Source organism: Peromyscus maniculatus, chromosome 1 (genome assembly GCF_049852395.1).
Source record: "Peromyscus maniculatus bairdii isolate BWxNUB_F1_BW_parent chromosome 1, HU_Pman_BW_mat_3.1, whole genome shotgun sequence".
NCBI lineage: Eukaryota > Metazoa > Chordata > Mammalia > Rodentia > Cricetidae > Peromyscus > Peromyscus maniculatus.
Window position 1 is genome coordinate 49,922,451 of NC_134852.1, and position 127,646 is coordinate 50,050,096.

General features: G+C 47.7%; 2 protein-coding genes and 1 non-coding gene across 7 annotated transcripts; all 3 read left to right on the forward strand.

Annotated features, from left to right (window-relative positions):
• The first annotated feature begins 9,023 nt into the window (after window positions 1-9,023).
• On the forward strand, window positions 9,024-56,326 carry Gpatch1 (G-patch domain containing 1). 4 transcript variants are annotated; one of them, XR_006071240.2, is made up of 20 exons: window positions 9,024-9,287; window positions 20,618-20,752; window positions 21,854-21,939; window positions 23,483-23,643; window positions 25,650-25,747; window positions 27,061-27,119; window positions 28,162-28,404; window positions 29,904-30,051; window positions 32,329-32,408; window positions 34,897-35,101; window positions 36,917-37,213; window positions 37,975-38,153; window positions 40,268-40,395; window positions 42,234-42,370; window positions 42,689-42,855; window positions 47,076-47,289; window positions 49,122-49,229; window positions 50,353-50,450; window positions 52,546-52,747; window positions 56,056-56,326. XR_006071240.2 is itself a non-coding variant. In XM_006985008.4 (20 exons), exons 1-20 carry the CDS (start codon window positions 9,215-9,217, stop codon window positions 56,084-56,086), a joined length of 2,790 nt encoding a protein of 929 aa, XP_006985070.1. In that variant the 5' UTR covers window positions 9,024-9,214; the 3' UTR covers window positions 56,087-56,326. The 4 variants fall into 4 exon arrangements, 3 of the variants coding, with proteins under 3 accessions (XP_006985070.1, XP_015859043.1, XP_076433853.1); XM_006985008.4 differs by having other exon boundaries at window positions 52,546-52,688; XM_016003557.3 differs by having other exon boundaries at window positions 52,549-52,688.
• Window positions 56,327-57,196: 870 nt separating this feature from the next.
• Wdr88 (WD repeat domain 88) lies at window positions 57,197-98,945 on the forward strand. Of its 2 annotated transcripts, XM_006985029.4 has the most exons (11): window positions 57,197-57,874; window positions 63,183-63,293; window positions 68,478-68,566; window positions 71,547-71,610; window positions 75,342-75,480; window positions 76,727-76,856; window positions 80,041-80,228; window positions 82,287-82,369; window positions 84,154-84,222; window positions 91,013-91,105; window positions 98,574-98,945. In XM_006985029.4, the coding sequence occupies exons 1-11, from the start codon at window positions 57,278-57,280 to the stop codon at window positions 98,712-98,714; spliced, it is 1,704 nt and encodes a 567-aa protein (XP_006985091.3). In that variant the 5' UTR covers window positions 57,197-57,277; the 3' UTR covers window positions 98,715-98,945. The 2 variants fall into 2 exon arrangements, with proteins under 2 accessions (XP_006985091.3, XP_076433855.1); XM_076577740.1 differs by lacking the exons at window positions 84,154-84,222; window positions 91,013-91,105; window positions 98,574-98,945 and adding an exon at window positions 82,489-82,632 and having other exon boundaries at window positions 57,247-57,874.
• A 1,270-nt stretch (window positions 98,946-100,215) lies between these two features.
• Window positions 100,216-100,289, forward strand: Trnat-agu (transfer RNA threonine (anticodon AGU)). Its single transcript has one exon. It is a non-coding gene; the product is annotated as a tRNA-Thr (tRNA).
• The last annotated feature ends 27,357 nt before the right edge of the window (window positions 100,290-127,646 follow it).

Here is a 127,646-nt window from a genome sequence, read left to right on the forward strand (position 1 = left end):
TTATAAGCCACAGTCATCCTAGGGTCCCCCCTGCTATATATATAGCCTCCATGGTTCTGTGGGTTGCAGTCTGATTGTTCTTTATTTTATATCTAGAATCCACTTATGAGTGAGTACATACCATGTTTGTCCTTCTGGGTTTTGGTTACCTCACTCAGGATGATTTTTTCTAGTTCCATCCATTTGCCTGCAAATTTCATGATGTCATTGTTTTTCTCTGCTGAGCAGTACTGCATTGTGTCTATGTACCACATTTTTTCCATCCATTCTTCCGTTGATGGGCATCTAGGTTGTTTCCAGGTTCTGGCTATTACAAATAGTGCTGCTATGAACATAGTTGAGCATGTATCTTCGTGGTATGATTGAGCATTCCTTGGGTGTATGCCCAACGGTGGTATGGCTGGGTCTTGAGGTAGATCGATTCCCAATTTTCTGAGAAACCGCCATACTGATTTCCACAGTGGTTGTACAAGTTTGTATTTTCACCAACAGTGGAGGAGTGTTCCCTTTGCTCCACATCTCCAACATAGACTGTCATTGGTGTTTTTGATCGTAGCCATTCTGATAGGTGTAAGGTGGTATCTCAGAGTCATTTTGATTTACATTTCTCTGATGACTAAGGATGTTGAGCATTTCCTTAGATGTCTTTTCAGCCATTTGTGATTCTTCTTTTGAGAATTCTCTGTTTAGCTCTATAGCCCATTTTAAAATTGGATTGTTCAGTATTTTGATGTCTAGTTTCTTGAGTTCTTTATATACTTTGGAGATGAGTCCTTTGTCAGATGTGGGGTTGGTGAAGATCTTTTCCCATTCTGTAGGCTGTCTTTTTTGTCTTATTGATGGCGTCTTTTGCCCTGCAAAAGCTTCTCAGTTTAAAGAGGTCCCATTTATTAATTGTTGTGCTCAGTGTCTGTGCTGTTGGTGTTATATTTAGGAAGTGATCTCCGGTGCCAATGTGTTCAAGAGTACTTCCTACTTTCTCTTCTATTAAGTTTAGTGTAACTGGATTTATGTTGAGGTCTTTGATCCACTTGGACTTGAATTTTGTGCATGGTGACAGATATGGATCTATTTGTAATCTTTTACATATTGACATCCAGTTATGCCAGCACCATTTGTTGAAGATACTTTCTTTTTTCCATTGTGTAGTTTTGGCTTTTTTTTTTTTGTTGTTAAAAATCAGGTGTTCTGCCGGGTGGTGGTGGTGGTGGCGGCGGCGGCGGCGGCGGCGGCGGCGGCGGCGGCGGCGGCACACACCTTTAATCCCAGCACTCAGGAGGCAGAGGCAGGCGGATCTCTGTGAGTTCGAGGCCAGCCTTGGCTACAGAGTGAGTTCCAAAACAGCCAGGGCTATACAGAGAAACCCTGTCTCGAAAAACCAAAAAAAAAAAAAAAAAAAAATCAGGTGTTCATATGTGCATGGCTTAATGTCAGGGTCTTCAATTCGATTCCATTGGTCTGTATGTCAGTTTTAATACTAGTACCAAGCTGTTTTTATTACTTAGCTCTATAGTAGAGCTTGAGGTCAGGGATGGTGATGCCTCCAGAGGTTGCTTTATTATACAGGATTCTTTTTTTTTTTTTTTTTTTTTTGAGACAGGGTTTCTTTGTGTAGCTTTGCGCCTTTCCTGGAACTCACTTTATAGACCAGGCTGGCCTCGAACTCACAGAGATCCGCCTGCCTCTGCCTCCCGAGTGCTGGGATTAAAGGTGTGCGCCACCACCGCCTGGCTATACAGGATTCTTTTAGCTATCCTGGGTCTTTTGTTTTTCTATATGAAGTTGAGTATTTTTCTTTCCAAGTCTGTAAAGAATTGTGTTGGGATTTTGATGGGGATTGCATTGAATCTGTAGACTGCTTTTGGTAAGATTGCCATTTTTACTATGTTAATCCTACCTATCCATGAGCATGGAAGATCCTTCCATTTTCTGATATCTTCTTCAATTTCTTTCTTTCGAGATTTAAAGTTCTTATCAAAAAGGTCCTTCACTTGTTTAGTTAGTGTTATCCCAAGATATTTTATATTATTTATATTATTTGTGGCTATTGTAAAGGGTGATGTTTCTCTGACTTCGTTCTCAGCCCTTTTATCATTTGTGTATAGGAGGGCTACTGATTTTTTTGAGTTGATCTTGTATCCTGCCACTTTACTGAAGGAGTTTATCAGCTGTAGGAGTTCCCTGATAGAATTTTTGGGGTCACTTATAAATACTATCATATCATCTGCAAATAGTGAATGTTTGACTTCTTCCTTTCTAATTTGTATCCCTTTGATCTCTTTTTGTTGTCTTATTGCTCTAGCTAGAACTTCAAGTACTATATTGAATAAATATGGGGAGAGTGAACAGCCTTGTCTTGTTCCTGATTTTAGTGGTATCGCTTTGAGTTTCTCTCCATTTAATTTGATGGTGGCTGTTGGCTTGCTTAATTTGATGGTGGCTGTTGGCTTGCTGTAATTGCTTTTATTATGTTTAGGAATGTTCCTTGTATTCCTGATCTCTCTAAGACCTTTATCATGAAGGGGTGTTGGATTTTGTCAAAGGCTTTTTAAGCATCTAATGAGACAATCATGTGGTTTTTTTTCTTTCAGATTGTTTATATGGTATATTACATTGAGATCTTTTTTTTAAAACAATTGTTTTTTTTTTTTAATTTATTTAACTTTATTTTGTGTGCATTGGTATGAAGGTGTCACATCCCCTGGAATTAGAGTTACAGTCAGTTTTGAGCACTGGGATTGAACCTGTGTAGTTGCTGGGAATTGAACCCAGGTACTCCGGAAATGTAGCCAGTGCTCTTAACCACTAAGCCATCTCTCTAGCCTCTATACCTGAGATCTTAATACTTGGAATTGAAAGCAAGAGGATCAGAAGTTCAAAGTCATCCTTGGGTACAGAGTGAGTTCAAGGTTAATCCAGACTTCATGAGACCCTCTCACAAAAACAAGACAAAGCAAAAATTTACAGGATGGACAGTCTTCTTAAATAACACTCAAGCTTAGCCTCTTCTCCCCCTCCACATACACACAATACACACTCACACATACACATATACACTCATGTGTTCATGTTCCATGCACATACATATGTCCTCACAAAAAATAAATAAATAAAAGAATATTCCCAACTGTACTATTTGAGATGGAAGTTTTCTAGTTCCCTAAGAAGAAATTACCTAAGAGCCCATCTACTAGTAGAATATTGATGGGTGAGGCACAGCAGATCACATAATGGAAGATTGTAGACAATGAAACAAACACCTCCCTTTTGTGTCCAGAATCTCACGGTGTTGCTGAACAAAGGACATAAAATACTATATGAGGCCAGCAAGGTGCTTCAGCCAGTAAAGGCTCTTGCCACAAAAGCCTGGCAGCCAAAGGTCAATTCCCAGAACCTACATAGAGGGTTCATTGCCGCGCTGTTCGCAACTGACAGAAGAAAGATTTGCCAGGGCTTATGGTTCCAGAGGGCTAAGGAATCCATGATGATAGTATAGAGCTAAGAAAAGCTTAGACCTTTTACATTTTATTTTACGTATATGGCCTGCATGCATGTCTGTTCAACACAGACATGTACATGTTCAGTCCCAAGAGCTTACATCTTTTTTTATTTTATTTATTTATTTTTTGTTTTTCTTTTTCAAGATAGGGTTTCTCTGTGTAGTTTTGGTGCCTGTCCGGGATCTTGCTCTGTAGACCAGGCTGGTCTCCGAACTTACGGAGATCCTCCTGCCTCTGCCTCCCGAGTGCTGGGATTAAAGGTGTGCACCACTACCGCCTGGATGTTTTTGGTTTTTTTAGACAAAGTTTCTCTGTGTTGTTCTGACTGTCCTGGAACTTGCTCTATAGACTAGGTTGGCCTCAAGGAACCTCTTGCCTCTGCCTCCCAAGTGCTGGGGTTAAAGGTGTGCACCACTACACCATACTACACCTGGCTCAGAGCTTACATCTTGAACTGCAAACAGGAAACAGAGAGAGCAAACTGAGACTTGCATTTGGCTTTGAAATTTGAAAGTGATATACTTCCCCTAGTAAGGCCATCCCTCCTTAACCTCCCTTAAACAGTGCCACCAGCTGGGCGGTGGTGGCACACGCCTTTAATCCCAGCACTCGGGAGGCAGAGGCAGGCGGATCTCTGTGAGTTCAAGGCCAGCCTGGGCTACAGAGTGAGTTCCAGGAAAGGCGCAAAGCTATACAGAGAAACCCTGTCTTGAAAAACCAAAACAAACAAAGAAACTAATGCAAAAACAGTGCCACCAACTGGGCACCAAGAATTCAAACACCTGAACCAATGGGGAATATTCTCATTGAAACCACACATAAGATAGTGTCTTTAAAATAATAATAATTAAAAAAAAAAAAAAGTGAAAACCTGTTGGGCCCTTAGGAGGTGGAGAAAGCAAGATCAGGAGTTCAAGGGCATCCTCAGTTACATAGTGAGTTCAAGGACAGCCTGGGCTACTTGAGACCTTGTCTCAAAAACAAACAAACAAACAAACAAACGAATGAACGAAAAATCCTGATAATTTCAACAGTGTGGATGGAACCAGACAGCATTATGTTGAATAAAATAAGCCAGAGAAAGAAAGACAAGCACCACAAGATCTACTGATATGTGGAACCCTAACAAATGATCTCATCAAAGACGAAAGTAGAAGAGTAATTATTAGAGGCTAGAAGAGAGGATTGGGAAAGGTTGGTCCAGGAGCACCAAGGCACACTCAGCTAGAAGCAAGAAGTTCTGCGGTGTTATTGCACAGTAGGGTCCTACAGATAACAATACACTGTGTATTCCAAAAAGCGAGGGGGACAAGGGAGCTTCGGAGGTGTCTTCTTAAAGAAATGATAACTAGAATGTAGTAGCACATGCCTGTGATGGAAGGCCCGGGGTAGTGGAGGCAGTAGGATCAAAAGTTCAAAGTCAAGGGCCAGAGTGATGACTCAAAAGCTAAGCAGCATTGGCTGCTCTTCCAGAGGACCCAGGTTTGATTCCCAGCACCCACATGGCAGCTCATAACTGTCCTTAACTTCAGTTCCAGTGTCTTCTTCTGGCTCCAGAGATACCAGGCACACACATGGTGTACACACTTACATACAAGTAAAACACAATAAACACCTCCGGGCGGTGGTGATCCCAGCACTCGGCAGGCAGGCAGAGGCAGGTGGATCTCTGTGAGTTTGAGGCCAGCCTGGGCTACAGAGTGAGTTTTAGGAAAGGCACAAAGCTACACAGAGAAACCCTGTCTGGAAAAACAAAACAAAAAACAAGCAAACAAAAAGAAAACCTGGGCTTAGTGCTAGGTGCTTCTTCTCTGGGTTGTTGTTCAGGCAGCTCCCAGACTTGGCTCCAAAACACTACAGATGATTGTCACTGCTTGTGGCTACCCACTGTTAAGTCTCAAACCCTGGGACAAAAGGCTGAGGTGCCTATTTACACATCAAAGCAGACTTAGCCACCAGGATCTCCAGGATCTCTCAGTCCCTACCAGTTACAGACTGTGGCTGGCATACTGCGCCCCCTACCCTGAACTCTCCAGCGCACAGGTTGGGCTGTCCTTCCCCCTAGAGGCTCTTCCCTATGCAACCCAGCATTTTGGTTACCCATCCTCTTTACCTTTGGCCCTTTTCCTTGGCGGCGGCACCTGGCTCCCCCTCTTCTCCCTCTCTCTTCCCCTCCCCCTCTCCTCACATGGCTCAGGGTCACGTCCACTCTGGACTCTCCCAGATGTCCCTGCCTCTGACTATGTCTCCCTTTTATCTATAATAAACTTTCTCCTCCATCATACGTAGGAACAGTCACGTTCCTTTCTTTTTTATTTCTTTTTTTCATTCACTCATCAGAGTGGATGGTAAGATCTAATTGCTGACCGGTGTGGTGGTGCACACATTTAATTCCAGGCCAGCCTGGTCTGTATAGTGAGTTCTAGGCTTAGCTAAGGGTACATAGCCAGACCCTGTCAACAACCCACCCAACCACCCACAAGAAACAAAACACAATAAAACCACTATCAAGAAAAACATAGCCAAGTGGTGGCACACGCCTTTAATCCCAGCACCCTGGAGGTAGAGGCAGGTGGATCTCTGAGTTTGAGCCCAGCCTTGTCTATGGAGAGAGTTTCAGGACAGCTAGAGATACACAGAGAAACCCTGTCTCAAAAAGCCCCTCAAAAGAAAACAATCCTGTTGCTGAGGACATGGCACATTGAGCACAAATACCATGGGACACAAGGATCATGCCGAATGTAAGCTGGATAGAGTCCACAGTGCCAGGTGGTGCTATGCAGGCTCCTGAAAGAGAAAACTAATCAGTCACCTTACCCAGATATGGTCCCAACTGCTATAATATTGACCTGTCATGTAAGATATACCCACTGGTGTCTTAGTGACATGATGGTTTTGGGGGTAACCAACCACTTCCTAATTGGATCTGAGGTTTGCTCTATGGGAGGAAATACATGTCTATTATGGTAAATCTTGTCAAAATCTGGGGAGGTCAAAGGCCATTGTCGGTAATTTACTACTAGTGATTTTTAAGTGGTATATGGAGTTAAACTGCCTTCTAAATATTTATGTTTATACCCAACCCAGGCCACTGTTGTTCTTGGTCAGAGTGGCTTCTACCCTGGCTGACCTGGAACTCACTCTGTAGACCAGGCTGGCCTTGAACTCACAGAGATGTACCTGCCACTGTCTCCCAAGTACTAGGATTAAAGATGGGCACCACCATGTCCAGCTTCAAAGGAGTTTCTTTTTGTAGTGGCTCTGGTTAATGCTTTGACTTACATGTCACCAAGGTGACGAAAGTGACCGCTGAGCGCTCAGCCTTAACTGGGCGTTTACACTGCTTCCCTCTGGGGCTCGGGTGACACTGTAGAAGAGGGTGCAGAAAGATGGTAAGGACCAGAGAAATGGCGAGGAGTGTCATGAAAGGCACTGGGTATGACAGGGCCATTGTGATCATGAACACATGAACAGGCAGTGGCTGTGGCTGGCCACACAGGATCACACACACACACACACACACACACACACACACACACACACACACACACACACGCATACACACGAAAGCAGAGGGACTAATTCAGAAGAGGGGGTCTGCAGGAGTGGGAGGGGGGATAAGAGAGGGTTAATTGGGAATTGGGAGTGAAGATGATCATAATGCATTGTACACAGGTACAAAATTGTTAAAAAGTCTGGGCTTCTGGGAGAGGTTTTTATATCAGCCTTACACCTTATTAGTTGAACTTAATTTTTTTTTTTTTTTTTTTTTTTTTTTTTTTTTTTTTTTTTGGTTTTTCGAGACAGGGTTTCTCTCTGTAGCTTTGTGCCTTTCCTGGAACTCACTTTGGAGACCAGGGTGGCCTCGAACTCAGAGATTCGCCTGCCTCTGCCTCCTGAGTGCTGGGATTAAAGGCATGTGCCACCACCGCCCGGCGAACTTATTATTTTTTGTCTTGGCCAAAAAAGTGTGTAAGGTGAGATAACAACACTCCATTTGACAGATGTCTGTCCCTTTAGAGTTGATGAGGGAACTCCAGCATCCTTTTCTCCCTCCCCTCTCTGTTACCGTCTCCTCCTGTGGTGGTATTGTGTTCCCCAAAATATTGTGTACTCTAATAAATTTATCTGGGGTCAGAGAACAGACAGCCACTAGATACAAAGGCTAGAAAATGGTGGCACTCACACCTTTAATCCTAGCATCCAGAGATAGAAATCCCTCTGGATCTCTGTGAGTTCAAGGCCACATTGGAAATAGCCAAGCTTGGTGACACACCTTTAATCCCAGAAAGCCAGCCTTTAATCCCAGGGAGTGGTGGTAGAAAGCAAAAAGATATATAAGGCGTGAGGACCAGAAACTAGAAGATTTTGGCTGGTAAAGCATTCAGGCTTTTCAGCAGTAATTCAGCTGAGACCCATTCTGGATGAGGACTCAGAGGCCTCCAGTCTGAGGAGACAAGACCAGCTGGGGATCCGGCGAGGTGAGATAGCTGTGGTTTGTTCTGTCTCTCTGATCTACCAGCATTGACCCTGATAACTGGCCTCGGGTTTGATTTTATTAATAAGAACTTTTAAGATTCCTGCTACATCCTCCCCTTCCACTTTTCTTTCCTTAGTATTCCTGCCCCCACGCTGTTATTATTATTATCATCCCACGTTCCTTACTTCATTCCTCCCTGCTTTTCATTAGTTCATCCTGTTTTTGTTTTTGTTTTTTTCTGTCAGTGCTCGAGATGGAGCCTGGGTCTCTGGGAATGAAAATCCAGGGCTTCAAACATGCTAAACTCTGGCTCTGCCACTGAACTGCACCTCAAGCCCACTCACCTTTCTTGGTTTTTTTCTCTTTTTCCTTTATCTTCCTATTTATTTGATTATTTATGACAGTGTTTCATTATGTAGTCTGGTCTGACTTCCAGCTCTATCCATGCCTGGTCTCGTCTTTGGCCAATCTACTTAGCAGCATGCATGGGTTCTAATAGACTCAGAGTCAGTGAATCCTTCCAGAAGGCTAGAAGGAGGCCCGCTTCTATGATGAGTGTACCGTGTGTGACTGTGTGTGGCCCCACTCATGTTATGTGCACACACCTCTGCTGGTTGCGTTCCTTCCCATCTCTAGTGCAGAGGACCTGGCGCCTGGGTACACAAGCTTTTTCCGGAGGGTGGTTGGGATGGGTGGGAGATGGGGCTTGGCACTGATTGCTGCTGAGGAATTGAAGCAGGGCCGAGGGAGCCAGTTGTGGGACAGGTACACAATGCCGCCTGACATGTGGATGGCTTCCAGCATCTTACTGCCTTGTCCTCCAAGTACTCAAGCACATGACAGGGCAGTATGGGTGTTATAGATAAAATATTTTTTCTTATTTTTTATTTTTTGTTTTTTTGAGACAGGGTTTCTCTGTGTTGCTTTGGAGCCTGTCCTGGAACTCTCTCTGTAGACCAGGCTGGCCTTGAACTCACAGAGATCCACCTGCCTCTGCTTCCCAAGTGCTGGGATCAAAGGCTGCGTCACCGCCGCCCGGCTATAGATACAATCTTAACTGAAGCCCAAGTCGGCCTCGCATAGGACTAGGGCCTGCAAGGCGGAGGCGGCATTTCCTCCACAAAATGAACAATTCAACTTTTTGGTGTACTCAGGTTCGCGGAGGCGAAAGTGGGAAGGCTTTTGGCCCATAGAGGCCCCCGTAGCGAGGGGGCGGAGCCCGGAAGGAAGCAGGATGGCGGCTCTGGACAGTGACAGCGATGAGGATCTGGTCAGCTATGGGACGGGCCTGGAGCCTCTGGAGGAAGGTGAGGGTCCGATGGCCGGCGGAGTCTGCCGGGCGCAGGCTGGGTGTCCAGCACGTGGGCTCCAGCGACAGCTGGGTTTTGCTCTCTGTGGGCACAGGGAACCCGGTGGGGAGGTGTGTGCTCTGCACTCGTGTGCTCTGCACTCGTGTGCCGCCTTCCCGGGGGGCAGAGAAGGACGCGGAGGGGTGGGAGGTGCAAGAATGACTAAGCAACTTGGGTATGATGGAAGGTGGTCAGGCAGTCTCTTGCCGCGAGGGGACATTTGCACCCAGACTTGAAAGCAAAAGAAACCAGCCCTGGAAAGACCTGGGAAGAAACACTTGAGATAGGAAATCCCTGATGTGGGAGCAGCTTAGCAATCGAGGGACAGTCAGGACAGGTGTGGTTGGCACTTGCAGTGGTAAGGAGGGGTGTGTGTGTGTGTGTGTGTGTGTGTGTTGCTGTGCATGCTAGGCTAGCTCTTTAAAACCGAGTTACCCATCCAGCCCCAAGAATTAGAATCCTTTCATTTTTCAGACGGTCTCCTGTAGGTCACACTACCTCAGACCCACTATGTAGCTGAGACTGGCCTTGTACTCTTGATCCTCCTGGCCCGCTTTCCACGTGCTTGGTTTATAACTGTGTGCCATCTCACCCAGCGAGGAGTTTGGCTCTTATAGTAAGGGTAGGAAAAGTCATGGGTGCAGTTTACACAAGGAGAGATTCTTCCCCCTGTTTTGTTTGAGACAGGGTCTTGTTATCTCCATCTGGCTGGACTCATAGAGATCCACCTGCCTCTGTCTCCTGAGTGCTGGGATTAAAGGTGTGCGCCACCACCATCCAGCAGGATGTATGTTTTAACGTTTTTAGCTTTGATTTTGAGAATATTCTGGTTTGGGATGTGCAGAATAGAGCCAAGATATTAGCCTGACAGGTCTGGAGATAGTGGTTGTGTGGCCTGGAGAGTTAGTAGTGACAGCCGTTAAGTAGCCCTTTGTTTGGAGTAGGATTGGAAAGCAGGGTTGACTAGAATTGCTGGTGAGATATAGGGGTGAAGGTAAGATGAACCAAGGTTCTCTGGTGTTTCTGGTCTGTTCTACTTAATGACTGGCTTTACCACAACCACTGATGGCAGGGTTAACCCTGTGGGGAAGACAGAGGGGTCACAGTGGTCGTCCTGGGCCCAGAAGTTACCTGAAGATTTTCGCATGAATCTTTTTTTTTTTTCAGAGCTGAGGACTGAACCCAGGGCCTTGTGCTTGCTAGGCAAGCACTCTACCACTGAGCTAAATCCCCAACCCCTTAGCATGAATCTTAAAAGTTCTTATTAATAAAAACAAACCTGGACCAGGTATTGGGTTAAAGCTAGAAGATCAGAGAGGCAGAACAAGCCACAGCCACCTCACCTTGCCAGTTCCTCAGCTGATCCTGTTTCCTCAGACTGGGAGCTTCTGAGTCCTCATCCAAATGGATCTCAGCTGAACTGCTTCTTGAAAGCCTGAGGCATAACCAGCTAGTTATAGATATATTGGGGAACCCAATATCACCACAGTTATACTTCTGAGATATTTTCAGAGACCTTTTCTTACTGTTCTCTTTTGGCAGCAGTGGGTATAACAAAGAGTCTTTCTATATAGCCCAAGCTGGCCTTGTACTTGTTAAATATGTAGACTAGGCTGGCCTTGAGCTCAGGACAGTTCTCCTTAGCCTTCCAGGGACTGGGATTACAGGCTTGCCCATCACACACCCATTAGACAGTTCTGAGACAGAGTCCCACGTAGCCTGAGCTAGCCTCAGACTTGCAGCGTAGCTTGAACTTCTGGTCCTCCTGCTCCACCTCCTAAGTGCTGAGATCACAGGCATGTGCTGCATGCCTGATTTGTGTGGTGGTTTGGATGAAACTCAAGCTTTTGGGCATGCTAGGGAAGCACTCTATAACTGAGCTACATCCCCCGCCCAAACAGTTCTGATCATTGGAAACATTTACCAGATTCTGCCTGTACCCCTACCCTCTGCTGACCAAGGCGGAGAAAGGCTAGTCTCTGGATAAGTTCTTGTATGTGTGAAGGTTGCCCTTGTGTTTCCTGAGACATCTGTTTTACACCTACCACCCGCAGTTCCATAATAAATTTAGTTTCAAGTCCCCTCAGCGCTAACTGTAGAGTTCTTCTCTAAGTAGCCTGTGGGGTTTAGCAGGGCCATCATCCCTGTCTCTAATCCTAGACTGTTCGTTCAGTACAATCAAGATCACATCAGTTTTACTGGCAAGCAGAACACCCTAGGTGCTGGGGGATGTCTTTCTGTACGCTGTGAATATATGTTGTTCCTATTGGTTAATAAATAAGCTGCTTTGGCCTATGGTGAGGCAGCCTAGAGGCAGGCCGGAAATCCAAGGAGAGAGACAGGAAAGAGAAAGGTGGAGTGATGGAGATGCCAGACTGCTATCCTAGGAGCAACATGTAATGGGATGCAGGTAAAGCCACAGAACACATGGTGATACATAGATTAATAGTTACGGGTGGAGTTAACCTATAAGAGCTAGATAGCAAGAGGCCTGCCATAGGCCATACAGTTGATAATTAATATTAAGCCTCTGAATGATAATTTTATAATTGGCTGAGGGACCGCAGGGCCAGGTGGGACCTGAGAAAATTTATGGCTACATGTAGGAATATAAAGAAATCAGAATAAATATAAAGAATGATAAAGATCTTTGACTAGAGGAGTTTCAAATTTAGTAAAGAAGAAACTCACATGATTTGCAAGTGCTAAGATATGGGATGTTCTTGGGTAATATCCTTCACAAGCTAACAGAAGCCAGAGAGGGGAGACGCATCCTGTGAAGACTGCTCAGACAGGAGCGATGGAAGACGAGGGCCATGCACACAGCTGGAGCCAGGCTGAACATCCACTCATATGGTTTCTGTACTGCTGGTCCTACAGTTAGAAGGCCTTGATTTTTCTAATTCTTTCAAATTTTAAATTATATTGTTATTACCATGGGAAGGTATGCACATGCCACAGTTTGTGTGCAGAGGTCAGGGGACAACTTTGGGGAGTCAGTTCTCTCCTATTGTGTAGGTTCCAGAGATTAAACACAGGCTGTCAGCCTTGGCAACAAATGCCTTTATCCTCTGAGGTGTCCTGCCAGACCCTCCAATTCTTCCTGTTTTTAACAAAAGTTAGAAATGAAATAAACTGGTCTAACTATGCTTTTGAGGTGAAAGGAAAGGACATTGATTTGTAGACTTTTCTCTTATTTTGATCTAGAAACATTCTTTTTTTTCTTTTTGTTTTTTTGAGACAGGGTTTCTCTGTGTAGCCCTGGCTGTCCTGGAACTCACTCTGTAGACCAGGCTGGCCTCGAACTCATAGATTTGCCTGACTCTGCCACCAAGTGCTGGGATTAAAGGTGTGCACCATCATTGTCTGACTAGAAACATTTTCTTTCTTTCTTTTTTTAAAAATTTATTTATTATGTATACAGTGTTCTGAACGGGTCCCAGAATAGGACACCAGAGCTGTGAGCCACCATATGATTGCTGAGAGTTGAACTCAGGACCTTTGGAAGAGCAGCCAGTGCTCTTAAGCTCTGAGCCATCTCTCCAGCCCCCTCTTTTTTTTTTTTTTTTTTTTTTTTTTAAGTTTTATCTTATTATTTATGTATATGTGTGTCTGTGTGGGGAGAGGATCTAGAAACATTTTTTAAAATAAGTTTTTATTATTTGTGTGTGTGTGTGTGTGTGTGTGTGTGTGTGTGTGTGTGTGTGTATGTGTAGGACTGCCAAAAGAGGACTTTAGATCTCTTGGAGATTGATTTACAGGCAGTTCTGCAGCCTGATGTGGGTACTAGGATCTGAGCTTAGGTCCTTTGGAAGAGCTGCAAGTGCTCTTAACTGTTGAGCCACCTCTCCAGCCTCTGGAAATACTCTGTGATTTCTCAGTGTTAGAAGCTTTAGAACTTTCTCCCTACCCCCACCCTTCTCCCTCCCTTCTTCCTTCCTTCCAGGGAACCCAGGGTCTTCCATGTGCTGATCCCTCTCTACCACTGAGCTACATTACAGCCCCTGATCCACTTTGAAGTTTCTGGCTGTGTTTTACAGTCCAACTAGACCAATAATCACTCTTAGTCCTGCTTTGAAGTTGTGACGGGTCAGATGGACATTGGTGGAGGCCTGGCTCCTCTGACTTAATTAAGCCTTAATTAAAGTCTCTGGTCCTGACAGCAGGGTTCATTGTCTAAGTATTAGCTAGGGGTTGACTGACAGCTGTGGAAGGAGGCATCCATCAGTACTTATCTCCTCTTCCTTGGACACCGTCGTCACCTCATTCTAGAATGCTCATCTCCAGCCCTCCTGGACAGATTCATTTCTGGGCTGTTTTCCTTCTCCTTTAGTGCTGTGCCTGTCACTCCTAAACCTACCTAGGCGTCCCTCGACACAGAGCATGTCACAGGCCCCATAGTGCCGTGCTCAAGGACCTTGGACTGCCTGTCTTTTCTTCTGATTGCTTCTCACCTATTCGTCTAGTTTGACTGGACTCTTTCAGCATATCTGACATTATGTTTTTGGTTTTTTTTTTTTGTGTGTGTGGGCATGCTTTGGATGAAATCAGGGCTTAATGCATGCTAAGCATGAATTATTCTGTTAGGCTACCTCTCTCCGCAAGCCCAACACTGTCCTATTAGACCTCCTGTTTGCTGATGGAATGCTTCTGTTGGAATGTGTCTGCAGCTAACAAAATTCTCCTCATTCTGAGGTCCTTCACACTGTCAGACACGCACACAGGTCTCTGCTGGGTTTGGTGCTTAGCTTTTTCTACCAGAGTCTAGAGCTGGGTGTCTTCCAGTGGTGAGGCCCTCATGAATTTCTAGCTGAGGAATGAGTAAGGAACAGTGTGGGTGGTAGCGCCAGCTTAGAGATAGTGTTGAGATCTGGCTCGACTTTGTGCTTATTAACCGTGGACCTCAGGCAGTTACTTAATAAGCACCCTATCATAGGATAGATGAGACAACTTATCAGCCCTGATAAGGGAGGAAGTTGTTAGTAGTGTCGATGATTACAGTCCAGCCTGGCTAGGGTGTCACCTCCTTTCTGGAGTTTTCCCATCACCCTGGTTAGAGATGGCACCATCTCCTCAGGAGTTCTATGGGGCCTGGTTGGTCACGCTGTTTGGCTCTCATGATGTGCCTCCACGGGCCCCACTTAGCTGTCTGCAGATATTCTCTCCCCTTCCAGGTCAGGAAGGCCGCATGACTTGCACCCGGTGCTGGCGGGAAAGCCCTCTTTGACCTTGGCCCAGAGCTTCCGAGCTGCTGCTCATTGGCAAGGTGGGAGAGGGGAGCAAGTCTGCTCCAGGTGCTGCTAAATGTCCCACAGCACTTAGGACGTCTCCCCACGACAAAGAATTCCGAAGATCAAACTGTCAGTAGTGCTAGATTGAGAAATCTGCCCAAATCGTGAGCCACGCCAGTTGGGCACAAAGTAAGGAGTGTGTGTACTAAGTTTTTAAGAAATGGGAAAATTGGAGTTGGGGTATAACTCACTTGGCAGAGTGCTCTCCTGGCATGCTTGCAGCCCTGAGTTATCCCCAGCACCACATAAAGCCAGCATGAACATAAGGGTTCAGGTCTGTAATCCTAACACTCAAGAGGTAGAGCTGGGAGGCTCACAAGTTCAAGTCGTCCTTGGCTACATAGTGAGTTTGAGGCCCTGATGTTGTTGTTGTTGTTTTGCTATATAAAGAAAACAAAACAAATGGTGAAAATCCTGCATTATGGGACCTTAGCTGTAGTTTAGTTTTTTTTGTTTGTTTTTTTTTTTTCCGAGATAGGGTTTCTCTGTGTAACAACCCTGGCTGTCCTGGCACTAGCTCTGTACCAGGCTGACCTTGAACTCAGAGATCCACCTGCCTCTGCCTCCTGAGTCCTGGGAGTAAAGGCGTGTGCACCACCACCTGGCTATAGTTCAGTTTTTTAAAGTAAAAAAGGCACCATAGCTAGTATTAACTGAGTCTTGCTATGACAAGGCTTTGTACATGATTTCTTTGTTTATTGATGCTGAGAATGGAACCCAGGGCATCTTGTATGCTAGGCAAGTACTCCGTCTCTGATCTGTTACTCAGTGATGTTTAATTCTTGTTGTTACCACAAAAAGAGGGGTTCTATCATTACACCAATTTTACAGTTTTAGAAGGCAAGCTCTATAGAGATTAAGCCCTTTGTCCAGGACCACAAAATAAATAGGTTGTACAGTTGAGGGATTTGAACTCAGAATGCCTGGTCTTTTTGGTGTAGTTTTTTTTTTTTCCTGAGGGGGCGGTGGTTTCGAGACAGGGTTTCTCGTGTAGCTTTGTGCCTTTCCTGGAACTCACTCTGTAGCCCAGGCTGGCCTGACTTTTTAATTAATTCATTTTGTTTAAAAAGTAAGAACTGAAATAAGTAAGCTGGGCGGTGGTGGCACATGCCTTTTAACCCAGCACTTGGGAGGCAGTGGCAGGTTGATCTCTGTGAGTTTGTGGCCAGCCTGTTCTACAAAGTGAGTTCCAGGTCAACCAGAGCTGTTTGTTACACAGAGGAACCCTGTCTGGGGAAAAAAAGAGAGAGAGAGAGAGATAGATAGATAGATAGATAGATAGATAGATAGATAGATAGATAGATAGATAGATAGATAGAAAGAAAGAAAAGAAAGAACTGGTTCATTGAAGCCGTGGGTATGCTGAATCTTTTAGGGATACCTCATGATACAAAATGCTAATAGCAAGAACAGCAGTGCTTGCCAGCATTTTAAAAGTACTTCCTTCTTGAATGCATGAGCACAGGAGATCACTTCCTAAATATAACACCAACAGCACAGACACTGAGAGCAAAAACTAATAAATGGGACCTCTTTAAACTGAGAAGCTTTTGTAGGGCAAAAGACAGGGTCAATAAGACAAAAAGACAGCCTACAGAAAGGGAAAAGATCTTCACCAACCCCACATCTGACAAAGGACTGATCTCCAAAGTATATAAAGAACTCAAGAAACTAGACATCAAAATACTGAACAATCCAATATTAAAATGGGCTATAGAGCTAAACAGAGAAGTGTCAAAAGAAAAATCACAAATGGCTGAAAGACATCTAAGGAAATGCTCAACATCCTTAGTCATCAGAGGGGACCCTAGGATGACTGTGGCTTATAATAAGTTTTGGTTTTATCCAATCACTGGGCAAGCTTTAGTGGAACATTTCACTATTAGGATACGAATTTTACTGTATCAAGCTGATGAAAGAAAATGCTGGCCGTACTTTCAGGAGGGGAGGCTAAAATCTTTTTAGATTATGGATTAACCTATAGAAAAATGTCTGCTATAAATCAAACAATGAAGGGGACGATGAATAGGTATCTCACTTACACAACTTAAGTAAAACAGCTCTCTGAACAGATGAAGATAGGTTTCTTCTGTATTCCAGAATCTAATCAATATTTGTATGTATAATTCGGCTATCATTTGGCTTAAAAGGGCTTATTGGGAAATGTTATCATTTATACTTTTTTTTTTTTTCTCTCGAGAAAGGGTTTCTCTGTGTAGCTTTGCGCCTTTCCTGGATCTCACTCTCTACACCAGGAGATCCTCTGCCTCTGTCTCCTGAGTGCTGGGATTAAAGGCGTGCACCACCACTGCCTGGCCCATTTATACTATTTTGTACAGAGAAAATATTTTACTGTTTAAAATTTAAAAAAATTAAAAGTACTTCCTGTGTCCTCCTGCCGGTTCTTCACAAGCGTTGTCTAGTTTCATACATGACTTTGAACTAGCTACTGGTTTGTTTGTTTCTGTGGTGTCTCTAGCATACGGTGCTCTGTCATACTCTGGAGGACATGGATGACAGGCGTGCTCCTGTGTCTGGTCAGTGGTTATTACTCTAATGCTGTTCACATTTTAGAGCTGGGGAAGCTAAGGCATAGAGAGGTCCCCCTGGAGTCCCACACTGAGGGGCCTGGAGTAAGGGTAGAGTTAGTGTCCAAGAGTGTGGAGCATTGGGACCATGCCCTCAACTGACCACAGACCTGCCTCCTGTTCCAAACATTCATGGATAACAGGCATGTACCACCGTATCTGGATTCTTTTTACATTTTAAATAAATTCAGAACTTTTGAGTTATAGGCAGCAGTTTGTGTCATACCACCTAAAACTTGAAGCGTAAGGAACTTTTGTCTTAGGCTAAATATATGTGGTACCCTTACCCTTTGCTTATACATTGTAACATCCCAGCCGTTTTCTAACCTGTCTGAAAAAGAAGACATATAAAAATCATTAACTGTGGGTCATTGAGAGGAATCAGTGGGTAAAGGTGCTTGCTGCCAAGTCCAGCAGCATGAGTTTGATCCCTGGGACCCACATGGTAGAAAGAAAGAAAATCGACTTTCAAAAGTTGTCCTCTGCAAGGCATGATGGTGCTCACCTTTGATCCTGCACTTGGGAGGCAGAGGCAGGTGGATCTCTGAGTTCAAGGCCAGCCTGGTGTACAGAGTGAGTTCCAGCACAGCCAGGACTACACAGAAAAACCCTGTATGGAGAAACAAAAACAGCAAAAATAGAAAGTTGCCCTGACTGCCACACACTCCGTGGAATGTGTACACACAGGCACATACACACTCCATAGCATGATTGCCCACACAGGCACACACACACACACTCACACACTCAATGGCATTTTTGCATACACAGGGATGCACACACTCCATGGCATGTGTGTACACACAGGCACACACACACACATACACACACACACACACACTCCATGGCATGTGTGCTTACACAGGGATACACACATTCCATGGCCTGTGTGTACACACAGGCACACACACACACACACACACACACACACATACACACACACACACACACTCCATGGCATGTGTGCTTACACAGGGATACACACATTCCATGGCATGTGTGTACACACAGGCACACACACACACACACACACACACACTCCATGGCATGTTTGCATACACAGGCACACATACACTCCATGGTATGTGTGCATACACAGACACACACACAGCACACTTTATGGCATGTGTCCACACACAGGGTCACACATTCCATGGCATATGCACACACAAGCACACATACATACTCCATGGCAAGTATGCACACACACACTCATCAACTTAAAAAGAGCATGTTCATGATTTTGTGGAGATTCACAGATGGTAAAGAAAGTCTTAAGATTAGAGAGAAAAGGGGGCTGGAGAGATGGCTCAGAGGTTAAGAGCACTGACTGCTCTTCCAGAGGTCCTGAGTTCAGTTCCCAGCACCCACATGGTGACTCACAACCATCTGTAACAAGATCTGGTGCCCTCTTCTGGCCTGCAGTCATACATGCTGTATACATAATAAATAAATAAAGAAAAAAGATTAGAGAGAAAAGTAATAACTGAAGGGAGTGTTCTAGAGTCAGAGCTGTTGTTCTAGAAGAGGCACAGAATCGAAATGTTCCTTTTCAGAATTGGGGGTATAACTCGTTAAGGACATGCTTAGCACGCAGAAGGCTCTGAGCCCCAGTGTTCCTTTTGGTGTTATGTGCCACTCCAACATCTCACCCCCTTCATTACCAGGAAACTTAAACTCCATCGTTTGAACATCCCCCTCCCCCTTGTGTATATATGTTTTTGTAGACAGAGTCTCACTGTATAATCCTAGCTGGTCTGGAACTATGTAGACCAGTTTGTCTTTGAATTCATAAACATCCTCCTGCCTCTGCCTCCTAGGTGCTGGGATTAAAAGTGTGGGCCACCCTGCCACCAGCCCCAGTATAATTTTATAAAAGTGTTTTTATTTGTGTGTGGGGGGATGTATGTGCAGTTGTATATTCTTGACTGGACACTGAAGGTTGGAGTTGGGAGTCGTCTTCTATGGCTCTCCATTTGACCTCATCTCTGCCCACCCCAGCGCTGGGTTGTAGACGTCCACACTGGCTTTTACATGGGCGCAGGGATCTGCACAGCAGACACTACCCACTGAGCCATCTCTCCAGCCCGAATTCGGATTTTGTCATGAAATTTAGTAGGAAAAGCAGAACGTTTTTTGTCTTTGGTGTAATGTGTGTGTGTACGTTTATGTGTGTGAGCACTGTGTTCCATGGCATGAGTGTGGTGCACAGGATAACCTCAGGTGTAGGCCTTGGCCCTCTACCTTGCTCGAGACAGGCCTTGTTTGGGGCTTCGGTGGGCCCCAGGCTTGTGGACTTCCAGGGATTCTCCTGTGTGCAGGAGGAGTGCCGGGATTACACACATGAGATACCGCGTCCGGCTTTATGTGGGTGCATTAGTTACTCACCTGTTGCTGTGATAAGCACCATGACCGCAAACAACTGATGGTTCTAGAGGAGAATCCACAATGGCAGGAAGGCATGGGAGACAGCCAAGGGTGGAGCTGAAAGGGCACATCCCAACACAAACACGGCAGGCCGAGGGCACTGGAAGTGGGGGAGATTATAAACTTTCACAGCCTGCCCACAGTGATGTACTCCCTCCAGCAGGGGCACAAGAGCACACCACCACCTTCTCTTATGGCTGAAACAGCTACCCACTCACTTTCCCACCCCACCCCTCAGACAGGGTTCTCTGTGCAGCCCTGGCTGTCCTGGAACTCACTCTGTAGACCAGGCTGGCCTTGAACTCACAGAGATCAGCCTGTTTCTGCCTCCTGAGTGCTGGGATTAAAGGCGTGCGCCACTATGCCTGGCAAGGCCACACCTCTTTAAGATTCCACAACCTCCCCAAATATTGCCACCAACTAGGGACCAGATATTAAAATGGGACATTTCATATTCACACCACCGCAGTGGATTCTGGGAATGGGAGCCTGAACTTGGGTTCTCACGCTTACGTGGAAGCCCTCTGTCCACTGAGCCGTCCCCAGCCTCGGACACTCTGTTTTCTTTTCTTTTATGTGTGTGAAGGTTTGCCTGTGTGGATGTGTGTATACTGTGCATATGCCTGGAGCTGCAGAGGCCAGAAGAGGGCATTGGATCCCCTGAAACTGGAGATGGTTGTGAGCCACCACGTGGGTGCTTGGAATTGAACTCCGGACCTCTGCAAGAGCAGCCAGTGCTCTTAACCTCTGAGCCATCTCCCCAGTCCCCAGCCTGGACATTCTTGCTGCAACATAGTTCTTAGGAGAATAAGTTTATTTTATAAACTATAAGCTAATAAAGTCTTGAAATAGCAACTTCATATAAATGGTAATAGATGAAGTTATAAGTGAGCAACAATACATTAGGTTTAAGAAATGACAGTTTCCCTAAAGTCTCTCTAACTCATCACACCTCTCTTTTTTCATTTACTTTTTTTTCCAGGTGAAAGACCAAAGAAACCCATTCCTCTTCAGGACCAGACTGTCAGGGACGAGAAAGGAAGGTATAAGCGCTTTCATGGCGCCTTTAGTGGCGGCTTCTCTGCAGGATACTTCAATACTGTTGGCTCAAAGGAAGGTATGACACTACCGAAGCCAGGGGACTGCTCAAGCATGTGACTGGCGGAGCTCCAGGTCCCCTCCCAGGCCTTGTCTGTGTAGCTCAGGCTGGCCTGGAACTTGAGGTTCTCAGGCTCCCAGGTGCTGGGGTCACAGGCATGAGCCCCCATGTCCAGATGCCCTCTTGGCTTTAAAAATCAAAGCTGTCTAAACATTTTGGTATACACTGTAGGACACTGAATATTCTCGAGTGCTGTTGGAAGTGAAGAACTTTCCTTCTGTGTTGTAGAAAATGGGGAGAGTCCAGCGGGTGACTAAAGCCGGATAGTGACTTCCATTTGGTCTCACTTTGCTCTAAGTACCCTCAGGCAGACTCCCAGCTAATCACTGGCTGCCTCCTCTGACTCAGTGACTAAGGACAAGTGTCACAGGTGTTATGCAGATGAGGCACCTGGGGGGTCATAGAGGTCAAGGAGCCAGAATAACATCAGAACTGCCCAGGAATCACCTGACTGTGACACACAAGTCACTGCCTGCTCATGACCTGGAGAAGGAGAAACTAAAATGTCACACTAGATAGTCTAATCAAGTCTGTATTTAAAGTAATGCATGTTGTTTTCTTTCTTCTCTCTCTCTTTTATTTTTATTTTTATTTTTATTTTTTTTTTGAGACTATACAGACCAGGCTAACCTCAAACTTGCTATGTAGACCAGGCTGGCCTTCAACTCACAAAGTTAGCTCCGCCTGCTCTGCCTCCTGAGTGCTGAGATTACAGGCATGCACCACCAGCCAGTTAACTGAATGATGTCTTATTTAGGTGCTGGGGCTAGAACCCAGGAGCTCACTGCAGGCTAAAGCAGGCATTCTATCACTGAGCTACATCCCTAGTCTCAAGGCTAGCCTGATCTACCGAGTGAGTTCCTGGCTGGCCAGGCCCCATCTTTTTTTTTTTTTGAGCTGAGGATTGAACCCAGGGTCTTGCGCTTGCTAGGCAAGCGCTCTACCACAGAGCTAAATCCCCAACCCAAGGCCCCATCTTAATAAAACAAACAAATAAACAAACAAACAGCAGATGAAATACTGTCTAGGATCCTAACAGTCCAAATTCCTTCTTTCCAGGATGGACACCCTCTACCTTCGTGTCCTCAAGACAGAACAGGGCCGACAAGTCTGTCCTTGGACCTGAAGATTTTATGGATGAAGAGGTAGGTCAGGCCGTGACAGGTGTCCTTGGGCGTGGCCCCTTCCCTCTCTCTCCCCATGCTGAGGCTTTTTCTTTTAGATGTCTGCCATGCAGTGCCCTGTACGCCCGCCAGTGACTTCTCCATCTCTCAAGCAGTGTCTGTGCTGGGGACGGTGGGACAGTTTCTGAACTCAGGAATGTTATGTACAGGCAAATGTACTTGAAAATGTCCAGTTGCCCTAACCCAGCATCCATGGGTGCTGAGCCTGAGGCTTTTCCCAGTCACCCTGAGGCACCCCGTGGTTGAGGAACTGAGAGCTAGGCTAAACTCAAACTCCCGTGACCTTAGAACCTAGGCATGGCTTCACCTGTGATCACAATCAAGTGCAAAGCAACAGAAAGCTGTCCGCTGCTGAGAGCAGGACAGAGGCCTCTAAAAACTAAACACCTGAGTCTGGCTATGTAGCTTAGGCTGGCTCTAAGCTCGTAATCCTCCTGCTTCAGCCTCCCCTAGTGCTAGGATCACAGGCAAGTGCCACCACATCTGACTTCTCTCTCTTAAATTTTCATTATTTATTTCAAGTGTATGGGTGCTTTGTCTGCATGTATGTATGCACACAAGAAAAGGGCATCGGACTGCATGAGACTGCAGTTACCAACAGTTGTGAGCTGCTGTGTGGGTGCTGGGAATTGAACTCAAGTCCTCTGGAAGAACAGCCAGTGCTCTTAACCACCGAGTCTTCTCTCTAGCCTGCAGATCTAGTAATATCTAGTAAACTGATCTCTTTAAAACTTTATTGTTGTGTATGTGTGTTAGCACAAGTGCATTTGTTATGTGTGTGTTAGCACAAGTGCATTTGGTGTGTATGTGTGTGTTAGTATAAGTGCATTTGGTGTGTATGTGTGTGTTAGTACAAGTGCATTTGGTGTGTATGTGTGTTTGTAGTACAAGTACATTTGGTGTGTATGTGTGTGTTAGCACAAGTACATTTGGTGTGTATGTGTGTTTGTAGTACAAGTGCATTTGGTGTGTATGTGTGTGTTAGTACAAGTGCATTTGGTGTGTATGTGTGTTTGTAGTACAAGTGCATTTGGTGTGTATGTGTGTTTGTAGTACAAGTGCATTTGGTGTATGTGTGTTTGTAGTACAAGTGCATTTGGTGTGTATGTGTGTTTGTAGTACAAGTGCATTTGGTGTGTATGTGTGTTTGTAGTACAAGTGCATTTGGTGTGTATGTGTGTTTGTAGTACAAGTGCATTTGGTGTGTATGTGTGTGTTAGTACAAGTGCATTTGGTGTGTATGTGTGTTTGTAGTATAAGTACATTTGGTGTGTATGTGTGTGTTAGTACAAGTGCATTTGGTATGTGTGTTTGTAGTACAAGTGCATTTGATGTGTGCATATGTGAAGTACAAATGCATTTGTTGTATGTGAGTTAGTACAAGTGCATTTGTTATGTGTATGGATTAGTACAAGTGCGTTTGTTGAGTGTGTATGTGATAGTACAAGTGTATTTGCTGTATGTGTATAAATAAACTAATTCCCTTTTCTTTTCTTCTTTGGAGGATCTTAGTGAATTCGGGATAGCACCTAAAGCTATCGTTACCACAGATGATTTTGCTTCCAAAACCAAAGACAGAATACGGGAGAAAGCCAGGCAACTGGCAGCCGCTGCGGCCCCCATTCCTGGAGCCACGCTGCTTGATGATCTCATCACGTCGGCAAAGTGAGAAGGGTTTCTTCATTCCTGGCCTTGGTGCTTTGCACACATGTGGTGATCTTCCTCAGGGATGGCTCAGCTACAGGCGCAGATGTTGTCTGAGTTTCACCCAGAATGTCTCCCTTGATCGTTGCAATGGAATCCTCTGGAGTTCTAGCTTCCAGTCAGCCACTGGGGTCTGTGGCTGGAAGGCAATTATTAGGAACTGGGGTGACTTCCCTTCCTCACAGGCCTGTACCCTCCCTCCCTCTCTCTCTACCCACCTCCCCTCCCCTCCCCCTCCCCTCCCCCTCTTACTCCCTCCCCGCCTTCCCTCCCCTCCTCCCCTCCTTTTCGTTTTTTTCTCCTCACCCCCAGCTTGAGGACAATTTTATTAGAGTTTAAAAGATACGGTCCCTTCCTACAAGCAAGGTGTAGGTCCTGGTGGCTGCCTAGAGAAGGAGAACAGAGGAGAGAATGAAAAAAACAAAAAACAAAAGCCATACCCTTAAAGCTAGCATGGAGAGCAGACACACGGTGCTCGGGAGGGGAGCCTCTGAGAAAGAATAAGGAGGCCCAGAGTGTTGGCGAAGCCCGAAGTACTAGGGAAGGCATAGCGTACTTAGAGAAGAGAAGAGGTTAGCTTTTCCCGGTGACGTGCGCAGACTCACGAAGCTGCATGGCTGTCACCCACTTTTTTTTTTTTTTGACAGATACATCATGTCTATTTAACAAAACAACAGCAGTGGCTCTCCCCCAACCCCTGCCCAGGGCCTGTGACCCACCCTCCACAGTCTTGGGCTTTTGATCGGATGTGACTTCTCTCCTGTCAGGCAGGCATCCGATCCAATCGGAAAGCAGTTTGGTGCCCCGTAATGTGTGCCACAGATGCCATGACACATGACCCCATGCCACTGCTGCACCAGCGGGCTCAGCTGCCCAGCTGGGTGGTTTTAACACAGTGCATGGCTGAGTAAGACACATTGTCCAGCAGCCTGTGCAGCCCCTCCACTACTAACTATAACTACCCAACAGCCCCTCCACCACTAACTATAACTACCCAACAGCCCCTCCACCATATAACTATAACTACCCAACAGCCCCTCCACCATATAACTACCCAACAGCCCCTCCAGCACTAACTAACTACCCAACAGCCCCTCCACCACTAACTATAACTACCCAACATCCCCTCCACCATATAACTACCCAACATCCCCTCCACCGCTATAACTACCCAACGAGGAGGAAGCTTCGAACCCAGTTCCAGTTTGCTGTCTGTGTCCTGTGACCACAGCATGGTGGGTTCAGAAATGGAGTCTTACGAGCTAGTTTTGGTGGGCATCCAAAAGCAGTGGCAATTCCTCTATTGTTTTGGGGATCTCACAGGCCTCCTTGGCCAACACCTAGGGAGGTTGCCCATCCCAGCACTGGGATTTACCTTTAGAAACTAATGTTTCTAGGAGCAGCTTTATCTTTCCACAGAGAGTACCTCCGCTTATAACTTTTATCTATTTATTTATTTATTTATTTATTTATTTATTTATTTATCTATTATCCGCTTGATACAGTACAATTCTTGTCCTAATAGTGCAGTGTTTCACTGAGGCTTGCCCAGTGATTGAGTGAAACCAAAACTTACTATAAGCCACAGTCATCCTAGGGTCCCCCTGCTATGTAGCCTCCCTGGTTCTGTGGGTTGCAGTCTGATTGTTCTTTGCTTTATATCTAGCATCCACTTATGAGTGGTCACCCAACTTTTGATTTCTGTGTATTTTGTCTTCTGTTCCTGGTATCCCGGGGCCATAGGCTTCCGTGACAAGGACTACCCAGAGTCGCTATAGACACGTCTCAAAGGCCCAAAGAAGCAGATGTGTGTTTCCCCTAGTGCAGATGTGCTCCCAAGCCCAGGCTAGCCCACAGGCTTGTGCCATTGTGTTGTAACTGCGGGTGAACCAGACAAGACAAGCAGAGGATCAGGCACTGCCCATTCCCAGTGAAGTTCACTGTCCGTGTTTCCATGTCCTGTCTAGAATGTCCATTGGCTTTGAACTGCTGAGAAAAATGGGTTGGAAGGAGGGACAAGGAGTCGGCCCCCGGGTGAAGAGAAAGCCGCGCAGACAGAAACCAGGTAAGGCCATGCACCGACTGTGGCCACATCTGCAGTGCACAGTTTGGTGTGCTTGTTTGGTTTGGTTTTGTGGGACAGGGCTGCAGTGTGAAGTTTGGGCTGCCTGGGATTCTCAGCCTCTTGAATGCTAGCATTAGAGCGATGTGCCATGACACTTAATTATAGCATTTTTTCTTTTTTTCCCCAGAGACAAAGTTTCTCTGTGTAACAGCTCTGGCTCTCCTGGAACTCACTCTGTAAACCAGGCTTCCCTCAAACTCACAGAGAACAGGGATCCACCTGCCTTTGCTTCCTGAGTGTGAGATACATATTAGGATCTATTTACTAATAGTTAGGCATGGTAGCACATACTTTTAATCCTAGCCCTTGGGAGGCAGAGGCAGGTGGATTTCTGTGAGTTGAAGTCCAGCTTGGTCTGCACAGCTCCAGACTGGGCAGCGCTACATAGTGAGATCTTTTCTCAAAGAAAAAAAGAATTCTTTATTTAATTTGTGTATATGTGTACTTTCCTGGTGAGTGAGTCTGTGTCCCTCATGTGTGCAGGGGCCCTGGGAGGCCAGAAGAGAGTGTTGGAGCTACTGGAACTGGAGATCACAGATAGTTGTGAGCTGCCATGAGGTGCCGGGACTGAACCCATGGCCCCTGCATGAGTAACAAGTGCATTTAACCACTGAGCCATCTCTCCAGCCCTACAACATAGTTTTGAAAGCTGCATATTGCTAGAAACAGACTTGCTAAGTCAGGTGATGTGTACATATCTTAAGGTTTTAGGTGTAATGCATGGTAACTTCTGGAAGGATTGTACAAGTTCACATTCTCACCAGGAGTGTAAAAGTTTGCTTTCGAACCACACCTTAACTGAATCACAGAGTCATAGTTCAATATTATTATTTCCTCCTCCTCTTCCTCCCTTCCTCCCTCCCTCCCTCCCTCCCTTCCTTCCTCCCTTCCTTTATTCCTTCATTCATTCATTTTGGTGCTGGGGACTGAATCCTGGGCTTCACACATCCCAGGCAAGTACCACATGACTGAGCTACACTACACTTCCAGCTTAACATTATTTTCTGCTCTTTCCTTATGCTCCGTGTCCCCCGAATGTGAGTGAACTCTTTGAGGACAGGAGTAATTTCCTTTGTGTCCATGCAGTACATTATTGGAACACAGGTCGAGGTGGGTCTGTCATCCACCTGCGACCCTAAGGCCACAGCACCTTTCCAGGAGCAGTGGCGTGTCTCTGCACTTGTAGAGGGGTCAGTAACTTGGTGTCTGTTTTTAGTCGCTCATGACTGATGCCTTTGGGATCTCCTTTGTAGATCCTGGTGTTAAGATCTATGGCTGTGCGTTGCCGCCTGGAGGCTCTGAAGGGTCTGAGGTATGTTGCAGTAGAATGTGCTACTTTATGGTGGTGAAATTTTAGGATCACAAGCTGGTAATAGAGCCTAGCATGTGCAAAGCCTTGGGTTTGATCCCTGTCACCGAGAGAGAGAAAAACAAAACAACAACAACAAACCCCCCAAAACTGCCAGACATGCTGGTGCACACTCATATTCTGAGTCCTGGTAGGCTGAGGCTGAAAGAAAGGTCTTAAGGTCTAACCTGAGCTATATAGTGAGACTCTGCCTCAAAAAACAGTGAGATGGCTCATCGAGTAAAGGCATTTGCTGCCAAGCTCACTACCTGAGTTAGATCCCTAGAACCCACTATATAAGGAGAGAACCAGCTCCCACAAGTTGTCCCTTGACCTCCATATGCACTCTATGGCATGCATGCCTGTGTGCACATATATGCACACATAACTTCTCTTACACACATAAATAAATAAACCGATAAATAAATTAAATAAATGTAATTAAAGAATAAAATGCAACAACAACAAAAGATCCAGGCAGACAAAATACCTAAGCAAATAAGCAAACAAATAAATAGCAAGATCATAAGGAATTTTAGGAATCTGTCAGATTCCACTGTCATGAACTAGCCATACCTTAAAGCTGTCATTACTGTGTCAGCTGGTATGGTCAGCAACTTGCTAGCACCACAGATATCCCGACTCTAATTATTTATTGGTTGATTGATTGAGACAAGGCCTCACTATGATGCCCTGGCTGATCTGAAACTCACTGTGTAGACCAGGCGGGTGCCTATCAAGGTCAGAAGAGGGTGTCTGCCCCTGAGTTAGAGGCAGCCGTGAGCTGCCCAAGGTGGCTCTTCTGTGAGAGCAGTCCATCTCCCAGCCTCTGTGTAGTCTCACCATGACGTTGCTTTTGCTAGTATCATTTCTTCAGGGATGGGGCCTGGTCATTCCTGGCTGCAGAAACTCGAGTTTGGCAACTGTTCTGTTTGGAGTTAGTCACTGCACTGAGGCCGTGACGCCAGGCCTGACTCACTTAATTCTTTCTCACACACATGAATAGGACGAAGATGATGACTACCTGCCCGACAACGTGACTTTTGCTCCTAAAGACATCATGCCTGTGGATTTTACACCTAAAGATAACGTACACGGGCTGGCCTACAAGGGCCTGGACCCCAGCCAAGCACTGTTTGGAACACCAGGAGAACATCTGAATCTTTTTGGTGGACCATCTGAGGGGACCAGCCATCTTCTTGAAGATGTTAGATTGAGTAAAGGAAGAAAATTGGGAATTTCTGGCCAGGTAAAAGTTTCTGTATTTTACAAGCAGAAACACTGACAAATACACTTCCCATTGTGGGTCAGCCCCATATAGACACTTTGTTTATTCAGTGAGGACTTTGAAGCCCTCTCCTGCCCCATCCTCCTCTCTTTCTCTCTTTCTCCTCTCTCCCAGTCTGTCTCTCTCTTTCTGTTCCAGTGCTGGACTGGAACTCAGGGCCTTGCATACACTAGACGGTGCTCTTTCACTAAGCCATATGCCCAGCCCCAGGTTCTGTTTCCCAGAAGGTCCTTCCTGGGCATCTATGGTGTAGTCTTCCTAGTTTTGTTTTTAAGATTTATTTATTTGGGAGGAGGTGGGATCTGTGGGTGGTATGTAGAGTGAGTAGAAAATTTCTTAATAAAGAAAAAAATTATTTATTTATTATGTATACAATCTTCTTGTTCTGCTGCATGTATGTCCTGCAGGCCAGAAGAGGGCTCCAGATCTCATTACAGATGGTTGTGAGCCACCATGTGGGTGCTGGGAATTGAACTCAGGACCTCTGGAAGGGCAGCCAGTCCTCTTTGCCTCTGAGCCATCTCTTCAGCCCCCATCATGCCTTCCTAATTTTAATAATGGCGCCCACGAGCCTGTGCTGTGTTCTTGGTAGAAGCCGTATTCCGGTGGAGGACTGTTTTCCTCCTCTGTGTGGGGCCAAGCGGAAGGTCACCTTGCCGATGCTTTGCTTAGTCGGACTGCAGTCTGGGGCCTGCAGCCTGGCTCAGCAGATGAAGAGAGCCGCTTAGTTGTGAGTCAGGCCCCTCTGCTGCTGCACGCCTGGAGTCATGTTGACTTGGAGCTTGTTTGCTTTTGGGAAGACGGGGAGCTTTCAATTGCCCACCTTCTCAAATGGATTCACAGGTCCCTTTTCAAAGGAAAGCGGGTCAGGCAGTGGCGCACACCTTTAATTCCTGTACTCGGGAGGCAGAGGCAGTGTGTGTCTGAATTCCAGGCCAGTTTGGACTATATCAACAAGTTCCAGACCAGCCCGGCCTGCATAGTGAGATATGATCTCAAAAAAGAGTGAAGAAAAGAGAAAATGGTTTAGTTACTTTGTTTCATTGCCTTTTCCTCATTCTTCCAACAAAAAAGAAACTTTTTCAGGCTGTTTCCCACAGTCTTCAGACCCTGGCCATGCTGAGAGAGACAGATAGCCATGTCTGCCTTTCTCCTGTCAGAGCCTTGTTTCTGCCTATTCAGTGCTGTGTGGGTGTTCTTCACAGCTCTGCCCTTGCTTGTGCTGGGGGCTGCTGCTGAGGCCGGAGGCTTGTGGCTGAGCTGGAGTGTGGCATTCGCTTCTGGTCCTTGCTCTTCAATGGACTCAGGCTCCTCTAATCTGGAGTTTCCTCTGCTTCTCTCCCAGTGATCTGCAAGTGTCACGTGGTCTGCAGGGGCCTACCCTCATGCAGCTTCACCCTGCAGTGCAGACTGGCCTACCTACAGCCTGGGAGCTTTGTTTGAAACCTGGTGTTTTGCAGGCTTTTGGTGTAGGCGCTCTGGAAGAGGAGGACGATGACATCTACGCCACCGAAACTCTCTCCAAGTACGACACTGTGTTGAAGGATGAGGAGCCTGGGGATGGCCTCTACGGCTGGACGGCTCCCAAGCTCTACAAGAAGCAGAAAGGTAACCCTGGCCACTCGGGCAGTAGGCCTGCTTGTCGGGCCCTCGGGAGCAAGGGGTTGTAGGCTCTGGTACTGGAGTACCAAACTTTAGAGTAGGGCTTGTCAAAGATGCAGGATGTGGGGCTCGAGAGGTGGCTCAGCAGTTAGGGGCACTGGCTGCTCTTGCAGAGGACCTGGCTTGGGTTCCCAGCACCCACATGGTTCACAGCTCCCTGTGACTCCAGTTCCAGGGGATCTCATGCTCTCTTCTGGCCTTCACAGGTACCAGGCACACACATGCTGTACATACATACATTTATGCAAAACACCCATACACATCAAATAAGAATTAATAACTTAAAAAATATGCAGGGTAAGAAACATTGGAAGCTGGTATAGTGGCTTGTTCTTATAATTCTAGCACTTGGAAAGCCTCTGAGTCAGGAGGATTGCTGTGAGCCATGCAGTGAAGTCTAGGCCTGCCTGGCCTGCAGTGGATAGAATGTAAGAAAGAACTGGGCTTTAAGCCACAGCTCCAGGCAGCAGGGAACATGGGGTGTGCTGGGATCAGGGACCGGTGCTTTGTTGTGGTCGCAGAGTTCAGGGAGCTGGTGGGTGGCCGCGGGAGCCAGCTTAGAGAGCGGGTCAGAAGACCTGACTTGGGACCAAATGACAGGGCCAACAACCTGTAGCACAGCGGAGCTGGGCTTGGCCTGTCTCCCGCATCCGACATGGCCATCTCTCACCTAACGTTTCCTTTTAGTAACCTAGGCTGGTCCAGAGTTGTCCTCTTCCCGCCTCCACCTCCCAGGTGCTGAAATTATAGACTTAATTATTATAATTATTGGTGTCTCTCAACCAACTTAAATCTCAGGCCAGTCTGGGATTCAGATCCTATGCTTAGACTGGCATTCTAGTCCTGCTTTCTAGAAATGGTGCAGGGGAGTAGAAAGGATGGGGAATTGGGAGCATCTGATGGAGTCAGTGCCTAGGCTCTATCCCAGTACCTGCCCATCCCCATGCCCAAAAGATACATGATTCCACATCTTATAAATTAGAAGTGTTATGGTATTATATTAATAGTTGTGTGCTGATTTATTACTTATGTTATATAGTCAATGTTACAATAATATGTTACATGTTAATTATATAATAATGTAAAATACCAATTACTAATTGAGCATACTCTAGAAACTGATAGGAGAATGAAATTGATAATAGTTATCTTACTTTTATCAGTAATCAATATGTAAACTAACTGAATTAATAACCCCACTCTCTGTCTTAGAGCAGTCGGTAGTCTGTAGTGCTGTATATTCTAGCCTCCACTCTTCCTGAATATTGCGCCTCTGTCCTGCTGATGGGCTCCCCAGGAAGCCCGAGCTGCAGCTCCCTGAGTTCTGGACCTTCCCGACCGGAAGCTCCTCCCACAGTCTCTCTCTCTCTTCCGCTGCTCCCAGGGTCCCTCCCAAAGCCTGCACTTCTGACCACATGAGTCTGGGGAATTCTCTCTCTCCTTTTTAAAGTTGTACATGTTCCCTGCATGTGCTGTTTTCCTTTTGACCGCGTGAATAGATCCTCATTTCACCCAGTCTCTTGGGTGACTTTTAGGATTTTTTTTAATCTTCCAGCAATTAATGAGGCTGGAATGAATCTTATGTGTACCCACTCTGCAGAAAGTCATCTTGTGACTCACAGGCCCTTTGTCACAGGGTAGTGACAGCGAGTGGACTGTCCCCTGCTCCAGTCGAGGGCGTTGGTCACTCAGTTTCCTTACTTTGTGGTCTTTATCTACTGTTAGCATTTCGTTTGCAACAACAGTTTGTCCTAGGGCGAGCACACAGCTGACCTGATTGTGTTGCCTGGGAGCTTTATTTGTGCTGTTGCTAAGGAAACTGGGAGACAGCCACCCTGGGGCACTGGTGTGAGAAGTGACCCTTGGGTTAGGATTCTTCTTTTTACACTCCCATGACTTTCACCCTGAAGAGCAACCGAGGTCACTGTTGTTTGGTGGGGTGGGAGGGGACTGGTCTTGGGCTCCTGGTGAGGCGACAGGTCACGGTGGTGTCTGAAGACAATGCTGGGCGCTTGTCTCGGGAGGCCAAGGCTGCTGTCCAGGCGGCCGAGCCTCCAGTCACTCTGTCAACACAAGTGTGAGGGCTTGAATGCCATTCTGTCCCTCAGTGCTCCCTCCCAGTGATCTCACCGGGCACACTGCTTATGCTCTGGAAGATAAGGAGTCTTTTGTCTGCTCTGATCACCTCAACTTCTGGAATTAATCAGTGATTTCATTTTGTAGAACCAGAGAGAGATCTTCGATATGTTGGCAAAATTTTGGAAGGATTTTCCTTGGCTTCTAAACCTCTATCTTCAAAGAAAGTAAGAAAACCTTTACATTAAAATTATTTTCCTGGCTTGTGCTTACAAGTTTATTTTAATTTTTATGTATTCTTTTTTTAAATATTTATTTATAATATTAAGTAATCAATTGAGCTATATCAATGTACTTATGGACATTTAATATTTCTTTATGCATATTCTTCCTTTAAAACTCCTTTTTTTTTTTGTTTTGTTTTTTGAGATAGGTTTTTCTGTGTAACAGTCTTGGCTGTCTTGGATCTCGCTCTGTCGACTGGGTGGCCTCCAGCTCACAGAGATCCACCTGTCTCTGCCTCCCAAGTGCTGGGATTAAAGGCGTGCGTCATCACACCTGGCTCCTTGAAAACTCTTTTAGCAGAAAGCTGGTACACACCTGTAATCCTAGCACTTGGGAGCTGAGGCAGAAGAATCATATTCTGAGCCAACCCTGGAAACTGACCAAGCTCCTGTTTCAAAAAAGGGTGTGTGGGGGACACACGTCACGTAGCTCAGCCGGTAAAGTACTCAGGACGTGAATTCAGTTCCCAAACCCATGTCAAGAGAGCTGGTGTGGTGGCTGTCCTTGCCGTCCTGGGTGGAGGCCAAGAGGGGAGATGGCAGAGGCTCACTGGCCAGCAGTAGAGCCTCCTTGACAGGCTCCATGCCAGGGAAAGATCCTGTCATGGAAGAAGGTGGCTGGAGAGGTGGTCCCTCAGTCAAGATCGCTGGCTGCTCTTCCAGAGGACCCGGTGTGAGTCACACGTGTCTATAACTCTAGTTCCTGGGAATATGGCGCCCTCTTCTGACTTCTGGCACCAGGTGTACATGTTGTGGTGCACAGACACAGAGGCAAGACACCCATACACATTTTAAAAAGAAAAGAAAAGAAAAAAGACATTTCTACTAAAAGATAGGCCAGGAGTGTGGCCTAGTGGTTACAACAGACCCCCAAGCCCTTGCACCTTAATAGAAAGCAGTTCTGTTACTTTGAGATTAGCTTTGTGATTGGGGAATATTGCTCACGGGAGAGTACTCGCCTGCCATGTGTAAACAAACACACCTCCAGCAAAAGTGGTTTCCCGGCAGTTCTGATTCCACTGTGCCCCAGGGAACTGGAAACTCCTAACAGTAAGGACGGGGCGCAGACATCGACATGGTGAAGCACCCCTGGCCAGCGTGCACCTGGGACTGAGCGCTTCACCTGCTGCCCAGTTAAGAGATGCCTTGTTCCCCTTCGGGAAACTTCTAATTCTAGAAGTCAGTGTACATGCAACTGTTAATCTGTTTGTTATGTCAAGAGCAAGGGGACCATTCAGTAGTTACTTAAAATATCTAATGGCTGGGTATGTGGTGCACACCTTAATCCTAGCACCCAGGAGGCAGAGGCAGGCCGATTCCTGAATTTGAGGCTCTGCAGAGTGAGGTCCAGGACAGCCAGAGCTACACAGTATAATTCTATTTCCAAAAAAGCCTCTAAGGCTTAGGCTGGAATGTAGCTCAATGATAGAGACTGTGTACTGTGTGTGCAAGGTCCATCACCCCCCAAATAAACAACAGAACCCCACTTTCTTTTTAACTTTTCTGTTCTGCAGTCATTAATGTCTTCCGAATCATAAATCCCAGAATCTCACCAGTCTACGTAAATTTCAGTTTTGTCGACTTTTCTCTTCCTCCCCCATCTCTTTCACCCTGAGGTCGGGACCTTGCACGCTAGGCAAGCACTTTAGCTCTGAGCTACACCCTAGCTTGTCGTTGTTTTGTGGTTTTTTTTTTTTTTGGGGGGGGGGTGGTTCCAGAGGATTGAACCCAGGGTCTAGTGACTACAAATACTGGAACAGAGCCACATCCTCAGCCCTTTTCAGTGTCTGAATTAAAAACATACTTTGAATTAAGGAGTTAAGTCGGGGCAGGAGACTGGAGAGATTGCTCAGTGGTTAGAGCACTTGTTGCTTAACATTGAGGAGCACAGTTTGGATCCTAGCACCCACAAACACCTGTAGCACCAGCTCTAAGGGGTCCATGTCCTCGCCTGGCCTCGCAGGTACATGCACACACGGCGCACACACACTTACACAGCAGACACACACAATCACAAATAAAATAAAAACACATTTTTAGACATGAAGATCTCAAGTTTTACTTTAGAAGTGAGCCATAGCCTGAATAAAGAGTTTTGAATTTAAAACTATGTAATTTCAGGCTTTTTTCAGTCTTGAGTCACACATTTGTAACGTTGTATCTTACAGCGAGTGGGCTGGGTGTGCACGCGGCACCGGACACTGTGCTGTGTCCTCTCATCTTTAGTGTTCTCAGCATGGCAAACAAATACCAGCAGTGGCGATGTCTGCAGGGTGGGACCCCTGGGACGGTGGTTCTGGTGCCCTGAGGGGCCAGAGTATTGCGCTGCTGTCCGCCTCCCCAGTGTACCCGGGCTGGTCATGGTTTTTATGAAGTCTGTGTGCTCTCGCAGCCTGGATTCCTGACTCCTGTTTTGTCTGGTTTTGTTAAGATTTACCCACCCCCTCAGCTGCCCAGAGACTATCGACCGGTGCATTATTTCAGACCTGTGGTCGCCGCGACATCCGACAATGCTCACTTACTTCAGGTGTTATCAGAGTCGTCTGGGAAAGCAGGACAGGACTCGGGGACGCACAGTCGGCATCAGCTCAATGCTTCCAAGCGGGGGGAGTTGCTAGGAGAGACGCCTGTTCAAGGTATGTGCAGTGAGGAGACTGAACTCGTTATGTTCGGCAGACCCTTGCTCAAATGGGGAGTTGTGGGTTCCCACCGACGGTCCTTGTATGCGTTTTGTAGTCTCAGGCTGTAAGATTATATATTATATATTCTGTATTATAGACAGCGTATGGAAGTGTACAGAGACTTTATTATTATTACCTGGGGGTAGTTGTTCTGTTTGCTGCTCCTCATTTTGCGTTTTAAGGTCTCACATAGCCCAGGATGGCCTTAAATTCTCGAGGAGGCCAAGGTTGGTTTTGAACTCTTCGTTCTGCTGCTTCTGTCACACAGTGCTGAGATTACAGGAGTGTGCCACTCAGGTTATTTGTTTTCTTTAAAAATTTTATTAAAATTGACTTATGTGTGTATGAGTATGCACATTCACGTTGGTGTCTGTGGAAGCCAGAAAAAGATGTTGGATCCTCTGGACTCGAGTTATAGGTGGTTGTGAGCTGCCTGGCATACATATCAGGTATTAAGAGCAGTAACTACTAAGCTATCTCTCCACCCCCTCTTTTTTTGTTTGTTTGTTTGTTTGTTTTTTGAGACTCTATGGGTCTCTCTATGCAGTCCTGGCTGTCCTGGAACTCACTGTGTAGATCAGGCTGGCTTTAAACTCACAGAGATCCTCCTGCTTCTGCCTCTCAAGTGCTGGGATTAAAGGCGTGTGCCAGTGCCCGGCCTCTTTCTTTTTGTTTTGTTTTGTTTTGAGACAGTTCTCACTATGTAGACCCCCACCAGCCTAGATTCTTTGTTTTGTTCTATCAACTGTTTGGGTCCTGGGGTTACAGATGTGTACTGCCATGCCTGGCACCTTCACTGTGTGTGCGCGTGCATGCGTGCGTGCCTGCCTGCCTGCCTGCCTGCCTGCCTGCCTGCCTGCCTGCCTGCCTGTGTGCCTGTGTGGAAGTCAGAGGACAATTTGCTGAAGTCAGTCCTCTCCTTCCACCATGTGGGTCCTCAGGATTGAACTCAGGTCATCAGGTTTGGTGGCAAGAGCCTTTACCCACTGAGTCTTCTCACCAGCCTGCTTATTTATTTAGAGACAAGAGACAAGACCTTAGTCTGTAGCCCAGGCTGGCCTTGAACTCATGATAATCCTGCCTTAGCCTCCCAAATACCAGAATTATAGGCATGGGCCATGGCTGTTTTTCCATAACAGTCCACAGCAGGAAGCTCTTTGGCTTCCTTCCCATCTCAGGAGTGAGAGGAAGGACCTTACCTGCATCATCCCCTGGACCCTGGGCCAGTGTCTACTGGGGAGTTGGTGCCCAGTGAGCTTGTATGATTTGAGTGCTCAGTGGGAGGACTGGAAGCCTGGACCTCAGCCACCTGTGCTTCTGAGTCCTCTTCCTGGGCATGGAACATATTCTAGGCATTTGCTCTACCTCAGTTGTGCCCATGGCCACCTCCATTTTTGTCACCTGCCTCATTATCATGTGACTATATAGTTCACAGGGATATATAAATATTGATGATAGCCGGGCGGTGGTGGCGCACGCCTTTAATCCCAGCACTCGGGAGGCAGAGCCAGGTGGATCTCTGTGAGTTCGAGGCCAGCCTGGTCTACCAAGTGAGTCCCAGGAAAGGCGCAAAGCTACACAGAGAAACCCTGTCTCGAAAAACCAAATAAATAAATAAATAAATAAATAAATAAATAAATAAATAAATAAATAAATAAATATTGATGAAACAGTAAGCATAAACTCATCTCTGATTATAGACTCTGGTGATAGCGACTGTGTACAGCAAAAGGTAAATCTATTTTTTGTCTCTTGTTAATTTTTATCTAGGATCAGCTACTTCAGTGTTGGAGTTTCTGTCCCAGAAAGACAAAGAGAGAATTAAAGAAACGAAGCAGGCAGCTGACTTGAAAGCAGCCCAGGCCAAGGCCAGGAGTCTGGCCCAGACCGCCTCCAGCCGCAGAGAACAGACCGCCATGCCGGACCCTGCCTACAGCCTGCGGCATCTGGCCCCGGGCAGTGGGACCGCCACCGCAAGGGCCAGCAACTTCAAGCCTTTTGCCAAAGATCCAGAAAAGCAGAGGCGATACGAAGAGTTCTTAGTACACATGAAGAAGGGTCAGAAAGGTGGGTGCTGGCCTGGTTGGGGTGGCAGCCTCTCTCCTCCTGTCACAGGGTGGAAGTCCGAACATCCTGATCTATCATCGGCTTTGCTTGTCTTGGTACCAACAGTGCAGAGGTTTTGGGCCCTCACATTTGACCCAAAAAAGCAAACACATGGTAGAAATATCCCAGCGCTGGGGTGTCTGAGGCATCAGGATCAATAGTTCAAGACCAGCCCCAGCTATGTAGCAAGTCCTTGTTTCAGAAATAAAAAGCAAAATAAAACAAAAATTACAGAAAAGGGGTAGAAAAAGAGTTTTTCTCCCAGCGCAGGCCATCGTTGGATGGACCAGTATCCTCAGCCAAACATCAGCTTTCCAGATCTCTCTGTACCGTGTAATAGGTAGAAGTCAATAAAAAGTGTCTCACTGAGTCAGGGCTGGGAGACAGCTCAGCAGTTAAGAACACTGGCTGCTCTTGCAGAGGGTTTGGATTTGATTCCCGGTGCCCACATGGCAGTTTATAACCATCCATAACTCCAGTTCTGAGGGATCCAACAGGCATACACATGGTGCACAGACATGCTTGTAGGCAAGAAAAAGAAACATCTTATGACAGAAAGAGGAATATTGCCTGGAGGTAGCGCCCAGTGTGCCCCATCTCCACACAAGGGTCTGGGTATTTGTCCTCCGAGGAAGTGAGCAGCACAGTGGTATCCACCCGATGCTCTCCTCAAGCACCACGTTTCCCTGGAGTAAAATGGTGCCTCGTTCCCTGTACCACAGATGCCCTGGAGCGATGCCTGGACCCCAGCATGACGGAGTGGGAGCGAAGCCGAGAGCGGGAAGAGTTTGCTCGGGCGGCGCAGCTCTACGTGTCCTCCCACTCCACCCTCTCCTCCAGGTTCACTCACGCCAAGGAGGAGGACGACTCGGATCAGGTTGAAGTTCCCCGAGATCAAGAGGTCTGTGGCCATCAGTGCCTACCTGGTGAATTTCATTTTGTTCTGCAGTTGTAGGATTGAGCTGAACCCAGGCTTTCATACATGTTGTGTACATGATCTAATCATCAGGCTACATTCCCAAGCTCTCTAGTCAATTTTAACTAACTAATTAATTTGTGTATGTTTATTCATATGGATGTGTACACTGTGTCTTAGGTACATTTGCATGTGTGTGTGCACACGTGTGCATGTGCCTAAGGTCAACATTGAATGCCTTTCTCAATTCCTCTGTAACTTACGTAGTTTTTTTTAAAGATTTATTTATTTATTTATTTATTTATTTATTTATTTATTTATTTATTTATTTATTTATTTATTTATTTATTATGTATACAGAAGAGGGTGCCAGATCTTATTACAGATGGTTGTGAGCCACCATGTGGTTGCTGGGAATTGAACTCAGGACCTCTGGAAGAGCAGTCAGTGCTCTTAACCTCTGAGCCATCTCTCCAGCCCCCTTATGTGGTTTTTTGAGACAGGGTCTCATATAGGCAAGCTGACCTGGAACTCCTGTTCTTCCTGCCTCAGCCTCTCAAGTGCTGGGATTACAGGTGTGAGCCACGACATCTGGCTTCACCTTGTTTTTGAGGCAGGGTCTTTCACTGAACTGGGGCTCATCGATTGAGCTAGGGGCTAGCCAGTGAGCTGCAGGGAGCCACCTGTCTCCCCCTCCCCGGTGCTAGAGTCTGGACACATGCTCTTGCACCTCACCTCTGCATGGGTTCTGGGGACGTGAACTCAGGCCCTCATGCCTATGTGGCAAGCACTTCTGACTGAGCATCTCCCCAGCCCCTCCTAGTGATTTTAAAATTAAAAACACCATGCACTAAATACTTTTAATCAGTGAAAAGATCAAGATACACATAGCATAGTAAAGTAAAAAATAATTTGATGGTTAGCTTAGGAGATATTTAAGCAGTGTAACAACCCAAACTCTTTGATAGTTCAAGACCAGTGTTTATTTGTTTATTTTTGATGGAAGTCCAATGGAATGAAGTTCGGCGTTTTAAAAATATATATATTTATTTTTAATATATGAGTGTTTTGCCTTTATGTATTTCTGTGTACCACATGTGTGCCTGGTGCCCTCAGAGGCTAGAAGGAGGTTTTAGATTCCCTGGAACTATGGTTCCAGATGGTCGAATCATCCTGGTGCTGGGAATCCAACCCGGGTCCTCTGGAAGAGCAGCCACTGCTCTTAACCACTGAGCCGGCTCTCCAATTCCAACCCTTTTTGTTTGTTTGTTTGTTTGTTTTTGAGACATGGTCTTGCTATATAGACCAGAATAGCTTGGAACTTGCTCTGTAGACAAGGCTGCCTCATACTTGTAGAGATCCACCTGTCTGTGTCTCCTGACATACATTTTTAAGATTTATTTATTTATTTATTTATTTATTTATTTATTTATTTATTTATTTATTTATTTATTTATTTATTTATTTATTTATTTATTTATTGGTTTTTTGAGACAGGGTTTCTCTGTGTAGCTTTGTGCCTTTCCTGGATCTCGCTTTGTAGACCAGGCTGGCCTCGAACTCACAAAGATCCACCTGCCTCTGCCTCCTGAGTGCTGGGATTAAAGGCGTGTGCCACTACCACCGGGCCTAAGATTTATTTTTATTGGCTTTTAAAAATTCTTCAGCTGGGCAGTGGTGGCACACACCTTTAATCCCAGCACTCAGGAGGCAGAGGCAGGTGGATCTTTGTGAGTTTGAGGCCAGCGTGGTCTACAGAGTGAGTTCCAGGACAGCCAGGGCTATACAGAGAAACCCCAACTCAGAAAAAACAAAAAAAGCAAAAAAACAAAAAACCTTCATATGTGTGTTTATGTACACATGAGTATTTGCATGTGAGTGTAGGTGCCCGTGGAGGCCAGGAGAAGGTTTTGGATCCCCTTGGAGCTGGAGTGACAGGTGGTTGTGAGCTGCTGGGAATGGATTTGGGTCTTCTGCAAGGGCAGTGTGCTGTTTTCCTTGCCGAGCTGTCCGTCTCTCCAGCCGAAGCCTGACATTTCTAACATGGAAGACTAGTGAGGTCAGTTCTCCGACTACATTCGACCGTCTGTCTCTTCCAGAATGACGTCAGTGACAAGCAGTCAGCTGTGAAGATGAAGATGTTTGGGAAGCTCACCCGAGACACGTTTGAGTGGCACCCTGACAAGCTTCTGTGTAAGAGGTTTAATGTCCCTGACCCTTATCCAGGGTAAGTTGGATTAGTCTGTCTTTACATCAGTAAAAACTGTAACTGCTCCATTTTTAGACTTATTTTATGTGTTTGCCTGCACATGGGCATTGAATCCCCTGGGACTGGAGTTACAGATGGTTGTGAGCCACCACATGGGTACTGAGAACTGAACCTGGGTCCTCTGTAAGAGCAATCAGTGCTCTTAACCACCGAGCCTCCCCGCCCCAGTAAGGCTCGTTTTATACTCTTGCGTTCCCTGTGTCTGGAGGAACTCAACTGTTAAGTATTGGGAGCTCTGAAGGCTGCACACTCACTTCAGCTTCTCTTTAAATTTTTTCTTGTGTTTTTGTTCATCTCTGTATTTTGTATGCATCTCTGTGTGTGTACGTGAAGACTCAAGGGACAAAAGAGAGCGTCAGGTCCCCTGGAGCTGCAGCTACAGGACATGGGTGCTAGGAACCCAGCCCAGGGCCTCTGGAAGGGCAGTGAGCACTGTTAACTGCTGAGCCGTCTCTCCAGCCCTCCTTTAATTTTGATTCATGTGTCTGTGCGCTGGCCACATATATTATGACCTGTTAATCCATTGCTAAAATACAGGTAAACTTTATTCCGTGTCTTAATGACTTCATGTGTCCGTCCCGCCCCCCCAAGACAGGGTTTCTCTGTGTGGCCCTGGCTGTCCTGGAACTCACTCTGTAGACCAGGCTGGCCTCGAACTCACAGAGATTCGCCTGCCTCTGCCTCCCCAGTGCTGGGATTAAACATGTGCCATTTTTTTTTAATGATTCTCATACATTTTACTTTAAAAACGTTACTTACAGCTGGGCATGGTGGTGCACGTCTTTGATCCCAGCACTTGAGAGAGGCAGAGGCAGGCAGATCTCTGTGAACCCGAGGTCAGCCTGGTCTATGTAATAGAGAGCCTTTATGTCAAACAGCAATAACAAGTGTTATTTGTGTTTTCGTTTCCCTCTGTGTGTTTAGAAGCATGCTAGGATCAAACACATGGCCTCGCACATGCTAGACAAGCTCTCTGCCACTGGGCCCCCCTTCAGCCTAATACCTTTTTTTTTAAATTCCCTTTATAAACCTTTATAAGTGACTCAGGGGCTAGAGCACTGGATACTCTTGTAGAGGACCAGGTTTGGTTCCCAGCAGCCACATGGTGGTTCAGTTGCAGGGCGATCTGCTGCTCTCTTCTGACCTTCACGGACACCAGGCACATGTATGATGTACATCTATCTATCCATGCATACATGTAGACAAACACTCACACATGAAATGAATAACTCAGTTAAAACCACAGGGTTAGCTTCTTATTATTAAAAACATTCCCAGGGAGCATGTGCTGTAGAAAGCTCTAGTCCTTATTCTTTCTTTCTTAAGACAAAAATCTCTCAGTTTAGACCAGGCTGGCCTTGAACTTTCAGAGACCCATGTGCCTCTGCCTCTTGTGTGTTGGGATTAAAGATGAGCGCCACCAGGCCCAGCAGTCCTTACTCCAGGGTTCTAAAGTCAAGGGTTCTGCCTTCCCGAGCTGCTTTGAGAAGTAGAGATGACTTGAGACCCGTGGCCTAGCTGGAGAGCCAGTGAGAGATAGCAAGGCTCTTAGGAAGAGGGCTTCATCGAAGCTGTTGTTATTAAAAGTCCATCTCGGCCGGGCGGTGGTGGCGCACGCCTTTAATCCCAGCACTCGGGAGGCAGAGGCAGGCGGATCTCTGTGAGTTCGAGGCCAGCCTGGTCTCCAAAGCGAGTTCCAGGAAAGGCGCAAAGCTACACAGAGAAACCCTGTCTCGAAAAACCAAAAAAAAAAAAAAAAAAAAAAAAAGTCCATCTCTTTCCATTCTTACCCCCAGCTCAACGTTAGTCGGCCTACCCAGAGTGAAGCGGGATAAATACTCAGTGTTTAACTTCCTGACGCTCCCAGAGCCAGCCCCTCCACCCACAGCTCCAGCACCCAGTGAAAAAGCCGCCCAGCAGCGGGGTCCTGACAGTGAGTAGAGCTCCCTGGGTCCAAAGCACTGACCCGGGTCTCAGCCCCTCATGGGCTGGAAGGCAGAGAGTCATGGGTGGTCCAGCCCTCCGTACGATCACGATGCAGACTTACCCCTTGAGATGGGCTTGCATCGGCCCATTGGCCATCAGTCAGGCCAGGTCCGTGTCTAACCTTAGCGCTTGGGTCTGTGCCTGTGCTACCCCTGAGCCTGGCCGTCCAAGGTGTCCTGAGGCTCTGAGCAAATGGAAGGCCAGTCTTGAAGAATTTGCCTTCTCTTCACTAATTCTAGTGTTCTGTCGGGTTCCTGCCTTTTAGAATCCAGGAAACCATCACGATGGGACACATCCAAGCAGGAGAAGAAGGATGATTCCATTAGTGAGTTTTTAAGTCAGGCTAGATCAAAAGTTGGGCCACCGAGACAAGAACCCAGCGCCCCGGGAAACAAAGAGGAGGACCGAGCCCCGGAGCCACACCCAGACAAGGTACGGAGCCTGGGTTGTCTGCTGCAGCTGTGGCCTGGGCCCTCCTCTGTGTGATGTGTCCTCTGCTCAGTAGTGGGGCCAGCAGACCTCTGCTGTGCAGAGTGCTGTGGTAGGTGGTTGAGGCCCCGTGGGCTGAACAGCCTCTGCTGCAGCTCCCTGTTCACAGTGAGTGTGAGGGGGACCACAGGCAGGTGTGTCACTAACTGAGGACACTGTTCCTGAAGAAGTTAGCTCATGGAAACCAACAGCACATGGATGTGCCCCTGGCTTGTGCCTGGCCTGAGCCCATTGGATAGACGCACAACTTGCTTCCTCTGGCTAGAGCAGCTCTTGCTTAGCGTAAACCATCGAAACCAAACTTAATGTGTTCATGAGGAGACACAACTTTCCAAATAATAAGTGGTCATTTGTGGCAGAGATACCCCTGGGTGCTCTTGTTTAGTTTACTTTGCTTTTTGTTCATTTGTGGGTCAGAGGACAACCTCCAAGAGTGGGGTTGTCCTTCTATCTTCTGTCTCTCCTTCTGTCATGTGGAGCTGCGGATTGAACTCAGGTCGTCAGGCTGGGCAGCAAGTGCCTCTGCCCTCTGAACCATCTCACCAGGCTGCTTTGTCTTGAGAGACAAGGTCTTACTGTGTAGGCAGGGTGGCCCTGAACTCTGCAGCTTCCTGCTTCAGTGATCTTACCCACTGAGCCTTCTCTCCAGCCCCTAATTTATTTATTTATTGTAATTCATTCATTCATTCATTTGTTTATTTACTTACTTATTATTTTTTTTAGATAGGGTTTCTCTGTGGTATCCCTGGCTATCCTGGAACTAGATTTGTAGGCTAACCTGGCCTTGAACTCATGGAGATCCACCTGCCTCTGTCTCCCAAGTGTGGGATTAAAGACTCACCTGGCTTAATTTATTATTTTTTAACTTTTTTGTTGTTGTTTTTTCGAGATAGGGTTTTTCTGTGTAGCCCTGGCCATCCTAGAACTCACTCTGTAGACCAGGCTAGCCTCGAACTCAGAGATCCACCTGCCTCTGCTTCCTGAGTGCTGGGATTAAAGGCATGCGCCACTATCGCCAGGCTTTCTTAGTATGTCTCTTAGCATTTGCTCTGGGGAATGTAGTACCTGCATCTTCTCAGATCTTCTGTGGATCAACCACCTTAAGGAGATAAGGACCTCCCGCTCCACAGCCTCCTTTCACAATAAACTGTTTTCCATGCACATGAACTGACAAGCTCTTCCATGATGTCATGCTTGCTTTCCATCATCCATGTGTTTAGACAGGCCAATGGCGAGATTACATCATTTTGATTACTCAGCTGTTAACTGCTTCTGATGGTCCTTCTCCATCCTCTGGGTCCTACATCTCCCTTCCTGTTCCTCCTGAGGAACCTCCCCAAGCACATCTTTCTTTTTTTTAAAGATTTATTTATTTATTATGTATACAGTGTTCTGCCTGCAGGCCAGAAGAGGGCACCAGATCTCATTACAGATGGTTGTGAGCTACCACGTGGTTGCTGGGAATTGAACTCAGGACCTCTGGAAGAGCAGTCAGCCAAGCACATCTTTCATCACAGAGCTGACAGCTTATCGCCTTAAATTTCCTCACTTCAGAATGACTTGTATTTTGTCTTCATTTCTGAGGATTGTTTGTTTTTGTTAGATATACAGTTTTTGTTGAAAATATTTGGGGGGCTGGGGATGTAGCTCCTCAGCTAAGTTGTCAGAGCTGGCATTGAACTTGGAGCCCTATGCAAGCCAAGCACGCGTTCTGCCACTGAGCTATGTCCCCAGACCCTGAGGACTCCTCTGCTCCTCTCCTTAGTTCCTTCCGTGGTGATGTGAGAATGGCAGTACTTAGAAGAGGGTATTATTTGTTTGGACTCAGGTTTCAAATGGTTCAGCCTATGCTGACCTGCCTCTGTGTGTCTGGGCCTGAGCACCATGCCCTGGGAGCTGGGGTGCAGGCTGCTTACCTGGCAGCCAGGAAGCAGGAGGGGAAGGGGGAGAGGAAAAAAGGAGAGAGGGGGTGTGGGGAGGAGAGGAGGTCCAGAATAGGACAGAACCTCTCTGGATCTACTTCCTCCAAGTTCTTAAAAGAGCATCAGCAGCTGGTGTCTCAGGGTTTCTATTGCTGTGAAGAGACACGTGACCACGGCAACTCTTATAAAGAAAACATTTCATTGGAGGGCTTACAGTTTCAGAGTTTCAGTCCATTATCTTCATGGTGGGACATGGCGGCATGCAGGCGGACATGGTGCTGGAGAAGCAGTTGAGATTCCTATGTCTTGAGTCTAGGCAACAGGAAGTGGTCTGTCTCACTGGGCATGACTTAAGCATACATGAACCCTCAAAGCCCACGTCCACAGTGACACACTTCCTCCAAAAAGGCCTCACCTCCTAATAGTGGCGCCACCTTTGGGGGCCATTTTCTTTCAAACCACCACAGCTGGGGACCCAGCATTGAACACCTACAGGGGCGGTTCACAGTCAAACCATGGTGGTCTTGGGATTCTAATGACAGAATCATTAAGATCTTTGGATGGTATCCTGCAAGTTTCTGTTCATTTTTGTTAATTTCTCTTTTCTTTTCCCCTCCATTGTTCAAAGTGATGCATTTTTTGGTTGAACTGTTTTCAACTTAGTAGACTTTCCAGTGTTGTCTCCGTTCTGCTGTGGAGTACAGTGATGAGTTTTGTTTGTTTGGGGTATTGCCTGGGGTTTTGCTGTGTTGCCCAGCTGGTTTCCAGTGCCTGGGCTCCCGTGATTCTCTAATCCCATGTTCCCAGTAGATGAGACTGTAAGCACATGTCTCCGCAATGAATTGAAAGTTTTTGATTCTTATATTTTCCACTTCTAAAATATCCATCCACCACCACCCCCCCCCTTTTTTTTTTTTTTTTTTTTTTGCTAAGACTTTAAATGAAATCTTATTTATTTGACCTTTATTTTTAGAGCACAGTTATAACAACTACTTGGAGAAGTATGAAGCCGGGTGTGGTGCACACACACCTTTAATCTCACCACTCAGTAGGCAGAGACAAGCAAATCTCTGTGAGTTTGAGCCCAGCCTGGTCTATATAGACAATTCCAGGCCATCCAAGGCTAATAGAAACCCTGTCTCAAAAAAAGAAAAACCAAAGTCTGGTAAAGCCAACTTTTCCGCCATTTCAGTATTTGTTTCTAACGTTGTGGTGTCCTCGGGGGACCACAGACCACTGTGGTGTCATTTCTGCTGCTGTGACACATTACACATAATTAGCAGAAAGGGGACATTTCCAGGTCACAGTCCACTGCTGAGGGCGGGGACTCAAGCCTCAGGTCACAGTCACACACACACACACACACACACACACACACACACACACACACACACACACCATCAGGAGCAGAGAGAATGAGTATCCCAGCTTGCTCGCTGCTCTTACACGGTCCAGGCCCCCAAACCCCACCTCTTCCTTCTGTCTTCCTGCCTCAGCACTCATCACTCAGGCTTGTTTAAGAAGTACCCTAAGCTATTACCGAGCAGGTTTGTGGCCATTTTAAACCCTGTGTCCTGGCTTCCTTCTTGCTGTGTGCAGAGGCGCCAGCTTTCTCTTCAGCATGTCCCCGCTGCTTTTATTTGCATTTCTGAGACAGAAATGCACTCTATACTCCAGGCTGGCTTCAAAGTGCAATCCCCCTGCCTCTGCCTCCCCCGTGCTGGGACTGCAGTTGTCCCACTACAACTGGCTTCCTGATTAGTTTAATATTGGACACCGAAGGCCTGGGTGGACTCTTGAAACTACACAGGCATTGTGGTCAACTTCATCTCTCTGGGTCCTCTGCAACCTGTTGATGGCCAGGCTCCAAGAAGGCCTCAGCTGCGAATGCTTCCTGAGCATATTCTAGAGAGCCCTGCAGAGAGGGAGATGCTGCAGCTCAGTTAGGCAGTGGTGGTGGAGACCCTAAACCATTTTTAAAAAATGTGTATGAGTGTTTTGCCTGCATGCACATGTGTACTATGTGTGTGCGGTACTTGCCGAGGCCAGAAGAGGACTTCTGATCCTTGGGTACTGAAGTTACAGGCGGATGTGAGCTGTCATGGAAGAGTAGCCAGTGCTCTTAACCGCTGGGCCATCTGTCCAGCCCCTAAGGCCAATCTTAACTGTCTGCTCATGTGCGCGTGTGTTCCAAAGCATCGAGTCCCTTTATTCCTGACTGCTATTTCTCTGTTAACACAGACTGTAGACAAAGGTGTGGACACACAGATGGACGGGGAAGGTAGTCGCCCTTCCATGGATTTATTCAAGGCCATCTTCGCCAGTTCTTCTGATGAAAAGTCCTCTTCTGAGGAAGAGGAGCAAGACGACAGTGAAGAGAGTCAGGAGCACACTGAGGAGGCCAGCTTTAAAAGTGCCCCGGAGGCTGCCGCTGGGGAGACCTCTGTGACCCATGGTATGGTCACCTCCCTGACTTGGGCACTGGGGGTTAGGTGTGGTCTTGCTTGCTTGTGGTGAGACAGGCTGGTGGGAAGACCAGCTGGCCTTGAACCTCCAGAGGCTGGGTTGGGACCTCTGATCCTCCTTTCTCTACCTCCCAGATCCTGGGACTACAGGCTTGCACCACATTTGGCTTTCAACCTTAAACTAGGACACTTAACAATTAGCAATTAGTGATATCTCATACACATGTGTGCACATATATGCGCCCCCCCACACATATGCATGTGTATGCATGTATATATGTATGCTAGTGTATGCAGGTATGCACATGTGTGTGCATGCACACTGGGGCCAGAGATCAGCCTTCAGTGTGTCTCCTGAGCCAACCACCTTGCCTTTGGGTGTCATGCCTCCATAAACAACTGCTTTGCTTTTTGAGATGAGGTCTCATGGTAGCTGGGGCTCACCAGGTTGGCTAAGCAGCCTGGCTCTCAAACCCCGGGATCCCACCTGTCCCAGCACTGAAATTACAAGTGCACGCCATTGTACTGGACTTTTAATGTGGGTTTTGGGCTCAAACTCAGGTCCTCTGCCTGTCTGAGGGACCGAGCCATCCCTCTGGCCCTTTCATCATTATATTTTAATTTGTGTGAGCGGAGTCTTGGGTAATCCCGTTTATATCTCTGATGTGTATTTTAAAGATAGTTGTGTTTGATAACGTTGATTTCCCAACTTAGCCTAGTTAAGAAGGATTGAAAAAGTATAATTTTTCCTTTAAAGATTTTTTCTTAAGGGTTGTAGGTGGAGCTCAGTATCTAGCATGGGCAAGACCCTGGGTTCTTTCTCTTTCTACCTGGCTGCTGAGGGAGTGTTAGGTTCTCGGAAAGCACGTGGTCCCAAGGCACACGGGATGTTGAGGTTCCACTGTCTGTGGAAGGCGGTGTGCTTGGCTGGCTCAAGCAGGCATGGCCGCCATACTGACCCTTCCTAAGAGGGTCTGCTCTCATTTCCTGGCTCCACAGTCGCCCAGGAGACTGTTCTGTGCACCTCTCTGAGCATTCCAGACAGAAAAAGAGAGGCCATCTGAAGTAGGAGAACTCTGGGATGCTGGAGCAATGGGCAGTTTTCCATCTGCATCTTGGGAAATTGATACAGCCGCATCTAAATCCTGAGGCCCTTAACCAGAAAGTCACACAGGGATATGGTACAATATTTAGTTTTAGATGATTACAATATTGGTTTCTTTTTTTCCCCCTGTGGATAAACCCTCATTGTTTTTAACTGTACAGTCATGTACACTTGAAATCTAAAAGCTTAAAAGTAGGCTGGGCATGGTGGTACACACCTTAAACCCCAGCACTCAGGAGACAGGCAGGTGGATCTCTGGGTGTTCAAGGACAGCTTCGTCTACATAGTGAGTTCCAGGACAGCCAGCAGTACACAGTGAGACCCTGTTTCCAACAAAAAATGGTAAAGAGTATAGAGCTGGCATATAGCTCAGTAGTAGAGTGCCTGCCTGCCATGCACAGGGCCCTGGGTTTGATCCCCAGCACCACATAGACTGTACAGGGCCCAGAACTGGTGTAAAGATCTGAGTGCATGCCCCTGGCTACAGTGGCTTCCTGTGGACAACCTGCCATGCACTTGGTTCTGTGTGGCCTGGTATAGCTGACCTCCCAGCTCCAGTGTCCACAGGCAGAGGTGGCCGCCACCATGTTTATCACTGGCTGCTCAGCCCTGGCTGCTTTAGGAGAGCGAAGAAAGTGCAGCATTTGGTGGCAAAGACACAAGACTCAGATGCATCAGCACCGGGCAGATGGGTGACATTAAAACACTGTTTTTCAGCTGCTGAACCAGGGCCTTGTGAGCCTGCAACCCCCTTCCCCATCCAAAAGGTACAGATCGATGAGCGAGAAGAGTTTGGACCTCGGCTGCCTCCCGTCTTCTGCCCCAGTGAGTCCACACCCCACGTGCCGCCCCTGCAAAGGAAGAGCACCAATAATGTCCCACCTGACTCCACGGCCACCAAGTGTTCACATGTGTTTCTGATTACAGTCACATCTGGACACCTGCTGCCTCCACTGAGTGCCTGAACCAGTTGTTTCTTTACAGTATCAAAGCTCAAAACGTCCTTTCCTTCTCAGCTTTGAGATGTTCGAAGCATCTCAAATGTTGTCATTTTACAGGGCTGGTATGGTGCTATAACCCCACCACTCAGGCACTGAGACGAGGGTGACAAGTTTGCAGCTAGTCAGCCCCTGTCTTAAAAATAAAAAATCACTTTTGGAAATGAAGAAGAAAGAGTCAGGTGTGGTGGTGCACAATTTTAATCCCAACACTCGTGAGGCAGAGGCAAGTGGATCTCTGTGAGTTCAAAGTCAGAGCGAGTTCTAGAACAGCCAGGTCTACATAGTGAGACCTTGTCTCCAAAAAAAAAAAAAAAAAAAAAAGATGGGAGCGGCATTGTGGATTTTAAGGTTCTCTTGGATTTAGCAATAAAATCAGCCTGTTACTTGGGCCGTGGGCATAGGCCAGCCCTCCTCCCCATCATCTTTAGCAGCTTCCTGCAGGGGCCACAGCTAACGTCCCCTGTGAAATATTCAGACTGGTTTTTACCATGGCTCTGAAGGCCATGATAGGGTGGCCCAGTTAGATAAGTAGCATGCGATTCCATTGCCCACCATGACGCTTCCTGTAGTGTTCACGCCTAAGTACTGGTGTGGCCCCTGACCCGACTTTCAGAGAATGCCAGCAGGCGCGTTCCTCTGGCTTTGGTTCCTAGATCTATTCCAGGTTGGTGTCAGTACTTGCTGGCTGTGAAGCACTCCATGGCTTTTTATGCACATTTCCCAGAATGCCCTGGATATCCATAAAATAGTGAATAATAACTTGGTGAATGGGTTACTTAGGGGATAGGATTTTCAAATGTAGGATTTAAGAAAAACTTTGGGGAGGTGAAATTTTGAAATATCGGACTAAGAATGTGATCAGAAAACTGCAGACCTTTTTTAATGGCTAGTCTTCATGTTCTCCCTGTTGCTCACATGTTTATTATACTGCTCTCCCCGACCCCCAGATACTCGCCAGAAACTTGAGACACCTCAAAAAGAGAAACCTAAGAAGAGCAAAGAAAAACACAAGACCAAGAAGGAACACAGACGGAAGAAAGAGAAGGTGAGTCCTTCCGGGAGTGGAGAGAAGTGTGCGTGTGTCCTGAGAAGCCCAGAGGAGCTGCTGGCCACAGGAGGGACATGGAATCAGTCACATGCAGTTCTAAGTCTTTTTTCAGAAACTTTGTTTTCTTTTAGAGCAGCACATTTTGAGTAGTTGCACTTGAAAACAACAACACAAAGAAAAGAAAACCTTGCCTTAAAACAAACAAACAAAAAAAAAAAAAAAAAAAGAAAGAAAGAAAGAAAGAAAAGAATTTTGTGCCCAGTCAATCAGGCATGGTGACATATAGCTGTGATTCCCTGCTTGAATGGCTGAGGCAGGGAATGAAGAGTTTGAGGCCAGCCTGGGCTACCTAGCAAGATATGTCTTGAAAATATAAATAATTTGGTAAAGACTAAAAAGTGGATGGATGGATGGATGGATGGATGGATGGATGGATGGATGGATGGATGGATGGGTAGAATTCGGGTTTGGAGAGATGGCTCTGGTTAGGCACACTAGCTGCTCTTGCAGAGAATCAGAGTTTGTATTCTGGGACCCACATGATGGCTCACAACTATAGCTCCAATCCCAGGGGAATCTGATGCCCTCTTCTGGCCTCTGCAGGCACTGCATACATGTGGTGCACAAGACATACACTCAGGCAGAACACCCATACACATAAAAATAAAGAAAAAAAAAACATTGAAAAAGGGATTTGAGGTACTTTATAGTAAAGGTTGAGCATTAAATAATAAAACTGCCCCAACCATCTCATTATCCCCACTGACAGAGCTCTTGGTCCATGGTAGCCGTCTGAAGGGAAAGAAGCTTGAGAAGAAGGACCGGTGACGGACTCCACTGTCACTGTCTCCTCCCTTGTCATCCGTGTGCCTTTTCAGCTCAGAACCTACGTCTGGTTGGGTTAGTGGCGGGCGCCTGTGCGGCGTGCGCCTGTGTGCCCAGCTCAGGAGTAGAGTCCGTGAGAAGCTGCCACTGCTGGCCACAGGAGAAGGCAGGCCTGAGCGCCCGTGCGTTCTAAGCCTGCTCTTCAGTGACCTGCCCCTTCCTCTCTCTGCTGCGCTGATGCCCCTCCTGCTGTGTGGTTTCATTTGTCCAACAGACTAGTCAGGTTGGTAGGAGAATGGGGGCGGAGCGTCACAAGGTCCTGCCTGCATTGTGTGGCTCTGCTGTGTGTGTTGTTGAACTGTTGGAGAGATCAGCGTGTACACGATTTAATGTGTCACGGCTGTCAGCTTCTGGCTGTCACCAATAAGCCAAAGTGAGCTCCAAAGGAGAATTTTAAATTTTTTAAAGTTTTAAATTTTAAAAAAAGCTTTGTTTTTTAACAACTCCAGCAACCAAACACATGCCTGGTATAGGTGGTTCTTCTCTTTCTTCTCAGCCCAGGTCATTGTCTACGACAAGGTTCTACCTCTGAGCCAAGTTCCCGGCTCCTCGCAGACAAATTCTATGCATGTAACTGCTGAGCCACGCTGCCAGCTCCTCACTGGGGGTTCTAGGCAAACACTCCACTGAACAATAACCCAGCTTCACTGGCAGATTCTAGAGCAGAGCTCTACCATTAAGTCACACCCCATGCTCCTGGGTTAGCTGTGTGTGTGTGTGTGCGCGCGCGCGCGCACTCAAATGTGTATATGGAAGTCAGAGGTCAATATCAAGCATCATACTCAATCATTCTACACCCTTTTTGTGTTTTTTTGTTGTTGTTGTTTTGTTTTGTTTTTGAGACAGAGTCTTTCAGTATAGCCCTGGCTATCCCGAATTCACTCTGTAGACCAGGCTGGCCTTGAACTCACAGAGTCCACCTGTCTCTGCCTCTTGAGTGCTGGGATTAAAGGTGCATGCCACTGTGCCCAGCCCCTTCCACCTTATTTTTTGAGCAGGGTCTCTCTGAACCCGGAGCTTGCCACTGTTGGGAAGGGGCCGTAGACCGGGGCCACCACATCTCTCTTTTCCGTATCCGAGCTCGGTCAACAAGAACTGTGCCCCGGAGCCACTCCAGCCCTGCTCCTCGTGTCTTCATCTCATCTCGTCCTGGAGGAAGCCCTTTGGTTCCTCGCGTCCTGACCATCGTTCTCACTTTCTTTCCTAGAAGAAGAAGCACAGGAAGCACAGACACAGGAGTAAGCCGAAGAGTAAGAGGCTGGAGAAGAGCAGCACCTCCGACAGCAGCGACAGCAGCGACAGCGAGGAGGGGGGCGCCGCAGACCTGTCCCCCCAGGAGCTGCTCAGACGGTAGGCCCCGGGGAGGGCGAGCGTCCAATATACAGTGGACACAGCAAGCGTGCTTTGAGGTCAGTGTCAGAAGTGCGGGGTTTGTCTTGGGGTGGTGGCACTCGCCTGAGACCCACTCTTGGGAGGCTGCGTCAAGTTTGAAGACAATGTGTGCCACATGGTGTGGTATTGTGTCTCAGAAACCCAAAGTGGGGGTGGAACAGAAACAGAAGAGATATTCGGGCCCAACAGAACAAGCTCTCTTCTCACATTAACCTCCTCCATAGCTCCCATTAACTTCCAAGACTTCTGTGCAAACACACACGCACACATACACATACACACACAGAGTCATATACACACAATCATACACATGCATGAACATACATACACATAATCATATAAGCACACATACTCACAAACAGAGTCATACACACAGTCATACACGTGTAATATACACACATGCAGCTATGTACACATCATATATACATTGCTGTGCATGTTTAATATACACATTTCAAGATTGATTTCCTTTGTGTGTTTGAGTGTCTGCCTGCATGTGCACGCAGTGCCCACAGAGGCCAGGAGGAGGTGTTGGATCCCTCGGAGCTAGAGTCACAGTGGTTGTGAGCTGCTATTTGGGTACCTCGACTTGAACCCAGATCCTCTGCAAGAGTAGCAGGTGCCATCTCTCCAGCCCACCCACCCCCTTTCAGACTGTGACGTGGATGGCCTCTAGCCCGGTCCCCCGCAGAGCCCTTGTCCCCTCTGGAAGCTCACGAGCAGGTCCTGCTGTCCTGCCCTCCGTCCTTACTGTCTTCTTCACGTGCCCACCAGCTGGTCCATAAAGGTCTGCTGCCTTCCAGGGTTTCTCTATCTTACAGCTCATTCCTCCCCCAAACCAGTTCTAACTGGTGAGCTCCAGTCAGGAGCCCCAACCCTTGGTAGCAGTTTTCTGTTTCTCTTCTATGCTGTGAGAAAATGACTGACAGGGAGCAAGCTGAGGAAGGATGGAGTCGGCTCACAGTCTGGTGGTGCAGCCCACTGTATGGGACGGCCCCTGATCACTCTCCGTGGATCTGGTAGCAGACGTGAAGGCTGGCACTCAGCTGGTTTCCTCCTCTATCCTTTTTTTTTTGTTTGTTTTGTTTTGTTTTTTCGAGACAGACTTTCTCTGTGGTGTTTTGGTGCCTGTCCTAGATTTTACTCTGTAGATCAGGCTGGCCTTGAACTCACAGAGATCCCCCTAGCTCTGCCTCCCAAGTGCTGGGATTAAAGGCGTGTGCCACCACTGCCCAGCCATAATAGCATGTATTTTGTGTGTGTGTGTGTGTGTGTGTGTGTGTGTGTGTGTGTGTGTGTGTGTGTTTTGTTTGTTTGTTTTTGTTGTTGTTGAGACAGGGTTTCTCTGTGTAGCTTTGCGCCTTTCCTGGAACTCACTTTGTAGACCAGGCTGGCCTCGAACTCACAGAGATCTGCCTGCCTCTGCCTCCCGAGTGCTGGGATTAAAGGCGTGCGCCACCACCGCCTGGCACCTCCTCTACCTCTTTTTGTTAAGTCTGGGACCCCAGCCCTTGGGACATTGCCATCCACATCCAGGGTGAATCTTCTCAGTAAACCACTCTAGGAACACCCTCACAGAAGACCAAGGATGTGTCTCCTAGGTGATGCTAAATCCAGTCAAGTTAACAATGAAAATCAACTATACACCCATTAATTAACCCTGCTCGCACTTGGTACCACCCTCTTTGTTTAAGACAGGTCTCACTCTCTAAGCTGGGCTGACCTGGAACTTGCTGTGTAGCCCAGGCTGGCCTGAAAGCCATGAAGATTTTGCCTTCCCCTTTAGAAGGCTGAGATTGCAGATGTGAGCCACCGACCCTGGATCTGACCTCAGCACTTGAGCAGTGGGAGACTTACCCTACACAAGGGGTCACACAGATGGAAGCCCCTCAGTGTTTGTCGGGAGAGTGTGTTAGGATGGACAGAAAACACAGGCAGGCAGCCGTGTGCTGCTTGACATGTAAAATGTATGTAAAATGCTGGGCGGTCTACAGAGTGAGTTCCAGGACAGCCTGGGCTACACAGAGAAACCCTGTCCCATAAAACAAACAAACAAACAAAAGAAATAGTATCTCATTATTTAGCCCAGGCTGGCCTCCATCAGGCTTCCTGCATCAGACCTCTGAGTACTAGGATTATCAGTGTGCACAAACATGCCCAGCTCCTACTAAATTTTAGTTTTATTTCAAGGAATCATGTTTCATTTAGTTGTGTGTGCTTTTTCCCTTGTAGTATTTATTTGCAATGCTGAGGATTAAACTCAGGATCTCATGCACGCTAGTGCTGTCCCACTGAGCTAGGCCCCAAGCCCTAATGGAATTAGGTTATGTGAGCTGGCTTAGGAGATGCTTCTGTTACCTAGGCAACAGTAGCTGGTTGGTCCTTGACTGTGTAGTGTTCCTTTATGTAAATGAAAAATGGAGTGTTGCCTGCTCTGTCCTTGGTTTTCTCCCTGGAGTGAAGCCCTACTCTGAGTCCAGTCGAGGGGCCGTGGGCTTCCTTTGCAATCATCTCTTCCCTTTTTTCTTTCCTTTCGTGAGCCGGTATTGCTATCTAGCCCATCTGGCCTCGAACTTTTGATCTCAGCCCCTGTGTGCTGGGATTACAGGTGTGCACCACCATGCCCAGCTCCCACTTTCGTGTATTTTGAAATTGAAATTTTAGACTGATGACTCGAAAGCTTTGGGCCCTAAAGTGAACATGTTTTTGTTTCTTTCCAAAAGTCCTATGATGGATGAGGTGAGTGTGTGAAGTTGGCATCAGAAGTTACTGTTAGAAATTGATCCTGATGTGAGGTGAGTTTGTGGGTCTCGCTGTGTGCTCTGGAGAGAGTGGAAGAAACATTTAAAATCAGGACTAAGGAGCTAGAGAGACGGCTCAGTAGCTCTGCTCTTACAGGGGACCCTAGTTTGGTTCCCAGAATCTACAGCAAGCAGCCCATTGCTGCCTGTAACTCCAGTTCTAGGGGAGCTCACGCCCCCCTCCTCCGGACTCTAAGAGCACCTGCACTCACATGTGCGCACACACACATCACACATACACACACACACACACACACACACACACACACACACACACACACATACAGGCATGTACACATGATGTAAACATGATAGTAGTAAGTCTGAAAAATAAAATAAGGATTAAGGCCAGCTGTGGTGATTCATGCATGCAGTCGCAGCACTTGGGAGCTGAGGCAGGGGGATTGATGTGCATGTGAGGCTAGCCTGGGCTCTAGTCTAAAGCTTGTGTTAGGGTTAGGATGTGGCACAGGGAGCCGTCTGATTTTCCGTTGTGACTCACACTTCTTTCCCGTTCTCTACAGACTGAAGTGTCTCCCCCTGAGGAGGCAGTAACACAGCCCTGCCCTGGCCTGCCTTAGTCTGGAGCCGCCCATGATGGAAGTCTGTATTTCCCTGCTCACACATTGTACAGATTGTATTTATATGTCAATTCCTGCTGTAAAATAATTTTTTAAACCTTGACATTTCACAGACTGCCCTGAAAGGTTGCAGAAATTGATTTCTATTTTTAATGTCAGTTCATGTTATAGGGGTAAAAAGACTGAACAGTTTAATTAAAGTGGCTTTTTTCTATGTGCTTCTTGATTTCTCTTGGAATTTCCTGGAGGTTTTAAAAAGAAGAGTGAAGGCTTTTCTCTGGTGTTGGTGTGAAGAAGCTGAGTTCAGTAAGGGCAGCTGGGACTCAGAAGAGGAGGGTGTGGGGAGGAGGCTGCCACTCTTGGGGGGGGGGGGCACAGACTGAGCAGGGCAATGGGTCCCACAGGCCAGCTGGAGAGGGGCAGGATGGAGGTGGGGGTGGGAAGGGAGGGGCAGGTGGTGGTGGAAACTTCCCTGAGCCAGGCTCTGATTTCATCCCAGACTGTGAGGGGGAAAAACCCCCAAAGTTCGGAGGACTTTACACAACGAAACAAACTTCAAAAGAAGCAGGAAGAAAATCACGCTTGGTGTGACCACATAAGAACCCCCCCCCCTCCCGCATGTAACTATCATTGGATTGTGATGAATCTTTCCTGTATAAATGCACAAGTGGTCTGACCCTGGTCCCCAGAAGCTGTGTCTCATTCCATCCAGGCCATTCCATAACTTCGGGGCCATTTGTCGATCAACTACCAGACACAAAGTGGGTGTGCTGTGAGCCCCTACACAGGCAAAGGACAGAGACTGACCTGTGTCAGGGAGCCAGCAACCAGGAGGGCACAAGGGTAAGGTTCCTGGGTTTGGACCTCAGTCTCCTTCCTCATGTGGCCAAAGATCATTTCTAGGGGTACTCTGTATGGGCGGTATCTTCTATTCCCCCCGCCCCCCATTTTCTCTTTCCTCCTCTCTCCTTTCCACCGGATACTCCTCCCTTCTCTCTCTCTTTCGAGATTGAGTCTTGCTATGTAGCCCAGGCTAGCCTGGAAAGCAGCAATCCTGCCTGAGTCAGGAAGGGGGTAGGTAAATGGCAGAACCCAGAGCAGCACGTGGATCCGAAGGGCTCAGCACGGGTGTGGGCACGCGGTGCCACCGTTCCCCGCTGGGCCTATGACTGGCCTGTGGGGCCGGGCACGCACCAAGATGGCCTCACCACCAGTCCCCCGGAAAGCCTCGGTGGACACCAGGAAAGGTTCCGTAGAGATCCAGAAGGGTTCAGCCGTGACTAGGAAGGGCTCTAGAGACAGCAGGAAACTTTCTGTTGAGATGAAGAAAGACCCCGGAGAGGCCCAGAAGGGTCCTGGCGAGGTCAGGAGGAAGATCTCGGCACAGAAGGAGTCCACGGGCACGGGGTCCAAGAAGTGGAGTTCGGGCGAAGACAGGAGGGTTTCGATCGACAGCATGAGAGGTTCATTCGAGAGCCGGAAGGCCTCTTTTGAGAGCAGGCGAAGTTCCATTGAGGGCAGGAGGGGCTCGAGCGAAGGCAGGGGCAGTTCGTCCTCCATCCCTTCCAGTGTGCGACCCAGCAAGGTGCCATGGGTCACCCTGATGAGAGCCTTGGGTCGCTTCAAGCTGTCCCTCCCGAATATCCGTCAGTACCATATGCTGGCCGCGCGCGACCCCCTGGCCGTGGACACGGAACTGCCGCGTGCGAAGCAAAAGGCAATAGTGAAGAGGTTATGGGGCGACCACCAGCCTCTCGCCAAGGTCAGAGCCACCCACCAAGGTCAGAGGACCCAGCTGGCCTCCCACCACCTGCCCCCACTCTGCGCCCTCTCCTGGGAGCGGAGAGCAAACCCCTCTGTCTCCTTCCCTTCATTCTTTTCTTGCTCCCTCGGCACCCGAGTCGCGGCACACTGCTACCCCATGATTCTCAGCCGTGGGAGGAACAGGGTGAGGGGTGCGGCACACTGCTACCCCATGATTCTCAGCAGTGGGAGGAACAGGGTGAGGGGTGCGGCACACTGCTACCCCATGATTCTCAGCCGTGGGAGGAACAGGGTGAGGGGTGCGGCACACTGCTACCCCATGATTCTCAGCTGTGGGAGGAACAGGGTAAGGGGTGTGCTGTTTCTATCTTACTCCCCCATCTTTGCTTCTCAGCTTTGCTGTTATAATGCTTGTATTATACGATCCAACTGAGCAAGGCACAAACTGAAAAATGTCTTTTTTTTAAAAAAGCATTTTCACATTGGGTAGCTGTCACACATTTCTTATAAAACATTTTATTTTATGTGTGTGCCCGCATATGTACATACGTACCATGTGTGGCAGTGCCTGCAGAAGCCAGAAGAGAGCGTCTGAACCCTAGAATGGGAGTGATAGAGGGCTATGAGCCACCACGTGGGCACTGGGAACGGAACCTGGGTCCTCTGCAAGAGCAGCCAATGCTGTTAACACTGAGCCATCTCTCCAGTCCCCACATATTTAAAAAAGGTTTATCTTGCCGGGCGGGCAGTGGTGGCGCACGCCTTTAATCCCAGCACTCGGGAGGCAGAGCCAGGTGGATCTGTGTGAGTTCGAGGCCAGCCTGGTCTACAGAGTGAGTTCCAGGACAGGCACAAAGCTACACAGAGAAACCCTGTCTCGAAAAACCAAAAAAAAAAAAGGTTTATCTTTATTTATGTCTACGTGTGGGTCTGTGTGAACCTATGCCATGTGACTACAGATACCTGACAAGACCTGAAGGGGGCATCAGATCCCTTTACAGACAGCTGTGAGCCACCTGATGTGGGTGCTGGGAGCTGAACTTGAGTCCTCTGCAAGAACAAGAAGCACTTTTAGTTTTGTTTTTGTGTTTTTTTTTTTTTCTTTTTTGTTTTGTTTTTCAAGACAGGGTTTCTCTGTGTAGCTTTGCGCCTTTCCTGGAACTCACTCTATAGCCTAAGCTGGCCTCGAACTCACAGAGATCCACCTGCCTCTGCCTCCTGAGTGCTGGGATTAAAGGTGTGAGCCACCACTGCCCGGCTGTTTTGTTTTTCTTTTTTCTTCTCTTTTCTTTTTTTGGAGCTGAGGACCGAACCCAGGGCCTTGTGCTTGCTAGGCAAGTGCTCTACCACTGAGCTAAATCCCCAACCCCTGTTTTGTTTTTTCAAGACAGGGTTTCACTGTTTCCCTGGCTGTCCTGGAACTCACTGTGTAGACCAGGCTAGCCTCGAACTCACAGAGATCCACCTGCCTCTGCCTCCTGAGTGCTGGGATTAAAGGTGTGTCCCACCATGCCTGGCACAAGAAGCCCTCTTAACTGTTGAGATGTCTCTCTGGTCCCCAAGTTTAACTTTTTAAAGAACTGCCAAACTGTTTTCTGAAGTGGCTATCCATTTTTACACTCCACCAGCAGTGTGCGCAGCTGATTTGTCCATAACCTTGCCCACACTTCCTAAGCAATCATAATGCAGGTGACATGACATCGCTCTGTGGTCCTTGTTTGCGTTTCCCTGGTGACTAAGGATGCTGATAGTCTTATCTTAGCTCTCAACCAGCCGCTGGGGAGTCTTTGGAGAAACATCCATCCGTTCAGGCTCTGGGCTCACTTGTCCATAGAGTGCCTGCCTACCATGCACAAGACTCCATGTTCAGTCCTCAGCACCGCATAAGGCAGGCGCAGTGGTACATGCCAGCGATCTCAGCCCTCAGGAGGTCCAGGCAGGAAGATCATGAATTGAAGGCCGGGTATGCAAGATGGTGTAGCAGGAGAAGGCCCCTAAGCCTGTTGGCCTGAGTCCAATCCCCAGCCCCACGTGATGGAAGGAGAAAGCAGATGCCTCACTTGCGCTCTGACTGCCGCATGTGTACCACTGTGTAGTGCAAACACTGCTAAATAAATACATACTAAGTAAATGTAATAAATAAAAGAAGGGAATTCCAGGCTATTCTTGACTATACAGCAAGCTTGAGGCCAGCCTGGGCTACATGAGACATCTCAATTAAAAAAAAAAAAAAAAAGAGAGAAATGAAATGGGAGTGTGTGTGGATGACTCAGTAGTTAAAAGTGCTTGGAGTGCAAACCAGAGGATTGGAGTCTGGAACCCCAGAACTCGGGAACGCTGAGAGGGTGTGGTAGCCTGTCTGTGACCCTAAGGAGTATGTGGCTACCTGGATTAAGCTGGCTGGCCACACTAGTTCTACCTGTAAGCTCCATGTTTGGTGGCGAATCTTTGATTGAGAGACCTTGCCTCAAAAACAAGGTAGAGCGTGGAGATTCCTGATATCAGCTCAGGTCTCCACATGCACACGTGTGGTGCATCTCCCACAAGTGTGAAGATGCACATACGCTAGTGCACCATACACGTATGCGCGCGCGTGTGCGCGCGCACGCGCGCGCACACACACACACACACACACACTACAATTAAAATTTGTTTTTAATCATTGAATTCTGAGTTCTTTAGCATTCTAAATACATGTTCCATATCAGATATGTAATTTCTTGATGGGATCCTCTATAGCACAAATTTTTTCATTATTATTTTTTTTTTCTATTATCAGCTTGATACAGTACAAATTCTTGTCCTAATAGTGCAATGTTTCACTGAGGCTTGCCCAGTGATTGAGTGAAACCAAAACTTACTATAAGCCACAGTCATCCTAGGGTCCCCCTGCTATGTAGCCTCCCTGGTTCTGTGGGTTGCAGTCTGATTGTTCTTTGCTTTAATATCTAGTATCCACTTATGAGTAGCACAAATGTTTTTAACTGAATTGAATTCATTTGTTTTTTGAGACAGGGTCTCATGTATCCTTGAATTTCCTGGAATTCTCTGTGCAAACCAGGCTGGTCTTGAACTCACAGAGATCTGCTTGCCTCGTCCTCCTGAGTGCTTGGATTAAAGGTGTGCTCCTTGGGTCTGGAGAGTTGGCTTAGCATTTAAGAGCTTATGCTGTTCTCCTAGATCCAAAGTTCAAATCCTAGGCCCCACGTCAGGTGGCTCCCACTGCCTGTGAACCCAGCTCCAGGGTGCCTCTGGCCTGCACAGACAGCAGCATTCACGTGTGCTCACCCCCTCACACGAAAATATAATACCAAATGAATCTTTAAAGGCGGCTGCTGCAGCGCCTGGTGCTGTATGTTTTGATGGAGGGTTTTAAGACCTGTGATCTGCTGTCGGCATAAATGTTTTTAATTGTGATGATGTCAGCTCATCTGTTTTTGTTGTCATTTGCATTTTTGGCGTCAGATCTAAGAAGCCATCCCTAAGGCAAGAGTGTGAATGTTTACACCTTGGCTCACTTTCACGTTTAAGCCTTTGATCCATTTTCATCTCATTTCTGTATGGGGGGTGAGGATGCATAGCATCCGGCTTTGTCTGCTTGTGTATAAGTAACCGGTTTTCCCAGAGAATGTGCTTAAAAGGTCTATTCTCTCCTTTTTGTGTGTGCATGTGATGTGTACTAGCATATATGTGTTCAGGTGTGTGCGTGTGCGTGCGTGCGTGTGAGCGTAGGCCAGAGATCATCAACCTTGTGTCATTCCTCACACCTCATCACCTTGGATTTTTTGTTGTTGTTGTTTATTTATTATTAGTGTGTAAAGAAGGAGTGCACACATGAATGACAGAGGACAACTTTTGGGGAGCGGGATCCCTCTTTCCACTGTGTGGGTCCTGGTGATTGGGCTCAGGGCAGGATCAATTCCACCCATCGAGCTTCTCATCAGCCTCTACCTGGGCATTTTTATTTGTTTTTTGAGACACACTTTCTTGCTGGACCTGGGGGCTCACCAGCTCACCAGTTAGGTGAGGCTGGGTGGCCAGCGAGGGCCAGGGGTTCCCTGTCTGCCCCTCAGCGCTGGAGTTGATTGTGGGCTGACAGCACCGGCTTTTTCTGTGTGTTCTGGGGATGGAACATGGATCTTCATGTTTGGGCAGCATGGACTTTCCTGGCTGAGCCTGCCTGTTTCCCCTTTGTTTTGGCTTTCACATAAAAATTAGTCAGCTCTCTCTGAGTCTCAGTGATAGTTCACTGAGTTATATGAATAGTTTTATCTTTATGCTGTCATTACACCACAAAATGTTAGCCCTCCATCTTTGTCCCTTCTAAAAACTGTTTTGGCAGTCAGGATCTTCCCCTCTATTTTGTGTGTGTGTGTGTGTGTGTGTGTGTGCGCGCGCGCGCGCATGCCATGGCATGTGTCTGGAGTTTAGAGGACAGTTTGTTAGAGTTGGTGCTCTCCCTCCACCATGTGGGTCCTAGGGATCAAACTCAGGTCACCAGCCATGGTGACTAGTGCCTTTATCTTCTGAGTCATCTCACCTACCCACAGTGTGGAGTCTTCTTGAATTCTCACAAAAGCTTTAGGATCAGCTTGCCAGCTTTTCTTGTGAGATGGCTCAGTGGTTAAGAGCACATACTTCTCTTCCAGAGGACCCAGGTTCAATTCCCAGCACCCATGTTGGGTGGCTCACAACCACCTGTGACTCCACATCCAGGGCATTCAAGTCTCTCTCTGGCCTCTCATTGTGCTGACACACCCATGGTATATGCTCACACATACACATAAAATTTAAAATACCTGCAAGCAAGCAAGCAAGCTGGGTGTGGTGGTGCACACCTTTAATCCCAGCACTTGGGAGGCAGAGGCAGGTGAACCTCTGTGAGTTTGAGGACAGCCAGGGCTTTATAGAGAACCTGTCTCAAAAAATAAAAAATGAAAATAAAAACACATATAAAAAGATCACCTTGTTACTGTCTACAAATACATCATATTATCTTGGAATCTGATAAGGTGGTGTTGGATCTGTAGGTCATTTTGAAGACTGACTATTTTAACATTATCACACCTGCTCATCTATGATCATGGGATGCCTTCCTATTTATTTAAGTCTTCAGTTTTTTTCAACAATGTTTCTTTATTTCCAAGGTATACATTTTATACAACTACTTTCTACCTGTCATTTTTGTAGTGGGATGGTTTCCTTACATTTTTTTCAGGTCACATATTTAGAAGCACTCTTGGTTTTGCATATTTTCCTGGGTCCCCACACACTGTTGAACTGGTTGTATCCATTCTTTTGTTTAGATCCCGTATAAAGTTCTGATCGGGCACGACAACATCGTGAGCTCCTGCCACTTCTGTATGAATGACACCAGGATCCTCAGTGGCTCCTATGACTGCTCGGTGAAGCTGTGGGTAGGTGGCTGGGTGATGGGCTCCCCGACAGCTAAGACATCTCATACACCGAGGCGCCTCTCTAGAGAATCCTCCGGCACTGAGTCCCCTGACAAAGGCCCCCAGGTTTGCCAAGGCTTCTAAGCAAGTGCAAGACAGAGGAGCCCATCCCAGTGTTGAGTCCTTAGAAAGAGACTAGTGCAGGGACAGCCAGCCTGTGGCTCTGGACCATTGGGGGCTGGGGGCAAGACTATAAGACTGACAGCCCCCAGCTTTGGGGAGGGTGTCCTGGTGGTTCCTGGGATCTACTTGGGATTCGCTAATCTATATTTTATTTTCCTTAGTTAAAAATTTCTTTTAGATATATTTATTGTATGTATATGGGTATTTTGCCTGCCTATCACATCTGTGCAGTACCTACGGAGGCCAGAAGGGGCATCAGATTTTTCTCCTGAACTGGAGTTGTGAGCCTCTCTGTGGGTGCTGGTCCTCTGGAAGAGGAGCCAGTGCTCTTAACTGCTGAGCCATCTCTCTAGTCCCGAGTTGAATTTTTTTTTTTTTTTTGAGGCAGGGTTTTGCTAATGTAACTCAGATTGACTTTGAACTCATACTCCTCCTGCCATCCACAAGCAGGAATTACAGACCTGTGGCATCCCACCTTTGAGTGAACTGTTACTTCTCTGGGTCTCCCTTGCATCTGGAGAGCTCAGTTTCTGTATACGGATCTTGTATCCTTCAGTTGTGCTAAACTGTTTTTGTCTATTCTGTTTTCATTTTATTTTTATTTGCATGTATGTGTTGTGTCTGTATGAGTGTGTGCCAGGTGCATGCAGATGCTCTCCGAGGCCAGAGAAGGCACTGAGCCTGCTGGAATTGGAGTTAGAGGTGTTGTGGTCTGCCCATTGTGGGTGTCGGGAATTGACCTCAGGTCCTCTGAACAGCAGAAAGTCCTCTTAACCACGGAGCAATCTCTTCAGTGCCCTGGTTTTTTTAGGTCTCGCATAAAATTTCTATTGGGCTTAACACATTGTGGATTCCTGCCACTTCTGTGACATCCAGAGCCGATTAAGTATTCAATAGTGCCCCGTGTGGCCAAAAGGAGGAACAGCAGCCACGGACGAGCCTTCTTTCCAAAGCTCCTCCTCGCCTTTGGAAAAGCCACTGCCTAGGAAGTGAGATGGTTTGAAGAGCAAACATTGATCAGGTTCTAGTTAATTTTCTTTTTCTTTCTTTCTTTCTTTCTTTCTTTCTTTCTTTCTTTCTTTCTTTCTTTCTTTCTTTCTTTCTTTTTGGTTTTTCGAGACAGGGTTTCTCTGTGTAGCTTTGCACCTTTCCTGGAACTCACTTGGTAGCCCAGGCTGGCCTCGAACTCACAGAGATCCACCTGGCTCTGCCTCCCGAGTGCTGGGATTAAAGGCGTGCGCCACCACCGCCCGGCTCTTTTTTTTTTTTTTAAGATTTATTTATTTATTATGTATACAGAAGAGGGCACCAGATCTCATTACAGATGGTTGTGAACCACCATGTGGGTGCTGGGAACTGAACTCAGGACCGCTGGAAGAGAAGTTGGTGCTCTTAACCTCTCAGCCATCTCTCCAGCCCCTTTTTTGAGACAGGGTTTCTCTGTGCTCACAGAGGACAGATGGGAGTTCAGGCCTGGGACCTGCCCAAGAGGGATGGATGAGAAAGGCAGGTGTGAGGTAGCTGAGTGCCTGGCTGCGCAGCTGCAGGCAAAGGGTGATGCTCGGGCAAGGCTGCAGAGGGGCAGCCTCTAGACTGCTTCTAGGACTTCGTGCTTGTGTCCAGCGGGCTCCGACAGGTCTGTATGGCAGCGCTGCTGGAGAAGAGGGATCAGGGATGGAGGGTGGCATCGGCCATCCAGGGCTTGGCTAAAGGTGGCTGTGGGGCTGGGGCCGCATGGGAGGATGGTCCTCCTGAGGTCTGTTGACTTCTGGTTTGAGTCGAGAAGAGGGCAGGGTGGAAGACTGTCAAGGTTGGCTCAGGTTCTGGTTTGGGTAACCGAACCCTGATCCTACAAATGACCTCAGAGGAATATCTTGTCATCTGTGGGTGCCAAGCCCAAGCTAATCAGGTCAGGGTCTCCAGGTCAGGGTCAGCCAGTTTAGCTCAGACTCTGCACTGGGGACCCCGGGTGGCTTATACAACCTCCTGAGATCTTCTGAGCTGCTCCAGGCTCAGAGGACCAGCTGTGTGCTCAGGCTGTGTCAGGGCTTGCCTCTACTTCCTCCAACCCCACAGCACCACCCACCCCACCCCACCCCGACTCCCTCTGGTGATGCCCTGTGGACATCTTTGTCCTCAGAGCCCAGGCTCTCACCATTGGGAAAACTCCAGCTTTCTCAGGGTCCCTTAAAGCCTTTTCTAGCCCTCAATAGTCACCAGGGGTTCCCAAGGCAAGGGACAGGTGACTGTCACTGTGTGCATTTTGCTGTGCAGTCTTCAAGTTTTTCTGGTCTCTCCAGCTGTTGTCCCGAAGGATGGGCCCATGGCTGAAAAGGTCTTGTCTCCATCAGTGCATATCTGCTTGCAACTTGCTTTTGGTTTTCCTCATGGGCACGTATGTGTACTGTACATTTAAAGATTTGAGACTGCCCAGAAATACTGACGATGTAACTGTAATAAATTTCTGCTCCGTCCATTTGTCACACCCCCCTCGATTTTTCCTGACAGTTAATTAATGTCTTTCTTCCCTCCCTCATTCAAAATCTGTCTAGTGCCGTTGGTGCTATATTTAGCTCAGGTCTAACATGCACAAGGCCCTACTGGGTTCCATCCCCAACACGAAGAGAAAGCAAGATTAAAAACTTCCTAGAAAATTAACCAGAACCCAGCCAGGCAGTGGTGGTGGTACACACCTTTAATCCCAGCACTCGGGAGGCAGAGGCAGGCAGAGTTCGAGGCCAGCCTGGGCTACAGAGTGAGTTCCAGGAAAGGCTCCAAAGCTACACAGAGAAACCCTGTCTCAAGAAAACCAAAAAAAGGGGCTGGAGAGATGGCTGAGAGGTTAAGAGCACCAACTTCTCTTCCAGAGGTCCTGAGTTCAATTCCCAGCACCCACATGGTGGCTCACAACCATCTGTAATGAGATCTGGCGCCCTCTTCTGTATACATAATAAATAAATAAATCTTTAAAAAAAAAAAAAAAGAAAGAAAGAAAAAGAAAATTAACTAGAACCTGATCAATGTTTGCTCTTCAAACCATCTCACTTCCTAGGCAGTGGCTTTTCCAAAGGCGAGGAGGAGCTTTGGAAAGAAGCCTCGTCCGTGGCTGCTGTTCCTCCTTTTGGCCACACGGGGCACTATTGAATACTTAATCGGCTCTGCCTCATACCACGAACTAGTCCACTAGTGCTGCTCTTAGCAGGGATGGCGGCCCCCACCGACCCCCTCCCACCGACCTCCCCACCAATCCCCCACCAACCCCTCACCAACCCCCCCCCTCCCCCCGCCCAGACTTTGAGGCCATGTAGCTTACAGTCCCATGGGTTCTTGTTTTTGTTTTCCTCTAGAGAAATACACCAGCCAGGGAGACTGGATCCCAGGTGGTCAGCACTAACCCTTCTTCCGAGCCCAGGACACCAGCCGGAGTGCCCTGCCCTGCTGAGTTCCTTTTGGGGAACTCCAGGCTGCCCTTATCTCCCACTGAGCTTGGGAAAGGGCCTACTGGGATGTCCTGAACGTGACCACGTACCTTATGTACCTTACGGAACAGGCGTAGGGGGCTGGGTGTGTGCAGAGTAGCATTCACAACAGGCCTGTAAAAGCCACTGGTAAGCCAGCTTGTGTGAATTGCCTTCCTGGAATTTGGGTGCTAACTAGGCAGTGTCTGCGGGACTGGTCTCCCTTCCCCACGCTCTCAAATCCCCGGCTCTGGCACGCCTTGCTGGTAGACAACACTTCACATACACTGTTATAGGCTGTTGCTGGACACGCCAAGTCCCAGGCTCACCCACAGGAAGACCTGGGGTGACTTTCTCTGGACTTTGCCCGAGCTCTTAACCGTTCCTGTCATCACAGGGGACTTGCCTAGTTTCCTCTCATGAGTGTCTGTGCACCACGGGCATGCCTGGCGCCTGCAGAGGCCAGAAGAGGGAGTCAGATCCCCTGGAATTGGAGTTACAGGTGGTTGTTATCTGCCATGGTGGTGCTGGGAACTGACCTGGGTCCTCTGAGGAGTGTTCTTAACCACTGAGCCATCTCCCCAACCCTACATAAATCTTTACTTTAAAAACATTATGTTAGCCGGGCGGTGGTGGCGCACGCCTTTAATCCCAGAACTCGGGAGGCAGAGGCAGATGGATCTCTGTGAGTTCGAAGCCAGCCTGGGCTACAAAGTGAGTCCCAGGAAAAGCGCAAAGCTACATAGAGAAACCCTGTCTCAAAAAAAAAAAAAAAAAAAATCTAAAATATTTTGCTGGGCGGTGGTGGCTCACGCCTTTAATCCCAGCACTCGGGAGGCAGAGGCAGGCGGATCTCTGTGAGTTCGAGGCCAGCCTGGTCTACAAAGTGAGTTCCAGGAAAGGCACAAAGCTACACAGAGAAACCCTGTCTCGAAAAACCAAAAAAAAAAAAAAAAAAAAAAACATGTTGTACTTGTATGTACAAGTGTGAATTTGTCACACTTGTATGTGTGACTTAAATGTGTCACAGTATGTGTGTGTGTGTGTGTGTGTGTGCGTGTGTGTGTGTGTGTGTGTGTGTGTGTGTGTGTGTGTGTGTGACTTTCTGGAGTAGGTTCTCTCTCACCATGTGGGTCCTGGAGACTGAACTCAGGTCATCAGGCTTGGTGGCCAGTGCCTGTATCCACCTAAGCCATCTCACCAGCCCATATACTTCTATGCCTTTATCCGCAAACCTGGTTATTTCTGTAGGAGGGACCCCTCGGAGTAGAATTACTGGGTCAAAGGGTATTCAAGTATACTTAAATTCTTGAGGGATACTTGTAGACTCTGTACAAAAGGAGAAATGGTCACGAATCTACTCCCCGCATGGCCAGGGCCCACCCGCGCCTGTGGAACTATCAGGAATGAGGGGGTGGGTGGGAGGTTTCTCGAGCATACTTGGCTTGTTGGAAAGCTCCGTAGCATTGCTGCAGGCCAGCTAGGGACTCCCGCTGACCCGAGTTGATGACTTTGATACCTAAGCCTTGACCACTGACTCTCTTCTCTCCCCCATTGATTTGAGGACGCTACCTTTGGATCTCCGATTTGGGATTTTGAGCCACGACCCAAGGCTCCTGTTTTGGAATGCAGTATCACGGCTGACAGCAGAAGGTGACATCTGGTCTGTTTTACACTGTTTGGGAAAAGTGAGAGTGACCAGGCGGGCCACTCGACCTGGAAGGGCAGCGAAGGCTTTTGTTTGGGCCTCAGTGTTTCCATGTGCATGGAGCAACATTCTGCGAATTTAAATCGCCTCAAACAGAATACTTACTGTGGTTAAGAAGCCAGCCTTCACTTTCTGTTCTTCCTTCATTTCCTCTCTCGCCGCTCCCCCTCCCTCTCCCCCTCTTATCTCCCCTCCTTCTGCTTCTTTGAGACAGTACCTCACTCTACAGAACAGCCAGGCCTGAGACTCACTATGTAGCCCAGGCTGCCTCAAACTCGCCACAGTCCTCCTGCCCCAGCCCCTCCAGGTGCTGGGATGACAGGCATGCCCCTGAAATTTTGCTGCAATTTTCCGCACCAGGTGTCTTTTCTGTGGTCACATGAAGCCCGGGCAGCTGCACCAGAGCTCCGTGATCTAGCCTGGGCCCTTGTCTTAGTCAGGGTCACTGTTGCTGTGAGGAGACACTGGGACAAACCCAAGCTGGGGAGGACAGGGTTTATCTGGCTTCTTTCACTTCCACATCACTGAAGGAAGTCAGGACAGGAACTCAAGCAGGGCTGGAACTCAGAGGCAGGAGCTGATGCAGAGGCCGCGGAGGAGGGCTGCTTACTGGCTTGCTCCTCCCGGCTTGCTCAGCCTGCTTTCTTATAGAACCCAGGACCACCAGCCCACAATGGGCTGGGACCTCCCCATCAATCACTAATTAAGAAAATGCCTGGGCTGGAAAGATGGCTCAGTGGTTAAGAGCACTGACTGCTCTTCCAGAGGACCTGGGTTCAAGTCCCATCACCCACATGGCAACTCACAACTGTCTGTAACTCAAGATCTGACATCCTCACACAGTCATACATGCAGCAAAACACCAATGCAAATAAAATTAAAGAAAGAAAGAAAGAAAGAAAGAAAGAAAGAAAGAAAGAAAGAAAATGCCCTACAGCCTATAGAGACATTTCTCAATGGAAGCTCCCTCCTTTCAGAAAACTCTAGCTTGTGACAAGTTGATATAAAATTAGCCTCATTTTTTATTCAGATTTATTTATTTTTATTTTCTGTCTGTGAGTGTGTTTGCCTGCATGTTTTTAAGCACACTGAATGTGTATGTCTGGTGCTGTGGAGTCCAGAAGAGGGCACCAGATCCCCAGGAACTGGGGAGTTGTGAGAACCTCTGTGGGTACAGAGAACCAAACCCAGGTCTTCCGTCAGAGCAGTAAGTGCTCTGAACCCTGAGCCACCTCTCCAGCTCCTGGGCTCTCGTGCTCCAAGGAAACTGAAGAACAAACATATGGCTGCCCATGCTGTCCTCTGGGAAAGGTTGGGGCTCGGGAGGCGGTGCACACACTTCAGGCTGAGTGTGTGTTAATGTATGCTTAAATCCATCCACACAGATGGGAGCAGGGCCTTCCACAGGTGAAAGAATGAGCTGTAAAGTGGATTCATTGGACTGGAGAGATGGCTCAGAAGTTAAGACCCGAGTTTGATTCCCAGCACCCATGTCACGTGTCTCCAAGGGACCCTGACTCCTCTGGCTTCTGCGACCACCTGATCTCATGTACACACACCTGTACACAGACACACACCTGTACACAGACACACACACCTGTACACAGACACACACCTGTACACTGACACACACCTATGCACAATTTAAAATGACAAAAATAGGGGCTGAAGAGATGCCTTAGAGGTTAAGAACACTGGCAGCTCTTCCAAAGGTCCTGAGTTCAATTCCCAGCAACCACATGGTGGCTCACAACCGTCTGTAACGAGATCCGGTGCCCTCTTCTGGCATAAAGGCATACATGCAGGCAGAACACTGTGTACATAATAAATACATAAATCTTTTTTTAAAAAGTGACAAAAATAATTCTTGAAATGGATTCATTGACCCAGAGCCAAGGCTCCTGAAGGACAATATAACTTAAAGGCAAGTGTGGAGTGTTCAGGTTTCATGGGAATTTTTTTTCTTTTCCTGAGACAGAGTTTCTCTGTGTAGCCCTGGCTGTCCTGGAACTCACTCTGTAGACCAGGCTGGCCTCAAATTCATAGAGAGCCACCTGCCTCTGCCTCCTGAGTTCTGGGATTAAAGGCATGTGCCACCACTACCCAGTTAGAGTTTTTTTTTTAAAAAAAAGATTTATCTATTATGTATACAGTGTTCTGCCTGCAGGCCAGAAGAGGGCACCAGATCTCATTACAGATGACTGTGAGCCACCATGTGGGTGCTGGGAATTGAACTCAGGACCTCTGGAAGAGCAGCCATTGCTCTTAACCTCTGAGCCATCACTCCAACCCCCTGGAGATTTTTTTATAAGAGGAAAATCTTTGCTGTATGCCACACGATTAGACAAAGATATGCATGCTGGTCAGAATTTTTGTCGCTGGGACAGATCCTGAGATGAACAACTTTGGGAAAGAAAGATTTGTTCTAGCTCATGATTTTACAGGTGGTCAATTTTGTATCTATATATTTTCTTTTTGTGAGTGTTTGGCCTGCTTGTGTGTCGCATGTGTGGTGCCTGTGGAGGTCAGCAAGGAATGTTGGATCTCCTGACATTGGAGTTATAGACGTTGTGAGCCACCATGTGGGTGCTGGGAATTGAACCTAGGCCCTCTGGAAGAACAGCCAGTGCTCTTAACCACTGAGCCATCTCTCCAGTCCCTAAAATGTTGTTTTTATAACCCTAAATATAGAAGACTATCTTGGAGTTTCTGAAAGGTGAGGAAGATAATGGTGTCAGATTGTCTTCGGGGCTGTTAGGTACCATTTTCAGTGGGGATGCACAAGTCAGTCCCCAGTGTGGTTTACAGAGAGTCTTTGGAAAGACCAATCTTGGTCCTAAGTTACAAAAAGGAGAAAGAATCCTCAGGAACCACAGACTCCAGTGACACTATTGCTAAAACGTAATGTTTGTTCAATTTTTCCAGAATCGTCGCATCATCTTACGATAAAACCGTGAGGGCTTGGGACGTCGAGACAGGTCAGCTTCTGGTATGTATGCCCTGCCTCAGTGAAGGTGTCAGAGTACACGATCCTGACTGGGCTTTGGTGGCTGTGGGCTGGACCTGGGATTGGGGACAATGGCAGAAGCCCCAAGTCTTCCAGGAAGAACATAGTCTCACCTGCAGAGTTAGGGAATTCACTGATGAAACGTGACTATTGGGCAAGAAAGGCTCCGCCCCATGCCGGTCAAGGGCTGCTCTCAGAACCATGGGAAGAGACCAAGAGTGGGTTGAGCACAGCACCCCAGGTTCCCCTGTGAGCCATTTGGAGCAGGAGGTGGGGCTGAGGCCACAGAGCAAAGGCTATGTGGCTGATGCACCAAAGCTTCGGGCCTTTCCCAGTCTCTTGTTTCTGTGTCACAGATGGGGCCACTACCCACCTCTCCCAACAGTCCTGGGACTCCTTTCTTCTGCTGTCCCCAACCCTGGGCTGTCTCAGCCCTGCTCAGGGGCCCTCTGGCACCCCCGTCCCAACGCTTGCTGCCCACACCTAACCTCCCCTGCTTCTCCCTCTTGGCCAGTCTTCTTCACCTCCCTCTCTCCACTTTCCTTAAAGACAACCTTTCTAGCTGGGCATGGTGGCACACGCCTTTAATTTCAGCACTCAGGAGGCAGAGGCAGGCAGACCTCTGTGAGTCAAGGTCAGCCTGGTCTACCAAGTGAGACCCTCTCTTAAAAACGAAAATGAGCACACACCTTTCTAGGTTGGTGTGGTGGTGGTGTACACACCTATAATCCCAGCACTGGGAAGGCTGAAACAGGAGGAACCCATTTTCAAGACTAGCCTGGGCTACATAGTGAGAACTCTCAAAAACTGAGTGGGGTGTGTGTGTGTGTGTGTGTGTGTGTGTGTGTGTGTGTGTGTGTGTACCTGTGCACATGCCATGGTACATAGATGGAGGTCGGAGGACAGCTTGTGGAAATCAGCTCTCTCCTTCCACCGTGTGGGTTCTGAGAATCGGATTCAGGTTTCCCAGTTGGTCAGCCTTGCCCCAGAGCTGCTGCTGTGTCTGCCTGGCTGACACAGATAAGCAAAGTTGGCATGTGCTTATCATTGTTGTTGTGATTTTAACTCTGTGTGTGTGTGTGTGTGTGTGGTCTCTGTGTGTGTGTGGTCTGTGTGTGTGTGTCTGTGTGTGTGTCTCTGTGTGTGTGAATGTCTCTGTGTGTGTGTGTCTGTGTGTGTGTGTGGTCTGTGTGTGTGTGTGTCTGTGTGTGTGTGTGTGTCTGTGTGTGTGTGGTCTCTGTGTGTGTGTGTGTGTGTGTGTGTGTGTGTGTGTATCTGTGTGTGTGTGTCTGTTGGCACACGCATGCCAAGCTGCACTTGTGCAGTCAGAGGAGAACACTGGGTACTGGCCATCATTCTTGACACAAGGTTGGTTTCTTTCTCTGTGAGTCTCTCTCTCACTGCATACACCAGGCTAGCTGCTCTCAAGCTTCTGGGGTTTCCCGTGTCTCTGCCCCCATCTCCCCGTAGGAGTGCTGGGATTACAGATGCTTGCTACCTCTTCTGACTTTTGCATGCATTCTGGAGGATTCGAACTCTAGCCCTCACATTTTCAGGGAATACACCTTACCCACTGAGCCACCTCCCTCGCTCTGCCTATGTACATGCATCCGCATATGATTGATTTTATGTACAGGCATGTGCACCACATGAGTGCCGGTGCCTCTAATGGCCAGAAGAGGGCGCTATGTCCCCCAGAGCTGGAGTTACAGGAGGCTGTGAGCTGCTTGATATGGATGCAGAAACTGAACCCCAATCCTCTGAAAGAGCAGCAGGTGTGCTTAACCACTGAGCCGCCTTCTCAACCGTGTGTGTGTGTGTGTGGGGGGGCTTTGATATCTCTTCAGGGTATATGGCTAGATTTCATTGCTAATGTAAGCAGTATAGAAACACAAAGCTAAATTAAATCTTTCCAGACAGCTGTGCCAACTCACAGCCTAGGCATTCAAGAAGAGGGTACTGTCTGGCATCCTCACAGGCCAGGTGTCATAAACTTAAAAGAATTAGCCAATGTGCTAGGTAAAAAAAACAAAAACGAGGGGCTGGAGAGATGGCTTAGAGGTTAAGAGCACTGGCTGCTCTTCCAAAGGTCCTGAGTTTAATTCCCAGCAACCACATGGTGGCTCACAACCATCTGTAATGAGATCTGGCGCCCTCTTCTGGCCTGCAGGGACACATGCAGGCAGAGCACTGTATGCATAATAAATAAGCAAATCTTTACAAAAACAAAAAATGAGACTTCTATGGATTATTCCTGACTTTGAACGTTTTTTCCGAATGTCTATTTCTTTTCTGTTGTGATTTCCCACTGTTGTCTTTGGCTAGCATTTCTATTTCAAGTACTTTTCTTTTTTCAAAGTCCTTTTATTTCTTTATTGCACAAGTCATCTGTGACCCTGGCCAGTGTTAGGGATGGCTTAGTGATCAAAGCCGCTTGACAAATGCCTCCAAAACCTGGTTGCCTTAAACAGCCAACTTTTTTTTTTTTTTTTTAATCTCACACAGTTTCTGGAAATCTAGAAGCAGCTTAGCTGGGTGGCTCTGGTTTCAGTCTCTCCCTGAGTCACAGCAATGATGTCATGTGGGGCCACAGTTGCATTAAGGCCCCACTGGGGCGGAAGGATCGATCCCCTTCCAAGATGGCTCGCTCCCACAGCGGTTGGCAGGGGCCTCTGTTCATATCCTTGTGGGTCCCTAGAGCCACGCAGAGCCGTGTGTGTCTTTAGGACATGACAGTTAACTTTCATGGAGCATGTGGTCCAAGACAGAACAAAGAACAAGCCACATTTATCCTCCCCCTCTCTCTTCTCTGTCTCTCCCTGTCTCTCTGTCTCTCCCTGTCTGTCTCTCTCTCTCTTTCTGAGTTCAGGTGGCCTTGAACTCAAAATCCTCCTGCCTCAGCCTGCCATGTCTCTCTGTTTCTCTGTCTCTGTCTGTCTGTCTCTCTCTCTTTCTGAGATTCAGGTGGCCTCGAACTCAAAATCCTCCTGCCTCAGCCTGTCCTGGGATTACAGGCATACAGCACTATGCCCAACTTTCTTACCTTTTTTTTATACAGATTTTTTAAAATATATTTATTTATTTATTATGCATACAGTGTTCTGCCTGCATCCCTGCAGGCCAGAAGAGAGCACAAGATCTCATTACAGATGGTTGTAAACCATCATGTGGTTGCTGGGAATTGAACTCAGGACCTCTGGAAGAACCACCAGTGCTCTTAACCTCTGAGCCATCTCTCCAGCCTGGATACTGGGAATTTAACACACATCATATCAATGAACTTCTCCATAGCTCCACAGTCTCCACAATGCTCTAATCTCTCTCTCTCTCTCTCTCTCTCTCTCTCTCTCTCTCTCTCTCTCTCTCTCTCTCTCTCTTCCCGGTCAATTTTCTCCCCCTCTCCCTCACTGTCTCTTTTGATCTCACTTGTAGCCCAGGTTGGCTTTGAACTTGCCATCCTCCTGCTTCAGCCTCCCAACTGCTGGGATTACAGATGTGCTCCACCATACCCAGCTTCAGCGATCTCTTTCTTAATGTAGTGCTGCATGGTTCCTTCTGCCATGTTCTGTCCGGCAGAAGTGAGCTCGGGGTCTGGCCACATTTAATAAGGGCGTAGCTGGGCTCAGTCCGTGGGAGGGAATCTGCGGGCGCACCTCGAGGCCGGAGACGGCTAAGCAGCTGCACTCTCTTCCCTGGGCTCTGCCTCATTCCAGTGGAAAGTCAGGCACGACACCTTCGTAGTGTGCTGTAAATTCTCTCCCAATGGAAAGTTCGTGCTCACAGCCTTGGACGTGAATCGTGGGATTTGCTTAATTGATCCGGAAAACATTACCACTGTGATCCAGATCAAAGGTGAGGTACCCAGGCGCCCTGTGTACAGCAGCAATGCCTTACCACTTCAATAGGGAACTTCACTGGTTTATACGTGAGACTGCGCGTGAGGGTCACACTATGAGCCCTGCATGCTACTGAGCACCAGGAATTGCAGCGCATGGAGGCAGGGGAGTGAGGTGTTCAAGATGATCTCTTCAGCCCTGCGCCCACATCTTTAACATATAAGAATAACAGTCACCACGCATCACTTTCCTGGGCGATACTATGCTATCGTGATATACGATGTAACCATGGGGGGAAGCAAGCAGGATTTCTCCATGTTATTCCTTTTACTTATATGGTAACTTTGCAGTTATCTCAAAATGAAAACTGAGAAAACCCTTCATTGTTTAAAAAAAAAACCAAAAAACAAAAATCAATGTAAGTTAAAGGTGGCTGTACCCGTTTTGTATTCTTCTTGGAATTGTTATTTTGTATATATGTATTGAGGGAGTGGAATTAGGTTTGCACATCCCAGGCAGGTGCCCTACCACTGAGCCACACCCCAGCCCTCACTGGGGGATTCTAGGCAGGGACTCTACCACTGAGCCACACCCCAGCCCCTCACTGGGGGATTCTAGGCAGGAGCTCTACCACTGAGCCACACCCCAGCCCCTCACTGGGGGATTCTAGGCAGGGGCTCTACCACTGAGCCACACCCTAGCCCCTCACTGGGGGATTCTAGGCAGGGCCTCTACCCCTGAGCCACACCCCAGCCCAGAGATATTATTAATAGTGGATTGTTAGGTGACCTTTCGGACTGTGTGTGTGTGTGTGTGTGTGTGTGTGTGTGTGTGTGTGTGTGTGTGTGTGTCTATTTTCCATATGTCTTTGGTTCTTATCATACTACTTTTCAGCATTTTGAACTTTCCTATTCATGGGTCACTTCCTATTCTCCCCTCCCTTCACACTCTCAAGTCCTAGTTACATACCTACCTTCTTCACACTCTATCCCATCTCCAGAAATAACACCCTACTGTGCACTCCTCTTGTGGCTCTTGGCATGAAGCTGTTCGCAACACAGGGTTTCTCCCCCATTGAACTGGGAGCTGTGTGGTTGCAGGCAGCTAGTCCGCTGGGCTGAAAGCCTGGCACATGGCACACAGGCAGGAAATGCCGGTGCAGGTGGATGGTCCTTGAGAAAACTGGGATTGTTCCTATAGCATCATTGGGTGGTAGAGTTCCCTGGGTCTTTGAGGTCCCATGTCACTTTGCTTGTGTGCAGATCATCACAGAAGGTCCATCACAGCATGCTGCTTTGACCCTGACAGCCAGAAGGTAGCTTCCGTCGCCATGGACAGGTGCATCAAGATCTGGGATATCACATCCCAAACCACGCTCTTTACCATACCCAAGTGAGACAGGTTCCGGTGCTGGTGTGTGTGTGTGTGTGGGGGGGGGTGGTTGGTGTGGGCAGCAGCATCCCACAGCAGGGAAGTGGGAGAACTATCTCTCTGTATTCCCCCCAGACTCCAGTGTCCCATGGAGGTGTCTCCAGGGTGGTGCCATGGTGGGGAGTCCGAGGAGGCCAGAGAGAAGCCCCCGTGCAGCCTAGAGGCTGAGCCAGCCAGGGTCTCAGAGGTATTTGTTTCAGTGTGAACTCTCACCAGCAAACATGCCCAGAGCCTCTGTGAAAATATGACATTCGGGGCCAGGAGTGGTGGCGCACGCCTTTAATCTCAGTGCTTAGGGGATGGAGACAGGCAGATCTCTGCGAGTTTGAGAATTCACCCTGGCCTATGTTCTGACAGCCAGAGCTGCATAGTGAGAACCCTCTCTCCAAACAACCACACAGTGAAGTTCAGCTGGGCACGGTGGCACACACCTCTCGTCCCAGCACTAGAGACGTGGAGGTCGAGGGCTGAAGTCTCAAGGCCAGCCTAGGCTACCTAATGAGACTGGACTCTAAAATAGGGAGCTCTCAGGATCCAGGTGGGCCTTGCTGGTGGCTGCTCTGCAGTGGGCGCTGGTGTCAGGATCACAGACTGTGTACACACCCGTCACCTTGCCTGCCCTGCTCACTTCCTCCTTCCTGGGCCAGCTGCCAAGCCCGATGGCTCGAGTTCAACCCTGGGACCCACAGGGAGAAGGAGAGGCCTGACTCGTGCAAGTTGAACTCTGACCAGTCATGCTCATTGTGTCACACACACACACACGCTCACACACACTCATGAAATAAATCATAAATGTAGCAAAAAATAAAAATTAACCAGCTAGCTTGGGAGAGATGGCGTTTTCATTATTTATGATGAAACGCACGCAACATGAATCTTGACCATTTTTTTTAGTGCACAGTTCACTGGATTAATCACATTCGCAACATTTGGCAACCTTCACTATCTGTCTCCAAAGTGTTTCACCACACCGAAGGGAAACTGCGTCCGTTAAGCAATGACTTCCCGCTCCCTGAAGCCCCTGGGAGTCCTTCTTTCCCTTTCCGCCTCTATGAAATTGCCTAGTGTAGATATTTATATAAATGAAGTCATATTTGTCCTCAAGTAACTGACTTCTTTCACTTACTATCTTCAAGATTCATCCCTGTTGTAGCATGTAGCAGAATTTCATTTCTTTTCCTAACTGCATATATATGAATATACATACATGTGCACATATTGATATACATATATACCATGTTTTGTTTATTGGGAATTTCACATCATGCACCCCGATCCTGCTCACCTCCTAGTTCCTCCATATCCACCCTTCACCTATGCAGTGTCCCCCACTAAAAGAAACCCCCCAAATTAATTAAAAATAAAACAAAAAATCCACCTTGCTCCTCCATCTTTCCCATCCCTCCAACACCTCTTCATTGGTCCTAGTGGCATTGGGAGCTGCGGTGTGCCACACGGGACACCCTTTTGTCCAGTCAGCCCCACCCACAGATGTTCACTGACATGAGTCATTGGTCTGGTCCAAGGCCTCTGGGCTCTGGCACACCATCACTGGACCCTCACCAAAACTCCACTTGTTCTTCGTGCATCAATTTGAGTCCCTGTTTTCAATTCTTCTGGTATAAAGCTAAGAGTGGACACGGTGGGTCAAATGGCAATAATATGTTTATGTTTAGCTTTTTGAATTTTAATTTTTAAAATTTTACAATTTTATGTGAATGGATGTTTGGCTTGCATGCATGTCTGTGCACTACATGTGTGCAGTACCTGTGGTGGCCATAAGAGGGCGCCAGATCCTCTGGAATAGGAGTTACAAACAGTTCTGAGCAGCCATCAAAAGTCACCAGAAAATTCAAGAAAAGGGAAATCTGTATTTGTTTGTATCTTTCTTCCACGTCTGGCTTCCTGTCTAATGTTCTAAGTTCTCTTTGCTCATTATTCCTTTCTACTTAGAAGAAGACTCTTGAGCCTTCCCCTCCCCCCATTTTTTTTCAAGACAGGGTTTCTCTGTGTAGCCCTGGCTGTCCTGGAACTCAATCTGTAGACCAGGCTGGCTTCAAACTCAGAGATCCTCCTGCCTATGCCTCCCGAGTGCTAGGATTAAAGGCTTGTGCCACCTGCGCCACCACCACTGCCACCACCACTTTGCTTCTCTTGAGCTATTTAAAAAAAAACAAAAACATTTTTAAAAATAATTATCTTGCAATCCTGAGAGAGAGGAGGGAGAAACACACACACACACACACACACACACACACACACACAATTTTGTAATCCTGTGGCACATGTATACCCCTGTGAGGACAACTTGCCGCAGAGGTTGGTTCTCTCCTCCCCCCTTGTGAGTCCTGGGAACCAAACTTTCCGAGACAGGGTCTCTTTGTGTAGTTTTGGTGTCTGTCCTGGAACTCACTCTGTAGACCAGGCTGGCCTCGAACTCACAGAGATCCGCCTGGCTCTGCCTCCCGAGTGCTGGGATTAAAGGCATGCGCCACCACCGCCCAGCCACCACTCTTTTGAGAACAATAAAATTCTTAAGAATTTCCATCTAGGGGCTGGAGAGATGGCTCAGTGGTTAAGAGACTGTTCTCACTGTGTTGTCCCAGGATGGCCTCGAACTCATAGACCAGTGTGGTTTCAAAGTTGCAGTGAGGCGGCCTCTGCCTCTTGGATACCAGAACTGCAGGTGTGGGGCATCACGCTGTGCTGAGGGTGCACTACAAACAGTTGGGTCCTTTCCTTCTGGCCCTAGGATTTCTTTTTCTTAAATATTTTAAAAATTATTTTATTTATGTGTGCATTGTGTGCTTGGTGCCTGTTGGGGACAGGAAAAGGTGTCAGCTTCTCTGGAAATGGAGTTTTGTGCCACCGTGAGGGTGCTGGGAATTGAACCCACATCTTTTGGAAGTGCAGCCAGTATTCTTAACCACCGAGCCACCTTTCCAGCCCCACCCCCAGGGTTTTGGTGAGGAAGTGGTCATTGCAAGTGGTCTCCCACTACAGCCTAGAATTCACGTATCTCTTGCTGCTTTCAAGAGAATTTCTTTGGGAGGTGACATCCCTCTCCCTCCAGGCAGGGCCCCATCAGGACTGCTCTTGGGTCTCCTGGCATGCTGTGTTAGCATGCACTCCGCCTTTGTTTCAGTGCCCATGGCAATACCATCTCAGACTGCTGCTTCACCATCAGTGGCCACTTCCTGTGTACCAGCTCCTGGGATAAAACCTTAAAAATATGGAATATCCACACGGGGGAGTTTCGAAAACGCGGAGCCTGTGTGACTCTGATGAGGGGCCACGAGGGCTGTGTGAGTTCCTGCTGCATTGCCAGAGACAGTGAGTGACCTCTCCCCTTCCTGACCCCTCTCTCCCCTTTGCCTTCCCTAATTTCCCCTCCCCACTTCCTTGTGGGCTGCATCCTGAGAGTTGAAATGGAAAATGTGTGCCACAGTGAAGCCAGGTTCACCCTCATTTACCACCCGCACACTGGAAGAGAACCCAGCTGGCTCCTTCCTGGTCCATTTGTGTGGACTTTCCTGGGTGCAGACAAGCGGTGACTCCCCATGGTTCTCGCAGGAAGGGTGGTGCTCCCCTTGCCGAGCCCCAAGCCAGGAGAGGAATTTGTGGACACATGCTTTCCAGTGGCAGGAACACAGATCAGTGTGGCTTAAACCACAAAGAAACTTTTAATTTTTTTTGGGGGGGGTGTAATGTATAAAATATTGTTCAGATTGCCTTAAAATGGTATTTCTCAAAGTGTGGTTGGTCTTCAAATAATTTGCTCATTGGGGTTGGAGAAATGGCTCAGGGGTTAAGAACACTGGCTGTTCTTCCAGAGGTCCTGAGTTCAACTCCCAGCAACCACATGGTGGCTCACAACCATCTGTAATGAGATCTGGTGCCCTCTAATGGCATGTAGGGATACATGCAGACAGAACACTGTACACATAATAAATAAATCTTTTAAAAAATAATAATTTGCTTGTTGAAATAGTTATCTGACGCTCACACAGACCAACAGAATTTCAGTCTTTGGAGAAGGGCTGCAGGATTCTGCATTTTAATAAGCCCCAATCGCCCCCCCCCCCCCGCCCCCATGCACATAAATGACCAGAAACACTGCCTGGAAGGAAACACTTGTCAATGTCTGCAATCCTGTAAATTTTCATCCCGAATCCGCTCTATGGAAAGGACGCTTCCTGCCGCGGTCTTGCACACCTGTTCCCGTCCCGCCCGGCTGCTTCTCCTTTGTACGCCTTCCCCTCCAGGAGCTAAGGATGGCAGCGTGTATTTCCAAGTCAGTCTGGTCCTGGTCACTGGCACTCCTCAAGGAAAAGCGGATTTCTGTCTCATTGGTGTCAGCACCAAGTCCCGAGGAAGGCTCCCATTGGCTCAGCCTGAGACACACACCCGTCTCTGAGCCAATCACACAGCAGTGGATGAAAGGCTCTGATTGGCCAGAATCGGGAAACTTTTCTGCCTCCGGAGTTAGAGGTGGGAGTTAGTATCCTCTAAACCAGAGGGACTGAGAACAAGAGGGGAGTCTTTCCTTAAGGAAGGTGCGGTGCTGCCACCAGGTGAAGTGACATGAGGTTCAGGGGACCAGTGACAGGAGTCTTCTTCGGCAATGAAGGGCAGCTAGGGCCCTTTGAGGGAAGTGGCGGTTCAGGTAAAGTTACTTATTGCCAAGTCTGGTGACCCGAGTTCAATCCCTGGGACTCCTATGGTGAAAAAGAGAAAGAGAAGAAGTCTCAAAAATTGTCTTAGCCGGGCGGTGGTGGCGCACGCCTTTAATCCCAGCACTCGGGAGGCAGAGCCAGGCGGATCTCTGTGAGTTTGAAGCCAGCCTGGTCTACAGAGTGAGTTCCAGGACAGGCACCAAAGCTACACAGAGAAACCCTGTCTCGAAAAACCAAAAAAAGAGAAAAACGTTGTCTTTTGGTACTGTGTACACATGTACACACACAGAGAGAGAGAGAGAGAGAGAGAGAGAGAGAGAGAGAGAGAGAGAGAGAGAGAGAGAGATAATGATTAACAAAACAAGGCCTGCTCTGTAGCCCAGGTTGGCCTCAGGCTTAAAATTCTGTTGTCTCATGCCCCCCAACTCCAAGTACTGGACCCACAACATTCACCACCATGTCTAAGGTGCGCACACCGGCAGGAGCAGTGTGGTTCAGTGGTCGACTGATTGTTGGTGTCCATAACTACGAGGGACACGGCTACCCTGGGTAAGAAAGGAGGGGCTGCAGTTGACTGGACGCCATCAAGCCCCACCAGGAAGGGGCCCCGATGTTTTCAGCGTAAGCCACGGCAGTGCTCACGGATGCCACTGCAGCCTGCTTCGGCCTTCCTGCAGTGCGGAGGGGCCACCCACTCCCCACCTTTGTGTTGCAGGCTCTATCCTCATTTCTGGTGGCTTTGACAAGACGGTGGCGATTTGGGACGTAGGAGATGGTTACCGGAAGCTGTCATTGAAGGTACAAGTGCCTGCACAACATAACGAGTCTAACTTGTTTTTTTTTTTTTTGGGGGGGGGGGAGTAGGATCTTGCTATGTAGCTCAGGTTAACCTCAAACATATGACCTTTCTGTTTCAGCCTCCCTAGGGCTGGGATTACAGGTATGGTGGCATGCCGTCTGTTACTGAGGCTAAGGCAATGAGACGGACCTAGACGCCCCCTAAATGTCCTGACACCTTTGTGGGGAAGGAAAATGACATCGGCTAATTAACCACCAACACTGACGAGGGGACAGAAAATAATAGAGTGAGGTGACAGAGAGGGGCTTGGGGGTGGCCCGCAGCGCGTAGGCGGTGGGCTACGAAGAGGCGGCACATGATTTCAGGTCTGGATGGCAGTAGAGAGGCCTCGCGCAAAGGCGCTTGGTAGGTAGGGAAGAACCCAAGGTCCCATTCGGAAACTCAAAGGTCACCACGAGGACCTGCTACAGCTTCAGGGCTTCTGCCACCGGCAGAGGAGGCCCGCATCCAGTGGTCTTCAGTGTTAGCAAAGTATTATCCAACATGGCAAGAATTTAGGGCTGGAGCCCTGTACCCTTGGTGCCGTGTCTCAGTCACCTCTGACTTTTAGCCTCCGAGTTCTCAGGGACCCTGTGTCTGCACCTTGAGTAGCACATGTCCATCTTACCCCTATCCCACACACCCGAGGCTAGTCCGTCCAAGCTCAGTTCTAGGGAATGCCAAGACAGAGGGAGTTTCCATGTTAGCAAACCAACAGCTCCACACTGAATGCCCCCACGCTGTGCTTATAATCCCTCTGTCCCCTCTCGGATTGCTCTAGACTCTCTCTTCTCTGCTTTCTATTTTCCCACCCTCTGACAGAGAATGAAAAGACCTTTTCATTCTCAAGTTTATCACCGTGGGCATCCTCTGTGTGTGTGAAGACAGCACATTTGTAGCACAGTGCACACGTCGAGGTCCCGGGAGAGATTTGTAGGGTGAGTTCTCTCCTCTTACTTTTACATAAGTTCCAGGGGTCGAACTCGGATTTCCAGGCTTGTGTGGTGAGTCCTTTACCCACGAAGTCACCTCCCTCGCCTTTTGCTGAGCCCTGCAATCCCAACCTCTCCTCCTTTTCTTCTCACCCTACGGTTACCACACTTTCCACCAGTAAAATGCCAGAGATGGTAAAGATGCCGAGGCAGAGTCAGACATCATAGGGGGTTCATGCACCCGGCTCCTCTGGTTTTATTTATTAATTATTATTATTATTATTATTTTGTTTTTTCAAGACAGGGTTTCTCTGTGTAGCCCTGGCTGTCCTGAAACTCACTCTGTAAACCAGGCTGGCCTTGAACTCACAGAGATCCGCCTGCCAAGTGCTGGGATTAAAGGCGTGCACTGCACCACTACTACCAGCTCTGGCCCCGGTTTGTTTTGACCTGAGGAAAACATCCCTTCATTTGTTTACGCTACTGTGAATGACTCTGGAATCCCTTGAAGCCCAAAGCCTCTCCCTGATAGAGCCTCGGAGAGGCACTTTCTTGAGCAACATGGGCTATAGGGAAGACCTGGGTCCAGATAGGAATATAGTCTTTTATCTCCTTCCTCTGCTGAGCACTGTGGCGTGATTTTAAAAAACATACAGCAAGCTGATGCAGACACAAAGCACCCATCTTCATGGCTTGTGTTCTGTCTTCACTGTTGATGGAACCAAGGATGCACTATGGCTTCCTGACTTCCTGTTTCTGTTGTTTTTATAAAGCATTTCTCCTAGGTCTCTGTTAAATTATTTTTTGTGCAGGGCCATGATGACTGGGTGACGGATGTTGCTATTAGCAGCAACAAGAAATGGATCATCTCTGCTTCAAAGGTAAAGCAAGCAAGCTTTGGCAGATAAATGATAAATGTTATAAGTCTTATCAATAAAAAACCAGGAGTTAGACATTGGGGTAAAACCTGAATGATCAGAGAAGCAGGAGCAGCCACAGCCGCTTCCTTCCTCTTCTGTTCCTCCATCCCAAAAGGCCGAGATTCTATCTCTGCCCCACCTTATCACTTCCTGTCTCCTCTCTGTACAGACCTCCAGACCTCTATGGTTAACTAATGGCTAGCTCTGTCCTCTGACTCCAAGCAAGCTTTATTTGTCAAAACACAAACAAAATATTACACATTTCCCCCTTTTTGGCTAAACAAAACATGAAGGTTTTAACTAACAGAAAAACTATATGCAATAAGTACAATAACTATATACAAATATATACTGGCAATAATTACATTAACAATGTCTAGTCCATTAGCATCTGACAAATTCAGAGAAAATACTCCATTATCTATCCTATCTTGGTGAGTCCAAAGGGTTAATTTTGCCAAATACAAATAGACTGGATATTGTAGCTGTCATTCTTACTTGATAACTGTTTTTGTTGTATATAATCTTACTATATTAAAGTTAAAGCCTTTTTTAATTAGACAAAAAGGGGGAAATGCTGTGGAATAATCCTCTTGTACACTGTAAAGATTTGTCACTCGAATTGGTTTAATAAAATGCTGATTGGCCAGCAGCCAGGCAGGAAATATAGGTGTGGCAACTAAACAAAGAATGCTGGGAGGAGGAAAGGCAGAGCCAGGAGTCACCTGCCAGATTCAGAGGGAGCAGGAGATGAACGTGCCATGCTTATAAAGGTACTACCACACAGCAGGGCTTAAATAAGGAATATGGGTTAATTTAAAATGGAAGAGCTAGTTAGGAGTAAGCTTGAGCTATTGGCTGAGCTTTTATAATTAATATAAGCCTCTCTGTGGTAATTTAGGAACTGGCTGCTGGGTATTTGGGAACAGGCAGACAACATAAAACTCCATTTACATATATTTTATATATTCTTGCTTGATTGTTTGAGACAGGCTCTTACCCTATAGTTGAGGCTGGCCTCGAACTCATGATCCTTCTCCCTCTGCATCTCAAGTGCTGGATTACAGATATCTCCACTGTAACCAGCCATTGCTATATATTTACAATACAGAGATATAAGGTTATTTTATGAAGAGAACATAAACACGGTGACTAAACAGAGGTTACTTACACTCCATGTCTTGAAAAGTGGCCACCTCTGTTGGTTCACATCTGTAATCCCAGCTCCCAGAGTATTGTGCAGGTTCAATATAATCCCTATCAAAATGCCAATAGCTCCCACAGCTCCCCAAAATGGCAAAGTCGGCCTTCAAGTGTAAGGAACCCATAGGGTCTTTGAGTACCCAAAACAATCTTGAATGGTAATATTCACAGCAATGTTACTGGTGGGCTCATACTCCCCAAATTCCAAACTCAACTAAACTCATAATAATTAACACAACGCTAAGTGGCATCGGGACAGACAGATGGTTCAGTGGGACAGACCAGAGAACTGATCAATAAGCCATGACTTACTTGATCTGATGATTTTGTGCCACAATCACCCAATGGAAAAGGGACAATCGTCACACACAGTGCTAGGAAAACTGGACATTTACATGCAAATGAATGAAGCTGACCTCTTGTCTTATACCACAGATGGTCCTTCCATGTCTGTGGGTTTCAACACACAGATTCAACCAACCTGGACTGAAAATATTAAAAATCTCATGGGCATAGTGGTGCACACCTTTAATCCCACACTCAGGAGGCAGAGACTGGTAGATGTCCATGAGTTCAAAGACAGCCTGGCCTACATAAAGAGTCCCTGCCTTTTAAAAAAAATTCCAAGGGCTGGGATTAAAGTCATGCACCACCACCGCCTGGCCACACACACACACCCTAAACAAAACTGTATCTATACTGGACACACACAGACCATAATTCCCTTGTCATTATCTCCTAAACAAGAGTCTAATGTCCATTTGCAGTCTCTCAGGCATTATATACAAATCTAGTGATGATTTAAAGAATATAGGAGTATGGATGTAAATTATATATATATACACACACACACCATTTTATGTAGGAGACTAGAGCATCTTCTAATTTTGGTATCCTTCATTGTGGGAGGTCTGGGAACAGTTCCTCATGGACACTGAGGGGCCATTGTGCAAAATAAAATGCATCAAAGACCTAAACTTATAAGCTAAATTTTTAAGACTATGAAGGAAACTTTGGCGAGAAACTTGACTCTGAGGTCAGGAGTATGGCAACAGAAGCGCAGGAATACATGGAGCTGGAGAGCTGGCTCAGTGGATAAGAACACTGGCTGCTCTTCCACAGGATCTGAGTTCAATTCCCAGCACTAACACAGCAGCTCACAACCATCTGTAACTCCAGTTCCAGGTGATCTGACACCCTCCAGAGACTCCTGCATGCACATGATGCATATAAATGAACACACATTTACACAGGAATAACTAAGACTATTTAAATCAAGGAAACAATTAAAAATAGAAAAATTGGGTTTCATCAAAATTAGTATTTTTTTTTTTGTGTGTGTGTGTTAAAAGGCTAGGCCCAGTGGGGCCCCGTGGGACACAGCTGCAGTCCCAGAACCTGGGAGGCCCCGGCAAAATGGAGAGGTCCAGACCAGCTTGGGCTGCACAGGGAGACCTTGTTTCAACAAACAAAATGATACCAAATAGTTTGGGGGTGAAGAGTATATAAATTTGTGCTATTGTTCATTTTGTTTGCTTTGCTTTTTAACGACAGAATCTCACGTATCCCAGTTCGGTCTCGGACTTATTATGTAGCCCAGGATGACCTAGAACTGATCCTCCAACCTCTGCCTCCCCAGTGCGGGGATTGCCGGCGTGTGCTGCCACACTCAGCTCTATTGCCCTTCTTTCTAGCCTCATCCTCAGTACACTTTAAAGTCAGGGATGTTCTTGTCCCATACCTTAAAAATATAAATGTATAACAAAGTAACATTTTAACATCATTTCAAAGGTCAGAAATGATGACGGCCAGATTGTAGACATGGCTCACATTTACTCATTTCTAGAGTAAAAATTCATCATGGAACTGGAGACATGGCTCAGTCAATAAAGCCTTTGCCGCACAAGCATGAAGGCCCAGGTTCGGATCCCAGAACCTACACAAAAGCAAGGTGCCATGTTTGTTACCCCACTCGGAGGGGAGAGAGGCAGGCCGCCCTATTCAGCTTCCCATTTGTTTTGGTAAAACGTTTACAGAATGAGTGGTTTTTGCCAAAATTTACATCTTCGCGGTGTGTTGAATGTGCAGATGAATTAGAAAAGTCTGATTTGAAGTTGGAAGTGCTGTCAGGGGCAGGTGGATCTCTGAGTTCGAGGCCAGCCTGGTCTACAGAGTGAGTTCTAGGATAGCCAGGGCTACACAGAGAAACCCTGTCTCGAAAAACCAACCAAACAAACAAAAACCCAGGACAACAAAAAGAAAATCTGGGTTGAATTTAGGTAGTTCCCAGCCAGCTTCTGCTTTATGTTGTCTGTGCTTTTATTAAAATCTTCACAGGAAGCCGGGCGGTGGTGGCGCACGCCTTTGATCCCAGCACTCGGGAGGCAGAGGCAGGTGGATCTTTGTGAGTTCGAGGCCAGCCTGGGCTACCAAGTGAGTTCCAGGAAAGGCGCAAAGCTACACAGAGAAACCCTGTCTCGAAAAACAAAACAAAACAAAAATCTTCACAGGAAGCCAGAAAAGGATTTGAAATGCCAACATTCAGCTGAAGGGCTGAGGGGTGACTAAAAAATACACACACACACACACACACACACACACATAATTTTCATGTGTGCACCACATCCGTACAGTGGCCTCAGATGCCAGAAAGGAGAGTTATGGGTGGTTGTGACCTGCTCCATGTGGGTGCTGGGAAGCGAACTCCAGTCCTTTGCAAGAATAAGTGCTCTTACCAACTGAGCCATCTCTCCAGCCCTGACACTCTTTTGTTTGCTTGTTTTTGGTTTTCTGAGAGGTCTCATGTGAGGTCCTGTAGCCTGGACTGGCCATGTTGCCAGGATTTGACACACTTCTTGATACACTGTAGAAACTGACTGTAGATAAACCGGCCACTTCTCCTGGGTAGGGGCCAATATAACTGTTCTCCAAAGTTCAGCTTTGGTCTCTTTATAAGACATTTAGTTTCAACTGCTTATTAGGAATTGCAACACAACATAGCCAATAAGATTTTTATTGCTGCTTTAATAAATGAACACAATAAACAATATAGACTCAGTACCTTATAATTCCATAGAATTCCAAGAAAGTGAATCTCACTAGGGCATTTTTAAAAAAACTGCATTTCTTTCTGGAATTTAAAAAATTTTTTATTTATTATTTAGGCAGGTGCAGTCAGAGGAGTATCAAATCACGTGGAGCTGGCGTTACAGGCAGTTGTGAGCTGCCTTTCGTGTATGCTGGGAACCGAACTCAGGTCCTCTGCAAGAACAGCATGTGTTCTTTTTTTTTAAATATTTATTTATTATGTATACAGTGTTCTGTCTGCACATATCCCTGCAAGCCAGAAGAGGGCACCAGATCTCATTACAGATGGTTGTGAGTCACCATGTGGTTGACTGGGAATTGAACTCAGGACCTTTGGAAGAACAAGCAGTGCTCTTAACCTCTGAGCCATCTCTCCAGCCCCAGCATGTGTTCTTAACCACTGGGCCACTTCTCCAGCCCTGCAATTAATTTTGTTAGTAAAAAAAAGTCCAGAGCTCACAAAGTCTTGTTCTCTGCTCCTAACCTCAGGCTTGCTTATACTCAGCCAGGTTGACCTTAACCTTGTCAGTCCCCTGTCTCAGCCTCCTGATGCTGGCATTAGTGGGCACCACCTTGGGGCTTTTGTTGTTTGTTTTTTGTTTTGTACATTCTATGAGTTTAGTCAAATACATGTGTAGCATGATTCTTAATAGGTCTTATTAATAAAAACTAACCTGGAGCCAAGTATTGGGGTGAACGCTGAAAGATCAGAGGGATAGAACACACACAGCTAACCTCACCTCGCCAACTTCTCAGCCAATTCTGTCTCCTCAGACTGAAAGCTTCTGAATCCTCATCCAAATGGATCTCAGCTGAACTGCTGCTAAAAGCCTACAAGCTTAACAAGGCCCTAGTTCCTGGTCCTCACGCCTTATGTACCTTTCTGCTTCCTGCCATCACTTCCTGGGATTAAAGGCGTGTGTCACCATGCCTGGCTGTTTCCAGTGTGGCTTTGAATTCACAGAGATCCAGACAAAGGATCTCTGCTTCCAGAATGCTAGGATTAAAGGCATGTGCTACCACTGCCTGACCTCTATGTTTAATATTGTGGCTATTCTGTTCTCTGACCCCCAGATAAGTTTATTGGGGTGCACAATATATCAACCACATACATGCCATTATTGCAGTAGCCTATAGAACTATAGAATACTTTTACTGCCTGAAAAATCTCTCACGCTCTGCTTATTCAGCCCCTCTTCATCCCCAGAATCCATGCCAGCCACTGTTTCTTTTTAACTGTCTCTTATCACACACACACAAAAACATACCACACACAACACACATATCACACATCAACACACATCACACAGAACATACTGTACATACTACACACAACACACACATACCACACATCACACATCACACACATGTATTACACATCACACAGAGCACACATACCACACACACAACACACACATATCAGACATCTCACACACATACACACACACAAAACGCACACATATCACACATCACACAGAACACATGCCACACCTACAATACACACATATCACACATCACACAGAACACATGCCACACCTACAATACACACACACATCACACAGAACACAGAACACACACTACACATACTACACACAACATGCACACAGAACACATACACAAATGTAACTCTCACCTCAAAGGTGATGAGAGTTTACTCTGGTATCAAGCATGAGTGACCGTGACACAGGAACACAGATTCTGGTCACCCCACATTCTGTGCTCCCCCACGGCAGCAGTTCCCATAATAATGGAACCTAGAAAATCATCCCCAGCTCCGTTGGAAGGTCGCAGGTACCTGGGGAAGCCTCATCTCCAGGCCTTTTGGTTGGTAGAAGTGAGGTCTGCACATTCCAAAGGACTTACTTCAAGGCCACAGTGGCCTTAGATGACATCAGAGGTGCGTCACAGAGGGCTGTTAAAGCTGCTAGAGACGGTTCGGCTCGTGACGATCTGCCTTGGACTTGCAACATTCCAACCTCTCCATGTCATTTGAGTTCTAGTCAGTCAGTGAGCACTGCAGAAGGCTTAGAGGAAGGTGTGGTGTTTGTTTGTTTTCCAGAAATTTGCGTTCATGCTCAGTCTATAATGTTCACTTTCCTAGACTGCTGGATAGATGAAATTGACAGCCTGTAGCCTTTTCAGACTGGCTTGTTTTGCTCAACAATATCTGTTTTTGCAGTCTCCCTCCCTGTCTTTTGGGGGGCTCGACAGCTCATTTATCCTGAACACGGAATGCTATCCCACTGCATGGCTGTTCCACAGGCCCTCATGTAGCCCAGGCTGGCCCTGAACTCCTGATCCTCCTGCCTCAGCTTCCCATGTGCTGGGATTACAGGCGTGTCGTGTACCAGCACACCTGTGTTGTGTGCTGCTGGAGACTGAGCCACACCCACAGCCTTCACAGTGGTTTTTTTGTTGTTGTTGTTTTGTGACCCCTGGCTTACCATTTGACTTGATCTAGGACAACACCTTGAGACTGTGGAATATTGAAGATCTGGAGAAAATTCCTTTGGTAACTGAGAACAAGAGGACCATGGGCTGCAAGGTCAAGCAGGTTGGTATCAGGTAAAAGTGCGCCCAGGGAACAGGTCCCTTAGCCTTCACCAATTCAGTTTATTCCCTGAGCAAACATTCGCAGGACCCCGGGGCCAAAGGTGAGACAAGTGTCCAGACATGAGGAAAACACAGGCTCACATGGTAAGGGTCATCTTTCAGAAAAAGTAACACGGAGGGAAGGGGTGGTGTTGGGGTATTTATTATCCATATTCTCTCGGTTTTCTGAGACACATTCTTGATATATCCTAGGCTGGCCTGAAACTCTTGACTCTCTTCCCTTATTCTAAGTGCTGGGTTATAAGTGTGCACACAGCTTATGATTTGTTTGTTTATTTATTGTGCTAGGGTTAGAGCCCAAGGCCTTTCACGGCATGGGCATAGGCAAGCACGCTCGCATTGAACTGCACTCCCAACTTCTAAGCTATTATTATTATTATTATTATTATTATTATTATTATTATTATTATTTTGAGATAATATCTCACTGCATAGCCCTGGCTGGCCTGCAACTAGCAATGTACACCAGGCTGACCGTGAACTTACAGAGATGCCCCTGCCTCGGTCTCCTGAGCTCTACCGCTAACCCTGGCTTTTTTGTGTGTGAGGTGTGTGTGTGTGTGTGTGTGTGTGTGTGTGTGTGTGTGTGTCCAGAAGAGGGCATTAGATCCCTGGAGCTGGAGTTATAGGCAGTTGTGAGACACCTGACCTGGGTCCTCTGAAGGAGCAGAAAGGGCTCCTAACCACTGAGCCACCTCTCCAGTTCTGTGATATTGTACAGGGTAGTCAGGATCTGTCAACAGGTGTGTAGACCTGAAGACGGTAAGGGTCTGTGGGAGTGGGGTTCAGCTATTTAAGGGAAGGAGACCCCAGTGGCAGGAAGAGCCCGTGCAGGGTCAGAGGCCTCAGCAGGTCTGGTCTGCCCTGGAGCGGGCTGGGACAGTGAAGGTCCGCAGAAGGGGAAAGGCCGAGGGAGCCCCCTGCAGTCGGTAGATGAGTGGCTGGACCCTCTGCAAGTGTGCCGTGCTCCATCTGTAGACACCCTGGCCAGACCCCTGCTTCCCCATGTGGAAGGCCCAGGAACCCATCATTGTTCAGTACAAGAGCTGGGTGGCAGGGTTGGCACACTGTTAGCTTTGCCGGGGATGGCCACAGAGGCAAAAGAGGTGGCCACTCCAAGCTCTCAGAAGTTCTGGCTAGAAGCCATGGCTCCTTGAAACAGCCAGTGTGGGGCAGCACTGAGGTGAGGGAACAGGACACCCTTGTCTTTGTGGCTAGCTGGCTTCTTAGGTTCTTGTGGCCTTGTTAGTTCCTAGACCCTGGAAGCTATAGAGCAATGGCCATCAGTCTTCTCCCTGACATCCGGGCTGGCCCGGAGCTGCCTGCTCCATGAGCCTCTCATTCAGAGTTTGAACCTCGGTAATAGGCGGCGGGGAAGGTAGGTAAAGGTCCTCATTTTAAAGGGTCCAACAGGAGCTGTAGCGGAAATGAAGCCTCTGAGTTCCACTGTTCCAAACTGACAGGAGAAACCTCAGCAGCTGGGTTTCTCAGAAGGTCTGTCTGTCCCAGGCAGGATCTGCTGGGCTTCCCAGTGCCCTGAGTTCTTTTTTTTTTTTGCTTACAAACTGTATGGCCGTGGCAGGCTTCTTGCTAACTGTTCTTATAGCTTAAATTAATCCATTTCCATAAATCTATACCTTGCCATGTGGCTCATGACTTACTGGCATCTTCACATGCTGCTAGTCATGGTGTGGCGGCTGGCAGTGTCTCTCCCCACCTTCCTGTTCTCTCAATTCTCCTCTCTGGTAGTCCCACCTATACTTCCTGCCTGGCCACTGGCCAATCAGTGTTTTATTTATTGACCAATCAGAGCAACAGATTTGACATACAGACCATCCCACAGCACTCTGATAAAACTTACTTGATTATAGTGGAAGATCTTTTTGATGTGTTCTTAGATTCAGTCTGAAAGTATTTTATTGAGTATTTTTGCATCAACGTTCATGGGGGAGATTGGTTTGTAATTCTGTTTCTTTGTTGAGTCTTTGTGTGGTTTGAGTACCAGGGTGACTGTGGCCTCATAAAATGAATTTAGAAATGTTCCTTCTGTTTCTATTTTGTGGAATAATTTGAGGAGTATTGGTAGTAGCTCTTATTAAAGGTCTGGTATTATTCTGAGCTAAAACCATCTGGCTCTGGGTGTTTTTTGGTTGGGAGGCTTTTAATCACTGCTTCTATTTCCTTAGGGTTTATAGGTCTATTTAAATTATCTGATCTTGATTTAACTTTGTTCAGAGGTATCTATAGAGAAATTTTCCATTTCTTTCAGATTTTCAAGTTTGTGGAATACAGATTTTTGAAGTATGACCTAATGATTCTTGGGATTTCTTTGGTGTCTGTTATTTTGTCCCCCTTTTTGTTTCTGATTTTGTTAATTTGGATAGTCTCTCTCTACCTTTTAGTTAGCTTGGATAAGATTTTGTCTACCTTGTTGATTTTCTCAAAGAACGAACTCTTTATTTCATTGATTCTTTATATTGTTCTGTTTCTATTTTATTGATTTTTAGCCATGAGTTTGATTATTTCCTGCTATCTACTCCTTTTGGATGTATTTGCTTCTTTTGTTCTAGATCTTTCAGGTGTACTGTTAAGTTGCTGGTATGAGATCTTTTTAATTTCTTTTTTTTTTTGTGATATATATTTTTTATTTTACAATACCATTCAGTTCTACATATCAGCCATGGGTTCCCCTATTCTCCCCCCTCCCACGCCCTCCCCTTACCCCCAGCCCACCCTCCATTCCCACCTCCTCCAGGACAAGTCCTCCCCCGAGGACTGTGATCAACTTGGTAGACTCAGTCCAGGGAGGTCCAGTCCCTTCCTCCCAGACTAAGCCAAGTGTCCCTGCATAAGTTCCTGGTTTCAAACTGCCAACTCATGGAATGAGCACAGGACTTGGTCCCACTGCCTAGTTGCCTCCCAAACTGATCAAGCCAATCAACTGTCTCACCTATTCAGAGGGCCTGATCCAGTTGGGAGCCCCTCAGCCTTTGGTTCATAGTTCATGTGTTTCCATTCATTTGGCTATTTTTTTTTCAATAATTGAGTAAAACTGAAATTGATTATATGCCACAGTCATCCTAGGGACCTCCATGCTATATATATAGCCTCTATGGTTCTATGGGTTGTGGTCTGATTGTTCATTTTATATCTAGAATCCACCAATGAGTGAGTACATACCATAACTGTCTTTCTGGGTTTGGGTTACCTCACTCAGGATGATTTTTTCTAGTTCCATCCATTTGCCTGCAAATTTCATGCTTTCATTGTTTTTCTCTGCTGAGTAGTACTCCATTGTGTATATGTACCACATTTTTTTCATCCATTCTTCCGTTGATGGGCATCTAGGTTGTTTCCAGGTTCTGGCTATTACAAATAGTGCTGCTATGAACATAGCTGAGCATGTATCTTTATGGTATGTATCAGCATTCTTTGGGTATATGCCCAAGAGTGGGATGGCTGGGTCTTGAGGTAGTTCGATTCCTAATTTTCTGAGAAACCGCCATACTGATTTCCATAGTGGTTGTACAAGTTTACATTCCCACCAACAGTGGAGGAGTGTTCCCTTTGCTCCACATCCTCTCCAACATTTGTTGTCATTGGTGTTTTTGATCTTAGCCATTCTAACAGGTGTAAGGTGGTATCTCAGAGTCGTTTTGATTTGCATTTCTCTGATGATTCAGGATGTTGAGCATTTCTTTAAATGTCTTTCAGCCATTTGTAGTTCTTGTTTTGTGAATTCTCTGTTTAGCTCTTTAGCCCATTTTTTAATTGGACTGTTCAGTGCTTTGATGTCTAGTTTCTTGAGTTCTTTATATATTGTGGAGATCAATCCTCTGTCAGATGTGGGGTTGGTGAAGATCTTTTCCCAATCTGTTGGGTGTCTTTTTGTCTTATTGACTGTGTCTTTTGCCCTGCAAAAGCTTCTCAGTTTTGAGAGGTCCCATTTATTAATGGTTGTGCTCAGGGTTTGTGCTGTCGGTGTTTTATTTAGGAAATGGTCTCCAGTGCCAATGCGATCAAGAGTGCTTCCTATCTTCTTTTCTATTAAGTTTAGTGTAACTGGATTTATGTTTAGGTCTTTGATCCACTTGGACTTGAGTTTTGTGCATGGTGACAGATATGGATCTATTTGTAATCTTTTACATATTGACATCCAGTTATGCCAGCACCATTTGTTGAAGATACTTTCTTTGTTCCATTGTATAGTTTTGGCTCCTTTGTCAAAAACCAGGTGTTCATATGTGCATGGATTAATGTCAGGGTCTTCAATTCGATTCCATTGGTCCATATGTCGGTTTTTATACCAGTACCAAGCTGTTTTTATTACTATAGCTCTATAGTAGAGTTTGAGGTCCGGGATGGTGATGCCTCCAAGGGTTGCTTTATCGTATAGGATTCTTTTAGCTATCCTGGGTCTTTTGTTTTTCCATATAAAGTTGAGTATTTTTCTTTCCAAGTCTGTGAAGAATTGTGTTGGGATTTTGATGGGGATTGCATTGAATCTGTAGATTGCTTTTGGTAAGATTGCCATTTTTACTATGTTAATCCTGCCTATCCATGAGCATGGGAGATCCTTCCATTTTCTGATATCTTCTTCAATTTCTTTCTTTAGAGATTTAAAGTTCTTATCAAAAAGGTCTTTCACTTGTTTAGTTAGTGTTATCCCAAGGTATTTTATATTATTTGTGGCTATTGTAAAGGGTGATGTTTCTCTGACTTCGTTCTCAGCCCTTTTATCATTTGTGTATAGGAGGGGTACTGATTTTTTTGAGTTGATCTTGTATCCTGCTACTTTACTGAAGGAGTTTATCAGCTGTAGAAGTTCCCTGGTAGAGTTTTTGGGGTCACTTATGTATACTATCATATCATCTGCAAATAGTGAAAGTTTGACTTCTTCCTTGCCAATTTGTATCCCTTTGATCTCCTTTTGTTGTCTTATTGCTCTAGCTAGAACTTCTAGTACTATATTGAATAAATATGGGGAGAGTGGACAGCCTTGTCTTGTTCCTGAATTTAGTGGTATCGCTTTGAGTTTCTCTCCATTTAATTTGATGTTTGCTGTTGGCTTGCTATAAATTGCTTTTATTATGTTTAGAAATGTTCCTTGTATTCCTATTCTTTCTAAGACCTTTATCATGAAGGGGTGTTGGATTTTGTCAAAGGCTTTTTCAGCATCTAGGGAGATGATCATGTGGTTTTTTTCTTTCAGTTTGTTTATATGGTGTATTACATTGACTGATTTCCGTATGTTGAACCATCCTTGCATCCCTGGGATGAATCCTACTTGGTCGTGATGGATGATTGTTTTGATGTATTCTTGGATTCGGTTTGCCAATATTTTGTTGAGTATTTTTGCATCAATGTTCATGAGGGAGATTGGTCTGTAGTTCTCTTTCTTTGTTGCATCTTTGTGTGGTTTGGGTATCAGGGTAATTGTAGCCTCATAAAAAGAGTTTGGTAGTGTTCCTTCTGTTTCTATTGTGTGGAACACTTTGAAGAGGATTGGTATTAGTTCTTCTTTGAAAGTCTGGTAGAATTCTGCACTAAAACCATCTGGTCCTGGGCTTTTTTTAGTTGGGAGACTTTTGATGACTGTTTCTATTTCTTTAGGGGTTATTGGTCTATTTAAATGGTTTATCTGGTCTTGATTTAATTTTGGTATTTGGTATTTATCCAGAAAATTGTCCATTTCTTCCTGGTTTTCCATTTTTGTGGAGTACAGGCTTTTGAAGTATGATCTGATGGTTCTCTGGATTTCCTCATTGTCTGTTGTTATGTCTCCCTTTTCATTTCTGATTTTGTGAATTTGGGTGTTCTCTCTTTGCTTTTTGATTAATTTGGCTAGTGGTTTGTCTATCTTGTTGATTTTTTCAAAGAACCAACTCTTTGTTTCATTGATTTTTTGTATTATTCTCTTGTTTTCTATTTCGTTGATTTCAGCCCTCAATTTGATTATTTCCTGGCATCTATTTCTCCTGGGTGAGTTTGTTTCTTTTTGTTCTAGAGCTTTCAGTTGTGCTGTTAATTCATTGGTATGGGATTGCTCCATCTTCTTTATGTGTGCATTTAGAGCTATGAATTTTCCTCTTAGCACTGCTTTCATAGTGTCCCATAAGTTTTGCCCTGAGTTCTTAAGGGGAGCAAAGTATGGGAGCACGGAGTGCCAGGATATGGACATGACACCTTGCAGGTTTGTGTGCGTGTCCCCAGAAGAGGTATTAGTGTTCTAGTGTTGGGACCCCTGAGCAGCCTTTGATGTGGGCTGAGAGTCTCTGCCCGAATCACTGGCTTAATAGTGGGTAGCAATGAGACAGGTGAGCATCTGTGTCTGCTGGACGGTATTTTGGCCAGAAAGAGACTCAGCATGGAGGAGACCACTCAGATCCCACATCAGCTGGCTGAAATCCTCGTCTGGACCTGAGCAAGTTGGCTCCCTCTTGTAAGCCCAATATTTAGGAGCTTGAGGCAGGACGATCACTAGTTGGAGGTCAGCCTCTGAGATTTAGTGAGGCATTGTCTCCAAAAACCTAACCAATAAATGGGGGCTAGAGAGATGGTCTAGCAGCTGAGAGCGCTTTCTGCTCCTGCAGAGGACCCAGATTCGATTCTAGCACCCACATGGTGGTTCATAACCATTCCCAACTCCAGTTCCAGGGGACCTGATGCCCTTAACAAACAGAGAAATAGATAAAAGCCCTGTTTAGTTCGTAAATCTCGAATGCTAGCCAGGTAGCACACACCTATACCACTAGCTTTTCAGAAGGCCGAGGCAGGAGGATTTATGCTTATGGTCTGCCTGAGATATATATTGAGAGCCTAACTCAAAATTAAACACACACACACACACACACACACACACACACACACACACACACACACACACAAACACACCAGGGTGGGGGTGGGACTGGGAATGTAGCTCAGTGGCCTAACACGTACAAGGTCCTGGTTTTAATTCCTCCCACTGAAAAACAAACAAAAGCATCCTTACCTGCTCACCTTGCTTCTTTCTAACCCTATCCTGCAAGTCAGGCATCCTTAGCATATCAGGGACTCAGGCCACTTCTTGGGGCCCACAAGTCCACTCAGGACCACTCTGTCCAGGGAACACTGGACAAGGGCTGGACACAACCCTGTCTCCTTCCTCCCAAGCACGTGGCTGTGTGAGGGCCAGCCCTCGCTACCCTCCTAGCGTTGGAGGGAAAGGCTGGGCAGAAAACTGTGTCTGGTCTTGTGCTCCCAGCCTGCCCGGGGCAGTTTGTGGAGTGAGGGACTCGGGAGAGGGGAGGCCTTGACTTGGCTCAGTCCAGGCCAGCTGGGTGGTGGGAGGTGGGATTCCACACTCACCGCTTCATCTCCCTCTGACCTGTACATCGTTTCTGTTTTTGGAAAATACCCCATGGCAGTGCAAAAGCTGTGACCAGTTTTTCTCCACCTTCGAAAATGAGTCTTCTATATTAGCCAAGCGGTGTATGTTCTGCCGGAGAGAGGAGGGCGTAGAATCTGACTCCTCCTCATCGTCACTGGAAGAGAGTAAGGACAGCTGATGGCCGTGGGGCCCTTTGAGCAACCTCAGCACAGGGCACGGTCTGCAGCGTTCTGCAGGGACCTGCTTTGAGTCCCCTGCCCAGCTGAGTGGACCTATCAAACTGAGGCAGCAGCCAGGCCATGACTAGACTCTCCCAATGGTGCCGCCTCTTTGACCCCCACCCCCCAAATCCTTTAAGGGTGAGCACTTTTAGTTTTAAAATAGAATAAATCTAGATTCCTTTCAAAAACGTGTGTGTGTGTGTGTGTGTGTGTGTGTGTGTGTGTGTGTGTGTGATTGTAGAAGCAGTTTGCTACTTCTGAGCTTTCCATCTCAGTGTCCATCTGTCTCATTTTTGGAACACCTTGTGAGCTAATATTGTGGAGTCTGGAGCTGCCCTGTAATGTGGCCCTGGGACGGGCATGTGCACTTCTTGGACATGTTTGTCAAGTGAATGTGATGTGTGGGGCCCACGCTGTGGACGAGGATGGCAAGGCTTTGTGATTGCTATAGTTTGGATATGGTTTCTCCCTTCCAGGTTCAAGAGCTAGGGCCTTGGCCCTCTATGTTAATGGTGTTGAGGGGTCAGTGGGACTTAGTCGTTTCCTTCCTTCTTATGTGTATGGGTGTTTTGCCTGTATGTATTCAGGCCTTACATGTATTCAATACCCATAGAGCCCAAAAGATGGGGATAGATTCCCTGGAAAAGATGATTGTGAGCTACCATGTGGGTGTTGGGAGTTGAACCTGGGTCCTCTTAACCACTGAGCTATCTCTCCAGCCTACTTCCAGATAGTTTTGAGGCCTCTTTCATCAAAAAAACCACGATGAGTGTATTCATTACCACCTTAGCTCTGGGGTTGATTAGAATGCATGCACCCACACGGTCCCCAATGATGGACACCTAGATTATTGCAAACAACGCTAGCCAAACATTTCTGTGCACAATTCATTCATTTTTGCATAGGTCAGTTCAGCGAATGAGTCTCCCACTGGTGCTAAGGCCAGAGGAATGCATCAGTAGTGCTTGACTTCGCTGCCAAAGGCAAGGCTGGCATGGCAACCCAGCCTGGATGGGGAAGGTCTGACTTGATCACATCGTGTGGGGTCTTCGAATCGCCCAGAGCCCACTTGGGATCTCGTTCTCTCTCTGGATCCGGGAGAAGCGGTCCGCAGCTCTCTTGACACCCAAGAAGATAAGCAGCCCGGCCGTACTGGGGAATTTTGGGGTGTCTCTGGGGCAGCTGCGAGCTCCGCTGAGATTCCCAGCCAATGAACTCTCTTGACCCGCAGAAGACAGAGCACAAAACAAATGCTACTGTGACCCGGAAACGAGGGCGGTCCCACTCTGCCCGCTCCGGGAAGCCGATTAAAATGTCCCGAGTTCCTTCAGATGCCTACACAAACGAGGGACGGCAAGGCGCATGCGCGCCACTGTCCGTATAAGACCGCGTACGCATGCGCAAAACTCATGAGGTCACTAGAAATGGGAACTGGTTTCTCGCACTGCTCGTGCATGTGGCGCCGTGGCTTAGTTGGTTAAAGCGCCTGTCTAGTAAACAGGAGATCCTGGGTTCGAATCCCAGCGGTGCCTTGGCTGTGTTGTATAACACGCTCTTTTGTGTTACCTTTCATTTTTGCAAGAGTTCTCACCGGCTCCTCTGTTAGGAAGAGTGAGCCGAGGAAGACAATTTAGCTGAAGACTAAATTGTTGTGTTGTTGTGTTGCCTGTTAGGCTTTGCCGCTTGAGGGAGGTCGCCAGATAGCTGTCCCTCCGAGTGCTCCCACAGCGGTGAGGAGCCTCCACGACCTCTTGGCTTCTCAATCTTGTAAAGAATGCTCATCACCTCTTCCTGCCGCCGTTCAGTGGGTACTAACGCTCGGCATACTGAGGACAGTTTGGCGAGGCCAAGTGAGTCTCAAAAAGTGGACCTTGTAGCATCAGATCTGACCAGTCCGTCTGCATCTGCAGAACATATTAAAAAACAAAACAAAAGAAAAAAAAAACAAAAAACAAAAAACCCTGCGGACGGGGGGATGGTTCGGTGCTCTAGTGTGGGGCTTGACTATGCTCCGAACGCCGATACTTTTTGATTCACAATTGAGGTTACAACTCTATAAATCATTTTAAATCATCTTAAGGACTGGTGAGATGGCTCAGTGGATAAAGATGCTTTGCTGCCGATCCCGATGCCCCGAGTTCAATGCCTGGGTCTAACAGGGTGGAAGGCGAGAACTGACCACTGAAAATTTGCACATGCGTACTGTTGGTCATGTGTACCCACACATATGCTCACAAATAAATAAATGTAATAGAAAAAATATCTTAAGCCGAAAAGTGGCAAATAAAGTAGTTGCGTTAACCCACCATTAAGCCACACAGCGGGATGTGCATGGGGTTTTGGTTAGATAGGGCAGCATGTGAAAAAACACAATGCCCAGGAAAAATACGTAAGTGCTGCTGCTGCTGCTGCTGCTGCTGCTGTCGCCCGGCTACTGGGGGTGGCTGTGGGGCGTCTCTCCAGCTGGGGAAAAGACTGAAATTTAAACACACTGGTTTCTACTTGACCACTATGATCAAGTTGACAAATACTGAGTTGGTTATTGTAAGCTGGGATGAACAAGAAATTCACTTGTCGCAGAGGAAATTCGTTCTGCTTCTCCTATAGGTTCACTGTGTGATTTTGTTTATGTTTGTTTGTTTCAGTCGGTTCCTGCCCTTTGCAACTTCGTTGTTTTGATTGACATTGCCAAGGAAAGCGTGGGGGATATTTCCACATTTTGCAGAGCTAACAGGGACGTTCAGTGGAATCCAGTTAGTGAAGGGTTTGATGGAAACCACGCTTGAGTTTTTCTGGGGCTGCCTTAGTTCAAGCTCATCTAGCGGGTCCGGGGCTTTGGAGTACTTAGATGCTGTTATGATTTGAATATGAAATGTCTGTCACAGGATCATGTGATGAGCGTGATCCACACGGGTGGTGCTGTTTGGGAGGTTGTAGAGACTCTGAGACATAAGGCCATAAGGCCCAACAGAAGGTCACCAGGGTCAGTTCTTTGGAAGCAATCTCATCCTGATCTCTCTCTCTGTCTCTTCCCCCTCCCCCTCTCAACCATGGACTGAAATGGTTGAAATTGTGTCCTTAATCCTCTTTTTAAGAAATTGCTATGTAGAACTGAATGGTATTGTAAAACAAAATAAAATAAAATAAAATAAAATAAAATAAAAAGAGAGAAAAAAAGAAATTGCAGATGTTTTTCTACAGTAGTGAAAAGCTAACAAACTCAGGGGATCAGGCTGAAATGGGGCTTAGGAAAGCTCCGCTCTGAAGAGAAGCATTTGTGAGTGACGGAAGCACATGTATGATGACTTGGAAGCCGTCTGGGCAAGCATCCCCAAGCAGTAAGCAAAGCCAGAAGAGAAACAAGATGTTAACCAACCTTGCCTCTGTTCCTTTAAAACTGCTGAGGTGTCCTGTGGTGATACTGTGTTCCCCAAAATATTGTGCACCCTAACGAACTTATCTGGGGTCAGAGAATAGAACAGAACAGCCACTAGATATAGAGGCCAGAAAATGGTGGCAAACACGTCTTTAATCCAGGCAGAGGCAAAGATCTGCCTGGATCTCTGTGAGTTCAAAGCCACACTGCAAACAGCCAGATGTGGTAACAAGAACCTTTAATCCCAGGAAGTGATGGCAGGAAGCAGAAAGGTATTTAAGGCGTGAGGACCAGGAACTAGGGCCTTGTTAAGCTTGTAGGCTTTTGAGCAGCAGTTCAGCTGAGATTCATTCTGGATGAGGACTCAGAGGCTTCTAGTCTGAGGAACCAGGATCAGCTGAGGAATTGGCAAGGTGAGGTGGCTGTGGCTTGTTCTGCCTCTCTGATCTTCCAGCTCTAACCCAATACCTGGCTCTGGGTTTGATTTTATTAAGACCTTCTAAGATTCCTGCTACAGTGTCCCTGCCTGGAAGCCTCTGCGTTTAGTGCGATGCGGGTTTGGAAAGCTCTTTCCAGGGTCCTCTGTGGGAAAAGTCCATGTCCTCAGCGAGGACACAGTCAGTGTGTCATCTCCTAGAAGAGCTTCTGTCACCATCCTTGGCCCAGGCTCTCAATGCAGCCACTTGTTCCTTCTTCTACCGGATCTCTTCATATTCATCACCCCAAATAACGTATCACAACAGACTGAATGGAAAGAGCTATTGATGGTCTTTCTGTGAGGTCTACCAGGAAAGGGCTTTTTTTTTTTTTTTAAATTTTATTTATTTTATTTTACAATACCATTCAGTTCTACATATCAGCCACAGGTTCCCCTATCCTCCCCCCTCCCACCTCCTCCCCTTACCCCCAGCCCACCCCCCATTCCCACCTCCTCCAGGGCAAATCCTCCCCCGAGGACTGCGATCAACCTGGTAGACTCAGTCCAGGCAGGTCCAGTCACTTCCTCCCAGACTGAGCCAAGTGCAGGAAAGGGCTTTGTAAAGATGTAAAACAATGTTTTTCTTCACACTGAACTTGTTCTGTGTGGTAAATAGTTTGGTAAAAGTGTCATTTGTGTCAACATGTAATTGGTAAATCATCATTATCTTTTAAATCTATAGATATTTATTTTTTCCTCAGATTTATCTTCTAGTGCCTTCAGTGTTTATTTAATATATATTCTAAAGAAAACAAACAGTAACTTGGAACCTTCAGTAATTAATTTTTCTTTAAATTTCTTTTATGTGTATGTTTGTATTGTGTCTGTGCACCATGTGTGTGCAGTACCCATGGAGGCCAGAAGTGGGCACCAGTTCCCTGGAGCTGGAGTTGACAGATGGTTGTGAGCTGAGATGTGGGTGGTAAAAATGGAACCCTGATCCTCGGGGCAGGGGCAGGAACTACTCTTAACTACTGAGCTCTCTTTCCAGCACCCTCTCAGAAAACTTTGAGACTCCTGCAATAAAACATTTGAGCATCACTGTTTAAAGGTAAAGGCTTTAGAAAATTGTTTTATTACATAAGCCTGTGTGTGTGTGTGTGTGTGTATGTGTGTGTGCTCGCTCACCATTCTGTGAGTGTGTAGGTGTCTTTACTTATTGAACCATCTCACTGACCCCTAAATGCAAAAGCATTTTGAGCCTCATAGGATCTTAAGAGAAGCAGGTTAAGTAAAGGTATTGGAGGTGTGTAGGGATTGCTGTGACAACTTTGAATTAATGTGACAATGAATTGACTATGGGAACAACTCTGTTCGGATTGGTTGATAACCCTTTTGCTAAGGTTGAGTGAATTGCCTTGATTGATCACAGATTTATGACTTAAGTTCTCAAGATTTTGTCATCATTTCAGTATGCCTTCAAGATGAATATTCAAGTGAGAACTTGCAGGGTCAGGAGAAGCAGTAGTAGAGTGTAATGGCCAATGAGATCTGGGAGCTAGGATGTTCTCACACTTGGTAGCTGTGGGCCTGGAGGCACCTGCAGGTTATTCTGCCAGGGGAAAACAGTGGGTACATTTCTCAGCTACCTTTTAAGACCTGTAATTTTAGTTTATATTGGGATAAAAGACATACACCATGACATTTAGTATTTTAACTGTTTTTTCCCACTCTGTGCTGGGAATCAAATGCTAGACAAGAACTGTGTGAGCCACAGAGCCACACCCCCCACTGGGGGTTCTAGGCAGGGGCTCCACCACTGAGCCACACCCCAACCCCTCACTGGGGGATTCTAGGCAGGGGCTCTACCACTGAGCCACACCCCAGCCCCTCACTGGGGGATTCTAGGCAGGGGCTCTACCACTGAGCCACACCCCAGCCCCTCACTGGGGGATTCTAGGCAGGGCTCCACCACTGAGCCACGCCCCCAGTCCCTCACTGGGGATTCTAGACTGGGGCTCTACCACTGAGCCACGTCCCCAGTCCCTGTACATACAGTTAAGTATGGCTGCAGGGGTGAGCTGTCAAACAGGCCCTGGGTGCCACATGTCAACTCCACTCGCTCCACAGAAAGCAAAAGGAAGAGGTGGCTGAAGGGTGGAAAGGAACTCAGTGAGAAAATCTGTGCTGGGAAGGAGGGAAGCTGGCACCCTGTCCATCCTCAGAGGTGCTGATGGGACCTTGGGTTTCAGCAGAGCTGGAACAAGAGCAGAGGGTGAGAGGTCCACAGAACTAAGCCGTTCCAGTCACTGTGCGGCCTCTGTTCTGGTTCTGCAAGCTTCCAAGTCCTTATTGCTTGAGGGTACATGCTGGTTCACTTGAGATGATCACTCCTGCCAGGCAGGGTGGGGTTATCTTGCTGAGAGGTGCCATTTGGGGGGTGGGGTCTGGGAGGGAACACTGTACAAGTTGATGGGGAGATGTCTCAGTGCACCATCATAACCAGCTCTTTTGTTTTTGATTTTGTTATTCAGAGTAGAGAGACCCTGTCTCAAAAATAACAAAATCAAAACCACAAGAGCTGGCTATGATGGTGCATACCTGTAATCCCAGTCTTTGAAAAGCAGGAGGATCAGGAACTCAACACCATAGCAAGCTTGCGGTCAGCCTGGGCTCTATGAGACACACCTTGAAGGAACAAATAAACAATCCCAAAGCATCTAGATGTGTTTAGACCATAGTTCTAAGTCTATAAAACACAGTAGCCTTCCATTATCCACAGGGATTGTGGTGGTTTGAATAAGAATGGTTTCCATAGGTTCGTATATTTGAATGCTTAGTTCAGGGAGTGGCACTACTTGAGAAAGATTAGGAGGTGTGGCCTTGTTAAAGTGTGTCACTGGGTGGGTGGGTGGGTGGGGGCAAACGAGACTCGGTGTTGTTCGCTCTTCCTGCTGCCTGTAGATCCAGATGTAGGACTCTCAGCTACTTCTCCAGCGCCCTGTCTGCCTGCATGCCCCCATGCTCCCCGCCATGATGATAATGAACTAAACTTCTGAAACTGTAAGCTAGCTCCAATTAAATGTTTCCTTTAATAAGAGTTACCTTGGGGCCAGGTGGCGGTGGCACACACCTTTAATCCCAGCACCTGGGAGGCAGAGCCAGGTGGATCTCTGTGAGTTCGAGGCCAGCCTGGTTGTGGTATCTCTTCAAAGAGAACTAAGAATCAACTTTTAGTTTTGCAGACATTTTTCTGGTATTTTCAATTTTATTAATATTAATTCCTTTTTAAAAAAGTGTTTAATATTCATGTATATGGGCTGGAGAGATGGCTCAGAGGTTAAGAGCACCAACTGTTCTTCCAGAGGTCCTGAGTTCAATTCCCAGCAACCACATGGTGGCTCACTACCATCTGCAATGCGATCTAGCGCCTTCTTCTGTATACATAATAAATAAATAAATCTTTAAAAAAAAATATTCATGTATATGTGTGAGGGGAAGGTGTGTGTATTCCATGAGCATACAGGTGCCCATGGGGGCATCAGATCTCCTGGAACTGGCATTATAGACTCTTGTGACCCACCATGAGGGTTGGGGGGCAGGTTAGGAATTGAACTCAGGTCCTTTGGAAGATCAGCATGTACATGCTCTTCCCCACTGAGCCATCTTTCAAGGCCCTTCAAACTTGTTATCTCGGGTATGATCTATCCCAGTGACTGGTCTTGTGCACTTGACAAAAATGACCATTCTTGAGTTGGATGGAGAGCAGGTATTGGTTTGATACTGCAGGTTGTTGGGGTGTGTGTGCGTGTGTGTGTGTGTGTGTGTGTGTGTGTGTGTGGTGTGTGTGTGTGGTGTGTGTAGTGTGTATGTGGTGTGTGATGTGGTGGGAGGTGTGGTGTGTGTGTATGGTATGTGTGTGTGTGTGAGTGATGTGTGTGTGTGTGGTGTGTGTGTGGTGTGATGTGTGTGTGTGTGTGTGGTGTGTGTGTGGTATGTGTGGTGTGTGGTGTGTGTGTATGTGTGGAATGTGTGGTGTGGTGTGTATGTATGTGTATGTGATCTATTCTCTACCTCTGCTGTGTTTTTCTCCAACAACTCTAGGAGAATAAAGCCAAAATGTCCAACTCTGATGATGGGTTTGCACTCTCCTTGAAGTTCTCACTGCTGGCCCAGATGCAGCACAGGAGAGCTGGCCCTGCCCCTCACCAGCTGCAGCACACAGCACACAGCACACAGCACACAGGAGAGCTGGCCCTGCCCCTCACCAGCTGCAGCACACAGGAGAGCTGGCCCTGCCCCTCACCAGCTGCAGCACACAGGAGAGCAGGCCCTGCCCCTCACCAGCTGCAGCACAGGAGAGCGGGCCCTGCCCCTCACCAGCTGCAGCACAGGAGAGCTGGCCCTGCACCTCACCAGCTGCAGCACACAGGAGAGCAGGCCCTGCACCTCACCAGCTGCAGCACACAGCACACAGGAGAGCTGGCCCTGCACCTCACCAGCTGCAGCACAGGAGAGCTGGCCCTGCACCTCACCAGCTGCAGCACACAGGAGAGCAGGCCCTGCACCTCACCAGCTGCAGCACAGGAGAGCGGGCCCTGCCCCTCACCAGCTGCAGCACAGGAGAGCAGGCCCTGCACCTTGCCAGCTGCAGCACACAGCACACAGGAGAGCAGGCCCCGCCCCTCACCAGCTGCAGCACTCAGCACACAGGAGAGCTGGCCCTGCACCTCACCAGCTGCAGCACACAGGAGAGCAGGCCCTGCCCCTCACCAGTTGCAGCACACAGCACACAGGAGAGCGGGCCCTGCCCCTCACCAGCTGCAGCACACAGCACACAGGAGAGCTGGCCCTGCCCCTCACCAGCTGCAGCACACAGCACACAGGAGAGCTGGCCCTGCCCCTCACCAGCTGCAGCACACAGCACACAGGAGAGCTGGCCCTGCCCCTCACCAGCTGCAGCACACAGCACACAGGAGATCAGGCCCTGCCCCTCACCAGCTGCAGCACACAGGAGAGCAGGCCCTGCCCCTCACCAGCTGCAGCACACAGCACACAGGAGAGCAGGCCCTGCCCCTCACCAGCTGCAGCACAGGAAAGCTGGCCCTGCACCTCACCAGCTGCAGCACACAGCACACAGGAGAGCAGGCCCTGCACCTCACCAGTTGCAGCACACAGGAGAGCAGGCCCTGCACCTCACCAGTTGTAGCACACAGGAGAGCAGGCCCTGCACCTCACCAGCTGCAGCACACAGGAGAGCAGGCCCTGCACCTCACCAGCTGCAGCACACAGGAGAGCAGGCCCTGCACCTCGACAGCTGCAGCACACAGCACACAGGAGAGCAGGCCCTGCCCCTCACCAGCTGCAGCACTCAGCACACAGGAGAGCTGGCCCTGCCCCTCACCAGCTGCAGCACACAGCACACAGGAGAGCAGGCCCTGCCCCTCACCAGCTGCAGCACTCAGCACACAGGAGAGCAGGCCCTGCCCCTCACCAGCTGCAGCGCACAGCACACAGGAGAGCAGGCCCTGCACCTCGCCTGGGCAGCGCACTAGAGCTGACCCTGTTGGCAGGGGCGCAGGTGAGCGGGCCTGTGCTCGTGAGAGCAGGAGGGATGCCCCTGCCCTCTCCCTCATACACCATGGGTGGCAAGGGTAAGGGACATATGCCCTTCCCCTCTCACCCCTTCCCACCTGTGACAGGCAGGCCTCCGGGGCATGAGAAAGGAAGAACTGGCCCCGCCCCTCACCAAGTGCAGCGATCTGGAGAGTGGGCCCTGCACTTCACCACCGCAGAACAGGAGAGCTGGTCCTGGTGATATGAGTGCGGTGAGCTGGACCCGAGGGTCTGGAGCAGGAGAGCTGGTCCTGGTGATATGAGTGTGGAGAGCTGGACCCGAGGGTCTGAGAGCAGGAGAGCTGGTCCTGGTGATATGAGTGCAGAGAGCTGGACCCGAGGGTCTGGAGCAGGAGAGCTGGTCCTGGTGATATGAGTGCGGTGAGCTGGACCCGAGGGTGTGAGGGCAGGAGAGCTGGTCCTGGTGATATGAGTGCTGTGAGCTGGACCCGAGGGTCTGGAGCAGGAGAGCTGGTCCTGGTGATATGAGTGCGGTGAGCTGGACCTGAGGGTCCGGAGCAGGAGAGCTGGTTCTGGTGATATGAGTGCGGTGAGCTGGACCCGAGGGTCCGGAGCAGGAGAGCTGGTCCTGGTGATATGAGTGTGGTGCTGGACCTGAGGGTCTGGAGCAGGAGAGCTGGTCCTGGTGATATGAGTGCGGTGAGCTGGACCCGAGGGTCTGAGAGCAGGAGAGCTGGTCCCGGTGATATGAGTGCGGTGAACTGGACCCGAGGGTCTGGAGCAGGAGAGCTGGTCCTGGTGATATGAGTGCGGTGAGCTGGACCCGAGGGTCTGGAGCAGGAGAGCTGGTCCTGGTGATATGAGTGCGGAGAGCTGGACCCGAGGGTGTGAGAGCGGGAGAGCTGGTCCTGGTGATAGGAGTGCGGTGAGCTGGCCCCGAGGGTCTGAGAGCAGGAGAGCTGGCCCCTCTCCGCGCTCTCTGCTGCACTGGGTGAGCTGCAGGGGCAGTGCTGGAGAGCTCCCCCTGGTGGTAAAGATGAGGGAAAGCCGGCGGTCTCACTGACCCAGCTACTACCCAGGCCCAGAACCAGGACTGTGAGATACACCCCCCCGCCCCAACACCCACCTCATCTGTGAATTGCTGGAGCGTGTGAAGGGGCCAGACCTGCAGATCCAAAGCTCCAGGATCTCCATGACACAAGACAACAACAGGATATCCAAGAGGAGTCCCAGGGAGGGCCCAGTATCTATCATGTAGCAGAAGCCAGCGGCCTGGAACCAGACCAATGACTCATTGCGATGAACACTTGCAAGATGTATGGACTAAAGGGTTTACCGTGTGGCTCACTGGGCCACACTACAGCTTCCACGCTGAGATTTTTTATTTTTTGTTTTTACTTTTAAATTTTGTTTTTTTGGGGGAGGTTGCAAGGACAGAGGGTGGAATCGAATGAATGTGATCAAGATGCATGATGTAAAATCCACAAAACACACACATGCACACACATACACAGTTCTGTCTCTGTTTCTGCTTCTTACTTTTAAGTTCTGGTGACAGATGCATCCATATTTAGGACTGTGTTTTCTCTATCATTTGAGATGTTCATCATTTTCAATGTCTTTCAGTACCCTGGAAACCTCCTTAGCTTTGGAGTCTACATTGTCCAATATCAGGGTAGACAGTTTGGTTTTGGTTTTGATAATGTTTGCTTTGTATGTCTCTCTCTGCTCCCTCCCCCTCTCTCCCACCGCTGAGGGCTGAACTAGGGCTTTGCACACGTGGGACCTTGGGACTACATTCTCAGCCCCACAGGGTGGGTCTTTTCTTGTCGTTTTCTATGACTTAACCCTGTATATTGCAGTACATTTGAACTGCTGTTCTTGAGAAGGTGTATACTGGAGTAAAACACACCTCCAATTAGCAGAAGCTGCAGTTGCCTGCCCAAGACTTTCACAAGATCCAGCCAATCAACATTTCAGCATATGCCACTATGTGCCATGAAGCTCACACAAAAGGCTAAGCCAATAGGGCTGCCCAGTTTGGAACGTTTGGATTCTAAAAACTGTGAGCTAAATTAACCTTTACAAACAGCCAACTTCAGGTATTTTGTCATAGCAATGGCTAACAGAATAAAACAGTGTATTGGAGAAATTATTTTGGCCACTCCACATAGTTAAAAGGATATTTATTAAATGGCGTAACTCACAAATTAAGTAATGGGTAGGTTGCAGGGTCTGGGGAAGGTGTAATGCAGTCCAGCGGTGTTCTCCAGAGCTCTGCACAGTCAATCTGCACCGGTCAGCGTTCTGGCACCGAGAGAGCGCCCAGGGCGAGCGCTGGCCCATCCAGCTCTCGGGTCCCCCGGCGCCTCCCCTCGCCCCGCCTCGTAGGCGTGACAGTTGCCAGAGTCTCAATGGGGGTTGGAACTTCCAGAACCAAGCTGGAATGGCTACCCACTACAACAGTGTTCATATTTTGTTTGATTATATTTTATTTTGTGGGCTGATGAGGTAGGACTGAGGATGCCAGGGCGCACACGTGGTGGTTTGAGTAAAAATGCCCCCCCCCCCCCCGTAGGCTGATATGTTGTGTGCTCAGTCCCCAGTTGATAAACTGTTTGGGAAGGACTAGGAGGCGTGGCCTTGTTGGAGGAGGTGTGTCACTGGGGGTAGGTTTGAGTTTTCAAAAGCCCATGCCAGATTCTCTCTCTCTCTCTCTCTCTCTCTCTCTCTCTCTCTCTCTCTCTCTCTCTTTCTCTCTCTCTCTCTCCTCTCTCCTTTCCTCCTCTTTCTCTCCCCTACCTGTAGACCAGATGTAGCTCTTAGCTACTTCTCCAGCACCATACCCTCTTGCCTCCATGTTCTCTGATGATAATGGACTAACTCCCTGACACTGTAAGCAAGCTCCCGATTAAATGCTGTCTTTTATAAGAGTTGTCATAGCCATGGTGTCTTCAGAACAGTAACTAAGACAGCTTTTGAGCCAACTTGCCAACCCTGTCTTCATTATTTTATGAACAAAAAACTCCACTTTTTTGTATATTTGAAATATTCAATAATAAAACTCATATGTTTTTGTATAATACACATGGGAAGAGACGTGTTTATGAAGATGTTTAGACACACACAAAGAAGCACATACCAATGTCTTAGGAGTGTGGATTGCTAAATAACAGTTATGGGTGGTTTTTATTTATTTGTATTTACGTTTTCCTAGAAATCCTTACAGAATGTATATTATTATTATCTGAAAAAAGAAAATTGTAAAAATAGTTTTTGGTGAGAAGAATGTTTTATCATAAGACTGATGGGAACATGACTCAGTGGTGGAGCCCTACCTAGAGCCCCTGCCTAGAATCCCCCAGTGAGGGTTTGGGGGTGTGGTTCAGTGGTAGAGCCCCTGCCTAGAATCCCCCAGTGAGGGGCTGGGGTGTGGCTCAGTGGTAGAGCCCCTGCCTAGAATCCCCCAGTGAGGGGCTGGGGTGTGGCTCAGTGGTGGAGCCCCTACCTAGAATCCCCCAGTAAGGGGCTGGGGTGTGGCTCAGTGGCAGAGCCCCTGCCTAGAATCCCTCAGTGAGGGGCTGGGGTGTGGCTCAGTGGTAGAGCCCCTGCCTAGAATCCCCCAGTGAGGGGCTGGGGGTGTGGCTCAGTGGTAGAGCCCCTGCCTAGAACCCCCCAGTGAGGGGCTGGGGTGTGGCTCAGTGGTAGAGCCCCTGCCTAGAATCCCCCAGTGAGGGGCTGGGGGTGTGACTCAGTGGTAGAGCCCCTGCCTAGAATCCCCCAGTGAGGGGCTGGGGTGTGGCTCAGTGGTGGAGCTCCTGCCTAGAATCCCCCAATGAGGGGCTGGGGTGTGGCTCAGTGGTAGAGCCCCTGCCTAGAATCCCCCAGTGAGGGGCTGGGGTGTGGCTCAGTGGTGGAGCCCCTGCCTAGAATCCCCCAATGAGGGGCTGGGGTGTGGCTCAGTGGTAGAGCCCCTGCCTAGAATCCCCCAATGAGGGGCTGGGGTGTGGCTCAGTGGTAGAGCCCCTGCCTAGAATCCCCCAGTGAGGGGCTGGGGTGTAGCTCAGTGGTAGACCACCCACCTAGGATTCTATCTCCAGTATTGCCTGCCCTTACCCAAACATGTTTGTAAGAAGGTGTTTTGTTCCAAATAGATGAACAGGAGTGAGGTGGGCGTTGTGGCCCAGCCCTGAGGGCTGATCTCACCTGGGTTTCTTAAATAAATTCTTCCCATTTGTCCAGCATTTCCTGCTCATACTGCTAGGTGTTGGATTCATAAGCCCTCAGCAGACCACCACACACTAGCCTATCAGGCTGTGCCTCGTCTTATTAGAGGTTTCTGAGACCAGATGGAAGTATTTCTGTGAGTTTTTTCTGGTGTTTCCACCTCCTTAAGCAGCTGAACAGGGACTGTGGACCACTACAGAAGTGCTGTTAGCCTGAGTGGAGAGCGCCTGCTTCAACATGCACCTGCCAGCCTGTGTCCAGAAGAGCACAAGTGAGCTCAACATCTCGGGCAGGGTGTATATGCAGCAGCAAGATCCTGTCTGTAGCATCCAGGGCCCCAATCAAGGGCCAACCTTGTGAGATCTTACACCCAGAAAGAAGAGCCCCAGGGCTTCTGTCTGGGATTCTCAGCTGCGGCTGGGGCCTGTTCCATTTCATTACTGATTTTTATCTGTTGACATGTGCTGGTGAGTGTTTGCATTCCCCAAAATATGAGAAAGTAATAGATTCCCTAAGGCACACACAGACATACAGACAGAGAGACACAGACATGCAGAGAGAGACAGACAGATAGACAGAAAGACACACAGATTGCATCCCTGTAGTCTATACTGGTTGTAGATGAGTCCTTATATGAACATACTCAGTAAATGCTCTACCACTAAGCCAAGCCCGAGCCCCTCACTGGGGAATTCTAGGCAGAGGCTCTTCCACTGAGTTATAGCTGTAGCCCTTGGTGTTTTGAGACAGGGTCCCACAATACAACTCAGGGTAGTCTTGAACTCACTATGTAACTGAGGCTGGTCATGAACTTAAAATCCTCTTGACTCAGTCTCTCCAGAGCTAAGATTATAGGTCTATGCTGTCATATTCAGCAAGTGTGGTTTTGAGTAGTAGAGATGTGGCTCATTTGAGCTGAGGTGAGTCTGAGGAGGTGAAGGGGAATACTGGATCTCGGAGGCTTTTTATGAGCATGTTAAAACAAAAATATTGAATTATTAGTTTGGAAAAATACTGATTACGCCGGCTGGTGGTGGCACCTTTAATCCCAGCACTCAGGAGGCAGAGCCAGGCGGATCTCTGTGAGTTCGAGGCCAGCCTCGACTACCAAGTGAGTTTCAGGAAAGCTGCAAAGCTACACAGAGAAACCCTGCCTCGAAAAACAAAAACAAACAAACAAACAAAAAATACTGATTACATGTTGAAATGATACTATTTTGAGCATATTTGTCTAAAGTGTATCATTAAGTCCAATTATTTAATTAAGTTTGTAAAGATTTATTATGTCTAAATGTGTGAGTGTATGTAAGTGTACGCAGGTGCCCACAGAGGCAAAGGAGAGTGTCACATCCCTCAGACTGGAGACAAGGTGGTTGTGAACCTTCCATTGTGGCTGCTGGGTCCTGAACTCAGGTCCCCTGCAAGAGCAGGAAGTACTCTTAACTGGTGGGCCTTCTCTTCAGTCCCAATTTCTTTTTTATTTTTGTTTGTTTGTTTGGGTATTGGTACTTAGATGTAGGGTCTCATACATGCTAAGTACATACTGTGCCACAGAACTACACCGAGCCCAGCTTTTGCTTTAAATATTTTCCGAGACGTCACACGTGTGGCTCCCACGACGTCTGTCTATTAGTCCTGGTCAGACGTGTTAGCGGTGCTGATGCACAGTGTGTCCATCAGACCTGTGTGGGTTGCAGGGTTATTTGCTGCCGCTGTGTTGCTCTTACGTTTCCGGATTGTGCTCTTGGCTGTTCTATGTAGTGAGTGTGTGAAGCATGATCCTAACTAGTCTGATCAGTAAAAACCCAGAGTGAAAGATCAGGGTGATAACCTGAAAGGTCAGAGCAGCAGCCACTAGAGACTTCTTACCTCCACAAATCTTACCTCAGACAGAAAGGGGGGCCAAGCCGGGCGGTGGTGGCGCACGCCTTTAATCCCAGCACTCGGGAGGCAGAGCCAGGCGGATCTCTGTGAGTTCGAGGCCAGCCTGGGCTACCAAGTGAGTTCCAGGAAAGGCGCAAAGCTACACAGAGAAACCCTGTCTCGAAAAACCAAAAAAAAAAAAAAAAAAAAAAAAAAAAAAAAAAAAAATCAAAAAAAAGAAAGAAAGAAAGAAAGAAAGAAAGAAAGAAAGAAAGAAAGAAAGAAAGAAAGAAAGAAAGAAAGAAAGAAACGGGGGGCCAAGATCCTGTCTCCACCTACCTTATATTCCTGTCTCCACCTCCGGATTGTGTTGCGATTAAAGATGTGAGCCTCCCAAGTGCTGGGATCAAAGGTGTGTGCCAACACTACCTGGCCTCTATGCTTAACTAGTGGCTAGCTCTGCCCTCTGATCTCCAGATAAGCTTTATTTCTCAGAATATAAACAAAATATCCCACAAAAATATGTGCTGGGTAAGAAGAAAAAGTAATGACTATGCAAAAGAAGACTGAGCATTTCAAAGCAAACTATTTCCTCACCACACCAGGAGGCTCATGGCAAAGCTCACATGTTCAGCCACTTCAGGACAGGTGGGTTTGGAATCTGATTTATTTAGTTATTTTTATCATTAATTGTGTGTATGTGTGTTTGTCATGTAAGTGTGAGTGGAGGTCAGAGGTGTCAGATCCTGGAGCTGTACAGGTGGTTGTGAGCCACGTGACATGGGTGTTGGGAACTAAACTCTAGTCCTCTTCGAGAATAGGAAGGGTTTGTAACTGCTAAGCTATGCACTCACCCCACCTCACCTGCTTCTTTTCTCTCTTTCTCTTCCTTTTTTTTTTTTTTTTTTTTTTTTTTTGGATACAGGGTTTCATGTAGTTCAGGCTGGCCTCAATGTTGCTCTGTAGTCTATAGTCAAGGCAGGCCTTGAATACTTGATTCTTCTGCCCTTACCTCTAAAGGACTGGGATTACAGGTGTGAGTCACCATGCCCAGGTCAGCACCTCATTTTTTTTTATCAGCTACCCGTCCCTTGAATGGAAATCAGAACCGCAGGCTGGGGCTGAATTTACCACGCCATTAGAATCCCATCACTTGGCCCTGCCCAGCTTCCCTGGGTGTGGCCACTCATGATCCCATCACTAAGGAGGCTGAAACAGAGTTTGACTAGTGAGTTCCAGGGTAGCCTGGGCTACAGAGTGAGACTATGTCACAAACAAACAGCAGTGACAGGCAGCGTGGAAAAAATATATAAATCACTTTAAAGATGAATTTCTAAAGAAAACATGAATTTTACCAGACAGGAGGGTGACTCTAGGTCCTTTTGCAACAGGTCCCCAGACCTTAGCACAACTGACTTCATTCTGGCCATAACATTCAGCACGTAGACAGTACCACCTGCCAAAACAAAAACAAAGGCCTGATCCATCAAAGCCCATAGCTCTGGGAAAGTCTCTAAATGTACTGACCTTGCTTTTTGGCTTCTGTAGTTCTGCTTCTGGCTAACTGCTCTTGTTAGCTGAAGAATGTAAACTCTGGACATGGTTTTTGTGCTTAAAACCCTGAAAAAGACTCTACACTGGGATCCCAAACACCCAGTGTAGTAACCAGCCAGCTAATAATCTATTGGCTTAAACTCAAATCTGAGAGGTCTTCTCTCGTGGATACCCCACAAGACCGTCAAGTTGGTAATCAATATTAATGATTGAAGTCATTGTGGCCGGGGCAAACCACACTGTCCTCACTGTGGTCTTCCATGAGTGAGGGGATTGTAAGGTAAAAGGGTCTGAACCAACTCTGGGGTTTGAAAACCTACCAAACCCACCAATCCCTGGGCTTGTCTTGAAATCTCACCAATCCCTACCCTGGAAATTTCCCTTAGGAAACTCCTCACCCAGAAAACTCTGTATAAGCCTGTCTCCTGTTCCGTTCCTGCTACTTCTCCTCAGAGCAGAGGCAGCCCCTCTGGTGTCTATAATCTCTTGAGTATGGTTTGTGGTTGGCCGGCTGGAAGTCTCCAGTTCACGCCTGCTTGATCCGGAAAGCCCAATCTCTCTCTCTCTCTCTCTCTCTCTCTCTCTCTCTCTCTCTCTCTCTCTCTCTCTCTCTCTCTCTCCAAACCCTGCCCTCTTAGAAAATCTCCAACAAAGAAAAGGCACCAAAATCCCAGTTCCGCATTCTTGGTGGCTGCTGCAGCTCCTCCCTGAAGTTGCCAGCAGCCCAAGACCCCCTCTAAAAGCAACATTGGGCACAAACCCAGCCTATCAAGGACAGGTCAACCCTCTTTGTCTACAGGTCATTCAAACTCCCTGCTTTAGTTCATGCTCCTGACCTCTCCAGGCCAATCTCTGGGACTGAAGGGGTCACCCAGGAGTTGCTTTGCTCAAATAAACCTGTTCTTTCAGGTTTTCAGTTCGGCTTGATCTGGCTTACTGCATATGCAGAGAAACCTACTACTATTGAGGTGCGGAAAACCTACTAGTTGTGTGGTATGACTTCATGGTATTCCTTGGCTCCCAACTGCCAGGATACCTTTCCTTCAGAGCTGTAACACTGGCACAGGGAAACTATAAGGGGCCTTGGAGTTGGCACAGAACACAGCCAGACTCCAAATTCTCAGCACAGAGGAGATTTATTACCCTGGAGGACAAGCAGGAGTGGGGAGGTGGGGTTTGGGGGTGTCAGGGGACTGCCTCTGGATCAGACAAGGACAGCAACAGGTATCTCTGCAGAAGTGGGTTTAAGGAGAGAAGGGGAAGTCTGTGCCAGCCACGGAGTAAGAAGTAAAGAAAGGTATATAGAATAGAGAAACATAGAAGTCCAGAGGGAGAAGGTAGACAGGATAACAAGAAAAACTGGCTAGAAACAAGCCATGCTAAGGCTGCCTGCCATTCATAAGTAATGATAAGCCTTCATGCGTTTACTTGGGAGCTGGGTGTCAGGTCCCCAACAGAGCCAAAGAGTAAAACAATGTTTTGGTGTCCAATGTGGGGCTTGAATTTCCATGGGGCCTAAGACAGCTTGAAAAGAAAAGGGAAAAAACAAAACAAAACCTCTCTTTTAAGAAGTTCTGCTGTCCAGCAGAGCACTTAAACAGACTTTTTCATGCTAAATAGAAACAAACAAACAACAACACCTGCTGGCCGGGCAGTGGTGGCGCATGCCTTTAATCCCAGCACTCAGCAAGCAGAACCAGGCAGATCTCTGTGCGTTTGAGGCGCCTGGTCTACAGAGTGAGATCCAGGACAGGCACCAAAACTATACAGAGAAACCTTGTCTCAAACCCCCCCCCCCAAAAAAAAAGAAAAAAAAAGAAAGAAAAGAAAAAGGTTATAGTCACAGAAAAAAATTTAAAAATAATAAAGTCTTTGAAGAGAAAAGCAAAGTTATATATATATATATATATATATATATATATATATATATATATATATATAACTTATACATATAAAATAAATAAGCCAATCTAAGGCTGGGCATTCATAAGAAAGAACAAGCCTCTGTGTGTAATTTATTTGGAAGCTGGGTGGTGGCCCCCAAAACAGTAAAGAGTAAAAAGACACCCCAACATTCTTTTTTACTCATGAAAAATAGAAGGATTCATGAGTGGAGGAAGGATCCACACTCAGTGGGTGGACTTGGTGACCTCAGCCTGAACTCTGTCACCTCAGCGCCAGGGACAACGCTAGGTAGGGACTTGGCATGAGCGGTCTATGGGATGTAAATTTGTATCTCCATTGAGAGATACCTTGCTTTTCTTTGTTTTTGTTTTTGTTTTTGTTTTGGTTGTTATTTTAGATTTAGGAGCTGGAAGGACACCAAGAAGCTTTTTGGCATGATTATTTCAGCCAAAAAATTGAATTATTGAAAAAAATAAAATAACCTGGGAGCCCTTTGCTGAGTGAGTGAGTCAAGCCTGGTGACAAGACCCCAGAGGAGGCACAATGTCTTCCTGTTTCCCTGGGGTTTTGTTGTTGTTTGTTTTTGAGGCAGAGTCCTGCTATGCAGACCTGGCTGTCAGGGAACTCTCTCTATAGACCAGACTGGCCTCAAACTCATAGAGATCCACCTGCTTTCCACCCCCCACAAATCCTGGGGTTAAAGGTGCAGGTGTGCACCTACTCCTTGCTCTCTTCCTAATTCTAAAGATTTACTTCTTCTCAAAACAAATCATGCTGTGTGGAACTACACAACTCAGAAAGGCAAATGGAAAAATATAGAAATGTGTTCAATCAAGTCCATGCAAATGGAACCAGACCTTTTCGTCACATTAAGACACCAGCCTAGTAGTCCTGCCCCCCCTTTTTTAATTATTATTAAAGATTTATTTTATTATGTATACAGTATTCTGCCTACATGTGTGCCTGCGGGTCAGAAGAGGGCACCAGATTGTGAGCCACCATGTGGTTGCTGGGAATTGAACTCAGGACCTCTGGGAGAACAACCAGTGTTCTTAACCTTTGAGCCATCTCTCCAGCCCCCAAGTCCTGGCCCTTTTTATACCATTTCCCCACACTGTGCTTCATAGATGGCTGTGGTCTTTGTAAGTTGAAGGTCTGTGTAACCTGGCAGCGAGGTTTATTAGGGCCATGTTCCCAACAGCTCATATAGTCTCTGGCAATAAAGTGATGTTTGATTACGGTGTGCACACTGGGTTTTAAACATCTATTGTTCTTCCACAATTACTATAACACAGCCTCATGCCAGAAAGACTATGTGACTTACTTTATCATGGTACTTGTTTTATTGCATTGATCGGCAATGGAGCCAGAAGTATCTTTGAGAGATACTGGTGTTATACAAAGACAAGCTAATTCTGGAGTCACTGAGAAAACGAGACTTTTTTTGAGAAAAAGGGCTTTGAGGGAGGGAGTGGGAATAGACCCTCCCTCTAGGTGCAACCTGGTGATGTGCATAATATAGAAAGGTGAGGTTATCCCCACACACACAGAAAAGAACCCCCTAGGGGCATGTTGGGTCCATGAGTGCATTGCCGGGCAGTGTGCAGGGCAGAAACTAGATATGAAGATACCGACCTTTGTATGGAGGAGTACTGCAAAAGTATCAGTCATGGAACTGCTTACTGTGAGTCCATTTCTGTAAATAATACGTCTACCAGCATTTTCAAAAGCAGTTGGGCCAGTCCCAGAAGGACAGATGCCATATGATTCCAGTTAGATGAGCTACAGACTGTGGGATGGCACTTGCCAGGGGCTAAGGGGGAGTGGGGATGAGAACTTGTTTAGAAGTTTAATAAAACGGGGAAAGTTCTGGAGGTGGATGGTAGTGGAATCCTGTAATGTGGTCACATTTTTAATAAATTATTTTAATAAATAATAAAAAATTATTTTTATTAGCCAGGCGGTGGTGGTGCATGCCTTTAATCCCAGCACTCGGGAGGCAGAGGAAGCAGATCTCTATGAGTTTGAGGCCAGCCTGGGCTACCGAGTGAGTTCCAGGAAAGGCGCCAAAGCTACACAGAGAAACCCTGTCTTGAAAAACAAAACAAACAAAAAAAATAAATAAAATAAAATTATTTTTATTATTTTCAATTATGTGTATGTGTGTGCATGTGGATATGTGCCCATGAATGTAGGTGCTTGAGAAGGCTAGAGACATCAGATCCTCTAGAGCTGGAGTTACAGACAGTTGTGAGCCACTTGCTATGGGTGCTGGGACCCAAACTTGGATCCTCTGGAAGAGCAGCAAGTGCTCTTAATTACTGAGCCATTTCTCCAGTCCTGTGATTAAATTTTTAAACAGTAAGAGTGTTTGCCTGTATGTATGTGTGTGCACCATATGCACACAGTGCCCAAGGAGGCCAGAAGAGGGCACTAGATTCTCTGAGCCAGAGAATCAGCATATTCTCATGAGAGCATGAAGTTCTGAGCCATCTCTCCAGTCCCCATATATGTTTGAAATGAAACATGAAGGTAGAAAGGGGAAGGAAGTGGGGGCCATAAGAAGGTCTCAAGGAAGAGGGGAAGAGAGCAAGAGGAGGTGCTGGGAGAAAACGAAAACTGTGTTTTCTCATCCATACATATTCTGTGGTGAGGTATTTGGGAGAGGAAGGTGACCAGTGAGAAGTGGGGGCCAGGGACGAGTAATAGAGGGTGAATATGAGCAGAGAACAATGATATATACATATGGAAATGTCTTAATGTAACCTGTTATTTTGTATACCAACTAAAACAAATCATTTAAAAATAGGGATGAAAACTCATCTAAATAGGAGACAGAAAAGATTGCTGAAATCACAAAAAAGATTGCTGAAATTAGCAAAACCAACAGCGTCGCTCTTGGGTGGTCCTTTCGTTTACAACGAACATGTCACTTCTTAGCCAGTGAGCTCATTCTGGCCATCCTGGAGGCCAGCCAGCGGATACCCCATTCCCATTTAAATTTAAAAAACAGTGTCTTGTCCACCTGGAACCTGCCTCCCAGATGCTGCCCAGCATTTCCGTCTGGCAAGTTTAACTTAGAAGCAAAGGTCTAGTTCCCGACCCTGTTACTGACCTCTGCTCCGGTAGCTTCTAAAGTCCCAAGTGACTGGAGGCCATTCCTACCCCTGGTGATGCCTACCCTGACCACCAGGGGAGGTCTCTGCGCATTTGGAGAGGAGGGCAAGGCGCTGGGGTGGTTGATGGAAGTCTACTGCAAAACAGGCACCAGCTTGGCACTGGCAAGGACCAGACACCACAGCTCCCGCAGCACACCGAAGCTCCCGCAGCACACCGCAGCTCCCGCAGCTCCCGCAGCACACCCCAGCTCCCGCAGCACACCCCAGCTCCCGCAGCTCCGGCAGCACACACCGCAGCACACCGCAGCTCCCGCAGCACACCGCAGCTCCGGCAGCACACTGCAGCACACCGCAGCACACCACCACAGCTCCCGCAGCTCCCGCAGCTCCGGCAGCACACACTGCAGCACACCGCAGCTCCCGCAGCACACCGCAGCTCCCGCAGCACACCCCAGCTCCCGCAGCACACCACCGCAGCTCCCGCAGCACACCCCAGCTCCCGCAGCTCCCGCAGCTCCGGCAGCACACACCGCAGCACACCGCAGCTCCCGCAGCTCCGGCAGCACACACCGCAGCACACCGCAGCTCCCGCAGCACATCGCAGCTCCTGCAGCACACCGCAGCACACCGCAGCTCCCGCAGCACACCACCGCAGCATACCGCAGCACACCACCGCAGCACACCGCAGCTCCCGCAGCACACCGCAGCACACCACCGCAGCATACCGCAGCTCCCGCAGCACACCACCGCAGCACACTGCAGCTCCCGCAGCACACCGCAGCACACCGCAGCTCCCGCAGCACACCACCGCAGCACACCGCAGCACACCACCGCAGCACACCGCAGCTCCCGCAGCACACCACCGCAGCACACCGCAGCTCCCACAGCACACCGCAGCACACCGCAGCACACCACCGCAGCACACCGCAGCTCCCACAGCACACCGCAGCTCCCGCAGCTCCCGCAGCACACCGCAGCTCCCGCAGCACACCGCAGCTCCCGCAGCACACCGCAGCACACCGCAGCTCTCGCAGCACACCACAGCTCCCGCAGCGGCTCCTCACCTTTGTGTAGGGCCCTGACCTTCCCATTTTGAGTAAGCTGTAGCAGGAATCTTAAAGAGTCTTATTAATAAAATCAAACCTGTGGCCAGGTATTGGGGTGAGCACTGGAAGATCAGAGAGACAGAACAAGCCATAGCTACCTCACCTCGCCAGTTCCTCAGCTGATCCTGTTTCCTCAGACTTGGAAGCCTCTGTGTCCTCATACCAAATGAATCTCAGCTCAACTGTGCTGCTCAAAACTAAAAGCTTAACCAGCCAAATGCTTAACCAGCCAAATGCTTCTAGTTTCTGGTCCTCACGCCTTATATACCTTTCTGCCTTCTACCATCACTCCCTGGGATTAAAGGCTTGCTTTCTGGGATTAAAGGCGTGAGTCACCATGCTTGGCTGTTTCCTTGAACAGATGGATTTCTGCCTCTGGAATGCTAGGATTAAAGGCGTGTGCTACCACTGCCTAACTTAAATATCTAGTGGTTTTTCTGTTCTCTGACTCCAGATAAGTTTATTAGGGTACACAATATTTTGGGGAACACAATACCACCACAGTAAGCTGTTGCCTGCTTGCCGACCTTGACCAGATGTCCTCCCTATGCTAATTCCCTGCCGGTTTCCATCCTCCTGAATGCTTAAGGGAAGTTCCTTGTCTGTGTATCCTGCATATTGGGCATTAACAGCTTAGATGCAAGATTGTAAAACATTAGTAGCAAACTTCTGCCCTACGGGGTTCTCCCATTGTGCTGTAAGCCTGTATTTAAGACCTCCTCCCTCCTTCAGTAAACGGCATTGGCATTCTGCTGAGGTGAGTGACCGCTGTCTTTGTCTTTGTTTTTTGATCCACAGCCCCTCTCTTGGACATGGTGAGGGTAGTGGTAGTGCGGGCGTTTCCTACACCTTTGCAATCCCAGCTCTCAGCTCCTCCTCCAAAGAGAGGCAGCCATGGTGCAGGTGCCAGGGCAGGGGCTGTAGCTACCTAGAGCACTTCTCGGTCAGAGGCCCCCAAACTCCCACATCCCTAGTTTGGTTCTCTCCGGTGCACTTTCTCTGTGCCTGTTGGCTTACCTGCCTGTTACCTAGCTAGAGCCCTGCTCCTCTCCTCCACTGTGTCTGGCAGGCAGAGGGTTCCAATAGCATGAAGTGTAAAAGAAAGAATGAGTGAAGACATTGTAGAGTCATGAGCTAGGACATGTTCAATTTGATGACAGTGCCATCCCCAGGCTCCTCTGAGGCCGGGGATGTGGTCGAGGAGAAGCTCAGTATCCAGTACTGAGAACAGAGAGAACCAGATGTGGGAATGTGCATCTCTCTATATACAAGTTGCCTTCTACTGCACACCAAAGAAAGCACCCCCATGCTTAGAGGCTTAAAAAACAGCAGCAATGGATAGGGGGCTAGAGAGATGGCTCAGGCGTTCAAGTGTGGACTGCTCTTGCAGAGGACCTGAGTTCGGTTCCCAGCACCCATGTACAGTGTTTCACAACTGCCTGAAACTCCATCGCCAAGAGGTCTGACACCTCTTCTGGCCTTTGTGGACACACACACACACACACACACACACACACACACACACACACACACACACACAGACAGAGACAGAGAGACTTAGGACAGTTCATAATGTGGCTTTCCTCAGGGTGAACTGCCCAGGGAATGAGCAAGAAGAGAGCGAGAGAGGGCAGTCCAAGATGGAAGATTCATACATGTGTACACATGCTTTTTTGTTTTGTCTTCAGTACTGACAATTGAACCCAAGTAACAGCCCCTGCTAGGCCACATTTTACCACTGAGCCACGCTTCCAGCCCCTCACTGGTGGACTCTAGGTGAGAGCTCTACTGTTGAGCCATCTCAAAGGGAGATTCAGGAGGTGAAGGACTCTGTTCCCACAGGTCTCCTAACCCATCTTGCCAGCCTTAAGTGCCCAGGATCTTTACCTGTGTCTTGGGCTCCAGGCTGCCTCCACACACAATCTTTATTCCCATAGAAACAATAGGGTTAACTCACCTTGGGGATCCCTCTCCATTAATCATTTAGTGAGGTACCCTGGATTTGGATTGACTCTCCCCACCAAATCAACACCTCAATGACCACCGTTTCAGCACACGTCCGAGTGCTCCAGCAAGGCCAGCAGGAAGTCCTTGACTGACGTCTGGGGATGCACTCAGAATGTTACACAACCCAAGGTGTTCTGGTGCTTACATTCCATGACAATAAAGGCATCTGTGTGTGTGTGTGCGTATGTGTGTCTGAGTGGTGTTTTTACAACGTACTTCTTCTCATTATCCAAGCCTATATTTTAAAATTGCTGCTCAGTATTGAAGGAAAAATTATTTTATTGCTGCTGGTCTGTAGTGTGGGGTCTAGGGAGATAGCTCCTTGGGTAAAGGTGTTTGCCAATAAGTCTGATGACCTGAGTTTGATCCCTGGGACCCACATGGTTGTCCTCTGACCCCAATGTGTGCACCATAATGTTCACACAAAATTAATAAATGCACTAAAAATGTAAACAGGTAACAATGGCTTTTTTTTTCCAAGACAGGGTTTCTCTGTGTAGCTTTGGAGCCTGTCCTGGAACTCACTCTGTAGACCAGACTGGCCTCGAACTCACAGAAATCTTCCTGGCTCTGCCTCCTGAGTGCTGGGATTAAAGGCGTGTGCTACCACCTCCCAGTGATAACAATGGCTTTAAGAGTGTGACTAGACACACTAGGCCATGGATGTTCCTGCAGATGAACATAGGTAGACAGGTAGACTATGGCCTGGGCGTCTTACATCATAACTCTGCTCTGAGCCTTGCCCCTCCCACCCAGGAAGACCAAAGCTCTTGGATGAAAGAGACACTGGGAACCTGTCCTAAGTACCCAGCAGCCACCCAGAAGGCTACCCTACTCACAATGTACACATGAAAATATTGTTACAACCAAGTACCCTGGTAGTTTGCTTTTAGTGAATTTTGTAATGGTGGTAAGAGACATATAACATGACATTTACCATTTTAAACTTGTTTTTTAAAAAAAGTGCTGATGATCAAGCCCAAGGTTACACATGCTGGGGAGGTGCTCTACGACTAAGCCACACCCCAGCCCCTCACTGGGGGATTCTAGGCAGGGCCTCTACCACTGAGCCACGCCCCAGCCCCTCACTGGGGGATTCTAGGCAGGTACTCTACTACTGAGCCACACCCCAGCCCCTCACTGGGGGATTCTAGGCAGGGACTCTACCACTGAGCCACACCCCAGCCCCTCACTGGGGGACTCTAGGCAGGGGCTCTACGACTAAGCCACGCCCCCAGCCCCTCACTGGGGGACTCTAGGCAGGGGCTCTACGACTAAGCCACGCCCCCAGCCCCTCACTGGGGGATTCTAGGCAGGGGCTCTGTTCTCACTGAGCCACACCCCAGCCCCTCACTGGGGGACTCTAGGCAGGGGCTCTACCACTGAACCACACTCCAGCCCCTCACTGGGGGATTCTAGGCAGGGGCTCTGCCACTGAGCCACACCCCAGCCCCTCACTGGGGGATTCTAGGCAGGGGCTCTACCACTGAGCCACACCCCAGCCCCTCACTGGGGGATTCTAGGCAGGGGCTCTACCACTGAACTGTAGCCTCATGGCTCCATTAACCATTTAAAAAATATACAATAGACTGTGTATACAGAGTCACATTGTCACACAACCACTGTCACTTACTATCCATTTCTAGAACTCTTCATTTTCCCAAACTGAAACTTTGCCTCCATTAAACAGATTTTTCCTTCCTCCAGCCACCACTCTCTTTCAGTCTGTACAATTTTGACTACTCTAGGCTCCCCATTTGAAAGGAATCATAGAACGTCTGTCCTTCTGTGATAGCTTGTTTTACTTTCTTTTTTCTTTCTTTTTTTTTTTTTTTTTTGGTTTTTTGAGATTTCTCTGTGTAGCTTTGAGCCTTTCCTGGGACTCACTTGGTAGCCCAGGCTGGCCTCAAACTCACAGAGATCCGTCTGCCTCTGCCTCCCAAGTGCTGGAATTAAAGGCGTGTGCCACCACAGCCTGGCTGTTTTACTCTCATAAGGCTCTCAGGATTCATCCATGTGGCACCATAGGTCAGAATGTCCATCTTTCTAAGGACTGAGTAAATATTCCATCACACAGCTGTGTATGCCACATCACACCTGCTCATTCGTCTGCCAAAGGACACTTGGGTTGCTTCCATGGTTTAGCTACTGTTAATAACTCAGTTATCAATAATGGTGTCCCAGTCTCTACTCAAGCCCCTCACTGAAACTCTTTGGAGTATGTATCCAGAAATGGAATTCCTGGCTTACACGGTAGTTATATTAAGTCTTTTGAGGATCCACACCATATTGTTTTCTTTTGGGGGAATGGTGGTGCAGGGTCTGGCCTCGAACTCACAGAGATTCCCTCTGCCTCTTCCTGGATCAAGGAATTAAAGAATATGCAACGCTAGCATGTGCCACCAAGTATTTTGCCTGCATGTGTCTATGTGTGCCATGCACGTACCTGCTGCCCAAGGAGGCCAGAAAAGGGTCCCAGATCACTTGGAATTGAGTTGTGAATCAATACCGGTGCTGAGAACCCAACCCCAGTCACCCAGAAGATCAGCAAGAGCTCTAAACCACAGAGCCATCTCTCCAACCCTGCTTCCTTATCAGATTTTTAACCCCCTTAGCACTCCCTGAAGAAGGCTGCTTTGGAATAATCACAAAAGATGTACATGGAGAACAAGAAAACACAGAAAAACTCCAGCGTCTCCCCAAATAAATACTTTTGGTTCCTGCACAGTGAAAGTGAATTTGTGAGTTACTGTGATAGCAACTTTCACGAGTGGACCATTGTGGCCCTCAGCCTTCATAATGAATGGGTGATGGCGCCCGTGAGAGCATGCACTCAAGCTCAGGAGTGTGGGTGTGTGGACGGCGGGGCTCACCTGGGCTGGTGGAGCCTCCTCACTAAGGCGTCTTTGGAGACCTCTGGTTTAGTATCAGTTTTAAAGGACGGCTGACCTCGATTGACCTAACTTCGCTTCTTCTCCCAAGTCCATTCTGGCTTTTGCTTCCCCTGGATCCAACCCCTTGGTTTACAGGTCGTCTCCAAATGGCAAGCCCACACTTGGAAAGCATGCATCACCGCGGTCCCCTGGAAGATGAGGGGGTTACCGAGCCGGTTAGGGACAAAGGTGGGTCTCCAGAGGCCTCTGGGGGTTCTCACTAATGACTCACTTTTCAAAAGTGAGAGTCAGGGTGAGGTAAATGAGGAAGGCAGCAGGAGGGGATTCTCAAAGCAAACCACCCAGGAATGCATTGCATTTGTAAGAAGTTGGGCCTCAACCCTGCGCCTCCACGCTTTGTCTGGGTCCCCCAGCAACCCCTTCCGTGCCACCCCAGCTAGTATTGACCGTCTGTCTCCCTCTCTTCCCAGCACAGTCGCCTGGCGTCCTGGCTTCGGGGGAGAGAGACCAGATCTTGGGATCAAGAGGCCAGGCGAGCGCTGCCCAGGACCCCAGGTTCAGTGCCAGCCCTAATCCCAGGGTCCAAGGTCCAGAGCTAGCGGGACCGGGCCAGAGCCGCCTGTGTGGAGCTGTCCAGCACCCCGAGGCGGGGCGTGTGCCCCCCGGCCCGCCCCAGCCGCCTCCGCCCGCCCGCCCTGTCAGCGCCACTGCGGCTCGGCGGGCGCGTCACGTGGCTGGCGCGGCGCGGCCTCCCGGCTCCAGGCTCCGGCGAGGGGCCGGGCGGGAGGACAGACGGACCCACCGACGCACCCTCCTTGGCACCGTGCGGCGCAGCGCGGGGCG

Coding starts and splice junctions, on each gene's coding strand:
- Wdr88 (XM_006985029.4), top strand. CDS start 57,278: ATGACTGGCCTGTGGGGCCGGGCACGCACCAAGATGGCCTCACCACCA. Junction 68,567..71,546: donor ATCACGGCTGACAGCAGAAG/GTGACATCTGGT, acceptor CAATTTTTCCAG/AATCGTCGCATCATCTTACG. Junction 71,611..75,341: donor TCGAGACAGGTCAGCTTCTG/GTATGTATGCCC, acceptor GCCTCATTCCAG/TGGAAAGTCAGGCACGACAC.
- Gpatch1 (XM_006985008.4), top strand. CDS start 9,215: ATGGCGGCTCTGGACAGTGACAGCGATGAGGATCTGGTCAGCTATGGG. Junction 27,120..28,161: donor GAGGCTCTGAAGGGTCTGAG/GTATGTTGCAGT, acceptor ACACATGAATAG/GACGAAGATGATGACTACCT. Junction 49,230..50,352: donor GCCTCCCGTCTTCTGCCCCA/GTGAGTCCACAC, acceptor CCCGACCCCCAG/ATACTCGCCAGAAACTTGAG.